General features: G+C 40.8%; 9 protein-coding genes and 3 long non-coding RNA genes across 21 annotated transcripts in view; 6 read left to right on the plus strand and 6 right to left on the minus strand.

The window, feature by feature from the left end:
• Positions 1-870, plus strand: part of LOC116804631 — a 1,725-nt gene extending 855 nt beyond the window's left edge. Inside the window, exons 1-2 of the mRNA XM_032733159.2 lie at positions 1-633; positions 689-870. The exon at positions 1-633 is cut by the window's left edge and continues 855 nt beyond it. Of these exons, the coding sequence (XP_032589050.2) occupies positions 64-633; positions 689-700 (582 nt within the window). The 5' untranslated portion in view covers positions 1-63 and the 3' untranslated portion in view covers positions 701-870. The remainder of the gene's footprint in view (positions 634-688) is intronic.
• A 9,634-nt stretch (positions 871-10,504) lies between these two features.
• LOC6586161 (tyramine beta-hydroxylase) lies at positions 10,505-53,853 on the plus strand. Of its 4 annotated transcripts, none has more exons than XM_044010054.1 (8): positions 10,505-10,698; positions 14,653-14,967; positions 46,392-46,750; positions 46,825-46,976; positions 47,044-47,435; positions 49,545-49,894; positions 50,001-50,188; positions 51,581-53,853. In XM_044010054.1, the coding sequence occupies exons 2-8, from the start codon at positions 14,742-14,744 to the stop codon at positions 51,879-51,881; spliced, it is 1,968 nt and encodes a 655-aa protein (XP_043865989.1). In that variant the 5' UTR covers positions 10,505-10,698; positions 14,653-14,741; the 3' UTR covers positions 51,882-53,853. The 4 variants fall into 4 exon arrangements, with proteins under 4 accessions (XP_043865989.1, XP_015016138.1, XP_015016137.1 ...); XM_015160652.3 differs by having other exon boundaries at positions 14,684-14,967; XM_015160651.3 differs by having other exon boundaries at positions 10,505-10,676.
• Positions 53,854-56,310: 2,457 nt separating this feature from the next.
• Positions 56,311-57,763, minus strand: LOC6586162. Its single transcript, XM_002011749.4, has 2 exons — positions 56,654-57,763; positions 56,311-56,565 (listed from the first exon to the last, which is right to left on the minus strand). Exons 1-2 carry the CDS (start codon positions 57,731-57,733, stop codon positions 56,338-56,340), a joined length of 1,308 nt encoding a protein of 435 aa, XP_002011785.1. The 5' UTR covers positions 57,734-57,763; the 3' UTR covers positions 56,311-56,337.
• A 6,919-nt stretch (positions 57,764-64,682) lies between these two features.
• Positions 64,683-70,177, plus strand: LOC6586163 (probable cytochrome P450 318a1). The gene is made up of 7 exons (XM_002011750.4): positions 64,683-65,076; positions 65,163-65,354; positions 65,427-65,627; positions 67,789-67,858; positions 67,969-68,269; positions 69,171-69,675; positions 69,785-70,177. Exons 1-7 carry the CDS (start codon positions 64,911-64,913, stop codon positions 69,955-69,957), a joined length of 1,608 nt encoding a protein of 535 aa, XP_002011786.2. The 5' UTR covers positions 64,683-64,910; the 3' UTR covers positions 69,958-70,177.
• A 656-nt stretch (positions 70,178-70,833) lies between these two features.
• Positions 70,834-71,595, minus strand: LOC6586164 (tropomyosin alpha-3 chain). The gene has a single exon (XM_002011751.3). It carries the CDS (start codon positions 71,593-71,595, stop codon positions 70,834-70,836), a length of 762 nt encoding a protein of 253 aa, XP_002011787.1.
• A 725-nt stretch (positions 71,596-72,320) lies between these two features.
• On the minus strand, positions 72,321-73,502 carry LOC6586165 (proteasome subunit beta type-5). Its single transcript, XM_002011752.4, has one exon. The coding sequence runs from the start codon at positions 73,391-73,393 to the stop codon at positions 72,425-72,427; it is 969 nt and encodes a 322-aa protein (XP_002011788.1). The 5' UTR covers positions 73,394-73,502; the 3' UTR covers positions 72,321-72,424.
• Positions 73,503-78,170: 4,668 nt separating this feature from the next.
• On the minus strand, positions 78,171-79,323 carry LOC26527731. Its single transcript, XR_001448931.3, has 2 exons — positions 78,947-79,323; positions 78,171-78,886 (listed from the first exon to the last, which is right to left on the minus strand). It is a non-coding gene; the product is annotated as an uncharacterized LOC26527731 (long non-coding RNA).
• Positions 79,324-97,262: 17,939 nt separating this feature from the next.
• LOC116804627 (ARS-binding factor 1-like) lies at positions 97,263-98,108 on the minus strand. 2 transcript variants are annotated; one of them, XM_044009400.1, is made up of 3 exons: positions 97,778-98,108; positions 97,548-97,661; positions 97,263-97,490 (listed from the first exon to the last, which is right to left on the minus strand). In XM_044009400.1, exons 2-3 carry the CDS (start codon positions 97,648-97,650, stop codon positions 97,363-97,365), a joined length of 231 nt encoding a protein of 76 aa, XP_043865335.1. In that variant the 5' UTR covers positions 97,651-97,661; positions 97,778-98,108; the 3' UTR covers positions 97,263-97,362. The 2 variants fall into 2 exon arrangements, with proteins under 2 accessions (XP_043865335.1, XP_043865333.1); XM_044009398.1 differs by having other exon boundaries at positions 97,548-98,106.
• Positions 98,109-103,195: 5,087 nt separating this feature from the next.
• Positions 103,196-112,605, plus strand: LOC26527928 (mucin-2). 6 transcript variants are annotated; one of them, XM_044008255.1, is made up of 3 exons: positions 103,196-103,281; positions 103,728-109,824; positions 110,437-112,605. In XM_044008255.1, the coding sequence occupies exons 1-3, from the start codon at positions 103,243-103,245 to the stop codon at positions 112,344-112,346; spliced, it is 8,046 nt and encodes a 2,681-aa protein (XP_043864190.1). In that variant the 5' UTR covers positions 103,196-103,242; the 3' UTR covers positions 112,347-112,605. The 6 variants fall into 6 exon arrangements, with proteins under 6 accessions (XP_043864190.1, XP_043864193.1, XP_043864187.1 ...); XM_044008258.1 differs by having other exon boundaries at positions 103,728-108,384; positions 108,997-112,605; XM_044008252.1 differs by having other exon boundaries at positions 103,728-107,268; positions 107,863-112,605.
• Positions 112,606-116,605: 4,000 nt separating this feature from the next.
• LOC6584961 (protein piccolo) lies at positions 116,606-119,536 on the plus strand. The gene is made up of 2 exons (XM_002010555.4): positions 116,606-116,767; positions 116,843-119,536. Exons 1-2 carry the CDS (start codon positions 116,687-116,689, stop codon positions 119,354-119,356), a joined length of 2,595 nt encoding a protein of 864 aa, XP_002010591.1. The 5' UTR covers positions 116,606-116,686; the 3' UTR covers positions 119,357-119,536.
• Positions 119,537-121,632: 2,096 nt separating this feature from the next.
• LOC122757887 lies at positions 121,633-122,980 on the plus strand. Its single transcript, XR_006358068.1, has 2 exons — positions 121,633-121,809; positions 121,873-122,980. It is a non-coding gene; the product is annotated as an uncharacterized LOC122757887 (long non-coding RNA).
• Positions 122,126-122,930, minus strand: LOC122757886. The gene is made up of 2 exons (XR_006358067.1): positions 122,840-122,930; positions 122,126-122,775 (listed from the first exon to the last, which is right to left on the minus strand). It is a non-coding gene; the product is annotated as an uncharacterized LOC122757886 (long non-coding RNA).
• Positions 122,981-144,179: the final 21,199 nt, after the last annotated feature.

Here is a 144,179-nt window from a genome sequence, read left to right on the forward strand (position 1 = left end):
AGCGCAATTGAATAATGTATCTCAATTATATCAACTAACGGACATGCAAAAAAGTTGCTATGCATGGCCAAATTAAAAGGGAAAGCCATGCAATGGATACATGATGATTCATCGAGGATTGTGCAACCGTTGGGCACATTATTGGATGGATTGGCAGCAGCATTCGGAAGCAAGATATCCAAGGCCGAAATGCGTCGCAAGTTTGGGGCACGTATATGGAGTGTCGATGAGAAGTTCACCCAGTATTATGAAGAGAAAATACGTTTAGCAAGGGAAATTCGTTTAGATGTAGACGAGCTACTGGATGGTCTCATTGAAGGAATCCCAAATGCAGTTTTACGCGCGCAGGCCAGGATACAGTGCTTTGAAGACCCCAGCAAATTGGTAAGGGCTTTTGCAGAGGTGCGTTTGCCACTGCATCGATCTACTGGAGGAAAAGGGACAACAGCAGTGGGACCAGGGCTCGATAATGCAATGAAGGAGACGCGTTGCTTCAATTGCAACTATAAGGGGCATTGGGCAAGAGATTGTCAGAAGCCCAAGAGGGAGAAGGGTACGTGCTACCACTGCGGCGCTAAGGATCATATGGTGGCACAATGCACGAAGAGGAAGGATGATATTGGAAACAATTTCGTAAGGTTAATCAGTATACATTTTAAGTCCAAAGATAATGCCTCCATTATTGCAGAATGCCTCATAGATTCAGGAAGTCCTATTTCGTTTATTAAAAAATCGTGTGTCCCAGTTGGAATAAAACTTAAAGCACACGCAGAAAATTACTTTGGGCTAAATGAAAGCCAGTTAAATGTGATTGGAAAAACATTTGTTCATATTTTCAAGAAGTTTGAGAAAATAAATTTTTGGTTAATAGTTGTCCCTGATGAATCTATGAGGTCTGAAGTAATTTTAGGGAGAGATTTCATGGAAGCTTGCAATTTATATGTTGACCCAATCGCCTTGAGAATGATTTCAGTGGAAAGAGCAGCTGGCACGTTAGATAAATCGTTAGAAAATACATTGTTAGGAAACACATCGTTAGATAAATCGTTAGAAAATACATTGTTAGGAAACACATCGTTAGATAAATCGTTAGAAAATACATTGTTAGGAAACACATCGTTAGATAAATCGTTAGAAAATACATTGTTAGGAAACACATCGTTAGATAAATCGTTAGAAAATACATTGTTAGGAAACACATCGTTAGATAAATCGTTAGAAAATACATTCTTAGGAAACACATCATTAGATAAATCGTTAGAAAATACATTCTTAGGAACCACATCATTAGATAAATCGTTAGAAAATACATTAGTAAATAAAGAAAATGAAGAATTAGGAAAGAAGTTAGTAAATAAAGTGTTAGAAAATGAAGAATTAGGAAAGAAGTTAGTAAATAAAGTGTTAGAAAATGAAGAATTAGGAAAGAAGTTAGTAAATAAAGTGTTAGAAAATGAAGAATTAGGAAAGAAGTTAGTAAGTAAAGTGTTAGAAAATGAAGAATTAGGAAAGAAGTTAGTAAGTAAAGTGTTAGAAAATGAAGAATTAGGAGAGAAGTTAGTAAGTAAATTGTTAGAAAATAAAGAATTAGGAAGGAAGTTAGTAAATAAAGTGTTGGGAAATAAAGAATTAGAAGAAAAATTATTAGACAAAGAAGAGATCGATAGGTCAAAAGAGTGTTTAGAAAAGTCAATGGAAATAAATAGCAAAAGCGTTTTTGACGATAATTTTGAAAACAGCATGCTTCAAATTAATGTGGTAGACGGAGACAATGAAAAAGAGATATATATTATCGGTGAAAATATTAGTTATGATGTGCGGAAAAAACTAATTAGATTGCTGAAAGTGGAATATGTAGATGCTGTAAGGCCAGTGAAACCTAAAAAGAAATGCGAAATGAATATACGAATTGAGAAAGCAAAACCGTTTAGCTGTTCACCAAGAAGGTTATCATACACTGAAAAGGAAAAATTACAGATAATGTTAGACGAATACCTTAGAAATGGCATCATACAACCTAGTTGCTCAGAGTATGCTTCACCAATAGTATTAGTAAAGAAAAAAACAGGAGATTTAAGAATGTGCGTTGATTTTAGAAAACTCAACAAGATCATGATCAAAGACAATTATCCTTTGCCGTTGATTGATGATTTGTTAGACAGACTAGTGGGGAAGTCTATTTTCACGAAGCTTGACCTGAAGAATGGATATTTTCATGTTTTTGTAGAGAAAGAGTCAGTAAAATACACATCGTTTGTTACGCCGTTAGGACAGTTTGAGTTCTTGAGAATGCCTATGGGATTAAAAACAGCTCCGCAAATTTTTCAGAGGTTCGTTAATGATATATTTGCAGATTTAATAAAGGAAAGCAAGGTAATTGTATATATGGATGATATAATGATTGCCAGCAAAGATGTGTCCGAGCATCTTAAGATACTAGAAGAGGTTTTAAAACGATTAGTAGAGAACAAATTAGAGTTGAGGCTGGATAAATGTGAATTTTTGCAGAACAAGGTTAAATATTTAGGATTTGTAATATCAGAAGATGGCATTAGAGCAGATGATAAGGGATTAGAAGCGGTAAAGAATTTCCCAATACCTAATAAAGTTCAGGCGGTGCAAAAGTTTTCTCGGGTTGTGCTCATATTTTAGAAGATTTATAAAAGACTTTTCAACTCTGGCAAAACCGTTGTATGACTTATTGCGGAAAGATAGAAAATTTCAATTTGAAGAAAAGGAACTAAATTGTTTTTTATGCTTGAAGGAGAAATTGTTAGAGGCACCAGTATTAGCGTTGTATAATCATAAAGATGACGTAGAATTGCATTGTGATGCCAGTGCAATGGGATTTGGAGCAGTGCTTTTACAAAAGAAAGAAGACGGAAAGCTGCATCCTGTATTTTATTTTTCAAAGCGAACGACAGAAACGGAAGCAAAATATCATAGTTTTGAACTGGAAACTTTAGCCATTATTAATGCACTTAGGAGATTTAGAATATATTTGCAAGGCAGAAAATTTAAAATAGTAACGGATTGTAATTCTTTAACTTTAACTTTGAATAAAATAGATCTTAACCCTAGAATTGCAAGATGGGCATTGGAAATGCAAGAATTTGATTATGAATTAGTGCACAGGGCTGGAAGTCAAATGCAGCATGTAGATGCATTAAGTAGATATAATAATACCATTATGGTAACAGAAGCAAATAGTTTTGAGACTAATTTAATTATTTGCCAGACGAAAGATGCAAAGTTACAAGAAATTAGAAAATTGTTAGAGAAACAAGAGCATAAATTATTTGAAATGAGAAATGGTGTTATATTTAGGAAGACAAATGATGATAGACTACTATTTTATGTACCAGAAAAGATGGAAGAACATGTATTGTACAAATATCACAATGAATTAGGGCACGTTGGAAGGGACAAGATGCTTAATGCAATAAGTAAATCATATTGGTTTCCCAATATGAAAAAGAAAATTTTAGAACATATTGAAAATTGTTTGCAATGCATAGCATTCTCGCCTAGAACGGGCAAAGCAGAAGGGTTGCTGCATAGCATTCCAAAGGGGAATAAACCGTTCCAAATAATTCATATTGACCATTATGGACCAGTGGATAACGGCAGATCAAAGAAATACATTTTTGCAGTAGTAGATGGGTTTACAAAGTTTGTCAGATTATTCACTACTAAAACAACAAGCACTAGGGAAGTTGTAAAGGCATTGAGAGAATATTTTAGAACATACAGTAAGCCAGAATGTATTATATCAGATAGAGGAAGTTGTTTTACGTCAACGGAGTTTGACCAATTTTTAGAAGAAGCAAAGGTAAAGCATATTAGGATTGCAACGGGATCGCCACAAGCGAATGGTCAGGTGGAGCGAATAAACAGAAGTTTAGGTCCGATGATAGCTAAACTAATAGAAGGTGATAATGGACAGCATTGGGATTCAATAATTGAGAGGGTGGAATATGTTTTGAATAACACTCAACATTGTAGCACCAAGCAATTGCCAAGCGTAATGTTATTCGGAATAGCGCAAAAAGGGGAAATTAGTGATAGTTTAGGAGAGCAATTAGAGAAAATAATAGGATTAGATATATGCAGTTCACAGAATTTAGAAGATATTAGAGAACAAGCACAACATTATCAATCTGCAGCACAAACACGGAATGAAGAGAACTTTAATAATGCTAGGAAAGCTGCAAAAGTATACAAGCCAGGAGATTATGTAATGGTTAAGAATTTTGACAACACGGTGGGAATATCAAGGAAATTAATACCTAAATCCAAAGGACCATATGTCATAGATAAAGTACTGAAGAACGATAGGTATTTGATAAAAGACGTTGACGGTTTCCAATTATCCAGGAATCCTTATCAAGGTGTTTGGAGTGCAAGCAATATAAGACATTGGATAAAAGCATAAGAGAGATAATAACTTATATTTTAGATATTAATTTCATAACTAGTGTGTAACATTTAATTAATAATTTAATTTTTATAACATGTAAATAGAATATCGGTAAGAATTTTTTTTTTGTATCAAACATGTAAACACAATATTATTTTTAGGAAGTTAAGTATCAAATATTATATAAAATTAACAGAGATAGAGGGCTATCTCAGAGTCAGGATGGCCGAATTGTAGCAGGCTACTAGCCTATGTATACTGTAGCTGGTTACTAGCCTATGTTATATTAGATTTAAGTTAACAGCATTATGGTTAACCATCGATAGATACACATCTATCGATAGTTAACCATATTGGTGGCTGAGGAGGCTGTCGATATGCAACATGCCATTTTGAGTAATAGAAAGAGGAGGATCGATACATTTTAAGCTTAAAGGTGAACAATAGCAGACGTGTGTATATCAAGAAATTATGAAATAAAGAAATTAAACAAAAGGCCTACTACAAATATAACACACATTTCTCATATACATCGTGTATATCCATTTCCAAAAATAACCTTTGGGTATACAATCAAGTAGAGTATCTTTCAATGCATCGTTTCTGCTGTGTCATTTCGCATAACGGAAATACTTAATCTCAAGCAAGAGGATAACTCTTTCAAACTCTCGCCACCTTATCTCTCACTGAGTGTCTCTATCCATCTCTGTCGCTTGCTCTGCCCTTAGCTCCTTACGTTTTCTCAGAAAGACATTCACTTAAAACATATTGCACTTTTATTTAGAGCGAATTCAATGGCAGTGAACATAATTTGAATACAAATCGTTGCATATTTGTTTTGATGGTCATTGCACACTTTTTTTTTTTTGTTTGTGTGTGGGGAAGGGGTGGGGGGAGTACCCCAGTGTCAGAGGAGTGGACAGCAAACTGCTTGGCAAGTGGCGTCATCCCTATCTGCGTCAGAGTCAGCGTCAGCTTCAGGAATCCTTTTCGTTGTGGTTGCGGTTGTCATGCATACCCTGTGTACCTAGATTTTGCTTTTTCGGGTAGATAGTTATTTGGACTAAAAATTAAAAAAAATACAGAAATCGATAAGTATCGATAAATGATATCGAATGTAACAAATTGAGGCATTTGTGTGAGCGTAAGAGCTGAAAACGTTTGATTTGGATTTTATTCACTTTCATTATAGATTAGTTTATGCATTTCAGCAAAATCGATAAATATCGATTGACAGAAATACTTAGATATTAATAACTATGGAAGCCATATAGTGCTGTATATTTGTTAGGCTATGTGCGCCTTTTTAAAATGATTCATATTCAACAACAAGGTATCTGCCAGTCGTGTGCACCTCTTATAAGTATTATTCTCTATTGATGTTCAGACTACTTTTGGTAACTCGCAGCTAGTTCAAAATATACAGGGTATCTGCCAGTCGTATGCTTATGTGTGTTGAGCTCACTTGTTCTATTAGTTGCCTCAAGGCTTTTATCTGTTTGTGACATTTCAAAGGTATTTCAGCACGGCTAAGGAAAATTGTTAGCTCCAGACTGGGTATCTCAAGCTCGAGCAGGCAAGCGAAAAGCAGACTAAAGTCTTAACTGAGCTTTGCCAGAGGGGTTTCAGCTTGAAAAGTGTCGTGTAAGGTATACTCTAGTCGGGCATGCTGAACTGGTTGTTGTTGTTGTTGGTGTTACTGGTGCTTGATGTATTTCATGAATTCTTTATCTAGTTGGTTGCCAGTTGCCATTTGGCAAGTTGGGAAAGTGAAATGCGAGTCGCACCGCACGACAGGATGCAGAGCCACGCCCCGCACCGACCGCCAGTCCCTTGGCATCTGCAATTGTGCAACATTATGACGGCTCGAACTTGGTTTATGGCTTGAGTGAAATGAGCAGCAACAGGAGCAGGAGTAGCAGGAGCAGCAGGAGCAGCAGGAGCAGCCACATTGGTAGCATTCATCAGCTGTGGGCGCTCGATGCAATTGTCAAGTGCTGCAAATGCTGCAAGTGCGGCATGCGGCATGCGGCATGCGGCATGCGGCATGTGGCATGTGGCATGCGGCAAATGTAGTCAACGGGTATTTGTGGCAACAGTGAAACCTGTGTCATGCACAACATGCGCAAATATTTAACGCAGCTGCGTGTTGCATGTCGCATGTTGCATGCTGCATTTGGGCCATGTTGCGTGTCGCTAATGCGGCGTCAAAACGTTTGGCAAGTGTCGCCGCGTTGCGGCTTAACATAAACATTGATCAATCTCAAGCACGCTCTTGGGAGTGCACACTCCTCCCCCCCCCTCCCATCCCTCTCTCTTTCTCTCTCTCTCTCTGCACACACATTTGTCTACAATGATGATTGAGCAGCTGACAAATACCGTTATACGCGCAATTCATGCATAATATAAACTAATGCTCCATTCGAAGTACAGTTGTGCACGTTTGCATATCGTTTATCGTTATCGATTAATTACAAAATTTAGTTTGATTGGCTTGTTAATGTCTGCGCATCATTTGCATAGATGTATTTACATATACCTAATGCCATATATCATCATAGCATTTATCACGGTTCCCGTCAATGCGCCCATTTCCATTTCCATTTCCATTTCAATTTCCATTTCAATTTCAATTTGAATTTCAATTCACTTGACCGCAATACTTGCCGTAAAACCAGCAGCCGGCAGTAATAATGCCATGGATTATGTTGACATATGCCGAATGTGGGGCAAATGGGCTTTGCAGCAGCATATTTTATATTTGCATTACATATATACCTACATACATATACATATAAATATATGGCTGCCTTGTGTGAGGTGCAATAGAAATGCATAGAAATATTTATTTATTGTACAGCTTTAAATGTCAAAGGCATTTCAAGTTTCTGGAGTGCGAACGCTCGTTTAAGTTTGGGGGTAGCTTTGCTATGCGAGAGAATACTGTACCTCTAACAACTTAAATGTGCTCTTGAAATGTTCGTTTAAATTGAGTAAATATTCGAGTTAATTGGATCGTAGTACATATGATATATGATAATGATATATCGATGAACGGCTTTCAATGGATAAGTCACTATATATGAATATCATACATAATTGATCGATAACTAGTTGCAGTAAACAAATAAGAGTTATCGATTATAGGTCTCGGTAAATTTGTAATTGACAACGCATTATCGTTTATCGATTGTTTATTATAGCTTAGAAGAACAAGTTAAATTCATATCGATAAAAAGAAAGAAACTGTCGTAAAGTACTCAGAGATAAGGGATTAGTTATCGATTAATTCTTGTCAATTTAACATAGATATCCATTTATCGTAATTTGTTATCGACTAGTTCCAGTTAGTTTACCATACATATCGCATTACCGTTTATCGGTTGATGCGCTTATGATTGATAGCACACGTATATTAATCGTTTATCGATTGTGATTTATAATGCTTATCGATTGTTTATAGTAAAATTTGTCAGTTACGTTTCTCTCTTCTATTTTAGCTGCCTTTCAGGCAATACCTTCGTTAGCTAATTTGTCAAGGTGAGAGCACTCACCTGGTTCAGAAGGACAAAGGTGTTGCAGCTGCTAGTTCTCCATTCTAATTTTAAATTATGCAATGCCGAAATTTTTTGCTGTTCCAATTCGTTTGACTGCAATTTGCCTTGAAAATCATTTATTAAAATCCATTTGCATCTCGAAAAGAAAAGGGCGAACTGGACAGGAAAAGGACAGCCGGAAAATTAAGTGTGGAAGCTCTATTATCGAAATATATGCATTCAGAATTGTTAAATGCTGAAAATACTCAAGGAATATACAGTAGAGTTCCGATAATTCGAAATGACACAGAAATTCAAATTAACGAGAATTATTGAGAACGAATTTCTTTCAAGGGGATGGAATTTTTTTTTCGATTTATCGCGATTTTCGGCTTTGCGAGGTACGACTTATCGAGACTCGACTGTAATTTGATTTTTCTAAAATCTTCAACTTAAAATATAGAAATTTTTAAGGCAACTTAACGAGGTTTCAGACAAATGAAAAATAATATAGCATACTTTTATGGGCTTGGGAAAGATAATATTATTGGGGACAGACACTATCTTCAGCCATACCAATTAGAGCTGAAACTTCCCGGGGCCCTGCTCGTGAGCCAACACTGTGCAAGGTGTCCACGGTCGGTATGTCAATACCTCGGTTCGATGGGGGAGCTGCGACCTGTGAGTGGAATGCCCGTAGCTGAACCTACGCAGCTGACATCGACATGCTCCGCATGACTGCAGACATACCTGCATTGCTTCGGGTGTTGGCTCAAAATGCAGGTGCATCCACCGTTAATGCATACACGACTCGGCGCGCATGGGTCACTTGGAGCCCGAATTCCGAATGCCACTAGAATCGCTCCCAACGGAAGGCTGACTTTTGAAACACGCACATATGCATAGCCCGGCGAGCAGAACAGGCCCAACATAATTAAAAATCTGTATTGCATGCCGAGAGCTTGTTTAAACAGCAGACGCATCATCCGCATGGCTATGGTTGTTCCAACCAATATCTCATTGGGGCTCTCACAACGATCAAATTTGGGTTATACTAATGAAAGCGCTACATGGATCAACGGGAGTTGATTAGTTTGTGAGGAACTCACTGCTGTATCTGGGTTAAGCGACTCATTTTATGGGGCCTGCCACGCCTCCTTCTACATACATCTCAAGAAAACCATCTGATATCCCATTATTGATCTGTTCAGGGTATTAAGACGGTTGTCCATCTTATAATTTTCTCAAGTTATTTTGATCAATAAAAAACAAAAAATATTTTGTTTTTACTTAAATTAGTAGCTAATCTCAGCCTAATATGTCAAAAAAGAAGAAAATAAAATAAATAAAAGGAAAACGATTTTAGAGGAAATAAAAAAAATATTGTAGCATACTTTTGTGGGTTCCATATGTACTACATACATATACATACATATTATTTATCCATTATGTCAACTATTTTATAATTTAAGCATGAATTTACTTGTATAAAAACCAGTTTAAAGTGAACGGAAAAGTCAGATTTTATCTCTGATTATTATAGTTATTAGGGTATTTGCCATGTGGTTAATCATGCGCTTAACGCTACATAATTAATTGCTGCATTGATGGTTTTTTATTCGTTTTTATTTTATTTTTTTTTTTTTGTAAATAAATTATTTCATTTAGCTGACACGCACACAAGTATATAACCTTACATATGTACAGGTGTTACGCACAATTGACATTGGTTAAATAATATTCAACATATGCAATTGCAATTGCATTTTCCGTAATTACCAGAATAATCGTAATTACGCGTATAAAAGACAGCTACGCACACATACACACGCACACACACACACACACACACACGCGCACACACACACGTACAAACACACGTGCACATGCAGACAGAGTTCGGCCGGACAGATAGTTAATTGAGCTGTTGCAGGCTTACAATTGTTCTTGTTGCCGTTATTTGTAATTGCTGTTGTCTTCTCCTCTTCTTCTTCTGCCTTTTTCTTATTGTTGCTGCTTTTGTTGTAGTTGTTGCTTTTGTTGTTATTAATGCGAGTGTTGGCACTTTCGCACGCAGCAAGCAGCTTTTTGTCACTCCGCCCTCTACTCACCTCTCACCTCTCCTCACCTCACCTCATCAGCAACGGCATCGGCATCGCATCGCATCACAAAATTCACCCCACTCCAGGCGCCGTCCGGCGCCCATTTGCTCGCTTACACCCCAGCAGCCAGCATTGTGCGGAAAAGTTTGCTGGTAAACACATTCATAAAGCAAATATGCAGGCCACCAACCAAGCAGGCAGCCAGCGAGCCAGCCAGCCTCAGCCAGCCTCAGCCAGCCAACCAGTCAGTGCTGCCAGAGCATCGCTGCCGGCGTCGCTGCCAATACGAACATATGCTAAACGCTCAGCAGAACAACAGACAAGTGTCGGGCAGCCGTCAGCTAAAGCGAGCCGAGTCGAAACGATTTGTTGCGTAGCAGCCGAAGCCAGCAAGCCGACATAGTCGACGGCGTCTTGGTATAAAAGCCGCTGGCAGCAACAATCTCGTTCAGCATTCTACGTGCGGCAGGCGTAGAGCGCACAACATACACTGAGCTTTCGAGCGGCAGAGCGGAGCTGAGCTGAGCTAAGCAAAGCAGCGCTAAGCGGAGCAAAGCACTTTCAAAAGACACAGGCGCGTTATTCTCAAAAGCGCGCGCAAAAGCATTTGCTTGAACGGTAAATGTGAAAAAAGTAAAAAGTAAAAAAAAAAAGAAATGTATATGTATAAAAACGGTAAAAAGGAGAGGCACAAGAGTCGCGCGCGAATTGAGCGCTGTTTACTTTGCCATTATAAATCCGGCGAACGCTTTGTTTGTGTTTGTGTTGATGTTGGCTAAACAAAAAAACAAGCAAAAAAAAAAAAAAAAAAAAAAAAAAAAAAAAAAGAAATCACAAAAAAAGAACACACTATTTCCTTATCTTCCTTGCACTCTGTGTGTCTGCTTGTTGTTGTTGTTGCTGTATTTTTTTTTTGGTATTTTTGTTGTGGTTGTTGTTCGTGTGCAAAGTGCATAGCTGAAAGAAATAACGGGCCAAAAATTGCAAACGGAAAAGGAAAACGGAAAGTGTTGCATTTCCGTGTCGCCTGCAGTTCGCTGCCGCTGCTGTTGTTGTTGTTGTTGCAGTCATTGTTGTTGCCATTCATGTTTACCGTTACCTTCGGCAATCTCTTTTGGCGCCGCATAAAATGGCCGCAGGTGCTGCCGACAAGTCGCATTGGCCATAAACAAATTCTCGCCAATATCCGTTGACCTTTTTCAAAATGGTCCGAGACCGAAAAGGAAAACAAATTGCAAATTGCATCGTAAAATCATTTAATTCATGATTTACAGCCAATTCGTGATATCAATACAAGTTATATATGTATATGTATACATTTATCTTTTGCATAAAATCAAGACCATATTGTGTTCCATACACTGTGCAAAATTTGTGAGCTTGATTCAATTGCTGCAAACAATTTAAAATATTTGAAATATTTAAACCAAATCTATTAAGTGGAATATAACTGAATTTTTAAAATAATAATTATTGTTTTTCTTTTACATATTAATTTCTTTTAAAATTCGTTTTTAAATATACTACAGTAGAGACTGGTTATAGCGATGCTCAAGTGACCGTCGGTATAGCCGGACCGACGGACCAGAATTTTTGTCGCAATAACCGTATGTTATAGCCGGATTCTATTGCATTTCTAAATTTCGATTATGTAGAAATAGTTTTCAATTATTTTCCAAAAATTTCTTTTTGATGAATTCATAAATATAAAATTCCTTAGAGCTTCAAATTGTTGTTTTTATTGTTATTAATATTATTATTATTATTATTATAATTATAATTATTTTTATTATTAATATTATTGTTATTATTTTTATTATCATTATTATTCTTATCAGTATTATTGTTATTATTATTATTATTATTATTTTTTTTTATTATTTTTTTTTATCAATATATCAACAAATCTCATATAATAGAAAATTTCTGTATCAGTATCAGTATTATATTTGTACATAGTTTTTCTTTCGGCATATTTTGAATACACAATTCGCCTAGGTAAATCAGCCTGCGTATACGTAATATCTAAAAATTCCAACTTTTTATGGGGTAAAAACATTTCATACGTAAATGGTTATATTCATTAAACACATGTTTTTTTTTTTTCAAAACTTCATAATCCATAAGTTGGGTAGAGATTTATGAAGGTAATACGTAAGCTTTTGAATATATGAAGAACTTAATATAAGCAATACGTAAAGTTTATATATGTAGTAAGAGAGGGTATAGAGACTTGGTATTACGACATGCTATTGCTCATAGTTAACTTCAAACTTAAATTCACTTAGTTATTTAAAGTTATTTGAATATTCAAATCTGTGGAAAGAGAGAGAGAGAGAGAGAGAGCGAGCGAGAAAAAAACAGAAAGAGAGAGAGAGAGAGAGAGAGAGTAAGAAGCTGAGGATAATCTAAATTTTTGGCACTGTGTTCCTTAAGCAGATTTGGCTCTTAATTTATATGGCTGCTGCTGCGGCAGCTTCATTACATGAAGAACGTATATACTTTCCAAAGAATTTCCACTTTTGTGGCTGCAAAAAAAATATAAACAAGCAGAAGAAAAGAAGAGAAGTGAATGAAGATATATATGTATACATATAAAGCACCGACCACAGAGCAGAAGAGCAATTGAATTGAAGTCCCTTTTAAGCCGGGCCAGCAGCAGACGGCGTTGGCAAGGTTGAGCCGCATTACTGCACAATGTCTGAATCTGTCACATTCGCTGGCAAATCTTCCTGTTTCAAAATGGAAATTGCATTCTCAGCAGCACGCACAGAAAGTTGCCAAGTTTTGCCTCAAATTTAAGCACTTTCGAAAGTATTTCGTTTCGGCCCTCGCCACTCCGGCCAAAACAAAAGTTGGCCCAAGTAGCGGGAGAAAAAAATTGCTAAGAGAAAGGGAGAGAGAGAGAGTGAGAGAAAAAATTAAATGCGTTAGAAATTGCATTTTAATATGCTTTCAATTTCGTTCACTGTATACCAGTTTAAAAGTAACGGAAAAGCAGGCGAAGAAGAAGCAGCAGCAAAAAAAAACTTAGTTACATTAAGCCATAAATGGCCTATATCGAATTGAGCAGGTAGGCATTTAGACCAAACTAATTGTGTGGCGGAATAGCAAAACTTGTTCAAGTGTAACTAAATGTGAAGCTTTACAGCAAATTTGCCATAAAAAAGTTGTTAAACTCTGAAAAAAAAAAAACCGCTTTTATCCACGTACACTTGCAATTTTTCAACGATTTGTAATCGACTGTGCTTTGATGATTCAAAATGTAAATAGTTTCGAAAACCGTTTGACTACAACTTGTGCTATGAATCGGTCTTCAATCAATCCATTAATCAGGGATAGTGATTACAGATTAGTCATTTATTCAATTATTCATGCAGTTTATATTCCTATTCATATACATAAAATTTTGTATATAACTTAAAAACCTTTTCCAATTATATTCCACTCTAACGGGTGAAAATCTAGAAATACATATATACATGCATATACATACATATATGAAAATATATATATGCTTACATAATTAATTAATCAATTAGTCAGTCAGCCAATCAACCAACTGATTGATTGACTTAATAAAGTGATTCGTCGGTCAATCAATCATTAAGTCAATCAATTATTCAGTCACTCACTTACTCAGTCTATGACTCAGTCAATCAATCAATCAGCCAGTCAATCAACTAGTAAAACACTTAGTCAGACAGTCAGTCAGTAAATCCGACAGCCAATCATTCAGTCAATCCTTCGTTCTGCCAGTCAATTACATAGCCAATCAGTTCCTCAGTCAGTCATTGTAACTCTTAGGTATATCTTAGTATATAGTATTAATAAATCTTAGTCTAACTTTTACTAATTAGTTTATTTCTTGCAATTATATAGCTATAGTTTGTAGTGTATACAAGTCTTCAACCAATCAATCAGTGAGTCCTAACGTATTTAATCTCATTGATTAATTACGTTTCAGTCGCGCATGCAAAATGCGCAGTTCAAATGCGAAGCGATAAATTGAAACTCATTTTAATCAAGCTCATATTCTATTGCCATGGCAATAACAGATAAATGTAAACACACACCATTGTATATATATGTGTGTGTGTGTGAGTGTATTTGTGTGGCTGCACTTGATTAGCAAAATTTAGTCATGATAAATGTATCGCTACACTCGACATGGCCATTCAGTTGCAACTTTTGGGTCCATCATACGCCCAAATGCACCTACCAAAAAAAGAGACAGCGAGAGAGAGAGAGAGAGAGAGGGGAAGAGAGTTGGTGAGTGAGTGAGATAGTGAAATAGAGAGGCTGCTGTCCGTGGTTATTTTGGTCATAAAATGAGTTTCACGTAGCTCTGGCACGTTGAAAACTTTTTAAATAAGTTCAAGTTAAAGTTCGAACGAGAGTTCAAATTCAGGCTCGTAAAGTTGCGGGCGCTGCAAAGTGTGCTGCACAAATTGTGCTTGCAATGTTACCAATTGCTGAGCTATAAAAAGTGTGTCGCAACAACAATCAAACAAACAACAGCAACAGCGTCAGCGACAGCGACAACAACTTCGTATAATGTTAAATTTGATTGCAACTATTTGAGTGCTTACAGAAGGAATAACAACAACAATAACAACTTCCAGAGCCAGTCAACGATAACGGAACGATAAACGATTAACGATCCACGCGACAGTGAGAATAATGTCGCTGCAGCCAAGCGTTCAGTCGGCCAAATGCCCAATGGATGTCGGCGCGGGACAACAGCACAAAGAGAAGCAGCAACAGCCGCAGTCGCTGCCGCCGCAGCCGCAGTCGCCGCAGCAAAAGCCAGCGCAACGACAACGTCGCTCAATGCAACTGCTGCCGGTCATGTTGATGTTGCTGCTGCTGACGCTGCTCACGCGGCCGCTGAGCGTTCACTCAAATCGTAAGTACAACAAAAGCAAAGAGTTGAGGGGAGGGAGTGAGAGTGTGTGACAGCGAGGGCAAGTGAAGAGAGCGCACTAGTTGATCGACTGACAGTGACATGAGTGAAACCACCAAAGTTTTCTTTGCCTGTGCAGCTGATTGTTGCGCTCTCTTTTCCGCCTTCATTAAATTAAGCCAAGCTTATTTACCTTTGCGTTCTGTTTGCTATTTGCTCTTAAGTTGCAAAGGATACACAATTATAATTAAATTCTTAATTTGAATTTTGTGCATTGTCTGCACAAATTTTTGAAAGCACAATGTAAACAATTTGTCTTAAATATAATGTAAATTTAAACAACGGTAACAGTGCAAATACATTGTGTGCTGTGCAGTCAACAATTCCGTTTTCAATTAGCATCTCGTAAATTTCATTAGCTTTAAACAAACTCACCATCAGCTTAGCGTCGAGAGACAAAGAGAGTGAGAGATAGAGAGACGCTAACATGCATATATACATATGTACATGCATACATGCATACGTATATGTATGAATGTATATGTACACTCTCCTTAATTGCGAGTAGAGCTTCGCACTGTGTGACTTCGTAGTGCTGCTATTTTTAGCTCAAGATTTACAGCTAGAATTAACTAACTGTTTTAATTTCGCGTGCACTATGACATAAGCAAAGCGAACGAGGGAGGGTGAGCGTGAGATTGAGTGGCAGGACTGCTAAATAAGTGAGCGCCAGACAATCTCACTAATTCACCATACGAGCGAGCTGGGATCTCATTTAGCACTTACTCAACAAATATAAATAAGAGCGCAGCTCATGTGCGCCCACAGAGCACAGCTGACAGTTCAAATTGAGAATTACCGTTACTATACATTAGCTCTTAAATATTAACAGCATAGTGGCATATGCAAAGCCAAATAATGTGTGCAAGAGCGTTAAAAGGGAGGCTGACAAAGAGAGAGAGAGAGCTTAGCTGCGTAATAAGTAAGCTCTAGACAAATTCACCATTCTAAAGAGTGGGTTCGAGTGGGATCGTCTTAGCACTCACTCAACAAACACATACACATATGAGCGCAGCTCATGTGCACCCACAGCTTAGTTGCGAGCAGCGCCAACCCGAGTGCTGTTTGGCTTACTTTCAATTCTGTTGCGTTTCTTTAGCTTGTTGTTCCGTGTTTATGGCGGCTGCCACTTTACGATAGCTGCAAAGAAGGAAGTAACGCATACGCCGCATTCATATGCAAAAGCATGCGTTTGGCATTAAGTTATCACAGGGCAATGCCAATGCTGAAAAGGACTAGCCCGACTGCTTGTGTCTTCCGTGCGAGAGAGTGTGTGTGTGTGTGTGAGTAAGTTTGTGACACGTTTGTTTGTTTGTTTGTACATTACTTTTTTACAAGCACTAAAAGATACACTCCCACACACACACACACATGCATACACCCACACGCACATACGCGCGCAAGCAGTGCTACTGAAGGAGCTGCATGACAGCTTCCACAGCAGGCGAAGTTCAAAGTAGTTGGCTCCGGTTTGCCCAACGGCCCAATGTCGACGCGATGGCTTGCTTGCCAGCAAGACGCGTATTAAAAATCAATAGAACCTACAAATGTATCCCTTCTTCGGCTGTAAAGGACAACATGACTACAACTACAGCAACAACAACAGCAACAATAGACAGTTACATGGCGCCGTCTTTGGCTCGCTGCACAGCAAGCAAATGTAATGAAGCTGTGCAGGTGCGGCTGTATACATATACACATGTATACATGTGTGTGTGTGCCCTTTGACATTGATCGATAACGATTATAGGGCGATGCAGTTGCATTTCTGCCTGTAAAGTCCTCTTCAAGTGTTGTGTAATGGAAATTGCATTCGGTTAAGTTTGTAGAGCTGTAAATACTGGTAGACCTTTAGCAAACACCTGGGCTATCGATAACGGTACTGATACTGTTATTATGGCTTATTGATAAACACATTGTGACGTAGATTAATAGCTGTTATCTATAGATGCTAAGCTATATAATCATATTTGTCTAGTTGATTGCAGCAATTACTTAATGAGTAGGAGGATATAAGTGTTATGTAAGCAATGCATGTTATCGATAACTTGAGGCTGCATACAATTAACAGGAAGATATATCTAATTTAGATATTAAGATGTGTTAGATGACACACATTTGATGTTGACCGTCATAACAAATACTTACTTGTATATAGTATACATATACATAAAATATATGTTTTATCGATAACTTAAGACTGCATAGGATTAGGATTAGTATATTGTATTAAGAGAGTTGAACTTGTGTGATTTATTAGCGATAAACATGCACGTATTTGGGGCAATTACTCTTAGGGTCGTTTACCTTCGAGATAAATTTATTGAAAATTATTCAGCATATTTATTTATTTATATAATCCTTTGAAGGATTATAAATGCAACAAGTTTTTATTTGCGCTCTCAATAAGCCATTAATCTAAAAAGCTGAGCATATGCGTGATTGGCTGATTGACAGATTGAAATAGAGCCATCTCTATATAATAATATATATATATTTTTATATATATCACATATGCTTCGCTGCTTTATTCATCGATTTATGAGCACATCAATTTAATGTCTAAATGTAAATCGAATGGATGTGTATATATTTATATATATATGTTCAATATCGTTCTCTATCTCTGCCTGTCTCTGTCCCTGTGTGTGTGGTTGGCCTCATAACAAACATTTTTATAGGTTCGCAAGCTGAATGGGACATCACTAATGCCCACTAGTTGAGAGCGAGCGACTGATTAGTGTCGAGCAACGGTCGTGCGGAGTGTTTGTCAAGCCAGCAAAGTGCTTCATAAACACAATAACATGGTCCTTCAGCTAAAACAAAATCACAGACTCTTCGTCATGTGGCTTTGGCTTGCTGTCCCGCTGTCCTGCTGTGCTGTCGTCCTTCGCCAGTTGTCCTTCCCGCTCCATTCTCCTTTGCCATTTTATTTGCCTGTTTTCGTTACGTTTCATTCTTTTTTCTTTCGGTTTTATATACCCTATAAATACGCATACATCAAATGGGCGGTGTGGGTATCATAAAGTTTCGCTAATGTCCTAGCATTCCAGTCTATAAACTACAAGGACTTTAGTTCTTGGCTAGCATTATCAAACGACTCTGCGTAGCCAAAAAATAGAAGAATCTATTTTAAAATTGAAATGAAATTGATTTCAGAACGGCTTTATGGGTATTGCTCGTAGCTTTTTGTAGTTTCATCAACTTGATTTCTTAATGATCTCACCTTATCTATAAGACCAAATATGTTTAAATGCCATCACAAATACTGAGAGCAATCCATATTGTATGGAATGTTTGGAATGTAATAGGAAATGGCTTGCATCAACTGTTTTACAACACTTGGAAAGTCCAAAAAATTAAGGTCTATAAATTTTCAATTGGGTTTTATAGTATTTCGATTCAAATATTTCGATATATACAAATGTAATCGATGTATATATACATATATTAATCGATAAAACTTTACTAAAATCGTGAAACAACTATAAACGAAAGGGATAACAAATTATCATATTTACACTTAAGTATTATAAATATTATTTTACAGCACTACAGAGACAAAGAAAGATCTTTTTTTTTTTTTTTGGTAAAAGATTTCATCTCCATGCTATAGGGTATTCTATAGCCGCACATCTTATTTTCAATCAATCTTGGCTATAATTCGATGTGATTCTAAGTAGACTTCTAGGTTTGTTACTTAATGTGTAACGCAATGAGGCGTGTGTCTGAAAGATTTAGACATCCTTATAGTGTATATAAGCCTCCATTTTCAATCACTCATAATAAATTGTAATATGGTCATGAACTAACCATCAATTATTATACCTTCGGTTTTATCTTTACATAAATTAAAAAAAAAAAAAAAAATACACAAATTTAATTAGTTTAAAGTCAACTTCATATATATAGTGAGAGCATTCTGAATTTGATTTTGACCTCTGTTTTTAATCATTTTGACAAAGCCTTGTCGCTTGACACGCCTAGGGGATGGGCAGAGAGCAGTCCATTAAAATTACACTACTATCATATAAACTTTTTTTTTAAGAAAACCAAAAATATCGATTTCAAATGAAAGTCTCAGTTGAAAGAACTTTATATACAATATAATAATGTATATCTATATACAGTCGAGTCTCGATAATTCGAGCCCCGCTAAATCGAAAATCACGTTAAATCGAAAAAATTCTATGCCCTTGAATGAAATTCGTTCTTGAATAATTCTCGATAATTTGAATTTCTGTGTAAGTCGAAAAACTTGCCATTTTGAATTATCGGGCTTCTACTGTATATCTAGCATGAATTCAAATCAATCTCTCTGCTGTCGCTAGGGTATTTAGAGTTCGGCTTGTCGTTGCTAATCCAGTTTACTTGTTGGCTTTATTTTATTTTCTTTAGGTTTTCTTTGTTTTATTGACTTGTTTGCCAGCTTCGCTTTGGCTGCTTCTTGTTCCTAGCGAATTTTTGCTTCTCTTGGTTTCTGTTTTTGTTGTTGTTGTATTTTTTTTTTGCTTTGCTTTTTTTTTTGTTCTATGTGCATCGTCGATTGCCCTGGCTTAACTTGGCTTTGTTTTTCTTGCTGCCAAAGCCAAGGACCCACAGCCAACAGCTCTGGATGGGTGTGTGTGTGCTGGTGTGTGTAGGTGTGTGTAGGTGTGCGTGTGTAGCTGTTTAATGGCTGGGCCCACTTTGTCCCAAACAATTCAATTTATTTAAGCCTGTCGCTGTTCATGTTAATATGCTCAGCCAAGCTATGTAAATAGCTACAGATATATATGTACATATATATATATATATATATAGAAATAAATTTATATATGTATATACATTTAAGTCAGTCGAATTGTGCGCTTCAAGCGGCCACGCCCACCTGCCCTGTGTTTATTTAATTCGCGTAAATTTTTATTAATTTTAATTGAAAGCTTTACGAGCGCCGCGCCGTGCTGCGCCTTTGTTTATGCTTTAGTTGTGGCTTTAGCTTTTTGTTGATGTTGTTGCTATTGTTGTTGTTGTTGCTTTTGTTGTGTTTGTTCGCTTAGAGCGGCGCCCAGCTGCAGTATGTGCATGGCTACTACAATTATAGCCAAGTCAGAGCAACTGCCAACCCAGTCCCAGCTGGGCACTTGTTGTTGTTGTTGTTGCTGTTGTTGCTGTTGTTGCTATTGTTGTTTGCAAAGTGTTTTTGTTTGGACTGACGCTAAGCTGGCTGGGCGCAAATCCCCGTTAAAGTTCGTTGCTACACAACTTTGGGCCAAACAGCACTGAAAGCTTACTCTGAATATGCCCCACCCCCTTCCCCCCCGGCCCTCTGCCATTACACTCCTACTGCTCGTCAGCTGCCCCTAGTCGCTCCTGCCGCCCCTGCCGCCCCATGGGGTAGCCGTGACAGCTGAGGCTGCTCAACTGGCTGCCAAGATTTACGACTGATTGAACTGTGTTCTCTATGCATGTACTTGCTTTTAGTTTACTGTTGTTTTCCTTTGGTTGTCGTTGTTGTTTTTTGCTCCTTCTGATAGACAACTAGTGTAATAAAAAGCACATTTCAATTGTGTTTCAGTTTTGCTTTTAGTTTAGATTCAAGTTCATAAAAATAAAGTAGCTAAATGGATTTCCCGCTAGGCGAATTGAGCTTCATCGAGCTGAGAATTGAAGAAGCAATGAAAATAATTTATTTTATATAAATATTGTGTATTTATTTAACAATATATTTCATTTGCCTGATAGGATGATATCATAAAAGACTTAAAACTCAAATACGTCATCAAGTTCATTCAGGACTCTAAGCACTCATCCCATTCCAATCCACTCGCACCTTTGGTAGTCCTCAAGCTAAGCAGATTCTGCTTCCAGCACGAGCTTTAGTTTCTATAATTCTTGGCTCATTTGTGCTTTGTTATTGCCGCACTGGCGTCGCGAGTCTTGGCCAAAATGCTCTGCTTGTTAGCGCTGTCCATGGACTAGTAGACCATAATAAACGAGGCTCGTCCTGGGCTGGCTGAGTCATCAAATGGCTCCCACGCAGATTGCAGCAGTGCATCGCTCGTTTGCCATTTAGAAGTTGAGCAAAAATTATTATTTTCATTTATTTATAGCAGTACCTATAATATAAATTAAAAAACTTTAATTACTTGCGAACCCTTGACGACGTCAATAATATCAATGTTATCGATAGCCCAAACGGCTGCTGACATACAGTTATCGCTCTTGCCTGGTCAGTTAGCATGGTAGAAATCTGATGTGGTATCAAAACAAGAGTTGTTTCATTACCATTTCATCTATATTTCATGTAATTGTTTCAATTCCACTGTTTCAATGAGCGAAAGCTGATCTGCTAATATCTCTTCTACTTATATTACTGTTTTGACGTCTTTTATAACAAATTTTACATTCTTTACTTCAGAAGTTTCATTTCCATTGTTTCTCAATTTTACTGCAATTCCACTGTTCCACTGCAGCATTTCTTAGCTTGTTTTCAATTATTAGGTTCATCAAACAAAAGCTGTTCCATTGGCATTCGATTTCTATATTGATTTTTTATGTTTCAATTCCACTGTTTCTGTGAGCGAACACTCAACCCCTTATATCAATTCTACTTATTTTACATATTGCCTCTTTTTGTGGCAGCTTTTATATAAACTGTACCTTACTTCAGTTGTTTCATTTCCATTGCTTCTCAAATTTACTGCAATTCCACTGTTCCACTACAGCATTTCTTAGCTTGTTTTCAATTATTAGGTTCATCAAACAAAAGCTGTTCCATTGCCATTCGATTTCTATATTGATTTTTTATGTTTCAATTCCACTGTTTCTGTGAGCGAACACTCAACCCCTTATATCAATGCTACTTATTTTACATATTGCCTCTTTTTGTGGCAGCTGTTACATAAACTGTACCTTACTTCAGCTGTTTCATTTCCATTGTTTCTCAAATTTGCTGCAATTCCACTGTTGCAGCATTTTCTTAGCTTGCTTTCAATTATTAGGTTCATCAAACAAAAGCTGTTCCATTGCCATTCGATTTCTATATTGAATTTTTCTGTTTCAATTCAATGAGCGAATACTGAATATCTGTTATATATCAATATATAAAATTTCCCTTCACCTCTTGCATTAACTCGGTTTCAATTTTTTCTTCACTTCCATTGTTTCAATGCTAAGCTTTTCATTATTTGACCATAAAATGTATTTCCTGTTTTCATTCGACCTACTCCTGAGCCATTTTGATCGCTCATAACTTTCTAGTTTCATTTTCATTGTTTTTCTAAAGTTGATAAATTTGTTGCTGCCATTCGATTTGATTGTTGTCTCAGTTTCTTCGCCTTGAGTTTGATCAACTCGGTGGCTGGGAAGTATTTATGGGACAAGACTTATCACGCCGTGACCTTTTCCTTCTATTTATCTGCTGTAAATTAAGGTTTTGGGCCAGTGACGAGTATGGCACGAGCATTATGTCAAATGATTTTCACAAAATATACGCAAACACTGGGACACCGAGACACCTAAAACTTGCGCCCATTTGCTCGGGCGAGCGGGTCCGCAAGGGGGACTGGGACGGCAGCCCGCAGCGACTTTTAAAGTTATTGCCGTTCTTATCGTTCGCATCGGCTGTGTTTGCCTGTCAAAGCCAAATCCCCTGACAGTCGACCAAATAAAATGAAAGTATTTTTTGCTTGCTCATAACAAGTTTTGGAAAGAGCTTCGCCATGCTGAGCAAAACAGTGAAAGAGATAGAAAATGGGAGAGATAGATAGAGAGAGAGAGAGAGAGAGAGAGAGAGAGAGAGAGAGAGAGAGAGAAAGAGAGAGAGAGACGTTCCCAACTTCACGTGACATCGGTAAATACTGTCTAATAATCATGTCCCATAATCTTTGGGGACTCCCACAGTCCGCTGTCCGCTGTCCACAGTCCGTGGCCCATGGCCCATTGCCTAAAAGTATGCAAAAGTATTTGCTGTGCGCCTGCAATCAGCCGACAATCAAGCGAATTACACGCAAAATGAGCCGCCGCATTTTGGCTAATGAGCCGACCGGGCCGAGCCCTGCCGAGCCAAACCCAAAAGATGCCGACCATCAATGGGGCCCGGCCAAATAGACCAAAGAGTCCACACACTTAGCTAATACATACAAATCTATTTGGATATGTGAGAATGTGAATTCAAATGACTGTGTGGGCGGGCGTGTGGGAGAGAGAGAGATAGGGACATAGACCGACAGCCCCTTACATGCTGCACCGATAGTGGGAGAGAATGATGTAGAGACCGAGATTTTAAGGATTTTGGTGTTGGTTAGACTTTTCTTTCGTCTTAGAGAATTTTTCATATTGATTCATTCAGTTCTAGAGTTATTAGTCTGCTTTTGCTCGTCTCTCCGGTACTCCCTTCCATAAATGGATTTTTCCTGCATCAATAACTCGTTCTTCTACAGACTATCTTTTTAAAGAATAAATTATAATATAATATAATATTCGAATAGAAAATTCCCTTTATGGATTCTTCCTTTCTATCATTCTCATTGCCTATATCCTTTTCCTATCCTAACCTATAAACTTTTCCCTCTATAGACTTCTGCGACTATAGACTCTCATCTACAGGCTCTTTAATAATATGCTTTTCCAACTACAGGCTCATTCTTCTCAAGGCCCTTCACATCAAGATCTTTTAAAGCTTCTTCCATCTCTACTTTTCTCTCCATGCAGAGAGAATCTAAACAGTCATTTTAAATACAGTTTTCTGCTCTCTTCTTCATTGACTCTTCCATAGACTTTTGTACTCACAGATTGACTCTACCTCCTTCTGTAAGCCCTTCACTATGCACACTCAATTTATTAGCAGGCAAGCTTCATTTCGCTCCACTGTACCAAGTGAAAAGTTGACTAAATAAATAATATACCTAAACATGTGTCCGCGTTGCTTGACAACATTTCGGTTATTTTGTTGTTGTGTTCCATTTTTCGTTGCTGCTCGTTGGATAAGAAGTATTTGGGGTAAAGTCTTGTGGATCTCGTGTCGACAGAGCCATTTTGATTTAGTAGAACGTGTTCGGTAGGATTTCGTGCTCCAGATTCCGAGTGTTGAACGTGTCAGTTGCCCTGATGATGTGCATGTAGAACGTGGTGCTCCAATAGAGGCCAATAATGTCCATTTTGCGACGTTTGCCAATTTCGAGTCGATTTATTTAGTGGAAACCAATAAATAACCAATGATGCACGGGTACGACGAGTTCATGTGTGTGTGTGTGTGTGTGTGTGTGTGCGTGTGTGAGTGTGTGTATTCGCAGCTCGTTCAGCACCTTGTACCATATCTTTTAATATATGTATATATGTATGTACATATATGTATATCCATATGAGTTTATATCGTATCTAGCGTCGTTCATCCCACTCGCTCGCTTTTAGCATTGGCATTCACGTCCGTCGGGGGATTCCCCAGAGTGCATCGCTGACTGCTGCAACCAGCCCATGCCCATTTCTCGATTTTCATTCGATTTGATTCCATTCCATTCCATTTCCATGCTTTTTTCTCTCCCTCCGCTCCCCTTTTCTTCTTATCTGTTTTTACACGTTTTGTGCTTTGTACTCTAGCAACTCGAGCAGTGGCAAATTGTCAGCGTTTGTGTTTCATGAACTTGCATCAAATATTTCTTAATAAATTTCCATATTTATAGATATACCTTGTACATATATTGAATTCACTTGAAATTTCTAGCTAATTAGAATATTAGAAATTCAAATTGGCATTACTGTTTATCACTTTTTATAGAGAACTCTCTGCTTTGGCTGAAAATATATACAAAATGTTAGAAAATACCAGGCCTTCATAGCTAGCGAGTGGCATAAAATCAAAGCTACCTCTATTATATATATTCTCTATATAATATGGTTTAAGTTGTTTATGTCGGGTATTTTGTAGTCGTGCAACCGCAACAACATAAATTCCACTTATTTTGTTGACGTTTTTCGATACACAAAAAACCATTAAAAATGTTTTCTAAGGGGTATTCTTGTTTTAAGTGCATACAAACATAAAGACAACTTCTGTGGCATATCTGATGGTGCTGTATGCATAGATATATATATTTTGGAATATTTTTACCTTTGGCTTTCAGTATATTCCTCTTTGAATTTATTTATTATTTTTTCAAATATTGATTGCATATATTATTATTATTATTTTTGTTGTACTATTCTTTAATATTTGCTTTTTTGAGCTTAACTGGAAGACTATTCGAGCTGGAAGATATAAATTTGAGGTGCGGGCTCTTGTATTGAAATAATAATTTTTTGGATAGCTGTTAAGCTGAATACAAATAAATATTGGAAGAGGATGAAGGAGAGAGAGAGAGGGGGAGCGAGAGAGGGAGAGCGAGAGAGAGAGGGAGGAGAGGGAAAGACAGAGATAGAGTGAGAGAGAGAGAGACAGAGATAGAGAGAGATATAGTAGAGCACAAAGAAAGAGAAAAAGTGAAAAAGATAGCCAAAGAGAGAACTAAAGAATGACAGAGAAAGAGAGAGAGAGAGAGAATCAGAGATAGTCAGAGAGACAGAGAGAGAGAGAGAGTGTGTCAGAGCGAAAGAGAGGAAGAGAGAGATAAAGAGAGCGAGAGAGGGAAAGAGAAAGCGACAGAGAGACAACGTCTGTTCTCACAAATAAATCTAAAACTTTTAAGGCCACCTCGTTGCAGGGTAGCTCTTAGTCAGTCACATTCTCACCCACCGCGCTATGAGCCATTTATTTTTTTTTAGCAGTATTTTCATTTAGCGCCAGAGACAAGCGCGTTCGTTCGCTACACAATTTAACACTTTGCTCTTGCTCTGGGGTATTTTAGAATAAGCCAAGCCAATTTCAATTTCAGCTGGCAGCAGCAATACCTAGCCCAAGCCACCCCAACGTGTGGCGTATATATAACACTCATATATATATATGTATATATATATATATATATGTATGTATGTATCTATATATATATATATACATATATGTGTGTGTGTGTGTAGAGATTGCATGTTGCATGTTGGATGCTGTTAGCTAGCTGCATGCTGCATTGCCTTCCCTGTGCCGTGCTGTTCGTGCAACGGATTCTCGTTTCGGCAAGATGGCGTCGTTGAACGCATTTCCGTTAACATTACATGCTCATTTCCGCTTCGTGTGGCTTTATTAAGCGCCAGTCACTTTTTCCCAGGCCAACCAAACACGCACGCACACACACACAAAGCTATACACCCTATCTATGTGTGTGTGTGTGTGCCAACATGTGCCGTGTCTGTCACTTAAAGTGCGCTGAAGCAAATGCTGTCCAAAAAGATTTCCCTCTTTGAATTTTGCCTTTGCTTTTGGCAATCGATGCGCAGTTGGGCAGGTGGGGAGGTAGGTAGGTGGGGGGGGGGAGCTTAGAGGAAACCACTTAGCTGGCAGAGCCAGGTGACATGTTACATATGTATCTAATGCTCACCTTCATGGCATTATCCTGCTTATTTGATGTTTCCTTTTCGCCCGACAGGCAGCGCCGCAAAGGGCGCGGAGGGCCAGCTACAAATTGAGATTTGTTTAATGTGGCGCAAGACTTTTCATCGGACTGGTCACACTTGCGAGTTATGTCGGCTTTACGCTGCCCGTATGAATGGGAGCTTTGTATGGGTATTACGTGCGCTTTACGCAACAGCTCATCTAACTGTCAAAGTGCGTAGGTCTTCAAGTCGAATCAGTTGGCACAGGTGGCAGCACTCTTTGTCGCTGGCGTTGCCACACAATTCAAAGTTTTATTAATCATTATTTTACGCCACATTAATGAGGCCCCAACAGCTGCGCCAACGGGCTGTCCAAAATATTAACTTTACTTCAAGCCAAATTTCTTGATTTAGCCAGATGTGCCACAAATATAGCCAAGTGGTAATGCTTGAAGGACATTCGCTGAGAAGGGGTTAATTGTGAACTTTTCAACTAAGTGAAATGAAATAAGTAAAAGACTAGGAATGTGCCTTCAATCATGTCTTCAATGTATTTTTACTGATTTGTAATACAAATGGGAATAGTCTAATGGAGATGCACTCTCTTTAATCATAGCTTCAATCATAGCTTCAATCGTGTCTTACTTGACTCATTGCCTTCATGTCAAGAGATTCTTGGTATGATATTTAAGCACATTGTCAATCATGCTTGAATTTAGTGTGTGTTATTATATTTTGTGTTATCAGTGCTATTTTTAATCAGTCTTCAATCATATGCATTACATCATGTGTTCAATCATAGCTTCAATCATACCATGTGCATCAATCATAGTCAATTTCAATCATGCTTTAAGCAATGATTTGAATCATTATGATTGAATCATGCCGTCATTTATGCTTTCAATCATGTTTTCAATCATGTCTTCAAAAAACATTAGCTTAGTTACGTTAGGTCCAACATTTTTCACAATTTCATCATTGAATGCATCACATACATTTATATAATTACTCAATCAATCAATCAATCGAGTGTAAGGCATAAATTTAAATCATAATAAGGAGAGAGAGAGAGAGAGAGAGAGAGAGGACGAGTACATTTCGATATCATCAAGTGAATCCTATTCGAATTTCAAATGATGTTAGATATTTGATACATCCAAATATGCCAGGTTTGGTTAGCATGGACTGTCCGATGTCCTCGAATTCTTAACGTATGCTTAGCTCCAGTCCAGAAAGTCGAGTCGAGTGTATTTGTTATCTCTAATTATAACTATTTATCTTACATTATGCTCGACGGCGTGCGGCAAAAGCTGTCAATGAAATTTGCGCAGTGTTGTAATTAACTAGTTGATGTTGTTTTTGTTGCTGCTGTTGCTATTGTTGCTATTGCTGTTGTTGCTCTGTGCTGGTGTTACGTTTAAAGGACCATCAAAGGATCCAAGGAGAGCCGCTGGGCAAAGTGTCAAAACGTTGTTGCCACGCAATTTGCTTATGCTCGACAAAATGTCTTAACGAAAACATTTAAAGCCCTTCGCGAATGAGCCGAAAAGTGTTTAATTAGCTGCTTTTTCTGCTTCTGTTGGCTGTTAGCTGTTGGCTGTTGGCAAATATTTGTTAATTAGCCGGCGGCACATCAATTAGCGGCCAAAATGAATCTATTTTAAATTGATTTTGGCTTGATTAAATTTGCCACACCAACAACAGCTCATTAAATGCCCTGCCAGGCGCATTCATAATTCCATAAGTTGCGGCCATGCACGACTTGAGAAGTATTGAATGGCATAAGGTCAATGAACTCGGCGATTATTTTAGCTGAAATTCTGTCACTTGGTATGCGGCTTCGCGAAGTGTTTGAAAATTAGCTCTACCTATCATGGTTATTCACTTATTGCAAATTCTAATCATCATATTATATAAATTTAACTCTTTGCAGGGTATATTCTAGTCCACTCATTCGATCATCTATTTATCAATGCTTCAGCAAATTTTTAGACAATCTCTATATACATTATGCATGTACTCGCTCTGACTACGAACTTCTTAATATTCAAGCACGTATTTTACAGGGTATTTTCAAGTCTATCGATCTTTATCAAAATTAATAGTTTATTTACTGCTGTTTAAATATCTTTTCTTGGCATGTGCATATCAGTATTCAAGCCATCATTTTACAGGGTATGTTAAAGTCTATTATTTTGAGTACATAGGTTAAAGTGAGAAACATATCAAAAATATATGAACATTTATCAAAATTAGATGTTCATATATTTTTGATATGTTTCTCACTTTAACATCTAATCTAGATATGATATCAACTTACTAGCATAAATATTACGGGGTATATTTTAGTTTATAAAATTTCATACACATTTTTTTAGTTATTTGCTCATACTACATATGTATTATATGTATATATGGTTATCTAAGAAATAATCTTTTGAGCTAAACATACACAAATTTACAGGGTATATTCTAGACTATTTATATTTAAGCAACTTTTGAATTACGCTCTCTTTACATTATTACTATTTCATACATCCACAAAAAGTATTTACTCTTTCGCGCTTTCAACAGGGTATTTGCTAGTCTATACATTGCCTGAAATATTAAAGCTGAACTTTGGATTCCACTTGAATAGTTTATTTCTGTTTAAATACTCTTAGCTTTTACGCCAATCTCGACAGTTTCATGCCTTGCTACAGGGCATCTGTCAGTCTATAAAACACACATATATATATATGTATGTTATGTTATATACATGTCTATATATATTCCATCTGGCCACATTGTGGCATAATTTAATTTGATTTTCACTTTCATTTTCGTTTTCATTCTTGATTCTCATTTCATTCTTGCCTGCCGGCCAATTATGAAAGGCGCTGTGGGGCTTTTCTATTCAATTCTCATAAAAATGACATTCACACAAAAATAACTAGGGAGAAGAGAGAGAGAGAGTGAGGGTGAGCGAGTGAGATAGAGTGCGAAGCAGTGAAATGTGCACAACTCATTAGCTGCGGCTTACCACAGTTGTTAGGCTTTAGGACACTCCTTTGTTCTGCGTAGGTGCTTAGCTTCTCCGGCCGTCGTGGCCATCAAGAGCATGAATAATGGTTCTGTGTGAATGCCAAAAAAAGAATAGCCGAATAATCTACTCTCTTGCTGTCTCTCTCTTACTGCCCGGCTCATAATTTTTCATTTAAATTTTGGATGATTGCTAAAAAAGTTTTGAGCATTTCAAATTTGTCTATTCAGGATTGGGCAAGAGATAAGAGACCTTAGATTGAGCTGTGTTTCAGTTGAGTTGGCAGAGGTGAGTTTGGCCCTGAGGTGTGGTGAGTTGAGGGTAGCTAAAGTTTAGACGTGCTGGGTCTTACGGTGGCTTAGGTGAGTTATTCGAGCTGCAATTGAAAGAGTGAGACTTGGACTAAGTGAAGGCAGAGCGTGGTGAGTTTTAGGTTTGCCGAGGTGACTTTGCTCAAAAGCTTAAGTTACACATACATAGGGATTATCAGGAATTATCAGGAATTAGGATTATCAGGAGTGAATTTAAGTTAAGTCCAAGCTTAGTTGGTAAACTCAGTTTGGGTCAAGTTGAATCAGCTTTACTTCTTCATATGAATATCTATTCTAAAGTGGTTGGATTAGCATAGATCGTCTTGCTTAATTCATTGAGTTCTAGTCAACTTTAGGGCACATATCTCACTTCTACCCCCTTCGTATATATCAAAAAGGGATTTGCTAAATCGAAGCACTTCGATTGTGAGCTGCTTTCATTTGGGACTTGCTCTCGACATATTTAAATTTGGATTTATCGCTTGGCGTCTGTTTCCGTTTGATATTAACCAAAAAATATCGACGAATTGGGTCAACGAGCCGCTGCATTAGAAGTGAAAAAGCGATAAAAAAAAAAATTAAAATATAATCAAAAAAAAAAGTGCTAGAAATTGAAAGCTCTTCAGATTCAGCGCTGAAGTGCAATGCATCAAGTGCCAAGTGGGGAAGAGCCTCAAGTGTGGCGAGAGCGTCAAGTCCTTTTTACATTTGAAACTCATTAGTGAGAACTCAGCTAGTGTGTGTGTGTGTGTGTGTGTGTTGGTGTGTGAGTGTGTCTGCTATCATCTTAGGCTTGACTGTCGTGTGGGTGATAAAAACTTGAGCCAAATTGAATCAAAGTGCGGCATAGACGATTTGTATTTACATATAGAATATTTACACATTTCGTATGTGCCAGTCTGAGTGTGCGTGTTGTATATATGTATGTACATAAGCTATGCTAATGTTAAACCATTATTAAGGCACTAACGCGCACTTGCAGCGCAGCAAAACGCAGACCACAATGAGAGAACAATGCTGTCTACGTCTATTGAACAATGTGAGAAATGATGCTGAAGATAGTAGAAGAAATAGAAGATAGAAATTAAATGAAAAAGAAGCTAAAAGTAGAATATAGAGTATGGAAGATAGAAGATGAGGGATAGAAGATAAGGGATAGAGGATAGTGGCTATAGGATAGAGGATAGAGGATGGAGGACAAGGGATAGAGGATAGAAGATGAAGGATAGAGGATAAAAGATAAAGGATTAAAGATATAGGATAGAGGAATAGAAGATAGAGGATAGAGGATAAAGGATAAAATTTATAGAATAGAGGATAAACGATAGACGTTAGAAGATAAAGGATAAAGGATAATGGAATAGAGGATAGAGGATAGCGGATTGCGGATAGCCGATAGAGGATAGGGGAAAAAGGGTAAGGATAGAGGATATAAGATGAAGGATAGAGGGTAAAGGGTAGAAAGGATAAAGGATAGAGGATAAAGAATAGAAGGATGGAGGATAGAGTAAAGAGGATAGAAGATAGACAATATAGAGCCAGATGATGGAATATGGAATATGGAACCTTAAAGATAGAATATAAATGACAGAGGTTACAGGATGAAGGGTAAATGAGAGATGATGATAGTAGATCATAGATAATAGATGATAGCTTATAGCTGATAAGAGATGATATATGACATTGATGATGTTAGATAAATTATAGTTGAAACGCTGAAATGGAACACTCACAAAACGCTCAATTTGCATTTTCAGCGAAACGTGTCAATTGAAGCGGCAAAAATTTGCGATGCGAATGCGGCGGGTGGGACGATTATTTTGACAGCGAGTGTATGCAAATGTGTAAAAGCAAGCTGTCAGATGCTAAATACACACACACACACACACACATTGAAGGAGAGTGATACACATATACACACATATACCCAGCGACAGACACACATGTAGCACACACCGCAGCCGCCAGTTGTGGCAATAGCAACATTTCATTTCATTTCATTTAGCTACATTTCCACAATTTAATTTGTATTTGTATTTTTTTCATTTTTAATTTAAAAAAATGTATATTTCATTTATATTTGTATTTTTTCGTTGTGCGGCTGCTGCTCCAAGTGCTTGCAGGCACATGTGGCTGACGGGTTGGTGGGCAGGCGAGGGGGCGTGTTGGCCGTGCCACATGCGGCATTAGCACAAAAGCTGGCTGGCGCTCAGTCTGCGGCTAAAATAATTCAAGCAAAACGCGCAAACGGCCAGCTGCAAGCGCAAAGCACAAAACAACAGTTAGCCAGCGAGGTGTGTGTATGTGTGTGTGTGTTGAGTGGGCATGGCCAGGGGTTGACTGTGCCCACTTGACAGCCCGTGCAGCAGAAAAAAAAAAAAATAAATAGAAGGCAAACTAAAGTTTATGGGCGAGGTATGCAAAAGTATCTTACAGATACTTGCCGCGTCAAGCTACTGTAACTGTGTGTTTTTGTGTGTGTGTGTGTGTGTGTGTGTGTGTATGTGTGTAACTTTTGCCGCAGCGGCCACCACACAATGTCATTAACCAAATGAATGGCTGACGTTGCAGATTTGGTTGAGTCAAAGGGCAGCGGGAAGAGGATGGGGAAAGGGGTTACGTGGTGGAGGGGGGGGTGTGTGGTGGCAGAGATGTCGTTTACTTGTGATTAAGTCGGTTGCCCGCAAAAGCTAAGCGCCTGGCTCAGCCCACTCTAACTAGGCCTAGATTACCTAGCTTGGCTTGTGGCCCCAACAAATTTCGTCAGCTAAACCAGAGCGAGAGAGTGCGACAGAGAGCGCCAGAGTGAGTGAGAGGGAGATGTAGCGAGCGAGTGGTAGATGAGACTCAAAGGAATGTCAGAGTGATGACAACAACTTAATGGAAATAACTGCACATTTATAAGTGACAACTTTGTTGTTGCCAGCTCTATCTCCATCTCTGTTGCTGTCACGTGCTCTCGCTCGCACTCACGGTGTGTGCGGGCGTGTGTGTGCGTATCTTTGGGCATCTTGCCGTGTTTTCATTGCCTGGGCCAAGAGCGTATAATTTATGGCCAAGGCGTGGCAGACAAATGGCCGGCATATGCAGGAGTTGCCTTTTGGGTTTGGGATCCGACCAGATAGATATATAAATATATATACATATATATGAGTGTGTATGTGTGTTTGTGTGTGTGTGTGTGGGGGTATGTGTGTGTGTGTGTGTGTGTGCACGCACACAATCGCAATAACTAACGGTAAATTAGTTTGCAAACAGAGTGAAAAAGGCAACTGGCAGATGAAACCTAATTTGGACCCGGCACACCATAAGCACGCACACACACACAGAGAATGAGAGGGAGACACCCGCACACACACACACACACTGACCCACACACACGCACACATGCTGCGCTGGCCACAAGCGAAACTGATTGAGGGGCAGCTAAACTGGCAACAGCCTGCAACAATGGCAAACCCAGCCAAACCAAACCAAATCAGACCAAACCAAACCAAACCCAAGCTGAACCAAAAACCAAGCTCAACTGAGCGTCGAACCGCATCAGTTCACAACTGCAGCTGGTCACAGTGCACAGCGCACCGCACACAGTTCATAGGCGGCCAAAGTGTTGCCAAACTAATGCAATTTAAATATTTATCGATATGTGCATTTAGAGTCAAAAATCGATCAAAATGCTGTTATGAAAAGTTTCGGCATAATGGTAAAAGCATGCCACTAAGCGAGCTAGGCATACATAGGTATAAAGCTAGAAGCGTTTGGTGCCCATGAAAGTTATCGATAGTGCGGCTTATGGCTTGAGATCTTTGTGTCTATGGATTGGACTCTTATATCTCTTATTTTTGCCATTAATGATAGCAGCATTCAACTAATCCTAGGTCTTCTTATATTAGTAATCGATTTTAGTTTGAACAATTATCGATATGTATTTTGTAATATTTATTTATGTTAAATCGATCAATTAATTTGAGCAGAAATTTTGAACTACATATTGAGTTAATTAGACTTTATGCTTAAGGTACAGCCTAATTTTACTGATCTTGAATAAAAAAAATTATGGATATTATCTTAGTGAAGAGAATGGCGTACCTAAGTCAATAGAGTCCAGTTCTGAGAGTTCGAAATGGCAATTTTTTTTTGTTTTTTTTTTTTTTTTTTTTGGTTTTTTTGTTTTACACGGAAGTTTTAAATTATCCAGATCGATTTTTTTCAAGGGGATAGAATTTATTTTATTAATCGCGATTTTCGATTTAACGAGGTACAAATTATCGAAACTCGACTGTACATTAAGTTCAACTGGAGTCTTCTATTAAGCTTTACCACTGTGGTTAGTGGCTTTACATAGTCTTAACGTCTTAGCTTTTGATTTTTAGAATAAATGTCGATGGCTATCGATAGCTATGACTATTAACTAATCTTCTATTCAACATATTTAAAAGTATTGCGAAAATATTTATAGAGTTGCGCCCTAATTTTCATATCTCAAAATTCTGGATAAATTCGCGCTCTATGCTGATGGACAACATTTTGTGCATTTGAAACCGATAATTAGTTTTGTTAGTTCCTTTTTATTTTATTTCGTGCTCTCAGGTGATTATGCTTAATATTATGGATTATAGTTAATGCATTCCAAATCGATAATTATCGATAAATATCATATGGCTCATTGTATTATCTAAGCAAAAATATTCCTTCTAGCTTCGACCGTGACTTAAAAGCAAATTAAATTTCATTGAAAATCTACAAACGTGGCTTGTCAGGGCTAGTATAGCATATCGATAATTGTTGGCATTGAAGCCAGGCTCAACTTTAATTGGGTAATTTCTCATTTTGCTCCCGTTTGTTACGCACAAATGAAATCCCAGCGCACATGCCGTCGACTTCTCATCGAACAACCAACATTCCGTAGCCCTATCCCTATAGTGTTTCACCTCTAAACTGAACCAGCCCGTCGCACTTCCTACAGCTACGACTACAGCAACGACTACGGCCCTGTGAAGTTCAGTTCTTCATCTATTTTCTTTTTTTATCAATTTGGTTTCGGGCTATGTGGCTTGCCAGCTCACATTGCGCTGGCTCGTTTCCACAGTTTTGGGCCGGAGCGTGGCCACAAAAACCGCTGGATTTTATTTTTATACTCATTAGCAAAGTGCGAAACGGGTATATATGGTGGTTGCTCCTGACCAATGGCCAGTCTCCAGAGTGTAGCGCCTAGATTAATGGGAGCAGGTTGAGCCATGAATTACTCAAGATGCTCTCTCAAATTAGCTACCTTCGAGTCGTAATGAGTCATGTGCATTGGGCAGTCGGTGAGGCTCGACTGGGTTGTTTTGCTGTATATTTTTTCATTTTGTTTTCGGTACGCATTCGCACACGTGTGCTGGACGGTAGACGGTCGACGGCCCAGCTGCCGTCACATGGCGTGCTGTGCTGCTGCTGCGTGGTCAGAGAATGGTCAGGGCATGGTCAGAGTCTGGTCAGGCCCTGGCCAGTCTTTATTAGGCTGCGTTTTCAGTTTTTTTTTTTTCTTTTTTTTTGGGCTTCCTGCTGTTTCGCGTGCGCCTTTTAATTTATTTATCACTGGAGCCGAAGCTGGAGCGGCATAGCCATAGCCACAGCCGGCGCACCGCAACTGGCGAATATTTGTATTTTTTTTTTTGTTGGTATTTTTGGCCAGGGTCAGGGATTGCAATTGGAGTCGGGGCTGCCAATTTTCGTTGGTTTCCTTTTGTCTTGTTTGGCTGTTGTTTATGCAGCCGAGTGATGTTAATGGCGGCTCGCATGGCTTGCAAATGACCATACGCACAACCTACACCCACACACACACACACAGAGACTGCTTCGAGCAGATTAATGTGTGTGCATGTCCACTGCACGTTGCACGGCCCTTGGCACGGATCACAGCTGTCCAAAATGTGAGCAATTTAACTTGATTTATATGCGAGCATACGCTAATGTGTTACTCATGTCCTCCACATGGTAGATACATGTGCAATAATCAATTAAAATTTGACCATGCTGTAATAGGTTTTTCATGTTTGCTTAACGCTTATTGAATAATTGAAGAGAGACGCGCTAGCTGTTCGATTTTAGATGACATAGGCAGCCATAGATGACATTAAACAAGAGAGAATTGTTAGTTTTTATTAAAATTTATGAATGTTTCTCTCTGTCACTTTAATTATAGCAAGAGTATTATATCAAAGCAGTTTTTTGCTTCTCTTTTGCTCTTCTCTCCAATTAGGCACTTTTAATTGTGACTTTCTCTATTTCTCTTAGCTTGTTACTTCATTGTTATGTGCTGCTTCTCGCTTCATTTTGCTTGCTTTACTTATCATGTGCTCGCCCTTTTCATTAAAGAATTTTAGCTTTTTGCTGCTCGTCTGGCTACAATTTTCTGGCTTTATTCCTCTAATCAAACACATCGGATATGTGACTTTCATTCAGGTTTTGTTGCTCTCTTTTCTTTTTTTACTTATTGAGCTTCATCAGCTCTCAGTTTTTGCTTGGCTTCTTTTTTGCCGGACTTCTTGGATCACTTATTCGCTTGACTGCTTGATAAAGCTGTTTTTCGTCTATTATTCAGAATTTAACTTTATCTCTTGCCTTGCATCTCAATTTGAGTTAGTCAACTTAGTTTTTACTCAAGTGCAAAGCAAAGCTTCTCGCCTTACTTTTTACTCTGCTTTTTATTAAAAATTCTAACATTCAACTTTTCGTAATATTTAACTTGTAGGAACTTTTTGCTTGGTGCAGCTAATTGCTTCTCTCTGCTGACTTTACTTTTCTGCTCTCTTAGATATACATAGATGTAATAGTGCTTATCCGTTTCCTGTTTGCTTCTTCCAGCTGAATTATGCTTTCACAATCTCTTTCATTTGATTGACAAGGATGTAACAATGCTTATCCCATAACTTATCACAGCGCTTCTCGCTTCTCTCGCGCGCTGCTTTGTCTTTGTCGCAGTGTAGTCTTTGCATTGCTCTTCGCTTCTTCCTGCTGAGTTTTCCCATTCCGATTCCTCTCTATTATTTGATTGCTTATCTCATAACTTATCAGAGCTCTTCTCGCTTCTCTCGCCCCCCTCCTTGCATTGTCTTTGCCTTTGTGTAGGCATTGCAAGCTGCATCGACTGACAATCTCGAGAGCTTCAATATATTTTCCTGAGCTCTTCAGCTAAGACCTGTCGACTTGAGGGCCCATTACTCAAAAATGTCAAAGCCAAGTGGCAAGTGTCAGGGGAAACGGCGAAGCACTTGGCGCAGCAATTATATCAACCTGCCCATGAAACGTGAGCTCGTTTAAGGCAGTCCATCAAAGGGACCAACGGCTTCAATGCCAATGTATGAAGATCTATATATATATGTATGTATGTAGCTATATATATATACATGTATATTGCAGCTGATTTATGTAACCATTGGCCACAATAAATCCTCAATAATTTATAGAGTTGGGCGACCGCAACATTGACCCCAACGAAAGCAAAATTTTGTACAAATATTTGTCTCAATCAAGCGAAAAACCCATGCGAAAAGTGTGGGAACAATTTACGCCATGCCACGCCCCCTCACCGTCTCTATTCGTAGCACAATGTGACAAGAACCGGACAACAGGGCAGTCAATTTATATTAAGAGACTTTCTGCGTAGCCCTCGCCAGCAGCAGTCGGTGGACAAGGCAATCGGAATGGAGCAAAGCGCTAAAAAGGGAATTCAATAAAACATTCAGCGAATGGACGGTGTGGAGAGTGGGTGAGAGAGAGAGAGAGCGAGAGAGAGGGGGGTGAGGATGTGCGGGCACGTTAAGGGCAGCTCAGTGCTGAACTGATGTTGTTCCCCAGATGCCAGCACTTGAGCAGTAAGCAAAGAGGGGGAGAGAGAGGGAGCGAGCGAGAGAGAAAGCAGCTGAAGGCATCGAGAGCGATAGGGTTTAAGCAATTGAAGATTTGTGCAGCTAAGTTAGAGTAATTCCGTTCAACTGGTTGGGATTATGCACGGCGTTTATACAAATACTTCAAATATTTTCTAAAGCATGTCGGCCCACTTCCGAGGCCGAGCAAGAGGCAGGGAAGGAGACAGCGAGAGTGCGAGAGAGAGCAAAAAATATTTGTACTCGCATGCAGCGCATAATAAGAAAATTCCTGTACGGCTTGGCATGCCAAATGCTCATCATCCAGCCAAGCTGTAGTTCGTGAGTCGGCTGTCTCTTTCTTCCAGTCTACCGTTCTCTGCCTGGCACACTCATTCACTTTCTCAAAATGGCAAAAACGCTCAACTATGCAGCCAACAACTCTGCATCGCATTCACGTACTACATTGAGGCTAACCGCCAACACTACAAACAACGCGGAATGTCATAAACTCATGCTCTTATAGCCAGCAGGACACACACGCACACACATGGACATATACATGCTTACACACACACACACACACACACACACACTCCTATACACTTCAAAGCCAAGCGTCAAAAGCTGACTTTCAAGTTCAACGTCAAAAAAAAAAAAAAAAAAAAAAACAGAAAGTTTTTCATGTTTTCAAATAGGCAGCATCATAGGCTATATTGACTAAAGGGTGTTTTTGTTAGCTAACTAGTATAGGGTGTACTTGAAATACTCTAGAGCTATGTTGACTAAATATTGATGAGCTAACGGAACTTAGCTTTCAGATTAGTCGCAAACAAATTGAATGATATAAAACATTTTTGAGCTGACTTTGAATATTATACATATATATAAATTATTTATAATATAATATAAATATATAGTATCTGGAATTAAAGAGAAAATTTGGTATACAAATTTATGGATGTATAATACCTTTGATTAACATCATTATAGTATATATAAGAGATATATATAACTATATATATGTATGTATACTCGGATTATATCTTATATCTATTTCCCTTCAATCTATAAATTTGATATATGCATATAGACATAATACATACTTATATTATAGCTTAGAGCTTATCTCCGTTCATATTTTATGCAATTGAATTTTTCTCTTTTCTAGTCATTCTCATTGTAATGCTCATCCATATATTTTTCTTCTAGCCAACAGTTCAAGTTACAACACATTTTGTAGGTCACCTCGATTAATAATAAAGTTTTTCAATTAAAGCAAATTTATTTCACACATTTACAGCGCGTTTGGCAAGGTAACTGAAATTCGATGCCACAAAGTGTAAAAACTATTTTAACTTGGTTTTGATGCTCTGCTAGCATTGAAAGGGCGATGGAGTATATTTGCTTAGGTCAAGGCAGAGAAGGAGAGAGAGTGAGAAAGAGAGAGAGAGAGGGCGATTTAGTAGATCAGATCCATAGAAGTACATATAGGCGTGCTTTATACTAAATGATATATGATGTATGATGTATGATGTATGCATGATGCATATATGACGTATGATGTATGTATGTTTCTATCTATTCATAGAGTCATAGATGTATATACATCGTCTATATAGACGAAATGCTATATCTAGCAGCTCGTCACATATTGCCGGGTATTCATGGGTTGGGCATACTCCACTAAAAAAAAAAAAAAAATATATATATATATATATTCGCAATATATTCCTCTTCCTTTTGTTTATTGGTATTTTGAGCTGAGGGCCAAGGAGCAGTCAAGCAAATGCAATAAACTCGGAACAAGTTTATTAAATTTACAGTTATGCGTGCAATGTATTGCAGCTGTTGTTGTTGCTGCTGTTGGAGCTTAAATTGCCGACGGGATAAAAGCTGTTAAGTGTGAATGAAAATGCAATTGAAAAGTTAAGACAAAGCAATCGAGAATAAAGCAATTGAAAAGTGAGTCAAAAAAAGGTAGGGGAAAAAGAGAAAAGAAGTAAGAAAATCCAGTAGCTGTCTAGCAAACGATTTTCCCGATAGTTTTTCTCAATTTTCGTACCTGGTCGTATTTTATTTTTCTTTGGGACGTCAGCTGAAAAGTAGGCAACACACAAATCGAATTTCCAGAAAATTAAAACTTTTTCCGCTGCGTCTTCAATGCACTATGGGGAAAAATCCAAATTATCGGGTATTAATTAATAACTTAAAAACTAAGCCAGATTTTTTGATCCGGTTTTTGTATTATTAATATGTATACCATCAGAAATATATTTTAGAAAAATGGGCGTGTCACCGCCCACCCAAAAAAAATTTATTAAAATTTTGTATTAAAATTTTTTTTTTTTTTTTAAGAATTTTGCTTGTTCATACTTTAAAATAATAATTTTAATTGAAAACAATCGAACTTTCATAAAATCGAAATTAGTTTTCTTCAGTTTCGAGTTCCAAATCAGCCAGAAATATTGATCCGCTAAAAAAATTCGGGTTCTTCAACTGATTTAATTGTGCCTTCAACTTTACATAATACAATACGTACAACTTCATTAGACAGCGACCTTTATGCTTTCAAACTCTTTTCTAAAGATTTGCCGAAGAAATAATCTGATCAGATGTATCCATTGTTAAAAACCATCAGCGAAATTATGGATTCTGCTCTCATGCTCTCATGCATGATGAAATTAGTCTGATTTATAGACCTGGTTGGGCAAATCAGACGCTTCCTTACCAAAAAAGCCTACAGGATGAACAGTACTTTCCATAATCTGCCTCAAATGAACAATTATTTTTATAAACATTTGCTGTCATAGGCAGTCATTCATAGTTGTCAGCTAGTTTTTGTTCCTGCTGCATTTCTTCCATTTGTAATTTATATTTTGGCAAAAAAAGCGGCTTTTGCTTTTTTAATATCATTTATAAGTTGAATCAATATTAGTCTTATTTAGTTTCAAAATCACAATTACTATTTCTTGGTTAGAGTTGCCTTTTTCATTGAGCCAAATATCACACAGGTCAGCTCATAGTCACCTGCTAAAAATTGATTTGCGCCGGTTGTGCGCAAAAGTGCACATTGAGACAAAGGCACTAAGATCCCAATTGATTACTCTATAACATGCAATTGGAATTACACTGGTGCGCCCTGGTGGCTGTTTTATATGTCTTTGCAAAGTTTAATTTTATTTACAAGAAATGAAATTTGACAACATTTGCTAATTATACAATAAATGATTAAAATAAGTTCAAACATCAATTGGTTTTTAAGCCAACGCATAGTAGAAGCCCTAAAAATTCATATCCTTTTTAAATTTCTCAAAAATAATGTCTGGTCATTGAATAACGATGATTTGAAAATCGGCTAACACAAATTGTAAGCTGAAGGCAAATGCTTTTCGAAGATAACAGCTGACTTTAACAGCTGTTAGGCTTAACAGTGGACTGTTATTCAACATTTTGGGTACAGTACCTTAAAGTTTGGAGTTTTATTAAGATGTTAACATAAAAAAATTATAAATTTTCATACTTCGCAAAAATGACTAAATACCCGAAAAACGGCAAAATTCCCCATAGTGCAATGTGGGGAATGTCAGCTAAATGTGTGTGTATATGGGTGTGTGTGTGTGCATGCCCTCTTTCTGTGTTGAGATTAAACATCTTGGAGAATTGGAGAACAATAACTCATTTGTTTAATTTGTAGGCTTCTAGGGTCGCTTGTCACGCCTTAAAATGGGCGTGTATCATCCGTCAAATCTTTTTAATTAATTATCAACGTGAGTATTTTAAATCTCAACTGGTTTCTGATATACTGGAAGGGACATATTTCGATTTACAATGCACCCATTGTGTGTAGAGAAGGTTTACCATGAACATATATTCTAAATTTCCGGTCTGGCGAAAACTGCCATTGCACAAAACCAATATGCTCATATCATTGTCGTGAATGAGCATAGCTTGAATGATATACAAAATGTTCAACATTAATGGAGGACGAGGACAGGGCGCACTATTCTGATGAAACGCAATACCCAAGAGCTCAGCTCAACTATAAATTTCTGCATATTATGTATATTAAGCTTCCTCTCTCTCTCTCTCTCTTTCCTTCCCCTCTAAAATTGATACATTATCCAGCTACTGATTGGAATTGTTATGCATAGCAAAATCCGAGAATATTCCAGTTGAGCTATCTTCAATAATTATGTAGATTCAGTTAATATGCTCGGCATTTGCATAATACAAACTCAACTCGGAATGTATTATATCGGGAGCCAATGCAATCATATGTGATAACAAATTGTGAATATTTTTCAGTTATTCGAAAGTTAAGCGAATAATAAATTGAACAGATAAAGAGGAGAGCCGAGATGCAGATGGAGATGGTGATGGAGATGGAGATGGGAATGGACGCAGAGGAAGCTGAACAATGAGCGCAATTTGTTGTCTATAAGCGTTGTTATTTCCACTCGAGTGAGTCGACAATGCCACTGAGTAGAAGAAAAAGAAGAAGAAGAAGCAGCATTTGCCAAATGGAAATTCAGTGTGAGAACACGTTTCACTCTGCTCACATTTTCCCTCTGCTTTTTGCTACTATTTTCCACTTTTTCCACATTTTTTTTTTTTGCGGTTGTAAAACAAACAGAAACGAGTTGGCGCGGACACCGTTTGGCAAATGATATATGTGAGTGCCTCTATCAATGCTCCTGGTTCTTGTGCGTGTGTGTATGTGTGTGTGTGTGTGTGAGACATATGTAGGATAACAAATCAATTTTAGTGCCAGACAGTGCAGAGCAAAGGCAAAAAACTCACTGGAACTACACCTCAGCGCTGGACTTCAGCTCTTTTGGGCGTACAAATTACTTCCGCTGTGCCGGACTATAGAGATGGCGCTTTGAATTGATTCTTTGAATTGACAGCTTACAAAATTGTTTCAGATATTGCAATTTATATATCATAGATAGCTGAAGCTGTCAGAGCTGGATTTGCAAATTATTTTGTAAACTATGAAATTGGCTAGCCAGAGGGAAACAGGAAGAGAGAGAAAGATCTTTAAAGTGACTCCTTCGAGAACGTCTCTCTAGAGACTCTAGAGTCTCCAGACTCTTTATATGAATGTGGTGAGCTCTTGGGTAAACTTGACTTAAAGGGAGATTTCTTAATTTGGTTTTCTAGACTTGAAGCAGACTTGGCTCTTAGACTGAGAAACTATGAACTCATGCCCAGTTTTCAAGTTTCAATGTGCCTAAGCTGATTCTCAGTCTATAAATCTTTCTTCAGACCTAAAGAGCTTTTAGCTGATTATCAGTCTCTTCTGCATGGACCTTCAGGCGTATATAGTATAGGCTATATAGTATATCTAGTGTTTTTAGTCTTTCTGGTCTTATATACTCAACCCAGACTATCTAGTCCATCCAGTCGATCTAGCCTACCTAACTTATTTAGTCTATCTTGCCTATCTAGTCTATCTAGTCGAATCTACTCTTTGTAGTCTATTTAGTATATCAACCCTATCTAGTATAATCTACCCTATCAAGTTTTATCTATTCCATCTAGCCTTTCTAGTCTATCTAGTCTATCTAGTTTATCTAGTCTATCTAGTCTATCTAGTCTATCTAGTCTATCAAGTCTATCTAGTCTATCTAGTCTATCTTGTCAATCTAGTCTATCTAATCTATCTATTCTATCCAGTCTATCTAGTCTTTCTACTCGATCTAGTTTATCTATATTTATCTAGTCTATCTAGCTTAACTAGTCTACCTAGCCGATCTAGTCCATCTAATGTATCTAGTCTATCTAGTTTATCTTTTCCGATCTAGTCTATTAGTCTATCTAGTCTACCTAGTCGATCTAGATCATCTATATTTATCTAGTCTAATCTACTCTATGTAGATAGATAAACTAGTCTATCTAGTCTAATCTACTCTATCAAGACTGATATATTTTATCTAGTCTAATCTACTCCACCAAATCTAAGCTATTCTATATAGTCAAACCAAATTCACTTCGCTATCAATTTAGACCAATTCATACCTGGTCATAATCAACATAGTTGCCGAACAGCTCTTGGCGCACACTTCAGTCCACCAAAAAAGCAGATGAAGAGGAAGCAGTTGGGGAGGAAACGAGATTCGTCAGCGTAAAAAAGGCAATGGACAGCGGTAGCTGCAGCAACAGCTCCATTCATAGCTCCAGTTCCATGGAGAGGTCCGCCTTCGATGCTCAGCTCTTGGCTGTGTGCTCTGGGCACTCGGTTCTTCGTTTATCTCAATAAATTCAGTGGCGAAACGCAGCGAATCGCTGTCACTTTTGATTGTAATCGAGTGTTTGCAGCGTCGCTTTTTGCACTCCATGTGGCTGGCAGCGGCACCCGTCGGCGGCTCCATGCCACACAGCACTGTCCATGCTCGCTGTCAAACAGTTTGATATACTTTGCAAACTACGTTTATACGATATCCATGCTGTGTCTGTCTGCGCGTGTGTGTGTGTGTGAGTACGTGTGTATGTGTGTGTGTGTGTGTGTGTGTGCTTGCCAATTGGATTTGACATTTTATTGGGTTTTCTTTCTCGTTACTGCCGCTCCACTGAGTCGCAGTTCCCTCTGGCCGCCTCCGACCCGGGTCCGGCCCGGTTGAGATGCTGTTGTCGTTGTAATTGATGTTCGGTTGCCTGGCCGGGAGTCCTTTGGTAACATAAATCTAATGACCTGAGCTACGCATACAGCTGCACCGGACTCGACTGCGGTTCGAAGTCGAGAAGATAACATTCAGCCTGAAAGATTGAATTCCTTTGCCGTTCGTCCTTGCCAGGCCATGGCTTGGCTTACGTTTATTTTGTTCGTTTTTATATATTTTATTTTTATACCCTGAACCCATTGAAAATGGGAAATCAGGGTATAATGGTTTTGTGAAAAAGTATGTAACGGGCAGAAGGAGGCGTGGCAGACCCCACAAAGTATATATATTCTTGATCAGCGCGATGAGCTGAGTCGATATAGCCCTGTCCGTCTGTCCGTCCGTCCGTCCGTCCGTCCGTCCGTATGAGTGCGTCGATCTCAGAAGTTATAAGAGCTAGAGAGAAGAAATTTGGCATGCATACTCGTGTGTACCATACGCAGTACGAGTTTGCTTTATTTTTTCGATAAATCGTCCGATAACTTTTTTATCGAGAATAATCGAAAAATTGATTTTGTTTTTTTAGCTTAATTTGAACATTTTTAGACCTGTTGTCTTCAAATTTGCGTTGTATATAAAGTTAATCTATACAAAGATTTTGTAATTTACAGATTTTGGATACCACGTCCCCTTCGCCCCCAATTTGTAAAAAACGCATTTCAAGTACTAGAGACTTGTGCTTTAAAATGTACACACATATTCACCATATGATTACACTCTGAAAGTTTCATTAAGATCGTATGACTACAAAAGAAATTATTCGACAAATAAATTCTCATATTGCCCACACTGCAGCGCAGCCCAAGCGCAGTCGCTGCTTACTGCGCAGTTAGCAGAGCGCAGGCTTATGCGTGCGTGTGGATGCATGTGTATGTATGTGTGCATAAAAGAAGTGCAGAATGATTAGAATATCAGCTTAGAGGGTTCAGGGTATCTCTTAGTCGAGCAGTCTCGACTAGAGTCTTCTTACTTGTTTTATTCTGTTTTTTTTTTTTTTTTTTTTTTTTTTTTTGGTAATTAGTGCAGAGGCAACTTGATTATCTTGGCTTGTACTACAAATTCGCCCCGCACCGACCCACTTCAGGACGGGGCCAGCGCACGTAATTGTGCTCGTATTGCAATCATTCATTTTGAGCTTGTTATAAAATAGCAAAAAAGCAAAAGGCCATAGTCAAATAACAGACAACTGGGCGGACAGTGGGCGAAGCAAGCCTTAAGAATGTTTCTTTTTTGCTCACTGAGAAACTAAATAAACAGAGGCTGGTGCTCAGCAGCTGAGACCATCATTAGCTATTTATGTGAAGTAATTTGGGACTCTATACGAATCGAGGAGATTCTTGAACTAGCGACTCAACTATTGCTAATGCTCAAATAACTTAATAAATATATCAAGAACTATCTGAAAAGGTTCTTTAAAAACTCTTTCTTAAGTTCTAATATACTGCCCTTATATTTAAGGGTCTTAAGGTCTTGGATCCTGAGGATACCCAGATTAGGAAGTGGTCAAAAGTATGGCGATCTGCCACCACGCTTGTTCTTAATCGATACTATCGATAATAAACAATCATTCAATTTACCATCATTAGTTAATAAGAATTGTGATATTACTCTTTAAGCTTTAAGCGCGTCACATTACACGTTTATATATCGTAACATTATAAATATCCTACGAGCTTAATCAAAATAACAAATATTGGAGATAATTATAATTGTGTTATAATTTAATAAACATCATCATCCCTCCATCATCCACCAAAACATCTCCATAAAAGCTGTCGACCCCGAAATATTTCTTTATACGCAAATTATATAGGCTTTATATGATACAGTCATAAAGCCTATATTCTAGATGTTACCTTGAAGAGAACAACTTTAAGCCACTAAATGATAATACTATACAGGTTTTAGATCTTAAGGTCTTACAGTATTGTGTCTTGAGTATACTAAGGTTATCTTGTCTTTCTCAAAATATACGGGCCTAAAGTCGTTGGGTCTTCGAGTCTATGGTACTCGGGCTACCTAGTTTCATAGAAGACTTTCGGCCTACTAAATGTTGCTTCTTTTCTCCACTTTGCAGGTCTCTCGGACACAAAGCTACATGAGATCTTTCTGGATGACAAGGAAATCAAGCTGAGCTGGATGGTTGACTGGTATAAGCAGGAGGTGCTCTTCCATTTGCAGAATGCGTTCAATGAGCAGCATCGTTGGTTCTATTTGGGCTTTTCGAAACGTGGCGGCTTGGCCGATGCAGATATTTGTTTCTTTGAGAATCAGAATGGCTTCTTCAATGTGGTCACCGACACCTACACCAGCCCCGATGGTCATTGGGTGCGCAAGGACTATCAGCAGGACTGCGAGGTCTTCAAAATGGACGAATTCACGCTGGCCTTCAAGCGCAAGTTCGATACCTGCGATCCGCTCGATCTGCGATTGCATGTAGGTGGAACAATATACTTCCAATTTGGTAAACTCTCTGCTATATGTGATGTCCTGGTTTGTGTGCATTGCAGGAGGGCACCATGTACGTGGTATGGGCACGCGGCGAATCGGAGCTCGCTCTGGAGGATCATCAGTTCGCGTTGCCCAATGTGACGGCTCCACACGAGGCGGGTCTGAAGATGTTGCAGCTACTGCGCGCCGACAAGATCCTCATTCCCGAAACGTAAGTATGGCGAGGCTTCTCTTTAGCCTTGAGGGGGATGGGTCTTACGCTCTTGGCTATTCCTCAGCGACTTGGAGCAAATCGAAATCACGCTGGAGCAAGCGCCGGTGCCCAGTCAAGAGACCACTTACTGGTGCCATGTGCAGCGTTTGGATGACTTTGTCAAGAATCGCATGCATATCGTGCAGTTCGAGCCAATCATCAAGTCGCCCGGCATTGTGCATCATATGGAGATCTTCCACTGCGAAACGGACGAGCATGCTGAGATTCCACTCTACAACGGCGACTGCGAACAGCTGCCCCCGGCAGCCAAGGTCTGCTCCAAGGTAATGGCACTGTGGGCCATGGGCGCCAGCACCTTTACGTATCCACCAGAAGCCGGCCTGCCAATCGGTGGCTCCGGCTTCAATCCCTACGTGCGGCTCGAGGTGCACTTCAATAATCCAGAGCTACTGGAGGGTGAGTAAAGAGAGAAAACTAAAGAGTTCGTGCAAAGATCAAAGAAAAGTTGGGCTTGAGATTGGAATGAAATGAAAAAGTTATTGCAAAAATCAGAAGAATTATTTTGCTGAGCTGATAAAGGAAAAAATCCTCAAGATTTTCATCTGTACCAAAGTATTAAGAACTGCAACGGAAAAGTTAAATATTTATTGTTGAATAAAATATTATAGAAAACTCGATTGAGATCAAGAAAATCGTTCATGTTTCGATAGTGATATGTGGGTGCCTAGAGTCTAGGTGTGAGATTAAAGACTTTAGGCTTTATTTATAATTTTATACAGTTGATCAAATTTTGGTTAATCAGAATCACTTTAAATAACTCAAGATCGATACAAAAACGTAGAAAACACAGCTTAAAAAATATACAAAATTTATAAAATTGGAATAAAGCTAGGAAGTGAATTAATATGCAGAAATACCAAAAAAAAAAAAAAAAAAAAAAAATTCAAGAAATATATTGTTTCCATGCATTGAAGAATTATTATTCAATCAGCAAGTCAGAGCTATTTGCAGGTGAGGGTATATTCTAGTCATGCATAGTTCAATGGATATTTTTGTTTATTTACCAACAATGTTTCGTTGTTTTTCTTAAAAAGAGAAGAAGAAACTCAAAGGGGCAAGAATGTGTTCACACTGACAATGGCAATTTACCAGGGGTAATTCGATTTAGATGATTGTTGAGCTGCTGCTTTTGTGCGATGTGTTCCTCACCTGTACTTCTTTTTCACTTTTTTGATAAGAGTATACAAAAACAGAGATGTATATATGTATGTATGCTATATAGACGTACATTTGGGTGTATGTATAGGGTTGATTTCATTAAAACTTTTGTATAAATAACAACAGGGGGAGTGACTGTGACTGTGACTGAGCCGGTGCCTGTGCCTGTGACTGCGACTGCGACTGCTACAAGCCGCTGAGCTGAAGCAAAATGTCATTATTGCTGCTTGAAGTGTCCTTGTGTCCCCTTATATCCTTACACATCCTTGTCGATGGCCTCATCTAGCGCAATGCATGGCCACACAGCATACTCACTGAACCACTCAGCCCAATGTCTTACTCACGGTGTGTGGCTCTGAGCGTGTGTGTGTGTGTGTGTGTCTGTGTGTCAGCTAGAGATGAGTCGAATTTCAAATAACACGAGCAATAATAATAATTTTTTCTTTTATTTCTGAATTTTTCGTTTGGTTATTTTTATTTATTTATTTGAATAATGGAATAAATTTAATTTTCAAACTCTGCTTATACAGTTTTCGATTTTTGTTCTTAATTATTAGATTTTATTCTTAAATTAAAGCCAATTAAAATATATTGGTGTCAGTCTTGCTGTCTGTCCGTCTGTCAAGCCGGACACTATGGTATTGTTATAGAAGTTTGAGATTTGAAATCTAGAATATATACTCGGGGCAACCTCATCTGATAAAGTGTTATGATTTTACCGATGCGCCTATGGGGGCGTGGCAAATCGGAAAATGGATCTGGAAGCGTTTGAATATTCTGTAGTCTGTAACGCCCGTTTTCAAAATTATTTTTATTTTATTTTTTACAAAGTTAGCTATAATACACAAGAATATTAAAGCTAAGTATATAATAAGGCCGCTAGCGACCAGGCCTTCGGCTCTATGTAGGATTATATCTTATTTGTTAAATTACAATCTTGTAAATATCTATATATTATTTTCAAAATTATTTTGTAATATTAATTATAATTATTATTTTTTAATATTAAAAGCTTTTCTATTGTATATATAGATTTTTTTAAATATATATATATAAATATATATATATATATATATATATATTTTTTTTTTTTTGTGTATTTATATATAAAATAACCGATACTATTGACTACATTTCAATAATTATGTAATAAGTCACAAGTCACGACGACGACTTACGCACACTCACGAGCTGTTATGGTTCTTAAATCACGTGAGCACGAGATGCTGAGTTGTGCCTGTCTCTAGGGACTGGGGGCGTTACGACGTGTGTGCATCTTCAACGGAGCTGCTGCTGTCCGTCGTAATTTCTGTGCGCCTGCATTAATATTAATCATACGCCCTGCAGGTCTGATGGACAACTCTGGATTTCGCATTAAATTATCGAAGACGCTGCGACAATACGATGCTGGCGTCATGGAATTGGGTCTCGAGTATACGGACAAAATGGCGATACCGCCTGGCCAGACGGCCTTCCCACTGAGTGGCTACTGTGTGGCGGACTGTACACGGGCCGCATTGCCAAAGACGGGCATCATTATATTTGGATCGCAGCTGCATACGCATTTGCGCGGCGTTCGCATCCTGACCAGACACTTCCGGGGCGAACAGGAGCTGCGGGAGATAAATCGCGATGATTACTATTCGCATCACTTCCAGGAGATGCGCACGCTGCACTACAAGCCCCGCGTCCTGCCGGTAAGCATTAAATTCATGCTCTCACTCTATATGCAGTGGGTAAATCTGCTCTGCATCTTTCTCTCTCTCTCTCTCTCCCTTTCTCTTTCTCTCTGTTGCTCTGCAGGGCGATGCATTGGTCACCACCTGCTATTATAATACGCTTGGCACTGCGAATGTCACTCTCGGCGGCTTCTCCATTAGCGATGAGATGTGCGTCAACTATATACACTACTATCCGGCCACCAAGCTGGAGGTGTGCAAGAGCTCTGTTTCGGAGGAGACACTCGAGGATTATTTTATCTATATGAAGCGGTAAGCGGATGAAATGCGGGCGTGCTTAATGTTTCAATTAAGATGGAGAGGGGGTAAAGCAATGGAGTTAACAGCAGGAGAAGTAGAGATGATGGGGGAGGTGGAGGCAGAGGTGGGGTCACAGACTTCCCCTTTAGCAGAAATTGAGCGAGTTGAGAGACCAGCGGCAACACAACCTAATGGCACTTTCTCATCTATCTGTCTCTCTCTTTCTCTCTCTGTTCGTTCTTCCATCAAAGGCAAAAGTTTGGCATTCCGGCATTTGTTGCGGCTCCGGTTTGCGGCTGCCGCGCTTTAAGCGTATTCATAACGGAAATGTCTTCAGCTTCCTGTTCATCCGTCCGTCCGCCCATCCGCCCTTCCGTTCGTCTGTCCGTCCCGTTCGCGCTTTGCAAGGTGCACGCTAATTGCCAGCGTTAATGGGCCCAGGCCTAAACTGGCAAAGTCCTTGAAGGCGCGTCGCATTGTTAGTTGGCTGTTTGTGAAGCCAGCGTCAAAAGAAAAGTAAAAACTCATCTTCGCTTTATTTTTGAACATTAGATTAGAGACTTGCGAGACTTGTGCAACTTGCGAGACTTTTTCGGCAGCCCAAAAATTGGGTTCAAGCCTCGTGCCGGCACACAAAGGCCGCCTGATTGAATGAGAGAATGAGAGAACTTATGAAAATTTACGTAGCACAAAAAGGTAAAACCCGTAGGTGTCTGCCAGCTGTGACGGGCATAAGAAAAGCTTAGCCAAAATAGGCTGCCGTATAGCAGGGAAACAAAGAGATAGCTTGATATATATATATATATATGTATATGTATAGAGCTACCTTTAAGTCGCCGACAATCGCTTGTCGACTTCCCATATTTCATTCCCATTCCATTCCTTTGAAAAAAAGAATTAGCTTGAAATGCGGACAAAGTTTAAAGTGAATTGGAAAATATACAGCTAAAAGTGTTTCATTTCCATTTCATTCCGGCTTGTTTTATTTGTCTTAAATAGTAGATTTTAGTTTCATCATCTGATCTTTAATTGAGTTTACTTTACTGAAGGTTGCTTGTGTTGGTCTTTGTTACATTCCACTGTTCCAGGTTATGTTTTGGGTGTATGTATCTATGCCTTGATTAGCCTCTTTCTATTACTACACATTCTGCGTCCTCATTTGAATTTGTTTCATTCCATCGTTCCACTCCATATCCTTACTAACTATTTGGAGTACCAAACTGTCATTCTAAGAGATCAGATTTTCCATAGGATTCAAATAGTTGATTGGCGACGGAATGAGGTGCAAATGAAAATTTCTCACTGAAATCGCGCCCAGACGAGGCGGGGACATTTGGCTTAGCTCTGGAAATTAAAATTCCTCTCTCTCTCTCTCTACCTCTCACCCTCTCTGCCTCTATCTAGAAAGGAGCATCAGCATGGCATACACCTGAACGGAGCACGTTCGGCGAATTATCGGACTATCGAATGGACCCAGCCGCATGTGGACCAATTATATACGATGTACATTCAGGAGCCGCTCAGCATGCAGTGCAACCGATCCGATGGCCAGCGCTTTGAGGGGCGCAATTGGGAGGGCGTGCCACCGACGCCAGTCCAAATCAAAATACCCATTCATCGCAAGCTCTGCCCCAACTACAATCCGCTCTGGCTGAAGCCCCTGGAGAAGGGCGACTGCGATTTGCTAGGCGAGTGCATCTACTAGGCAATGAGCAATGAGCACGGCGGACGGATACGGAATTCCAATTACGTATTTCGGCAAAGGGGGCGGGGCATGCACATGGCACGCACATGGCACGCACACACACACACACACTCGCACGCACACACACACTCAACACATACACATGCGATTACAAATGGCATGCTTTTGGCAGCGGGTTTGTAAGGTTCTCTCTAAATGTTTTTATTTGTTTTCTTGTTGTTCTTTTTTTACATTTTTGGTCAGGTTTATATAGTAGAATATGATGATTGTCATCAAGAACATCAACATCAACGCTTATTGTCAATTGAAATGGCAAAGACAAAAGGCTGGCGGGTGGACTTTGGCAGGGGGCAGGGACAGAGGGCAAAGGGGCGGTGCGAGTACGTCGTCGGGTGTTTGGCAACAAAAAACTTTCTTTAAATAACTAATGAATTGTTGGCCTTTGAAATTTGCCGACCGAGCTGCTGGCCCCGGCCTGAACCGGCAAATGACACAAAGGGAAAATGTTAAAGAAATGTGGCAAAAAGAAAAGAAACGAGAAGAGAAGAAATGAAACAAAACAAAATAAACGAAATGCCGTAAGGAAAATAAATGGAGAAGCTGTCGCAGTCGCAGTCGACGTTGCCGTCGCTGCTGCTACAAAAGCAAGCGGCAGCTCGCTCGGGGCCACGGACTGAAACAGTTTTCAATGCAAGCTGACGGCCCTGTTTATACAATATAAATGAGTCAACTTTTGAGCCTGTCGAAACGCGTGTCAGATAAAAAGGCTGCCCAGTCCACCTGAAGCCGTCTGTCCACCTGGCCAGACCCAACCCACGCAGCAGCTATCAAACAGCTCTAATTGCCCGACATCAAGTCAAGTGTCCGGCACTTGCAGCCGCATTTGCTTTCTCTTTGCCATTTCGATTTTTTTGTTTGGATAGCCAACAGCCAGGCATGTGTCCAAAGCAATTGTCGCCGATTATCGATAGCAAGCCTTTATCGATCTTCGATTTAGGTATATCAAAGTTTATTTAGAGTTTCAGCTGAAGAAAAGAGGAATGAGAATGAATGAAATGAAATGAGTATATGTTCAGTATAGAACGAGCACAGTTGAGTATTAGTAGAAGTGATCTGCTGCGTACGAGTCGAAATGAGTCTCAGAACAGATGAAAATATATAGAAAGGAGTATAAGAGCAGTTGAGTATGAGTAGAAGTGAGAATAAAATCAGTGAGCCGACATGAGTAGAAGATCAGCCGAGTATAAGTAGAAAGACATGGAAGATCTGCTGAGTATGGATCGAATTGAGTTTAAGATCAGTTGGGTATAAGTAAAACGAAGTAGAAGGCCAGCTGAGTATGAATAAAAGTGTGTATAGGATCAGCTCAGCAACAAGTGAGTACAAGATCAGCTAGGTATGAATCAAAGTAAGTCTACGATCAACTGAGTATGATTAGAAGTGATTTAGGATGAACTGAATACCATTAGAAGCCATTATAAGATCATCTGAGTAGGAGTAAATCTCAATATGCGAGCAGTGCAAGAGAGTGTGTCTATACGAATGGATCTAAAATGAGTAGTAGGAAAATGTATAAGAGTATGACTATGAATACGGCACGGTACGAGCAGGAATTGATATAGACTCAATTGAGTTCATATAGAAATGAATACGTACGAGTATAAGTACTATTGAAAACGTGTAAGCTTTGAGTGCGAATGAATATACGGCAATGAGAATTTCAACAACTTTTGAGTACTTTTGACTCTCGTTGACAACTTTCGAGTACTTCAAAGCGGTTGTTGTTGATGTGCTTGATGATACACTTTTTTTTTTTTTGCATAAAACGAAAATAACCAAAGATGATAAATATTTGATGTACACAAAATACATATGCAGAAAACATTGAATGGATATGTTTAAGTGTAGCTACATACATATATATTTAAGATGTGATAATTGTTCTACGGCTAAAAAAAAAGAAATGAAAACCTATATATGTACTAGATGGAAATTTATATATAAAAAAATGTGGAAACGAAGAAAACTAACCAAAAAAAAAAAAAAAAACCCCTAAAAAAATTATATATATATATACATATATATTATATATGAAATGAAATGTATACAAAAAGTAACTAATAATAAAAAATGACCACCATACCAGAAGAAAATGTTCTTTTTATTTGATGGCTATTTGTGAGTGAGTATTCTGCAGATTTTATTTTTTTATTATTTGTTATTTTTAAAAATCTTTATCTGTTTAATCTTAAGTTATTTCTGCGCAAGAGATATTACTTAACTATCTTGTGAACCTGTAAGACTTTAGCTGGCTTTTATATAGGTTCCCTCATACATACATATTACTCATTGAAGGACTGTAATGAAACAGGACTCTGCACACCTTTTTCACCTGATCAAATTTCAATGAACTGAAATTAATGTTGAAAACTTTGATTCGTTTGCTAAAACTTTTCATTGGTTGAAACATTGTTGCTGGCCGTGTTTTGGTTTGTTTCTGCTTTGTTCCATTCCACTTCGTTCCATGCCCTGCTGCATATGCATATGCCGTCTATGCAACATTTTAATTGATTTTCAGTTTTGTGCGTCGAAAAGGAGCGCCGTTTGCCGTTATGAACGTATTAAAACGGTTGCAATCCAATTAAAAGTTTTTTTTTTTTTAACGAAGTCAAACAAAAAGTAAAAAAACATCACACACATACACACGCATAGTGAAATATTTTAATATTCATTGCCATACACAAAGCTAAAAAAAGCGTTGCAAAATATGAAAGGACTTTTTTAAAAGCGAAATAATTTCATCATTAGCATTGCCATGACTTTATAGGGTATATAAATATTAATATGTCATATACGAGCTCAACGATATTATGATATTGGAATGTCCACCTATACCAAATGAATCATATACCTTTGGGATAAGGCTTAACAGATTATTTCTGTCAGAATCATATTTATAAAACTATTTGTAACTAGTACCAATATATTGAAATCCATATATATTTAACTATATCTCCCATCTATTCATCAATCAAATATTCTATCAATCCGTCAATCTATGTATCTACTAATCGATAGTTCACTTATCTAATAAGCTTACTCTTTATTTATATAACGTAACTCTCAATTAATCTATCGTTTTTAAATATAAAGTTACACAGTTATATACACTTATAGCTGGCTCAATCAATCTATCTATATATAATATTTATCTACAATTCAATTCGCCTGCCGCTCTTTTAGTTCTCTCTCTCTCTCTCTCTCTCTATGTTAGGGTATTCCGGAATCGACATCTCTTTCAAGTTCAATTTATTCTTGTTGTTTTACAACCCTCGAACTAAATTGGAATCAGTGCACAGCTATTACGAGCCCCAGATACGTATTTTATATGCACATTTAATCATTGCACTCGCATTTTAAGTGGCCCTGGTACTCCAGTTAAAAGCGAACAGACTCCACAGAGGGTTAAGTCGCTTTAACGTTATTTTATGACAGATTTTAAGTGGCAATTGCCTCGTAATGCCCCAACTCCCAAACTATTTTAATTTGAAGTCGTTTTTGGGGCTCAAGGATGTTTATCGTAAAGTGGCCGGGCGTCAAGTTAACAAGTCCTATAAATGGATTAACAACACAAAAAGCACTAAATCAGTTATTAAGCTATAAGCTGTGAGTGTTTCTGACTATCAGATTCCTTGTTGGACTAACTAAAGGCGGGAAAACTCATCGACTATTAATATTTTTCTATACACTCAGATTAACTAAAAACAAATTCTTTGTAATTTGAGCTCTGAGGTGGTTTACAGATGTATAGAGGGTAATATATATATATACACATATATATGTATGTATGTTATGCAAGGCCTTGCCCAATTAGTGCACAGCCTGATTATAATAAGTATATACAGTCTAGTCTTGATAATTCGAAATCGCGATAAATCGAAAAAGTCTAATCCCCTTGAAAGAAATTTGTTCTTAATAATTCTCGATAATTTGAATAACTGTGTAAATGAAAAAAAATAAAAATAAAAAAAATTGATCTCCCTGCCATTTCGAATTTACCGGGATTCTACTGTACATATTTACTAATACATATATCAAAAATATAGGATTTCTGCAATTTTTATTTATTAAAAATATTAATTTACATCTAAATGAATATTAATACAAATTATTCATATGCATAAGAACTTCATTTTTTTCAGTGCACTCAAAGTCGTTTCGCTTCAGCGTAAACATAAAAAGTAGTTTTTGCTTCTTATGCAAATAGCTTAAAAGCTCTATTAGAATCAGCATTTAAGCAGCTAAGAAGCTTTCAAATGCGTAAATGTAAGATAAGCGAAGCTTTGGGAATCTATTTTTAAACACAGCAGAGAGCACAAAGTATGGATCGAGCGTGGCATTGGTGAGCTGTGCGCTTTAATATCGGATAACGGTTTTGATGCTGTGCTGTTTATATTCAAGGGCTCGACGTCGGTATTGGCGGCGTCGCTGCAGTCGGCGTCGCTGCCGCTGCCGCTGCCGTTGGGAACGAAAAGTCAACTAGCTTATGCAGCTGATCCATGCGGCAGCAATTGACGACGCCGTACTGAGGCACCAAATGCAGCTGCCCAAAGAGGCTCTCCCGCAGCCAGGGTATCTCAGCACAAATGTCCGCACAGAACGAGCCGAGCTCCGCTACAGTGTACTGCAAGCAAGAGAGAACAGTTAGAGAGAGAGAGAGTGAGAGAGAGAGTGGGTTAAGAGAGTGAGAGCGGATGCGTGAGCTTGCTTACGTATGGTGAATTGTGTGCGACAACAACAAACTCATCGGCTATAGTTCCCGTTGGTTGCAGCGCTCGAACATGTGCCCAGATGTGGGCAGGCACAGGCATGCCATTGCCTGCGCTGTCCAGCAGCAGCAGCGATCGACTGGCATTGCAGCTTTCGGCAATGGGCAGCGTTGCCACGCCCGAGACGCCCAGGCGCACATCAAACTGTCCTCTGCAGGAGGCAACGACACCAGGAGCAGCAGCAGCGCCCTCAGTGTAGCCATTGGCGGTGCGTAAAGCGTCCAGCCAGTGCTGCCAGTTGCCCGTGCGCAGCGCACGCAGCCAGACAATGCTCAGCATATCGGCGTAGTTGCTCAGCTCCTTGCTCAGCTGTGGCTCCTGCAGCAGGCTGCCGTACTCGAACAGTTTGCCATCGTAGAGTTGGCCCAGCTGCTTCTGATTGCTGACCAACTGCTGGAACTCCGAGTTGGTGGGGAACCGAAAATATTTGCTCAAGCTGCCCAGATAGGTGTCCAGCTTGAGTCGGTCCAGCTCCTGGCCCGTCTGCCGCTCGAGCAGCAGATTGCGCGGCGCATACGCCAGGTAGCTGAGGAAGCGCGGCCGTGAGGTGCCCAGATCATAGCAGATGCCCAACTGCTTCACGTCCGGCAGTCCGTTCAGCTTGTAGCCGATGATCAGCGTCATTGCGTCGGCGGCCGGGCAGCCGCGCAGCCGCCGATTGCTTTCGTATAGGGTCTGGGTGAAGCCGCCGCTGCAGTAGACTGTGGCGCTGCTGCGATGCTGTATGATCTGATGATCGTCCAAATAGATTCCATCATTCATGCACAGCAGCTCCGCCGTCTCCGCATTTATCTTGACCGGCTGCCCGCTGCTCTGCGACACGCTGATACCAGTGGGACAATGGAAGGTGATTGACTCGTTCGGCGACAGCTGGATGTCAGTCAATGAGCGCTTCACCACTGCCGTCTTGCTGCCGAACTTTTTCACCACGATCGGCTTCGGCTCCCCAATACGCAAGTCGCAGACCGCCGCAGCGCCCGTCGCGCACAACAGCAACAGCCAAACCGAACACGTCCGCCGCATCTCAGCTCACAATTGGCACTGATCTCGCTACACGCGCTCGTTTTCAGCAGAGGAGCATGAGAAACCTGACTCGTGATACGTGACTCACACTCTCAACATGATAATTTGTTTTTGTTTTTTGTTTTGAAGAATAAGAATCAAAAATGAAATTTGATATGCTACCGACTGCATAATACTCGTTGAGTATTTTCATAAGTGATTGAGTCAGCCGTAAGCTTACACCATTAGCCGCGCCCCCAAGGGGATGTAGATAAATGTATTTACCAAATATTTTATGCTTTTCATTTGTAATATAGAATCATATAGACAGCTCGTATATCATTTAGAGAGTTTTCTATATTACAATTTGCATGTCTCTACCGCATTAAAGAGTAATGTTTCTGTATTAACAGTCGTAGTAAATACCCAGTTGCCACGCCCTTAATGGGCGCATCAGAAGGTCTGAGTACCAACAACATGCGGACAGACAGACGAATGGAAATGCAAAAGGTTTGATGAAAGAAAAGAGCGGCGGATAGACGGACGGACAGATGAACGGACGGACCGATGGATGGGCGGACGAACGGATTGACAGATGAATTTACAGATCGGCGATAGATGGACGAACGAACGGATGATCAGATTGGTGGACAAGAAAGACGGACAGCCGTAAGCATAGACGTAGAGACAGATTGAACAGACGAACAGATAAACGGATGAACAGACGAAGGGATAGTCGAACGGGATAGACGAATGGGCAGTCGGACAAGCACGCGAACGAACAGATGAACTAACCAACGGTTAGCAACGGATTAACAGACCTTACTCAGAACTAATATACTCTTCTGTATATCGCTAAACGAGTAAAGAAAACAGATGTTAGATTGCCGCAAATAAAGAGAGGAATAAAGAAATGAATAAATATACGAATCAATTGTTGTCATAATAATAGGGGGAATCCCAGCTTGATTGACTAGCTGGGGAACGCTTTTTGCTATCGATGATGAGTTCTTAAAATAGCATTTATATATGTGCATATTCATATATGTAATATATTTATTTAACTTAAATTGTAGTTAACATCTTAGATTCCAATAAGAATGCTGGCTCTAATGAAAGAAATGGCTGCCTCATCTTCATATAATGCATAATTTTACTCATATATACAACCATAAATAATAACTTTCTTAATTGAGAGGATGTCCGAAATGAACTCCCAAAGGACACACGCAAAGACATGTCGGCTACGTTGTCTTCACGCTCAAGAGCTTTGCCGCTCTGCTGCTGGCATTCAATAGAATTTCTTTCTTTCGTTGCTTTTATTTATTTATTTATATTTTTATTTTAACAATAATAAAACTTTTGGCATATAGTCGGCTTATAGTAAGGCGATTTTCCATTCGATTGGCTGACGGACCGCTGAATATTTGACTCTGTGCGCAATGCGAGAGATTCCATTAGCGTTATTTGATTAACCACAAGAAGGAAGGAAGGAAGCTCAGAGCACGCTGGATGCCAAGGCAGACAGCAGTCAACCAGAGCGTGACCAGGACAAAGATTGCGATGTGTGTGAGTGGGAGTGTGAGAGTGTGCGAGTGTGTGTGTGTGTGTGTGAGTGAATCAAAATTTGTGGTGTGGCAAAAAGTCAAGTGGCAACACGCGTAACGCAGTGAAACGTTCAAATGAATACGTGAGAAGGCGTTGCAAGGCAGTCAGTCACATACGCACACATACATACACATTCGTGTGCGTGTGTGTGTGTGTGTGTGTGTGCATGTAATCGCCTTTTTGACTGTCTGCCATTGCATTTGCGCACACGCATGCAAAGCACATTTAATCAAGCGACTCGTGGCGCCCTCTACGTTGAATTTGCCCCTTCTGCTACAGCCACGCCTCCGCCTTTTTGGTTGCCGTATTCAGGATTTGAGTGCGCGTGGAAGCGTGGAACGTGGAACTATGCGATGCGTGAGAAACGTGTGGGCACTGTGTGTGTGTGTGTGTGTGTGTGTGGGTGTGTGCGTGTGCGTGTGCGTGTGTGGGTGTTAGGGGGCTCGCAGGTTCAAGGCTGAAGGTTAGGGGGTGTCATCATTACAAGTCTGCCATCATTTTCATTTTCATCAGCATTTGGCTAAAACATTTATTTGCACACCAATCATACTCATACACACACCCACACACACACACACACATCCTGCATAATAACAGCATTTAATGTCACAAACTTTTTGATGTGCTCTAATTTATATACAACAACCAAACCAAGCCAAAGCAAACCAAACCAAACCAGACAGGCAGCGAGCCAACGAGTTGAGACAGTGCGTCCGTATGACAATGTGGCAGCACGGCAAGGCTGATGCGCTCATCTGTCTGGCAACGCTGTCAGCTCATACATATGTACATGTGCGTCTGTTGACGCGTTGTTGGCTCGTTAAAGAAAATTTGTTTTCACGCTTGATGGCAAATTGGGCGCGATCCACGCCCATTTACTACCACATGCCCCTACAACCCAGCACCCCCGCTCAACCCTAGCCGCCTCCTGCGACACGCGCCCTGCACTTGACTTTGGTATGCTGTGCATTGGACCCGTTAATATTTCATATGTCAACGCAAGCAACAAACCCTCTCAGCCCCAATGCTCAGCCCCAACTTCAGTCCATTCCTCACCCCATCTCTGGCTCTTGACATCCCCTTGCTGGGTTTTTAATGTGGGGCAGCCCACGATTTTATATACTTATATATATTCTCTTTCGTCTTTTTTTTTTTTTTTTTTTTTGTTCTTAAGCGTGGCCTTAAATCGCTAGCGTTTAAAAAATTTGATTATGTGAAATTCTCATGCGGGGAAATTAAATTTATACACAGATTCACAATTTTTGGTGCCTGATTGCTGTTGTTGTTGTTATTGCTGCTGTTGTTGCTGCTGCTGTTGCCACTGTTGCTCTTGTTGCTGTTGCTGTGTTCTCGCATTTTCATTTTTTATGACGGCTTTTCCGCATTTTCAAGCATCAAGCAGAAAAGCGGCGGAAAAAAACGAACAAAAAATAACAAAAATCAGCTTAAGTCTTAAATAGGTAGCGACTGCCAGATACCCCGTAGTCTGGCTATGCTTTTTACTTTTTCGAGCAAAAATACGTGTTTTAATTTTATTTAATTTTAATGCTGAAATTTTGATTTATATATACTCTAAAAAATTTTGTGTGGTTTAGTTTTTTTTTTTTGTATTAATTTTTTATTTTATTTATTTATATATTGTTACAAAGAATTAATTCTAAATAACAAGTTTTAAATCAGAGCAACGAAGGCCTTTAGGCAGTTAATTTTATATTTAATTAAAAAAAAAATATATATATTTTTCTTTTTTTTTCAGTTTTTATCATTAAATCATTTTTATTTTTGATTGTTAATCTTTTTTTTTTTTTTTTGTGTATTTAAAAAAAAAAATATTTTTTATTATTAATTTTGTATTTTCCTAAATTTATCTTTTTGCTATAGTTTATAATTTATAATTTATATTTGATATCATTTTTCATCATTCTGAGTTTACATAAACTGAAGGATAAACGTTACTTACTCAGCTATACAGAATATATGCTTATGCAATATTCCCAACTAGTGGGCATACTTTTTAGCGTGCATATCAAGTTTACAGGGTATTTGATAAAGAAAACATGCAAGAAATCAAGAACATGCGACTGACACATTCAGTCAGCCAACAAAATTAAGCTACAGCAGCTTCACTTTCAACGCAACCGTTACGGCTCTTATATACCCAATAAGAATGTTAACAGAGCTATCAAAATACTACGTGAAAATATAGAAGCAAATGTTTAGTGTAGATGTGTAAACGGCTCGAGGCAAGTTCTAGAAAGACAATATTAAAGAATGAGAAATGAATACAATAATTATTCTCAAATATGTACATATGTACATATATGCTATGTGCTCATAAGACAAGTTTGAAGAGCATTTGTTCTTGAATTAACTTATTTCTCCTTTCAATATTTAAACAGCTTTAAGACACTGTAGGCAAAAATAATAGTGAACAGTTTATTTAATCGGGGAGCTTCTAACATTTGTTATAGCACATTTTTTATATATTATTTACATTTATTATTTATTTTTATTTATCAATAATTAGTTGTTTTTTTTTTTAATTAATTTATTATATTTTTTTTTATTATATTTTTTTTATATATATATTTTTTACATTTATTATTTGTTTTTATTTATCAATAATTAGTTGTTTTTTATTAATTTATTTGATAAACATACATAAATAAAAAAAAAAAAATATATATATATATATATATATAATATTATCAAAAACAAATTTCAGATTTTTTTTTTATTTTACAGGGTATTTGTGAGCCGATGCGCGGCGCGCAATTGATTGCTTTATTTGCAGTGTGTGTTAAGCGACTTAAAACAGCTTAAATGCTGTTGCTGGTGCCATCAACTGAGATGGAGGCGGTGACTGTGAACCGGAACTGGGCCTGGGCCTGGATTGGGGCTTGGGTTTGGGTTTGGGTTTGGGGTCGGGCAACCCGAAGATGAAGATGAAAGGGAAGTGGAAGCGGAAGACAGGGGGCAGGGGATACGGTACATACACGATGGTATATACACAAGGACATAACATCGTCGCCGTCATTGTCATTGCCATTGTCATTGGCATTGGCATTTGTGCTCTAAAGGACAACGGCTGGCGAATGTTGGCGATTTATGCATAATTTATGCAAAAAGAGACACAACAACAATTTGACATTAATCAGTATGCTTTATTGACTTGACCCACGCCCACACACGCACACACACACACACACGCACACAGACACGCAATAAAGGCGCGAAAGAGAGATAGATCAACGCCATACGACACACATACATAGAGTGAGTGTGGTTGAGAGTGAGAGGGCGAGTGAGTGAGGCTGAGGCAGCTGTAGGAAGGCGCGAGCGTCATTCATGACGTCTGTATAGCCATCGTGCTTGACATTCCCCATAACTTAATCAAGAAATTCTTTATGCATCCAGTTCCCCATATATTTTTTTTGTCTCCATACCCTCGAAAAAAAAATGTGTTAAGCTGTATTAGTTTTCGTTTAGGTGCAGGCTTGTCAAGTATCATCGACTTGCTTAGCTCATATATCACCACAACAGAAGACTTACAGCTGTGAGAGGCCAATTCCTACAGCCATGCTAAGAGATGCCCATTAAAATACCCATAATATCGATAAATATCGATGATGGAGACTACGAGATTTTGCTTGATATATTTTGATGCACATACACTACTATATCTATGCCACAGAAAATAAATATCAACAGGTATTTGGCAGTCGGTCAATTGGCCAATCGACGCCGCCTTTCGCTATGTGCGGTCTCTCGTCATCTCATCAATGGCGTTAATGTTCCTCGTTTCTATTGTGGCTTCGTGCCTTTTGTTTTCGTCAATGAATGCGACTTTGACATTCCGTTGCCTCTTTGCGGTCCATAATTTTTTCCTGTTTCCTTTTGTCGCAGGAATTTTAATAAAATTCTCGAGAGCAGAAAAAATAGCTCGACAGCTATTTCTTTATTAATGCTATAATGAATACCTGCAGCTATTTCTATCGCCATTTGAGCTTCACCTTGCAGTTGACATTGACTTTGACACGCTGTTTAATCAAGCTGTTGAACTTGTCTATGGATTGGTGGAGCTCCAGTTAAGAGTTGCACGAAAGGGATAAATAGGAAGAGGAAGAGAGTTGAGTGTGCCTGAAATTCTGTTGGAGTTGGATGAAGGTTAATAGGGCTAAAAAATTAAAAGGTCCTCCTGATTGTTGAATTCTAGAAATAGTTTAAAGTCAATGAGATGACTTTCGTCTAACTGTAATGGAATATGATCTCATATGGCACACACTTCCTATTCATAGTAATCTATAGATTCCAAAAGCACTTAAGAATCTGTTAATATTCGGCTAAATGACTGGGAACAGCTACGTCACGTTACGTGCCTAACAAATGTGACAGACAAACTGAAATTATTTACAGGTCGATCTGGAATGTAATTTATATGTATGTAAATTGATGTATCTTTATACATATGTATATATGTGACGTCTCTGTCAACTGTTGGCATTGTTGCCAAGCTATTTCGCTGGCTGCGTGCACACATCCATCTATATCCATTGGCAACTCTGGCTAACGAACCGAACCGAACCAATTACAGCTGAAAATATGTGTTTACTACGCCTCAAGTCGACAACACAAAGTCCACGTAGCGTTGCCCAAATAATATCGATATTTACGTGTATATGGATATGGGCGACATTTACTGAAAACAAATCGTAGGGGATAGGTGAAACTGGAGATACCCTGTAGCTGGATTGAAGAGTGAGAAAAGTATTTGGATACTTTCATTATCGTTAAAAATATTTTTGAGTATAATGTTAATCTGTAACTTTTGTCTGCATTTTGCTATTTTTATGAAACTTTTAGAATGTGTAGATCTTTCATAGATAAGCTTATATACCAAAGTTTATTCCTATATATCAAAGGGCTACTGGGTTCATTGGGGTATCTGCTGCTAATGATGATGAACATTGGGAACATTGGGACCGGAGAACAGATAGATTCAGCATACGCAATAAATAGACTCTATAAGCATATTATGTTCAAATGTGCTTGACATATTTCAATCTCTTTCAATATTAATATTAATTTTGAATTTAATATCTTTGGCTTTATAAAGCTCCACTTACCCAGGCTATCATATAATCCTAATTAACATAGTTTTAATAATGTCAACAAGTCCAGCACGTCTTCCCAACATGCCCGCTAGTCGAGCATACCCGCCTCTTATAGCCAGAGTGCGAGTGCGGTAGCCAAATGTGCATTGAAAGGTAATTAAAAAAAATAAAAATTAATAATAAGCTAGAAAAACAAAATTGAATTTCTTTATTGTCTATTGGGCCATGCTCGATCAAGCGAATTTTTGTTTAGTTGCGTTTGCGCTGGCCAAGCGAACGGATCGAACAAGAAAACAAAATATCAAAACAATCAAAAATCAAAAATTAAAACCGGAATCGGAGTCGGGAGTTGGGTTCGGAACCAAAGCGAAACGCTGTGCGCTGCCTATAAAGCACCGCATTAGAGAACAGCAACAGCAACAGCAACAACAACAACAGCAGCAACTACAGCAACAGCAACAACAACAACAACAACAATGCATTTACATGTCGCTCTATGGGTCTGTGGCACGCTTCTGGCGCTGCTTTTGGGCTGGCAGCAACGCAAATGCTGGCGCCTCATTTGGCAGCTGAACGGCTGGCGGGGCGTGGCACAGCAGCCGGTGCTCTGGTTTCTGCTCTGCATCAATTTGCATCCAAACAGTTGAGTAGCTTGACCACAGATCCAAAGCGGACTGATAGACCCAACTCTCTCTCTCTCTCTCTCTCTCTCTCTCTCTCTCTCTCAGGCATTCTGGACAAGGTGACGCGTCTGCGTGTGCTCTTCCAGCGACCGCTGGCCATCCTGATTGGCACACGCGCGCTGCTCTACATTGACGATCCGGCGGGCATGGAGTGCGTCTTGAATGCGCCCGAGTGCCTGGACAAAACCTTCATGCAGGAGGGTTTCTTTGCGCGACGTGGCCTGCTGCATGCGCGAGGTAAGCAACAGCAGGAGTTTTTCCTCCGCCATTTGTCATTTTCCATTTTCATGTGGTTCCCTTTGACTGCAGGCCAGAAGTGGAAGCTGCGCCGCAAGCAGCTGAATCCCGCCTTCAATCATAATATTGTCATCAGCTTCTTCGATGTGTTCAACTCGGTGGGCAATCAGCTGTTGGAACAGTTTGCCACACAGCCGCATCTGCACGGCTCGGCGGTGCGGTTCAAGGATGCCGAGGATATGCTCAGTCGCGCCGTTTTGGAGGTATCCTGCCGTGAGTAGCACACGCACACGCACGCACATGCATGAACACGAATCGCTTAGCCCAATCCCCAGCTCAGTTAGTAAAAGTAAAAACATTCCGAGTGTTGATGGCGACAACGACGACGACGATGACGGCGACGGCGACGGCGACGGCGACGGCGACGGCGACGGCGACGGTGACTGCGACACGTTTGTCCAGTTTCCATGCAACGCACGTACGCGGAACCCATTGAGACAGAGCCACATAGACTCGAGGGTCAGCAGCGAGTCTTAGCTGCACGCAAGAAGCGTTGCGGGGGCGTGCCGGGGCATCGATATGCCGATAAATTATGATTAGTCTTATGCAGAAACCAGTCGATTGGCCATCGAATGCGTCTGCATTAGCACGAAAATCTGCTATGATTCGGTATGCATTCGGCATAAGGGATTTCCAAATGCTCACTTCGATGGGGTGTTTGGATGTATACCCTATCAGTGGGGAGGTCTTTTGTGGGGAGATATCTGATGATTGGTTAAGGTGTTGAAGTTTGTCAGGAGATACCCTATAGAGGAACCAGCTATCTTGCTCGATTATAGTTAGCATCCTTATAAATATATAATTATAAAATATAGATAGTTTGTCTTACTGATACCCTATATATGAGCTATACCTACGATACACTTCAGTGAGGCAAAGCATTCTACCCTATGTAAAGTGAAAGTAATCTAGTCTGCTATGGAGATACCCTATACCCTATACCTATACCCGTTGTAGACGTACCCTACGATTTGTCAGTTTATCCTACTTGGTCTATAAGACGTCACATATAAGAGTACTGTAGCTTGACTACGAAACACCCTATAAAAAGCAAGAAATCTTAAACATATTATATTAAAAGAGTACGAGTAGAGAGAAAGAGTCTATTCTGATATATTTTATAGTAAGTCTAACTAGTCTATAAAAAAAGATAGCCTTAGTTATACTGTGAGCTATCCTACAACAAGTAGGTGAGAAGTAGAAGTGGCATATATCCTATATACCCTATAATAAACAACAGACTCGAGTGAATATTTATATTGCGGTGAGCTTTGATATCCTATAACAAGAAACAGACTTCTACTGGAAGATATCCTGTAGAGTGTTTTTAGCTCGAATATGAGTTGCTAAGAATGTAGTCCAGAGCAATTGGAAGATATCGTATAGAAATACGAGTGTTTTAGCTCGAAAATGATATAGTATATAATAAATTTACTCTAGGATAAGTAACTAACTAGAATAACTAGAAAATACACTGTATATCACATAAGCGTGAGTAGAACGATGAATAATAGTTAGAGTATCATAGAATGATTTGTGAATGCTCTGTAAAAAGTGAAAGTCGTTAATCTCATTTTGAAGACCGCCTATATTATAAGTAAGAGTTATTACTGACTAGAGCTGGTCAGACTCCAAAATTCCTCAGTATCTCTAAGAGTTATCTGGGTAGCCTGGAAGTTACTTGGTATTGGTTTTTGTCATCTCTCTAGATCTCTAAGAAGACAAAGACCTAGCCTATTGTAACTCAATTTGTAGTCAACTAACTGTCAACTTAGCCCAGTTAATTCACATTTCATAAGTTTAAGTCTAAACAGCTTTGATAGATTATTCATTTAGCTCCGTTTTTTTTCGCAATTATGAGCAGAAATTCAGTGAGCAAATGTAAATTTTTTGTGGCTTGGCAACGGTAAATCATTATGGATGGCGCCACAATAATTCGCTTTGATCATTTGCCAGCTATTTGAAGTGACATATTCCATTAGCAAATACCGTTAGCTGGGACACCTCTAGCCGCGAGGCATTGGCGCCTCGGCAGCAATTTGAAGGCCAAATGCAATTACATGAGAATTGAGAATTTGCTGGGCTAAAACAGTTAGCGCTGCCCATTAGCAGCTGGCTAGGGAGGGGGGAGGGCAAACAGGCAGCCAAACTGGCAGCTGAGCTGAGCAAAAGGAGCTCAAAGGCTGCGCACGAATTATGGCTTATGCCTTGGCTGCTGTCGCCTGGAAATATTTGAATGTCACACATGCTGTCGCCGCCTCCCTCTCACTCACTCACTCCCTCACTCACTCACTCTCTCTCTCTCTCTCTCTCTCTGTCTCTTGCTATCGCTGTCTCTGTCTGTGGCTTAACACCTCGTTAACTTTTATTGCAGTCACCATTATGGGAACGCCGACGAATTTCACGCAGGCGGATGACGCACACATCGCCACCACCTACAAAAGGTGAGCGAGGCCGCCAGTGCCTGCAGCTCAATCAGCTCACACTAAGTTCTCTCTCTCTCTCTCTCCCTGTCTCTCTTTCTCACTCTCCCTGCCACCCCCCCTTTTAATAGGCTACTTGAAATCTCGGCTATTAAAATTGTCAAGCCCTGGCTGCAAATCGATTTACTGCATCGGCTTTTGGAGCCGCAGCTGTACGCGGAGGCCGCGGCATGCAACCAGCTGCTCGTCGACTTTGTGGCAGAAATCGTGCAGCGCAAGCATCGCAATTGGCAGCTACGCAACGCCCTCGACAACGGGGAGGATGCGCCCTGGCAGCGTCGCATCTTCATCGAGCAAATGTTTCAGCTGGCCGCCAACGGTGAGCTCACCCTGCAGGACATCGAGGATGAGGCCCAGTCCATGGTCCTGGTGGTAAGTGGCCGACGTTAACGAGTCCCATTAAGGTTTTCGCTTATGAATTGATGGACCCGAAACCCAAAGCCCAAAGCCCGAACACCGTAACCCCGCCCCAATTCCTGTTCTGCTAACGAAGAATTATGAATTGAGATTTCAGCGAACTGCAGCTTATCTATTCATTTGCTATGCGATCATGTTTGCCTACCACCAATTACCACTAATTGGCAATTCCAAAATCTAGTTTTCAATTAAAGCAAATTGCATGCTTAAGCACTTGTAGATCCAATCAGAACTGAACTCGAGTTGGATCATCTTCTAATACTATCTGTATTTTCGACCTCACAAAGTATATAAATATTCTTGTTTCATTATATATTATATTTCATATTTTGCATGTAGTGTAGAATAGAATATACCCTGTATAGATGAATCTCAGCTTATGGCTCAAATTTTCATACTCATGCTCATCCATCACCAATATCTATTTATATCTCTATCTGTTTTTCATTCCTTTACTATAATAACTTTTCCATATTTATAAAGCCTTCTCTCTCTCTCTCTCTATTTCTCTCTATCTAAATATTCATTTATGCATATATAATTGTCTTTCTCTCTTTTATTTACACTTTCTTTTTCTATTTCTTCCTTTTTTAGTGCATCTATCTCTTATACTCACTCTCTCTATATCGACTTTTCTCCATCTTTATTCGTCTCCCTATCGTTCCCCTCCTTCTCCATCTCCTTCTTATTTGTGTACTATTTCCTCTTCTATACAGATTTCAATATTATATATCATTATAGGGTATACGAAATCGAAAGCTTTAAATTTATAAAGCTGTATCTTAAATCTCTTTCATTACTTAGATCTTTATCTCTTTCTCTTATGCTCGCTCTGCTCTCCTTCTTCTCCTTGCAGTCCTTTGAGACCGTCTCGAATAGCATTATGATCGCGCTGCTCTGCCTGGCCACGCACAAGGGCGACTGCCAGCAGCGCCTGCGCGCGGAGATCGAGAGCGTGATGCCGCATGGCAACGACGTCAGCTACGTGAGCGTGGAGCACCTGCAGCAGCTGCGCTACCTGGATGCATTTGTGAACGAGGCGCTGCGTCTGCTGGCGACGGTGCCGATGAATCTGCGGCACGTGAGTCGTGACTTTCAGCTGGCGGGCCGCGATGCCATCGTGCCGCAGAACACGATCATTGTGCTGGACACGTTCAGCATGCAGCGTGACACCGCCTGGTGGGGCGAGAAGGCGACCCAGTTCGAGCCACAGCGCTTTCTGCAACAGCAGCAGGAGCTGCTGCAGAAGGAGGAGGAACTGGAGCAGGAGCAAGTGCTGCACGGCCAGTCCAAGTACACCCCGACACGCCGGCATTCCTATAGCTTTCTGCCCTTCTCCAAGGGTCTGCGCACCTGCATAGGTAAAGAGATCTAATTAGATCTGATTGCAATGAGATATTCCTGAATTATACTTATTTATTATTATTATTATTATTATTACTATTATTAATATTTTTATATATTCGCCAGGTCGTCGCTATAGCTTCTTCATCATGAAGGTCTTCCTGGTCAAGCTGATAGCCAACTTCGATTTCAGCAGCGATCAGCAACTGGAGGAGCTGCAGTTCGTCGAGGGCATTTCGCTGAAGTTCCGCAACGCCGACCAGATACTCTTCCAAATACAGCCACGAAAGAGTTCATAGTTCATAGTGCAATAAGCTAATACTCCATATTCCAGCGGATATCGATTGTGGGGCAGCAAGCGGGAAGCCAACTCCAATTTGCTTTATTTTTTACCATTATATATATGTTTCTTATATATTTTTTTATATTTTAAATATTTCTTATATAAGCTTAGATGTAGTTGCTTAACAATCAAATATTGCATGGCGACAATTGTTAAGAAAACCATTTTCTATTTGCTTTTATAACATTTTTTTTTTTTTTTAAGAAAATATAAGAAGATATTGAACTATTTTTAATATGTAACAACAATTTTCTTTTCTATGAATTTATAATCTATTTATATAATATAATCAATTTTCGGTTCATAAATATTTAAAATTACTTTCAGCTGCTAAAATTAATGCTGAAAATATTTAAAGAATTTCAGTTTTAATTTAAGCAGCTCCGATTTGAATTCAATTTTCCATTAGAAAAAATGAGAGAGGAGCTCTCAAATATTCCTATAAATAGCAGATAATTCTTAAATAACTCTTTTAACACGGAGCTTTTTAACGAAGCTCAAATCTAAAGTAAATTTTGAATATGATTGATCGATAAATCATATCGATAGCTCAAATTGGGTTATTAGCGTAGGGAAAGTAGTTGATAGCTGAGCTTAAGATTGTCTAGAGTAGGAAAAAAAAGTCTCTTTGGTGTACTTTTTGAATTTTTTATATATTCTTTTTTTTTCATTTTCTTTTTTTCTTGTTGAAATGTTTGATTGTTGTAAAACCTAAAATATATCGTAAAACATATTATCGAAGCGATAGTCGAGTGCTAAACTAAACTTGTAGAATTTGGGGACGAGACGTGCGTGTGAATGTGTGTGTGTGTGTGTGTTGGGGAGCTCGAATTTAAGCATGTTCTTTGGCAACGAGCTGCAGGTCCAGATTGTTTAGCTTCTGGCGCAAGCGATGATCGAAGCGCTCCTCGAGACGCCGCTCCAGCTTGACGGAGGTGAGCTGCAGCTGCTCGGCATTCAGCTCGGCCAGCTCAGCGCGCCGTTCGCTCTCCTGAAGCTGCTGCTTCAGCTTGGCCACCTGGCGATCGTAGTTCTGCATCTGCTGGGACGAGTGCTCGAATGCCCGCTCCACGCAGTGCAAATTCTGGGCGGCCGCATCCAGCTCGGACTGCAGCAGCGCCTGGCTGGCCCGGCTCGCCTCCAGTTGCTGTTCGCTGCGCGTCAGACGGCGGTTGAGCTGCTCGGCACGCTGGCCGTTTTGCTGGGCCGTGCGGTCGGCCTCCTTCGCCTGGCGCTCCATCTTTGACAGCTCCCAGACGAGCAGCTCGATCTTCTCCGACTGCAGCTGGTCGCGCTGCTCCAGCGCCTTGCGCAACCGATCGCTCTCGTTGAGGGCGTCGCGCGCCTCCTGCACCATCAGCTGATGGCTGGCGGCATGATTCAGGGCCAGCTTCAGCTCATCCTCCAGCTGCACGTTGCGGTGCTGCAGCTCCATGAAGCTCTCCTCCAATTGGCTGCGACGATTTACCTCGCGCTGCAGCATCGCCTGGCAGCGGCTGTAGTCCTCCTTATAGCGGTCCAGATCATTCTTGGCCAACTGGATCTTGTGCTTGAGCGTATCCAATATGAGGCCCTGTCGGCTCGGTATCGACATCTTTCTCACGATATGTGTTCAATGTGTATGCTTGTATGATTCGTGCAAGTATGTTCGATGTTTGCTGCTGCCTCCAAATTGCTGCTTCTTCCTGCTGTTGGTTTGATCGATCCCGCTTGTTATCTATTTTTAAATATATATATTTTTTTTATATAAATATATAACTTTTTGTATATTTGTTGTAAATGACTCGTCAAGTGTCAACTGTCTGGGTTGCTAGTGTAAACAGCTCGACTTGACAGCACAAGGGCACTTTGACGAGAAAATCCTCTGCGTAAATTTCCCTGCTATTTGAATTTGTGTGCTTTGCATTCGAGTTTAGCGCAGACTTCAACCATACCCACGCTTGCCGCCAGATGGCGCAGAAGCGCAACTGTTGGTTCTGCCAGCTGCTGCTGAGCTTTGTCTAAGCCAAGCAAGCGACAACATAGGAATGGAAAAGCTTTGCTCGGAAGCTTTGAATACGTGTGGGTTTTAGAAGCTTGCAGAAATCTAGTTATTGATATACTCATATTTATTAGTTTTAAAAATCTATATAAAATACGGGAACATTTTATTCTTAAGTTTAGAAAAATATCGGAGGGAAAATAATTTAGAAGCTATGCATATTAAATTCTATAAGGGACTTAGAAAGTCTCTAAAATATATAAAGTTTACACACCTTGCCCATTGACTGTACAATTCGTTTAATGTATTAAAACAATAATGGAAAGTCGCAAACCTAATAGGTGTATGCCTATGCCTATGACATCTTTATTGTTTGTTTTCCGCACAGCTTTATCTATTTAACAATTTGGATTATCTAATACAAAAATACGAAACTGTAAATCTATTCTTTTTTCTTGGGTGCCGGTTTCGGTGGCACTATCGGTGGCGGTGGGGGAGGATTTCGTACAGCGGGGTCTTCGTCGGGGTCCGGCACGAATCCCTCCCTGATGAACTTCGAAAACTCTTCCAGTGATTCATTCTGATTGACCGGCCTGAAGATCTCCCTCAAGTCGGCGCAGTCCTTGACGGTGACGGTCTCCCAGTCGTTTTCCCTCATGTGATAGAGACGCACAAGTCCGCCCGTATACGAATCCAGATACGTGGCATGATAGATGCTGCGCATTGCCAGACAGTAGGCCTCCTCATCCTCCATATCATACTTGTAGTACGAGTCCAGGATGCCCAAGGCAAAGCAGCAGCCACTGCCAACCGAGAAGAGATGGCCCTCGACGCTGGATCCATCCCCGTCCACGTAGACGAGTCGCGGGCCATCGAAATCGTAGCCGGCCAGCATCATGCCCATGCTCAGGCCCAGCCCCCTCAGCTTGTAGGCAATGTTCGACAGGATGCGCGCCACCGACTTAACAGACAGCGGACGGTGGTAGGTCAGCTCGTGAAGGCGACACTCCATCGTGAGCACGCGATCCCAGTAGACGCAGTCGGCGGCGCCGCCCGCAATCGTGCCCAGGATCTTTTTGTGCACCTGCACCACTTTGCGCATGCTCTGCGAGGCGATGAAGTTGCCATTGGAGGCGCGCGAGTCGGCGGCCAGAATAATGCCGCCCTTGTACTTAAAGCCCAGCGTGGTAGTGCCATGCGTTAGCTCCACCTTCGCGTCGTCCTTATCTTGCTTATCCAGCTTGGCCAGTCGCTTCTTCGGATTGTCAAAGGGCGGTACGGGCAGCGAGTAGGGATTGTCGAACATGGTTAACACGCGAGTGGACTCCAAGTTGGTATACTCCAGGTTGGGATCCACAAGGGGCTTCATAAACATCATTTTATTTAAACCGCAAAGCTGTTCGAGCGCCATCTTGCGGTCAATTTGCGCTCTCCCTCTCACGATAATAAATATTTCTTTTCACAAAATGTGATTTTTGTTGTTGCCTTCAGCTCTGTAAGATATGAAATGAATTATATTTTGTTTACATATATGAAACTTGTGATTCAGTTCGATTCCAAGCCTACTACATATAATGTTTGGAATGCTGAAATTGAATAGACTTTTTGCCTTGGGGCGACTTTTTCGCTTAGTCTAATGCCTTTCATTGCTTATTGTACAATCTAATTAGACGCTCTTCTATTTAATATTTTAAATATACCTGGGTAGCATTACTTTCGATTCACGTATGTATGTGGCTTTACCTACCCAAATTATTTTCTTAGTTTTTGGCAACTCTTTTGAAACAAAAAAGTAAAATAAATACTAAAGATAATAATAATACCGTCGAGTCTCGATAATTCGAAAAAAAAATGCTTTCCCTTCGAATGAAGTTCGTTCTCAATATTCTCGATAATTTGAATTTCTGTGTAAATCGATAAAGAACTGATCCCCGTGCCATTTCGAATTATCGAAATTTTTAAGTTTAAACTTGAGAAAAATCTGTATATCAACATTAAAATAAAATTCGATAAGCAAAATATCGAAAACTATTTAAAACAAAAAAGCTTTGTCTAGAACATATTGCTATGGGAATATTAAGGGAATATTATGGGAATATTAAGCAACCAAACAGAATTTCTTTTGATGATTTTTGATGTCGACTGTGGAACTTGAGAGCCCGTGTCTCTGTGACTTGAGCACTTTTAAATAAATACCAGACTCACGCTCAGCCATTGAGATTTTGCTAACAATAATTGGCAAAATGAGTGGAGCATTCCTAACGACGTGGAAGTACGCTCCACTTTCTTCTCGAGTTACTCTCGTCTGTCGTCTGTGTGAGAGAGAGAAAGAGAGAGAGAGAGTGTGTGTGGTGTCTGTGTGTGTGAGGGGTGCATGTGTGTGCGTGGCGGCTACAAATGTTGAGCAATTACGTGACGCGTGCCTGGGACACCGCCGTATGATAATATGCCACAACTGTCAACAATATTTCCGGTGCAAAGTGTCTCCAATGTGATCATCCTACCCAGCATATTTCTCTCTCCCTCTCTCTCGCCCGCACACACTTTGCTCTCTTCTCACTCCGTCTCTCTTCAGCGACGTCTGTTGCTGTTTGCATGCAACCTGTATGCATGTTAGTGAGTGTGTGACTGTGTGTGTGTGTGTGTGTGGCCTTGACAGCAATTGTTTATATATGTGTGTGTGTGTGTGGGTAGGTATGTGTTTAGTACTCTCAGCTCGGGCACATATCATTGTCAGTGCAGGGCCGTGACTCAACTTCAGTTCGCTTGAGTTGTCTAAAGACTTGGGTCCAACTGTCGGCATCGTCTTAGCAACTAAACGACAGTTACAGCAGCAACAGCAACAGCAGCAGCATCATTATAAACTAAGCATGCACTGAGCGAAATTTGCGTGTCATATGCTCAACTATAGCTTGTAGAGTTCTTAAACATTATGAGTAAAGCACTGAAATATCTTGAGCCAGATGTTTGAGTACAAAATATCTATAATTTATTATTAATTTCTTACAGTGTATGTTATGGCTTAATAGATATACTATATTTATACCAGAAGCTATTATAGACAAATACATATGTATTAAATGAAGTTTGGTTTTGTTATGCAGCCTCAAAGAAGCTAACCAAACTAAGCAGTTGAGCTTCTATATATTATATATCTCTAATCGTTGGCTCAATAGGTTATGGTATAGTCAGAATAGATCATCATAGATACTGAGTGATATATGCTAACAAGAATTCAGATAAGAGGTTCTTCTCTGCTAGTTCAAATTCGATTGAATAGATCTTTTTATAGCTCTTGATTAAGTTTTGGCATTGAACGTCTTTTGATGTCAAGGCAAGTCCTCGCAGTATATATATATTATACAGTTACTATTTAAGCTATGGAGCCTTAATATTTCTCTCATTTTTGTTAGCTAGTGTAACTACCAAATCTCTAACAGCTCTTCAGCCAAGTCTATTTGCCGAGTTCTAGCCGAAACTTTAGCAAAGTGCAAAAAAGTTCTAACTGTATCTATGCAAGTGACTAACTGTTCTCTGGCTAAACCCCGCTCTCTCCTCTCTCTCTCTCTCTCTCTCTCTATCTCTATCTACCTATTTCACTGTGTGTTGTGTTTTTTTGCGAAGCAAATGCGACGTCAACGCAGTCATTAGATGGTTGGGTAGCTGCTCTTCACTGCCACGCCCCCCCCTGGCAGGCATAGGCGACATGTCTGCCATGGTGTTGCCTTTGCTATTGGTGTTGCTGTTGCTGCTGCTTCTGTTGCTGCTGCTGTTGTTGTTGGCATTAACTTGACACTTTCCCCATTGCCGTGTGGCATGCCTGGAGTCGCATGCACACACACACACATACACACACACGCATACAGCGAGTGAGCGACACAGGCTGCGTGCCTGTGTGTGCGGGAAAATGTATAACTGTAAAAGGCACTTGAAGCACATTCGCCTGGAAATTTGCCTGCATTTTGTGCTTTTATTAATGCGACGGGCGAAGAATCGCAACGCGATAAAATATTGTGACGCCTCCTGTCGGCCCCAGCTTGAAAGGACGCGAAAGGACTCGCCGTTAAGGTGTCCACTTAATTATTTATCCAGGAACAAAAAAGTGCGAGACAAAGGAAAACAATTGCAATTTTTGGATATTCCCAGAAGCTAAAAACTGGAAAGCAAAAATCGGAAAGTATCGAAAATGGGAAGTACTTGAAACTGGAGTTTGGGAAGTCGAAACTGCAATCATTGGGAACTGAAAAGTAGAAAGTGAAAACTGGAAACTGGCAGGCAGATATTAGAAATTACATCTAAATTCTAAAGACTGGCAAATAGATGCTCAAGTCTCAAGTCCATAAAACTGGAGACTGGAAACTATTGCTGAATGTTGGAAACTACAAATTTGAAACTATTAACTGGAAACTAAAATATGTAAACTTTGCAGAAACACATGAGCAAAGAGAGAGAGAGAGAGAGAGAGAGAGAGAGAGAGAGGGAGAGCGAGAGAGAGAGAGAGGGAGAGAAAGAGAGAGGAAACTCGGAATTTAGGAATAGAAACTATAAACGAGAAGCAATAAGAAGGAGAAGCAAGTTATTTAAGACTCTGAATAAAAATCTGAGATCAAGAATCCTAGAAGCCAACCAATTTCAAACTGTAGTTTATTGATAAAGTCCAATCTTTACTTTAATTAACAATATCTTTTTGCTTGAAAGTTGATGTTAATGCCATTGCCGGCTTAACATGCATGTTAAAGGGGCACTTCAAAAAACTTGGAGCTTTAGCCGGGGGATAAAAGCGCAAAATGAACTAATTGCTCGCTTCAATCTGCATTAATAGTCGACTTAATCAACAATTTTTCGTTATTGTTTTTTTTTTTTTGTATCCCGTTGATGCACATTGATCGTTGTTAGAGGACAATGTTAGTTGGGAGCGCCGCTCTCCACTCGGCACGCGCCATTCAGTTGTTGCTGAAGTGCGGTCCAAGTAGCGGCAGCGGTTCATGGCCAACAGCATTGTAGTGCAGCACCGACCCCTGCGCCCTGCGCCCTGCGCCTTTCGTCCGGAAAATGCAAATCGTGCTGAATTGCATTTTTCGCAGCAGCAGCAGCAGCAGCAGCAGCAAACAGCGAGCAAAATTCAAACTGCACATTTTTATAGGCAGGCTGCTTGAATAGCTGCACTGGCGCCAGTCGCTGCGGCTGCCCGGCTAACCCCGGCTCCAACTACAGCTGCTGCTGCTGCTGCTGCTGAACGAGGCGTTGATAAATGTGGCAGACGCCAACGCCAGTTGCAGCCAGGACTAGACCAGTGTCATTTCTGCTGCTGCTACTCCTGCTACTCCTGCTGCTGCTGCTGCTGCTGCTGCTGCTGCTGCTGCTGCTTTTAAGTGTTGCAAATCCACTGAGCGGCATAAAATGTTGCGTCATCCGGCGTGCAAATGCTGGTTGGAGCTGCAGCTAATAGAGGACGACCTCTGGTGAATGACCATTTTTGGTCGTAGCACCCTCCGCTCGCTACCCTACTCTACCCCCTGCACCTTTGCCCGAAACTGAATTTTCTCCCACTATTTTTTTTCCACGAGTTTTCTTTCATTTTCATTTTGTTGCTGTCGTTGTTGTTGCTTTTTTCTGCTTTGGTTTTCTTTCATGGGGTAAACGCTGCGGCAGCCTTGTTGACAATTTGTCGACGTGTCAGAAGAGTCAACGTGAATGTGACAAGTGACGGCGACGGAGACGGAGACGGAGACGTCGACGTCGACGTCGAGCGCGGATGCTGACGAGACAGGCGAACTGGGCTGAGTTGTTGGTTTCGTGGTCCATTGGACAGTTGGACATGGCGGCGGCTGGTTTTTGTCTCGCCTTTGTTGTTGTTGTTGTTGTTGCCGCTGCTGCTGTTGTTGTTGTTGTAACTGTCATCATTTTCGCTTAAATATTGATATGCGCTACGCCACAGTGCGGTTGCAGCTCTTTGGCCATAAGCCTTGGCATTACGTGCATTCGTACATTTCATCCCATTTAGTGAGTCTAAGAGAGAGAGAGAGAGAGAGAGAGCGAGAAACGAAATGTTCCATAACATTCAAGTATACCGCAAAATATGAGATGATTGATGAAAAAAATATCTTGATATCTGACCAAAAATTGATCTTGAGCTGTGCGGAAATGGAACATGTATATAACATGGAATGCTGGAATGGAACAGCATATTAAGTCATGAATTTCTTTATTGCTAAATAATATAAAAAACAATGCAAATAGTAGAGTATTATAGAAATGGAACACAAAAATGGAACGCTGAAATGAAACAATTAATGAATATCACATGATATCAAATGATCTGAAGTGATGCGTGATTAAATGCATTCAATATGAGCTCCTTTAGTACTTTGGAATGCTGGAATGAAACATTTTCATTTCGATTGTAGGTGCTTGTGAGTTCGTTATAGATTTCAGATTGCTTAACCGAAAATTAATTTTTACCCAAACGAAAAGTCAGAGTTGGCTGTTAGCGAGGACGTAAACGGCATAATTGATATACGTATGCATGCATGTATGTATACCTATGTGTGTGTGAGTGTGTGTGTGTGTGGAGGTCATCAGGCAAACAGCAGTCGTTGGCATATAGCGATCCAGATGCAGATGCAGATGTCCTTATGTCACTAATTACATGCATGTCAATTTTTCGCTCATCATTGCGCCCGGCGATGGCGATGCCGTTCCGATTCCATTCCATTCCAATCCACTCCGTTTCGTTTCGTTTCGATGCAGACAATTCACTTGGCACTGTGCGAACGGCAACAAAACCAACACATATTTGGACAGTTTGTGGACAGGCCGGATGGTTTCACTGTGGTCATCAGCATCAGACTGATGTCCTGCGTCCAGCGCTCGTCCTTGCGCTCGTGCGTTCATGTGTGCGTATCTTTTTATTAAATTTTTCATTATTTGCTGACAGCTGTCGGTAAATGGAATTGTTTATTACCTGAACCCGCACCAGATGAAGTTCGCTGTGCCGTTATCCCATTGGTCCCTCGGCCGATGCTGACGCCGCATCGTTGTCGGTGATTATCATAACGTTTGCACTGGACAGCCAGGCCTGCCAGCCTGACCGGCTGCAAATGTTGACAGTTTTGGGCAACACAACAAAACACAACTGCGGGTTAGCAGCTGCAGCTCCAAAGGGGGACGCCGAGGCTACCGGGGGCCTCTTTACTCAGGAATACATTGAGCGAATCGAGAGCTGAGCTTGAATTTGAAAATCGAAATGCATTTTAGAAATGCATTCTAACCCACAAAACCACAAAACAGAATGAGTAACAGATGTTCTCTCACTATTTCTATATCTGCCTCTCTCTCTCTCTCTCTATCTATCTTTCTCTCTCTATCTCTCTTTTGCATTCCTTGTGTGTGTGTGTCCTATAAAACTATGATTATATTTGTATTGAAAATTTCAATTGAAAATCAAGATTATCTGTTTAGTTAAGAGAATCTCATCTAGCTTCTATCTTCTATCTTCTGCTTTCTATCTCTTATATCTTGTATCTTGTATCTTGTATCTTGTATCTTGTATCTTGTATCTTGTATCTTGTATCTTGTATCTTGTATCTTGTATCTTGTATCTTGTATCTTGTATCTTGTATCTTGTATCTTGTATCTTGTATCTTGTATCTTGTATCTTGTATCTTGTATCTTGTATCTTGTATCTTGTATCTTGTATCGTGTATCTTGTATCTTGTATCTTGTATCTTGTATCTTGTATCTTGTATCTTGTATCTTGTATCTTGTATCTTGTATCTTGTATCTTGTATCTTGTATCTTGTATCTTGTATCTTGTACCTTGTACCTTGTATCTTGTACCTTGTACCTTGTATCTTGTACCTTTTATCTTGTATATTATACCTTCTGTTCTGTTTCATCTTCCATCTTCTATCTCTAATCCATCTATCTTCGCTATTCTTTATTGTCTTCATTATCTTCTCGGATCAGGTCTCCACGAGTTTCTTATAATGCTCAACTGGTTGATGTGCAGGTCTTACCGCTTTCAAGCTACTTAAAGAGCAGTTGATATAGTTGGCTGTCCGACCTTATGGCTCACACACAATTTGCATTCGGTTGGCGGAAACAGCTGCAACACTTTTTCGGGCGGCTCGCTAGCCCGAGGCGCGGGGCGTTGGAGGGGGCAGCCGGTCTCAAATTGCGGCTGCTTTGCTAACAATGGCAAATCAAATAAGTTGCATGCAGTTTGCACTTAATTGCCAGTGCCAAAGTGGCAAGAAAAAAAAAAAGAGGCAGCAGCGGCGTCGGCGTCGGCGTCGGCATCGGCGACTGCAGTTGCAAGTGCCAAGTGGCATGTGGCAGCTGCAGCACAGAGTCGAAAGATGCTAGCTGCTAGATGCCAGAGAGTTTGGGGTTGGCCTGCAGGAGGTGGGCGGTTGCGGTGGGTGGTCTAGTGGAGCCTGGGCGATGGGCAACATGAGAACCAATTAAAGACATCGTTGGCAGCGGCGCTGTCGTCCGGCGTTGTTGGCAAACGTCAACGTCGAAAACTAATTAGCATAACAAGCAACAAAGCGTACCGAACGCTGGGCAAAGGGGTTGCTTGTAATAGTGAGAGGTATATGTATGTATATGTGTGTGTGTGTGTGAGTGTGAGTTGGTGTGTGGAACGAAGCCAAGTGGTGCTGGCAACCTAGTTACTTGCTGCATGTGTGTGTCTGTGTGTCTGTGCGTCTGTGTGACTATTTGAGGCTTCCGGAGTCTGGGCACAGCAACAGCTTCCAGCTTGGCTTGTGGGCGCAAATCAAAAGTTGCGCCATTAAAATGAGCAGCACAACTAGTGAGAGAGACAGAGAGAGAGAGAGAGAGAGAGAGAGAGAGAGGGAGAGCGGGAGAGAGAGGACACACATGCACGCACACCCACATAACCATAAACAAATACAATTACAAGTCAAGCAAAGCTTTACAGTTTGCAACTGGAGACTGAGGCTGGTCGTCCTTGCAGCGTTAATAAACTGTCGGCATAAATAAAATGTAAGAAGCAGCAGCCGCAGCAGCAGGACACTGGCTTTCGAAGCCAAGCAAAATAAAAATAGAAGGCGCGTTATGATTTATGCGCCGCTGCAGCCAAAGCTAAAGGACTCTGTTCAGCAGCCAGGCGGCAGGCGGCAGTCGGCAGGATGTGACTGTGACTATGTGGGTGGCTGGCCGCTTGACTGGCTGACTGGCTGGCTGGCTGGCTGGCACTGGCTGCTCCACATCGACGCCGTCTTCCGGCGTGCAAATAAAATTTCGGGCATTGGCGGTCGGCGCATGTTTCTGATGGCGACGAGACAGCAGCGAGACAAGCTCAAAGGGATTAAATTAAAATGTCCTTTGAGTTGTGTTTTAATTACTTCCTTTCTCGCTCTCGCTCTCACTCTCTCTTTCTCGCTCGCGCGCTCGCTCTCGGTCTGTGGCAATGAAAACGTTGTCTGTGCCAAACTCCTCAAGTCACAGCCGGCACGCCCACAAGCTCGCCCACACAGCTGCCGTCACAGCCGGAGACAGCATCGCATCGCATCGCATCGCTGCGAAAACTTAAGACAGTTCCACAATTTCTGGCCACAAGCCCAAAAGTTGCCAAAGTTTTTAACCTCAACAACGAATCAAATTGTCGAACAGACCAACGAAAAACCACGGAAATCTCTTTCAAGTGTTCACAGAGAACTATATATATATACATATATATAGATATATATACATATACATATATATAACTATGTATACATTTGACAATCTTGTACAACTCTAAGTAGTATACTCTGGACCAATTACAAATTGATTGAAGAGGGTACATTGGCATTGTGCAAGTGTGTGCTACCTGATTGAAGAAGGCATAAGAACTTTGTTAGGATCAATGGAATGATATATATATGTCGGATATTTCTGCAGATTAGATAATTTTGTGGAGTGCAGCATGTTCGTGCACTGTTGCCCTTCTTCCTCTTGCTAATCAACTGTCCTATTTTCACTAGCACGTTCGATTACATCCATCGTAACCAACTGGCAATCTCGTCAGCCCCACACTCGATATTAGTGTTAACTAACATCTCACTCAATCAACATTACCCAATACTATGCTTGAACCGATATATCGATAAGATATTCTATTCAAATAATACTATTATCTCCGACATATACATGTACTTAGTCCATATAGTCATGTCTATCGAAACCTCCTTTATTGCAGTGGTATACGATGTATTCATTTCTATCCGCCTGTGCTCATCCGTCCGTGCGCTCATTCATCCGTCAATCCGTCCACCTGCACGCAAAGGTATTTATTATAAAACTTTATTTCTCGCCTCGTGAGAGCCTCTCTCCTTTTCTAATAATATGTTGACTTAGTTCTCGAAGCACATCTGAATAGCTAGTGAAGGTTCGTACCTCCGCTAAATAGATATGAGTGCTTTCATTAATATTGCTATTCCCATTATTATCATCATTGCTCTTATAAAGCTAACCTGGAATTCCATGGCTCACCAGTCTCAATAACTGAATTACTTTAAGAGAACTGCATCTATCAATGATTTCAAATCGCTTGAAATGTTATTCAAGTAAATCGCTCAAATATCTCCCCAGAGCTGACGTCACAAATAGTTGCACAATTACAATTACAGGTAAAACATTGCTGAGCAAACCGACTCAACACAACACACACACACACACACACACATAAGTGTTTAAGCGTGTGAAAGCTCACCAATACACAGACACGGAGAGCGTCTAAGTCAATGGCTACAGCCAGCTGGCTGCAGTGGACAGGTTGGCTGGCTTTAAAGTTGGTCAATGCTTGGGGCCAACAAATGGCAACAGTCAGAGCCAGATAGATATGCGGCGATAGTACATATGTAACTGCAGAGGGCTGGTTAGGAGGGGGCAGCAGGGGGCAGCAAAGGGAGGGAGAGAGAGGGTGCGAGCACAGCTCATTCATTCTCATCAGCGTATTGGGGATTTGGCGCCTTTGTAGCGCCTGTCAAGTGTCGCGTGCGTGAACCGAGCGACGTGCGTGACTGCAGCAAAGCAAGAGAGTTGAGAGAGTGAGAGAGAGAGAGAGGGAGGGAGCGGGAGAACGAGTGTGAGAATGAGCATGGGAATGAGACTGAGACGGAGAGAGTGAGAGGGCGCGCCGCAGGAGCCGAACCTGAAGCTGGGCTGCGAATATCGACGCCCCAAACAAATGGCCAATTAATTGCCAGAGCCAGCAGCAAACAGTGCTAGACAAGCCCCGGAATGCCACTCGCTGCTGCTGCTGCTCCTGCTGACTGCTCTGCCCGCTGCTGCTGCCCGCTGCTGTCTGTGCTCAGCTGTCTGCTGACTGCCACTGCAATCGATTATTTATTTATTTATGCCACGCTGTGCCGCCTTCAATTGGCTACAATTGGCGCTTATCTCTGACGGGCTTAGTGGGCGTTGCGCCTGGACCGAGCCTTACAAATGTTTTGCATATCACCGACACCAAAGCCGGGGCCAGAGCACGGCGAGCAGCGGCTGCCGGCTGGCGACAGTGCCTTAGAAAAATCGTTGGACGTTGGGCTCTGTGCTGTAGCCAGCCCCATTGGGGACTTTGCATACATTTTGCCCACTGGCCTGGCTTGGGCGAATATTTTAGGCTCTCGCACTTGGGCGCTCTGCATGGGAATTTATTTGAGCAAATTTGCAAATTATTGCGTTTCGTGCCGAGTGCGAGAGTCCTTTCGTGGACATCTATTACGCTAGCCCATTTACATTTGACAATTGCCTTGTTGGCATCTTTTTAATGGGCCGCCTCTACCGCACCGCTTCGCTTCCGCAGCAAACTCCTTCGCCTTCGCCTTCGCCTTCTCCTTCTCCAGCGCCTGGCGCCCCCATTTCCATCTCTGGCCGACGTCAAAGCTCGTCGAGCTCAACACGAATTCGGCACGCTGGTTTTTTATGGCCTTTGAGTGGATTTCGCAACGACAGCGCACAAATTGGCGACATGCATTAGAACAATGGCCAGAGAGTTGAAGGTTTTCGCTTTTGCTGCTCTCCCCAACATTTCAACAGATTTTCATGGACATTAAAAAGCGCAAGTGAAAGTATTTTTTATGTTTTTTAAAAGCTGCCAGAGCTTCACAGTTCTTTACAGTTATCTACAGCGAAAAAGGCCTAAATTGCAATTTGAATTAAAGCTTCGCAAAGCTTTTGCAAAAGCTGATTAATTTAGGTTTAATCTTTAAATATGTTTTTCCTTTTGACTTGGATTGCAGCATAGGGACTAAAATTTGAAAAAATATATAAATAAATAAATAAATAAAAATATAAATAAAAAATTTTTTATGTACGGTAGATGTAAAAAATGTTTGGTTATGCAGCAGCTTAAGCATTGATAAAGTCGTTTATATAAAGCTCTGTATTGATGTGGTTTTCAAAAAAACTTTAGATAATCCTGCTTTTATTTGTAATATATATTATTTAAAACAATTATGAAATGGCTCCAGTTTATTTGTTTGCCTAGAGCTTTCCATAAGCTTTAAATCATGCTCCCACAGCTTTAGCTTTTCTCAACAATTCTCAAACAAAGGAAAAAATTCCGAGCTCATTTCGAGCCTAACTTGGTGAAAAGTAAAGTAAAGACTAGGCGGAAATATGCCAACAGGGATATCAGCCCGATCTGTTAGACAGATATTTTGGAGAGATTTGGCTCATTTGTTGGACAATTAAAATGTAGTTAGAGCCAAGAGCTGAGCATTGGCTTCAATTTTTATGCAAGCATTTTGGAAATTCCCATGCTAACTTGGCCAACGGCCGGCTCTGCCATAAAACCATCAACGTTAGCCAGCCAGCATATGCACTGAATTGATTAGAGTTGTCTAAGCTTGGCTGCAGCCTCAGCCTGGTCGAGCCCTCTGGCCCACAGCTCTCGCACAGCTCAGTGGCATTTGTTCAACATCAACGCACCCGTTCTGGCTGGTCTCGAAAGATTGGGCCGATGCTTCGAGTGGGCGCATCAAATGAAACTAGAAATCGAACAACGCTGTGCGTCAGCCAGAACAATTCAATTGGCCGAGTGCTACATACGCACCTGCAGTTGCCAATTGAGGGACCTCTCGCCCGCCCTCTGTCTCTCCTTCTCTCTCTCTCTCTCTCTCTCTTTATCGCACTCCCTCTCACAGTGGCTCAACCTCTGCTAGAGAAATTCACATACGACACGTCAAGCAGTCGTGGCTGTCCAATCATCCAGCGCCAGCCAACAGATGACACTGCATCATGACGCACTGGACCAGGCGACAACAACAACAACAACAACAATCGAACAACAAAAACTGCCAATTAAGTGAAAAAAGCCGCTGCGATGGCTACGCTAACCGAGGCATTAGAAGTGCCCAGACCCATCGAACAGCGACGTAGAAAAACAGAAAATAGAATAAAAGGGGGAGAAAATGGTATCGCAAGCATAGAAAAAAAATTGAAGAAAACTTGATGTGCTAAGGCTTACTTACAAATACCCTGTAGAACGGTAGAAAAGCCTAACTTGAGGTTGAAATTTAGAGAATGAAATTTTAAAGAAAAACTTAAGTTTCTATTATATATGGTTTATAGGATTATTGAAGATTGACATATAGTGATACCATATATAGTATTCCCAAATAAAATTTAGCGCTCTTTAAAGGCTGAGCCATCGTAGGGAGCTGAGCCTTCATAGGGAGCTGAAAAGTTAGGATTGCTCCACAGACCTTCTCCAGGTTAACTATTATCAACGATGTTTAATAGCATACACACACAAATACATTTATTATATATATGTATATGTATTCTAGGGGTCGTTTCAGTCTTTCTAGGGTATCTGTAAAGGAAAAATCTAATGTAAACTTTCGCAGCGCTGCGTCGACGGAATCAATTAAAAATTCTATGATTTTACACTTGATTGCCTGCGTTTTAGATCGCCAAGGTAACGTCTACGACAATGATTGCGATGCCAGCGCTGGGGATTTGCAGCTGGTAGTTTTCTCCATCTGTGCGCTCTCCTTCCCTTCCCCTCACTGGTCGGTGTGCTCAGTTAAGCATTTAAAAGCGGCTCAACTTCGGTTGAGAACATGACAAAACAAGCGCATCATATGCAGAAGCATGAGCCCAGCGCCAGTGAGCCAGATGCAAAACATGTCAAAGAATCGTTCAGTTACCAATTAGCTATTGAGCCGCCTTAAAAGCAATCTCAGCCAGAGCCGGGAAGAGCCCTATCGTTCGCATTAGCACAGAGCTCAATGCCTGCATAGCATTCTGCCACGCCTTGCGTTGCCCTGCCCTCGGCTGCACTTTCATACATACATACATACTCGCATTGCTGCAGAGAGCTGTTCAAGCTGAGTTCAAGTAGCTGAATGTGTATTAATTATCACTTGATTAACTGCAAATTTAAGCTTATTATTGTCATTTCTGTTCCACTTGTTACCCAAAGCGCAGCGAAAGGTCGTGCATGACTAATGAAAGATCCTTATGTCTGTTCCTGATTGGCAAGCCACTTGCCTAGGCCATGGAGTCAAGTGGCAAGCGGTTCGGAGTGGAATGTTTACCTTCTACTGTGGCGCCATCTATGAAATAATTTCGAAATTTGTTAGACATGATTTGCATTTTTATTTTATTTTTTTTGTTCCCTCTCTATGTCTTATTTCTGTTTCTATATTTCTTTTGGTTTATCTCTTTTCTATCTCTCTCTCTCTTTGCCTTTATTTCTTAGTATCAACATTCTTTCTCTCTCCTGCTCTATCATAATTCTCCTTTTCTCTTTCTCTCTCTCTCTCTCTCAATCTATTTCTTTCACAGCTTTCGCTCTTTTAGTCTTTCTCTCCTTTTCTATTGTGCCTATTTCCCTCTCTCCACATTTCATTATCTCTCTCTATGGCCTTCTTTCCATATTTCTATCTCCATCTCTCTCTTTCTCTCTCTCTTCGTATCTATCAGTTCCTCTTCACCTCTCCTTATGCAATTGATTGATTAGTCCGTCACGTTGACTTATTAATCATAATCTGATTTTAGCCAACATTGCTGAAAGGCAAGTACAGTTGTGTGTGCCTATCCATAGCTGTAAGCTTAATCAGCACTCGGATACAATTGTTTCTTTATATACATATATGTATGTATATACAAAAGTATCGGATCAAAGGCATTATGGGCTTTAAACTGTTTGCTGCCTCTTACTGCGCATTGTTCATCTGGCCGACGGCTGTGGCTCATTCGCTTTAATCCCAATAAATGTGTCCGACAATGTGTTAATTATATGCCCCATGACAAAGTGGGTAGCCAAGTGGCGTAATGCACTGCATAACGTGGACAGTTAGGGAGAAGTGATATACATATAGATACATTTTTATATACACATCAATATAAACATATATCTCAATATGAAGTTAAAGCTGTGTGTGTATTAAATTAGCTTTTGATTATGGATTTTTAGGCGTGAATTAAACTCAGACATTACATGCTTATGAGGACTTCAAAAAAATAGAAATGTAATTACTATAAGGCTATATCATATTTTTAGGAATTTACATATGTATTACTTTATATTCCCAGCCTTTAAAGTTAGCATATATCAAGAAAAATAGGAACCAAATCTCTTAGGCGTTAATCAAAAATAATTTAAGTTTAGACATTAAGCTTAATTCATAGAACATTAAATTGAGGTTAGAACGTATTTCGAGATTGAGGTTAGATTTGAGTTAAGGTTAAAGTGTAAACCGAGAAATTGCGATATAATTATGCTTGATAATACCTTGGGATTTGCATAGTTTAGCTGAAAATCAGGCTAGAGCTAAAAAGCGCATAATTCTGCATTTGTTTACTAATTCTAGTTTTTTTTTTTTTTTTTAATCTTATATATTAAGCTGTAATTAAACAAAGCAAAAACTATATGACACATGTGTATGTGTGCGTGTGTATGTGTGTGTGTGTGTTTCTATAATGCCCCAAAGAATTTAACACATTCTAGTACAAATTAAATATTTAATGTAACAACAAATTGATATTTGAATTATTAAAATGGAAAATAATGCGCCGTCATGTACAGCCAAGTGACGTGATGTGTATGTGGGTGTGTATGTGTATGTGCGTGTGTGTGAAATTTAACAAACACATTTGCGTCTGGCTGTCGGCTGACATTTTTGTTTATTTGTGTGGCGGAAATATCAGCGACAAAGCTACCAAAATATTGAAAACAAATAAAATTAAATTTGCATAAATACATGAATGCTTTTTATGTGTACGACTCTCTCTTTCTTCCCCTCTCTCACTCTCTCTCTCTCTCTCTCTGTGCGTGTGTGTGTGTGTGTGCTTTGCGTGTTTTTAATCCCTAAAGCACTGCATTCAAATAGCAACAAAAAAGGCAACAACAATGCACAGCTGCAACAAATTAACAACATGAATGCCGCCAAGCTGCAAAAAGCCAAAAACATGCAAATTGTTTAAGCACACATACTAACACATTCACACACACACACACACACACAGAGATACCTGTGCCCAAGCCTAATACATATATATATGTGCATATACATCTGCCAATGTGTTGGCAGTCTGAAGTCCTGGTCATGTCAGGAGATTAAACACAAATCTTTGGATACATTATGTCGGTTAGTGACTCTGGAAATTGTGAAAAACTGAAACATTTTTTTTGTTGTTGATATTTTTGACAGATTATGACCGGTGAGCTGACCGCAACAGATCGGATTATGCATATATATATATATATATATATATATCTATCTATCTATTCGTCAAAGCGCGTCAAAAGAAAATATATGAAAATGGTTGATTTTGGGCTCAATAGCATATCAAATTCAAAATAGAGCAAGTCTGATGAATCCTTAACAACTAAAGAAAGAGATGGGAAGATAGATAGTAAGAGAGAAAGAGAGAGAGAATTAGGGAGTGAGAGAAAGAAAGAGAAAGAGATACATGTATACAGAAAGAGAGATAGAGAGAGAGAGAGAGAGAGAAGAGAGACGGAGAGAGAAAAAAAGAGAGAGAGAGAAAGTCAGAAGCATAAAATTGAGAAATAAACATAAGCGGGTGAAGAGTATTATGGTTATTATGACGGTATTAAGACGATACACTGGTATCGATAGACTGTCCGAAGTTATCGATAATGTGAAAATAGTTTAAATATAGCAAAGTTGGAGAAAGAGTTGGAATATTAAATATATTAAATAATTTCTCTTAAAAAAAAAAAAAAGAGAAATGAGAATGAGAAATGAGAATGAGAAATCTGTAGTCAATTTAGATCTCGACTTTCTGAATAAATATGGACATAAAAATGAATATATGTATACATATATAAATATATATTATGTATACGATAACTAAATTCGAAATAAGTTTAGGGGGAGGATATTACCGAGATAGATTCTTGGACATTAAAAAAATGCTGTCAAAATTATTGATAATTTAAAAAAAAAAAAAAAAAAATTTATATAAAATAGATAAATAAAGCAATATTTATATGATTCTGTTGGCGTATAATAATTTAAAGTGAATATTAACTTTAAATTAACGTTTAGATTGGATACATATACATTGATTAAATAGCATCAAAGGGGATATTCGCAATATATTCCATGTAGAATATAGAATAATTAGATAACGATTTAAAAATGTACAGTGATTGGCTGCTAAATATTTTGCTTGCAGCATGGAACGGGTGGATGTGGCTTTGTCGTAAACCGCTTCATCCTTTATGCAGAACCCATATTAAATGTTGAAATAATGATGTTGATCTATTCGCATTCGTCAGTTTGTTCGAGTTGCTCTGTGTGTGCTTTTGGCAGATGCATTGGTTACAATTAAAATGTATCCAGGCAGCAATCAGTGCCTGGATGGAAGAATGGAGGAATGTGGGTGGATGATGGTGGTCGGGGGGCAGCGAGGAGAGAGGGGAAAATCCTCAGACAGTGTGCATCAATTGCAGATGGATTGGATTGGCTTTGGTGTACCGGGCATTAATTTACTTGAAATAATTTATTAAATTATATAAATGCAAACAAATCAATGGAAATGAACATGAATAAATAAATCAATTTTAGAATATGTTGTGCGACCAACAACAACAACAACAACAACAACAACAGCAATGACAATAACAACACATTTACAACAATAGCAGAAGAGAAACAAATTCAAATATGCAAAACATTTTCATATTTCGCAAGCAAACAATTCCTGTGTAAATAGAAAGTTTTTGGCCATATATTGGATTTGCGGTATTTGATAGTTTATCAGTTATAAATTACCTATGTGCATTCCAACAAACTTACCTAAAATAACAATGAGACATACACATGTATGTATATACAAATGTGTATGTATGTATGTATGTGCTCAACTGTGATTAATAGGCAAACTGACAGTAGCTGCAAAAATTGTATGTTGTAATTAAATATTAGTTGCCGAAAAATTACACTTCAAGTAGCCACAGCTAAATATAAACGTACATATACACATACATATGTATGTATGTATTTATCAAAGCAAAGAAATTGCAGCAGAAAGACGAGAAAGTGAATTTCAAATATTTTTGTTCAATTGAGTTGCGTTCATTATGACTAAACTGTTGTGCAACTGTTTCTCCAATCAAAGCAATCGAGATGCACAATGCAAATTGTATTAATTTGAGTGATTTATTGGCATAGTCGTACTCACACCAATATACATACATACATACATTTTTAATTTTATTTTCTTTTGACACAAAGCAAATACATACATACATACATATGTACATATGTATAAAGCTAAGAAGTTAATTTAGTGTGCACGCAACAGTTCGCAGCGGATTGACGTGCGTTAGCATGAGAAACTCAGCGAAATATGCCGATTAGGCCACATCTAATTCGAGTATGCATAAATTGTATTTATTCTCCTGCAGCAATTTCGCAGCGTTAACAATGAAGAAGAAAAATTCACAATGAACAAAATTGGCGACACTCACACAGAAGAACAGAAGAAGACTTGAAGAACCAGTGAACTAGTGATTGGCGCTCAGCGTGCAGCAAGTTTGTTCATTGGAGCTGCGTTCAGTGGGTGGGAGCTGTTCCGCAACAGTGGCTTAAGCGAATTAATTGAAATGAAGCCGAAATGTAATTGAAATGTAAATTTGGCTCAATTGTCTGTTTTCTTATGCTTTTTATTTGTCTCTTGTAGTATTTCCATTAAGGTTAAATCACTAGAAGTACGTCTATCTGGCAGCAGTCACCTGGAGCTATACGTTTTGCAGCAATAATAACAAAGCAATCGGAAGCATCGGAAATCAACAGCAAACAAAAGCCAAACACCGAGCAAAAGCAGCAAAAGCAAAAGCAAAACCATCGCAGCGCAACGCAATAGCCGCTTCGCTGCATTCATCTACATCTTTATTCCATAGACCACCTCCTCTCGCCCGCCGTGCGCCGTCTACCGCCCACCTACCACCATTTGTTCTGTCTATCGTTTGCCTCACTCCCAGCTCCCCCCCAGGCCCAGCTCAACCATATTGCAATCTCCTGCCAGCGTCCGCCTGTTGCTGACAGTTTTCTTTTCTTTGCTTTTTGGTTTATATTTTTTTTTTTTTTTTTTTTTTTCCTTTTTGGATTCTTTGGTCGCGTGCACGCGCGAAAATTAGGAAAATATTGTTTTGCCTCTGCCTCAGTCCGTCCGTCTCTCTCTCTCTCCCTCCCTCACTCTCATACCATCGCATAGTTTGCTGCGCGCATTGATATTTATTTATTTTTGTTGTTGTTGCGCTTCAGAATAAGCGGATTTCAATTTCAATGTTGAATCAAAGTGAAGCCGTTAGGCGTTATTCAGTGTACGGTACATAAAACCACTGCGAAATGCCAGCAATTGTGTATTTTTGTAGGCTGTTAGTTATTTTTGGAAGTGTAACGATCAATTGTTCGCGCATCGATATGCATATCGAGCAGTTGGTGCTGAAATATATCGATTGGCATTGCCATAGTTAAGAATGAACGCAATGCCAATTGGCAATTTATGAACGCTTCGTTAGGAGCCCACAAGAAAAGCATTTTAGGCCCTTTTTTATTTTAAATGGCAAATCTTATTGAACATTTCAATAACTGTGTGTTATCTATAGCTTATCTAGTTGTTGAAATGTAGTTTTATTAAAATTGTATAAGTCTTGTTGGGTCGCCCAATAGTTATCAAGGAATATGCAATCTATCAGCGAAAATATGTATGTACATACATACATATACATAGCTAACGAAAAGTATACATATTTACTGACAATTAGCTCTAAAAATCCCGCTGATACTTGAAATATTCAACAGACAAGCAACCAAATTATACTCCTTCAGGCCGACACGAACAAAAGGTCGAACATCCATTTAGTGGTGCACATACAAGTTTTATATGTAGACATACACACACACACACCACCCCACAAATATACATACATGTGAGCATACATACATATACATGTATATGCATTCATATGTATCTTTACTACCCACTCAAAAGCTCAATTCTGTGTACTTCCCCCATTTGGAACTGGGCTCTGTTCATTTTTTATGTATTATGTTTTATTTGTATTTTGTTTTGGTAGTTTTTTTTTTTTTTTTTTTTTTTTTTTTTTTTTGCTGCAAGACGTTGTTGTTGTTGCTTTAAATCCATTAGGATATGACAACCCCTGCTTAAATTCAATTAAATTGTTTTCTCTTTGGGTTTACATTTCTTGGTAACTTTATAATTGTTTCATGTGTTTAAGCCACCAACTAGAAGTAACGTATACGACATTGCCTCGAGTGTGGAAGGCCGTGAATCATTCGAAACGGGCGGCGGGCCGAGGGAAAAGGACAGAACGAATCCGCCAAGGCGCAAAGCTAAAAACCAAGCAGCATAAGAAATAACTGGCCAAGAAAAATACAAAACCCCAAACCATGCCAAAACACAACTGAATGAATGCCGCAGAAAATGAAAGAGAGAGAAAGAAAGCACAAGCAACCAAGCAAGCAGAACCGGAGTTTTTAGTAGCCTCGAGAGATTCTTTTTCCATTTGCCTCGCCAGAACATCTCCCGCCCCCTGCTAACTTCAAGCCCCACCCCAACGCCTGCTGCTCTGGCCACCTTCCTCAAAAGGGCGCTTGGCATTCGTTTGCCATTGTTGTTGTTATTGTTGTTTTGTAAAACAATCAACAAAATAAAAAGTGAAATAAATAATAAAAAAGCGAAACGACATCAGCCAAAAATACTTTAAAAAAAGAAAATATTGTAAAAAAAGTGATGCCAGTCAGTTACAAGAATGGAAACAAAATCACGGTTGAAATTTGAATGCGCTGCAATTTAAAGTAACGGCTATATTGATAGCGATACTATATTTGTATCTATTTAGATATATTTTCTATATCATGTATCATCCTATTTATATATCATATATCCTATATGCCATATTCTATATCCTACATCCTATATCCGATATTCTATATCATATATACTATAGCGTATATCCTATATCACATATCATATATCCTATATTCTATATCCTATATCCGATATCCTAAATCCTTGTCCTTTACCTTTTGTCTCCTTCATATCCCATATCCTATATCCTATATCCTATATCCTATATCCCATATCCCATATCCGATATACGATATCCTATATCATATATCCTATATCCTTGTCCTTTACCTTTTGTCTCCTATCCTCTAATCTGTATCTTCTATACTCTGACATCTATCGTCTATCATATCCCATATCCTATATCCTATATCATATATACTATATCGTATTTCCTATATCCCATATCCTATATCCTATCTCCTATATCCCATATCCCATATCCCATATCCGAAATCCGATATCCTATATCATATATCCTATATCCTATATCCTATATCGTATATCGTAAATCGTATATCCTATATCCTATATCCCATATCCTATATCCTATAACCGATATCCTATATATCCGATATCCTATATCATATATCCTATATCGTATATCGTAAATCGTATATCCTATATCCGATATCCTATATCATATATCCGATATCCTATATCATATATCCTATATCGTATATCGTAAATCGTATATCCTATATCCGATATCCTATATCATATATCCTATATCCTATATCATATATCCTATATCCTATATCGTATATCGTATATCGTAAATCGTATATCCTATATCCTATATCCTATATCCCATATCCTGTATCCTATCACCGATATCCTATATATCCGATATCCGATATCATATATCCTATATCCTATATCCTATATCATATATCCTATATCCCTGTCCTTTACCTTTTGTCTCCTTCCCTCTAATCTGTGTCCTCTACACTCTGACATCTATCGTCTATCATATCCCATATCCTATATCCTATATCATATATACTATATCGTATTTCCTATATCCCATATCCTATATCCCATATCCCATATCGTATATCGTATATCCCATATCCTATATCCTATAACCGATATCCTATATATCCGATATCCGATATCCTATATCATATATCCTATATCGTATATCGTAAATCGTATATCCTATATCCTATATCCCATATTCTATATCTTATCACCGATATCCTATATATCCGATATCCGATACCCTATATCATATATCCTATATCATATATCCTATATCCTTGTCCTTTACCTTTTGTCTCCTTCCCTCTAATCTGTGTTCTCTACACTCTGACATCTATCGTCTATCATATCTCTTCAATTCTCTTTACCTTATCTTATATCTCTATTGCCAACGTACTAATCGATTCGTTAGAGCCGCTTTGTAGCGTATTCGGCTGACATTTGAAGACAGTTGTAGCCCCCATGTTGAAGGCCGTGGTACTCTCTGCATAAACCCAATATAGACGAATCTTTCCATTGCCACTCACTCAACACTCCGCGACACATGTATCTCCTGTCACTCATGTGTGTGCTGGGGGTGTGTGTTGGGTGTGGGTATGTGTGCGGGGTGTGGAGGGTGCGTGGGTGCTGTGGTGCTGGATTGCGGGGGTATAGGCTGCTTCAGCGGCCGACGCCCTTTACACGGCGCTATCTTTGCACCAGCCCCAGCTGCAGCAATTCGTATTTTATACCATTTCATCTTTATCATCAGATTGTTTTGCTTTGTTTTCCCGCTACCATTTGTTGTTGTTGCGCGTCCTTTGGCCAACGGTTGCCACGCCTACCGCACGCCTCCACTTTTTAGATCGCGAAATCACGGCACAGCTCGCACAGCAGCCCCACGCTCAGCAGGGGCCGGCAGACCTCAGTCAACAGGCATACAGAAGCAGCAGGTAAATCTCAGCCGAGTGGGTGGGCGGTTGAGTTGGGGGATCGGGGTTGGGGTTAGCGCAGGTGGGTAACATTTTTACATGTGGTGACTGTGACGTCGACATCAGCCGGCGGCTGACGGACCAGAAAATAAGCATTCACCTTCTCGCCGTTGATGTTTTTGGCGTGCGGTAAATGGCGGGGCTGACATTGTGGGCGGTGGCTGGGTGGATAGCCGGGCTCACTGTATGTGCGCAACCGTATATATATGTATGTGTGTGTGTGTGTGTGTGTAGTATACTTTTGGTTACTTGAGTGGCGGCAGCGGCAAATGTTACAAATATTTGAAATATTTAAAATAGCACGCACACATATGCAAACACAGATGCACACACACACGGACACACACTGTCACATTCCGCGGGCTTGTGTGTGTAGTGTGCCATGTGGGTGGACCTAAAAGTTTCTCACCGAGACCTTTTTGCATTATTAATGGCAAATTTCAATTAGCCTTTTGCAGTAAACGCAACAGACCAAGAATTCAAATTACAATGCGAGGGTCGAGCGAGAAGTTGCGGCAGCGTCTGCTGGCTAATTGTGGGGTAAATTCAGGCAAAGCCCGAAATGACCAAGCTGGTATGGGTGAGTGCTGAGGGCGGTCACTGAGTCGGCCTGCTGGACTTGATTGGATTGAATAATAAAGTGAATGTGGAGGAGTAATTGAAATGAACTTACTGTGGAGCCGCATGAAAAGGTGAGATGCGTAACAGATACCTTGATATGTTTGTGAAAGCAACAGAGATCTAACAGACCAAACATTACGAAGGAAATTTGTAAAGTTCCATTAGATCTAAAATAAAGAGGAAATTGAATATTATTTAATTCGTTTATACATTCAAAATCTATTATTGGATTGTTGTCTACATTTGTTCCCGCTATATTATTTTTCTTAAAAAAATCTTAATCTGTTCAACAAACATAAATTTGGACAGCTTTCTGAATATAATACAAATTGTTTGAATTTAAAATAAATTATATACAATATATGTTTATATATTGTAAAAAATTATTATACTCTATAATTTATATAAATATTATTTTTTTATAATTTATAATTTAACGATATTTATAATTTAAGCTCAGCATTTTAAACAGTTTGATCTACCCTCGGGCAAAGGCAATTTTGTGTATGTTTCGCTTTGCACACAAGTCAAAAGCTGAAAGTCAATTCCAGCCCCCAGTTTCAGCCTCTGCACCTGTGGACATATTTTAAAGCTCACTTGACTGCATATGCGTGTGTGTGTGTGTGTGTGTGTGTGTGCGATAGTGTGGGAGAGTGTGTGTGCGGCAGTTTACCAGCAGGGCTGGCCGACCATGCCCCTCTGGTCGTGAGTTTCGGGAGCACTTGAAGGCGCAGCAGAATTTTTGCATGCCATGTATAATAATGTATGCCTGGATAGCCGGCCCTGTGTATCTGTGTGCATGTGCATGTGTGTGTGCTAAAGGTAAGCACTTCCGTTTCCGCTTTCATGATGTTCAGCACACGCATGCACACACAGTCACAGTCACAGACACAGATACAGACACAGACACAGACTCAGCAGCACACACACACACACACACACACGCACACACACAGTTCTGGCCTTTAGCCAGCAAAAGGTATAAAAAAATAAGGAGCAGAATCTGAAATCATCAGCAAAAGTTTCGCCGAGTTGACTTTGCATTTACGTTATGGCCAGCAGGCCACGCCCACTCACACTCAAAACGCCCCTGCCGCGCACACAAATCTAAATTATTTAAAGATAATTTGACTGGGCGACCGTTTGTAGTTGTCGTTTTGTTATTGTTGCTCGTATTTACATAAATGAAACGTCAAAACAAAATGCAAACTAACAAAATGCACAAAAAGAAACGTTCACAAGAGACTGAGCGAGAGAGGCAGAGACAGAGAGAGAGAGAGAGAGAGCGAATGAGTCAGAGGGGATGAGCGTGAGAGGAAGAGAAATATGCTTTGCTTGTTTGCGATTACAATGTGCCTGTCTGTGTGTGTCTGTGTATGTGTATGTGTGTATGTGATTCTTTCCCTTTATTTAATTCGACTGATCCAATCCTTTGTTAGTGCCTTGCCCAACGACTGGCGACATCTTCTTCTTCTTCTTCTTCTTCTGCTGCTGCTGCTGCTGCTGCTGCCGCTGCTTTGGCTTGTTCATCGTCGTCGTCGACGTCGTCGTTGGCTGCGGCTCCTGCGGCAAATTAAAATTAGTTGTTTACTTTGTGCAACATAAACAAATAAGGACTACCATGATGATGATGATGATGATGATGACGATGTTGATGATGATGACGACAAGGCGAACGAGCTACCAAAGTCCGGCTGTAGCTCAAGTTGGAAGCTGCAGCCATTGCTGCAGTATCTATTGAAGCATTATACTGAAAATTCGTTTCTGGTTGCTCGAATGCAAATTGAATTGAGTGAGACACTTGGCTGGCGGGCAGGCCAAGGCCAATGCACCCACTGCAAGGCACTCACACTGCAAATGAATGGCATTTCCACACTTTCACACACTCGAAATCTAAGTAGAAAGTAATGAAAATAAATGTTTGCAAATTACTTAGCTTTAGTTGAACAACGCGGACTGGTCACACTGACAACGGTAAGCCAAGTACGCTGTTACTGGCGATCGCTGAAGTGCGCCAAAATTAAATATTATTTTGGCTTAGATAGATCTCTGTTATTTGTATAAGTTTTCTTTCTTATTATTATTATTATTTTTTTATTTTTTTCAGGTATTTCAGTGTTTTTTCTTTTGTGGTAATTTTGTTATTTTTGCTTAGCAGGCGTTTAATATATTGGCACGAAACGCCATCTAGCGCCTGTAGTAGTTAACATTGAACATTGAACAACTGGCTGCAGCCTCATTTTACTCTTTGTGTTCGACACACACAAACACAAACACACATGCACATGTACATACACACATACATGTGTACACACATACATACATATATCTTAGGTCGCTCTAGCTGAGCATTTTAAAAAATAAATGCCTGTTAATTTGTATTTATTGGAATATTACTAAAAGTGAGTGTTACGCCTCATACAATCTGTGGAGTCCACGTCGTAGCCTCCCGTTCCCGCCCCTCCCACCACACAATTTACGCTAATTCCAAATGTACGCATTACCAATTCCACTTGGCTTGACTAATGAGCCTTCTACTGCACACACTTGACCAACTTTTTGGGCACACCCCAATATACATACATTTAAACGTGCGCCTGTGTGTGTGAGTGAGTCTGTGTGTGTGTTTGTATGTAAAATGGCGCCACAGCGTCATGGGATTAACTGGCGCTGGCTGCTTGAGGGATAATAAGTGCATTGGAGCATCAAATCAATAAAACGCTCACATTGCACATGGTGGACAACGCACACACACACACACACACACACACACACACTCACACATACACACACAGACGCATACACATGCTTGATGTGCGGGTAGATGGGCTGGGGCTTGGGTTGGTTGGCTGGTCACAAGAATTCGCTGCATCAGTGGCTGCAATTGCGAAACATTGTTAATTTATGCAAATTTAGCCACCGCCGCCCGCTTTGTGCAACGCCAATGAGGCACGAGCGCTGCACTGGTAGCCGCAGCAGCCGCCGCAGCCGCGGCCGCAACGCCAACAACATTAACGCGCTGCAGCACCAGCGACAGAGCCACCGACACGACTTGCATAATTTGGAGCCCAAATAGTGGGTGTGGCATGAGGAGGGCGCAATGGGGGGGAATTGCCATTTTGCTAGGCAACGCGCCTTTGCCTCAATTGCAAGCAACTGCATGTGTATGTGTGTGTGTGTGTGTGTGTGTGTGTGCCAGTGTGCTGGTTACATTTTTGTCGACACTGGGGACACTGACAGATCCGGCTGCCAGAGGCTCAACTGGGTGCGCAACGAATTAGCACGTCGACTGTTTGCCTGATTGCCAGTCAAAATGAGGCCGTTAGCTGGGCGCCGGGCGCGACCAGAAATGCGTAGAGCTGCGCCAAAAAAGCTCTACGGCATATGCAAGAAGAAGGAGAAGAAGAAGAAGTAGAAGAAAGGGAGCAGAGCAGGAGCTGTTGCCATGCATACAGGTGAAAGGGTTTGATATTCACAACAGGTAGACAAACAAATGGACATTCGAGTAATTTCTCAATGGTGCAACTTGATTGGGAATTGGAAAAAGACTGGGGTAAGACTAGATACTAAAGATATATGCCCGTTTAATGCAGATTAAAGATGAATCAGAGTCCCTTAGGGATATAGGAAGAAAAGTAAAACATTTGGTAAAAGACTGAGATAAGATTAGATATACTAGAGATCCTTGGTTTTGAGTGGAGTCAGGAGAGATCAGAAGATCAGAAAAGGTTAGTAAAATGCATTGAACGAGCTTTAAACTGAATTAGACAGGCAGAGTCCTTTTCAGGTAGGTAAGATGCGGTCCATTATTGCCTGGAAAGCATTCAATTTCTATTCTCTCAATGTTCGTAATCTGGAAAACATAATCTTTATGCTATAACCTTGAAGCAACGATAATTTTGCACTTCTACTGTAATTACTTAAGATCAATAGGTTCCATTTAAAAACAGTTCTTTGCAGTTTTGTCGATTCCGATTTAGGCTGGGAAGAGTTTAAACAAGTGAGAAGTCAATTTTCACTTCTAGTTCAACCAATCGAAAGACTCCTTTATACTAAAAACGAATTCCAATTAAAGCCTTCCGTGTTGCAGTTGTCTGCAATAGAAAACTCTCTATGATAATCTTTATTTATGTGCGATAAAAATACAACTTTACATAGCATTTCGGAATTCTTTTCATCTTGGCTCTGATTCTCCTTCAATGGCTTGCATTCTTCAATAAAAATAATGAAATGCACAATATGAGTCTCATTTGTGCATAATGTTGCAGCAGCGACTTCTGTGGCACCCACAGTCGGGCAGGCAGCCGATAAGCCAGCAAATTGACGCCAATTATAAAATATATGTATCGGTTAATGTATGTGCATATCGTCTGTATTTGTGTGTGTGTGTGTGTGTGTGTGTGTGTGCAGCATGCAGCATACGCATATTCGCCATATGATAATACAAATATATGGCTAACTGTATTTATTGTATTGTCTAGACATGAAAAACCGCAGTGCCTGCATTGCATTTGCGTTTTTATTTTATGGCTTAACCGCATTAAATGAAGCAACTCGCAAAAAAGAAAGGACAAATGCAATGCAGGTAGCAGTGATACACATTACAGATACCCTATAAATACCTATCTGATTTGATTGATGCTCTAGTTTGTTATGTTAGCTTCTTTAGACTATGCTTAGGCTTTAAGGAGTTTGACTGAAAGTGGCTAATATAGCTTATACCCTGGAATTACAGTAAAATATATAGGGTGGTTGAGTACATTTATACCCTGTAATTGACTTCAGATCAGATATGAATATAGGTAGTAACAATTCATTGCTGTCGGCTTAATGGGCGTATATTTATTCTTCAGAGTGAGATTTACTTGACAGCGTATACCCTGGAATTGTTTTCAACAGCAGATATGCATACATTTACAATTGATGAGATCTTACAATATCTAATTAGCCTTATCAAGAGAGACAAGAGCCTTCGATAATTATCGCTCGCAGATTCGTGAATTGTCGTGTATCGAATTTATCATTTATCAATCAAACTGTGTGCCCTATCTATAGAGCATAACGAACATGCCTGGCTGCATCTCGTTCGCCTGCATCATGACCACGCTCAACTTCCTTTAATGGATATTGGACATTAAAAAAGACGTTTAATTTAACAATTTGATGGCACTGCCAGCTTCAAAGGGCATACACAATGTGAAACATGGCAAAGCGCCTACGAAATTGCTGTTCAATTTTTGTTTGATGTAAGCGAGCAAGCGACCCCAGCTCAGTCCGCCCACCCGCCTACCCACCTACCCGCCTACCCGCCTGCCCACAGCCCCATTGGCCATTTGTGTCGGGTGTCGCTGGATTTTGGGAATTGCCAGATGTTAAGCTTATGCATACAATTAGTTCAGTCAATTGTCCAGGTGAAGAGGTCTTTGGACCTTTGCCCATAAATAATGCCTAATGCCACGCTGCAATTGTGTGTTATACAGCTCAAACGACAGCCGGGGGAGGGGGATGTGCCTACCACGCCCACCGCTCGTGGATTTCAAAATATATGTGGATTTTAGCTAACTAACTGACTGATTTATCTTGACGGATCGTGTAGCTGTGCGATAAGCACTACGGGGACAGCCAGCGCATGTGTAATCTAGCTCTTATCACACTCGAATTCATGATCATGATCATTGCTGATCTGGCGGATTCCAGCTGCTCTTCCTCTTCACCCCTTTGATATACACAGCATTCGGCTTTATCGTGAAGCTTGCAAAAACATACGCAACAGATACAAAAAAAAAAAAAAAAAAAAAAAAAAAAAAAGAGAAAACAAAATCTCTCGAAGCCAAGCACCTTTGCTTGCGTCATTGCCTGGGGCTTTGCAGACCCGCTGGCAAACAGTAGCTTGCATAGATATACAATCAGCATCGGTACTTGCCAGATAAGCCAATTGGGCTTAGTCATGATCTATGCAGGAATCCACTTTGAACCATATATCCGGCCTGTCATGTCTCGGACTAGCTGAAAACAAATTCTCAATATGAATACACTTCTATGGGGTATTTCAATGATGGCATTTAAGTTGCTACAACTACGACTAAATCTAATTGATTTTCAAATAAGCTTGATTCGAATTGGTATAGCTAAGCAAAAAATATGATTTGCGTTCATTCTCCTAAACTTACTACAGGGTAATTCACATTCAATGCGCCCCATTATTATTGTCTTTCCTGTTTGTTATTTGTCTTCAAATTTCTCTTTTTGGGCAAATAGCGCAAATTTGTCAAGAGGAAATGCGCAGCCTTGTTTAGTTTATGTTTATCAAAGAAAACAAAAAAATTCCAAAAAAAGACACAAATTAAAGCTCTAGACTTAGATTACGGACGGCCGTTAAACAAATGTGTGAAATATCATCATTGGCTTAACTTAATGACCATCGGAAGCTCCTGCACAGATAGTAGCGTTTGTTAAACGTTTATTATTTTATTATTATTATTTGCACGAGCTGTGATTCATGGATTTGACCAACTTACCCAGAATTCGGCATTTGAATCTAGAGCATAGCTATTATTTTAATTACTCGGAAATTCTTGTCTACAACAAACTACCAAGGTCTACTTCACAGCCAATTAAACTAAGCCGGGGGAAGTAAGTTTATGGCTACTTGTATTTATTACTATTACCTTGTGGTTTGTTTGCTGTTGGTAATCTCTGTAAACATTTGCTTAACTTTTCGGTTTAACTAAATTCCAAAATGTAGTTTATCTACAGCTATTGATAGACAAACTTGGCGTGGATGCATATTGAGTTAACAGTGGCTAACGAGAATTACTAAGTTTGGGCTTATCATTTAATAGCTTTCCGTAGTTTGAAATTATTATTATTATTATTTGTTTTTAAATCTTATTTAATCTTATTGTTTAAAAAAATTTCACATTTTATTCCATTACGTCAACGAGGCGGAAAAAATAACAAATATATAAATTACAAATTTAAAATTTCTATTAGAAAAAAAAAAAAATAAAAATAAATAAATAAATAAAAACAAATAAATATCAAGTTTTGTTGAAAACAGAATATGTAGCTCACAGCCGCAAACAGCTTTAGGCCGCTTCAGATTTTAGCTGCAATATCATAAATTGGTCGCAAACTTATCTGGGACAAACAAAGATAATCATTGGCTATTTACATAGCGTCAAGCAGATTCGCTAGAGATAAGTGCAGATGACATTAGTTGTTTATTTTTGTTTCGAATAAAAGCGACTCGCTGGCCCATGCCGTGAATAGTAACGATTTTTAATTCGAACCAAATACATAACGCACCTCGACGATGACGAACAAAACATTCAAGATTTTGATGTTATTTGTGGTAATTGTTACATAGATTATACTAACGCGCCACCCGAAAACCCAAAACCCGATATTCCCGTTCCCCACATCGTCACATGCCAGAACCTCAAATCAAAATCTGAAAATAATGAAATACTTTTTGTTTCTGTTACTGATGAGTTGTATTTTATTAACCATTTTGTGTGGCAACTTTACGGGCTTTTGGATACGCGTGACTAAAACCAAACAAACTAACAAAAGCTGCCGGGATTCTTGCTACTTTGGATATCGTTTATAGCACTCGGCGGCGACTCGAAAGTATCCTATGCAAGTGAAACTAAACCAGTGTAATTTGTTACGGTCCCGGGATTCCGACTTGTAACAAACAGTGCACCAGTGCGACCGATCGCCCAGACATACTAAACTCTTTATTCTCTTTCTTTTTTTTTCTTCTTTTTTTTTCCTTATTACCCTTATTTTCAACAGTTAGCCGCACTGTTCGATGGCCAGCATCAGGCCGTACAGACCAGTGCGCAGATCATTAGCATCAATTGCGGCGGACAACCAGCCATCTGCGTTGGACCAGCATCCTATCAGCTCTGTGAAAGGAATGTGGCAACTGGCAGTGTCCTACAGTGTCCACTCAATACGCGCTGCATCAATGAAGGCGTGGAAATTTGTGTGCCCGTTAAAGTGGATCCCAAAGCGTCCTCTGCTGCGGTTGCCAAGATGACAACAGTCACCGATCATCCGATTACCGGAGGCAGAGCATCAGCGGCTATCATAGAGTCCACGACTAGCTCTGGAGGCATTGTGGTTGCCAATAGCACTGAAGGCTTAGTGATTCTCACTACAACTGCAGCTTTACCGCAAACGACTACTCAGCTGCCCATTGAGACAACATCGGCTATCGATGAGACGACAAATGAACCGGTGGAGACAACTACTAGTGAGCCTTTGCTAACAACTGCTCAGCCAATTGTTGAAACAACGCTTGGACAGGGAGAGAGCGAAACAACTGTTTCTAATATACCAGTGGAAACTACAATTTCACCTTCCGAGCCCAGTACAACAGTAGATCCAAATATCCCAAATGCTCCAACTAAGCCAACTCTCCCGGAGGTAACGACATTACCTCCAGTAAACCCAAGTGAGCCAGCTAACCCTACCACACCTGTTGATCCAGAGGTAACAACTATATCACCGGTTGACCCTAATGCACCCTTGGACCCAAATGCACCTGTTGTACCAAATACAACTGAAAGCACTGAGGGCACAACTCTTCTGCCCATTCGTCCAACCGCTCCAGCAGATCCCAATGCACCAGCCGACCCGAACGCACCAGTTAGCCCAGAAGCCACCACCATATCTCCGACGGACCCAAACGCACCAGTTGACCCTAATGCACCAGTAGACCCTAATGCTCCTGTGGACCCCAATGCACCCGTTGATCCAAATTCGCCAGTAGATCCGAATGAGCCAGTTGATCCGAATGCACCAGTCGACCCAAATGCCCCAGTAGACCCAGAAGCTACTACCATATCTCCAGTGGACCCCAATGCTCCAGTTGACCCCAATGCACCAGTAGATCCCAGCGCACCAGTAGATCCGAATGCACCAGTCGACCCTAATGCCCCAGTGGACCCAGAAGCTACTACCATATCTCCAGTGGACCCCAATGCTCCAGTTGACCCTAATGCACCAGTAGATCCCAGCGCACCAGTAGATCCGAATGCACCAGTCGACCCTAATGCCCCAGTGGACCCAGAAGCTACTACCATATCTCCAGTGGACCCCAATGCTCCAGTTGACCCTAATGCACCAGTAGATCCCAGCGCACCAGTAGATCCGAATGCACCAGTCGACCCTAATGCCCCAGTGGACCCAGAAGCTACTACCATATCTCCAGTGGACCCCAATGCACCAGTCGACCCTAATGCACCAGTTGATCCCAATGCCCCGGTCGATCCGAATGCACCAGTTGATCCCAATGCACCAGTGGATCCCAATGCACCAGTGGACCCTAACGCGCCAGTTGATCCAAACGCTCCAGTAGATCCAAACGCTCCTGTGGATCCAAATGCACCAGTCGATCCGAATGCACCAGTTGATCCCAATGCACCAGTGGATCCCAATGCTCCAGTTGACCCTAATGCACCAGTTGATCCCAACGCTCCAGTAGATCCAAACGCCCCAGTTGATCCCAACGCACCAGTGGACCCTAACACACCAGTGGATCCCAATGCTCCAGTTGACCCTAATGCACCAGTTGATCCCAACGCTCCAGTAGATCCGAATGCACCAATTGACCCTAATGCACCAGTTGATCCCAACGCACCAGTAGATCCCAACGCACCTGTGGATCCTAATGCACCAGTTGATCCCAATGCTCCAGTTGACCCTAATGCACCAGTTGATCCCAACGCTCCGGTAGATCCCAATGCACCTGTGGATCCCAATGCCCCTGTGGATCCTATTGCACCAGTCGACCCCAATTCACCAGTAAATCCTAACGCACCAGTGGATCCAAATGCGCCAGTTGATCCGAATGCACCAGTCGACCCTAATGAACCAGTGGGTCCAGAAGCTACTACCATATCTCCAGTCGACCCTAACGCACCAGTTGATCCCAATGCACCAGTGGACCCTAACGCACCAGTTGATCCCAATGCACCAGTGGACCCCAACGCGCCTGTGGATCCTAATGCACCAGTTGATCCCAATGCACCAGTTGATCCAAACGCTCCAGTAGATCCAAACGCCCCTGTGGATCCCAATGCACCAGTTGATCCCAATGCACCAGTTGACCCTAATGCACCAGTTGATCCCAATGCCCCGGTCGATCCGAATGCACCAGTTGATCCCAATGCACCAGTGGATCCCAATGCTCCAGTTGACCCTAATGCACCAGTTGATCCCAATGCACCAGTGGACCCTAACGCGCCAGTTGATCCCAACGCTCCAGTAGATCCAAACGCCCCTGTGGATCCCAATGCACCAGTCGATCCGAATGCACCAGTTGATCCCAATGCACCAGTTGATCCCAACGCTCCAGTAGATCCCAATGCCCCGGTCGATCCGAATGCACCAGTTGATCCGAATGCACCAGTGGATCCCAATGCTCCAGTTGACCCTAATGCACCAGTTGATCCCAACGCTCCAGTAGATCCCAACGCTCCAGTAGATCCGAACGCCCCGGTCGATCCCAATGCACCAGTTGATCCGAATGCACCAGTTGATCCCAATGCCCCGGTGGACCCGAATGCACCAATTGATCCCAACGCACCAGTAGATCCCAACGCACCTGTGGATCCTAATGCACCAGTTGATCCTAATGCACCAGTTGATCCCAACGCTCCAGTAGATCCCAATGCCCCGGTCGATCCGAATGCACCAGTTGATCCGAATGCACCAGTGGATCCCAATGCTCCAGTTGACCCTAATGCACCAGTTGATCCCAATGCACCAGTGGATCCCAATGCTCCAGTTGACCCCAACGCTCCAGTAGATCCGAACGCCCCGGTCGATCCCAATGCACCAGTTGATCCGAATGCACCAGTTGATCCCAACGCTCCAGTAGATCCCAATGCCCCGGTCGATCCCAATGCCCCGGTCGATCCGAATGCACCAGTGGATCCCAATGCTCCAGTTGACCCTAATGCACCAGTTGATCCCAATGCACCAGTGGATCCCAATGCTCCAGTTGACCCCAACGCTCCAGTAGATCCGAACGCCCCGGTCGATCCCAATGCACCAGTTGATCCGAATGCACCAGTTGATCCCAATGCCCCGGTGGACCCGAATGCACCAATTGATCCCAACGCACCAGTAGATCCCAACGCACCTGTGGATCCTAATGCACCAGTTGATCCTAATGCACCAGTTGATCCCAACGCTCCAGTAGATCCCAATGCCCCGGTCGATCCGAATGCACCAGTTGATCCGAATGCACCAGTGGATCCCAATGCTCCAGTTGACCCTAATGCACCAGTTGATCCCAACGCTCCAGTAGATCCCAATGCACCTGTTGATCCCAATGCACCAGTGGATCCCAATGCTCCAGTTGACCCTAATGCACCAGTTGATCCCAATGCACCAGTGGATCCCAATGCTCCAGTTGACCCCAACGCTCCAGTAGATCCGAACGCCCCGGTCGATCCCAATGCACCAGTTGATCCGAATGCACCAGTTGATCCCAATGCCCCGGTGGACCCGAATGCACCAATTGACCCTAATGCACCAGTTGATCCCAACGCACCAGTCGATCCCAACGCACCTGTGGATCCCAATGCACCAGTTGATCCCAACGCACCAGTGGACCCTAACACACCAGTGGATCCCAATGCTCCAGTTGACCCTAATGCACCAGTTGATCCCAACGCTCCAGTAGATCCAAACGCCCCAGTTGATGCCAACGCACCAGTGGACCCTAACACACCTGTGGATCCCAATGCTCCAGTTGACCCTAATGCACCTGTGGATCCTAATGCACCAGTTGATCCCAATGCTCCAGTTGACCCTAATGCACCAGTGGATCCCAATGCTCCAGTTGACCCTAATGCACCAGTTGATCCCAATGCCCCGGTGGACCCGAATGCACCAATTGACCCTAATGCACCAGTTGATCCCAATGCACCAGTGGATCCCAATGCTCCAGTTGACCCTAATGCACCAGTAGATCCCAACGCACCTGTGGATCCTAATGCACCAGTTGATCCCAATGCCCCGGTGGATCCCAATGCACCAGTTGATCCCAATGCCCCGGTCGATCCGAATGCACCTGTTGATCCCAATGCACCAGTGGATCCCAATGCTCCAGTTGACCCTAACGCGCCAGTTGATCCCAATGCCCCGGTGGACCCGAATGCACCAATTGACCCCAATGCTCCAGTTGACCCTAATGCACCAGTAGATCCCAACGCACCTGTGGATCCTAATGCACCAGTTGATCCCAATGCCCCGGTGGATCCCAATGCACCAGTTGATCCCAATGCCCCGGTCGATCCGAATGCACCAGTGGATCCCAATGCTCCAGTTGACCCTAACGCGCCAGTTGATCCCAACGCTCCAGTAGATCCAAACGCCCCAGTTGATCCCAACGCACCAGTGAACCCTAACACACCAGTGGATCCCAATGCTCCAGTTGACCCTAATGCACCAGTTGATCCCAATGCCCCGGTGGACCCGAATGCACCAATTGACCCTAATGCACCAGTTGATCCCAACGCACCAGTGGATCCCAACGCACCTGTGGATCCTAATGCACCAGTTGATCCCAATGCTCCAGTTGACCCTAATGCACCAGTAGATCCCAACGCACCTGTGGATCCTAATGCACCAGTTGATCCCAATGCCCCAATGGATCCCAATGCACCAGTGGATCCCAATGCACCAGTGGACCCTAACGCGCCAGTTGATCCCAACGCTCCAGTAGATCCAAACGCCCCAGTTGATCCCAACGCACCAGTGGACCCTAACACACCAGTTGATCCAAACGCCCCTGTGGATCCCAATGCACCAGTCGATCCGAATGCACCAGTTGATCCCAATGCACCAGTTGATCCCAACGCTCCAGTAAATCCCAATGCCCCGGTCGATCCGAATGCACCAGTTGATCCGAATGCACCAGTGGATCCCAATGCTCCAGTTGACCCTAATGCACCAGTTGATCCCAACGCACCAGTGGATCCCAACGCACCTGTGGATCCCAATGCACCAGTTGATCCCAATGCACCAATGGATCCCAATGCTCCAGTTGACCCTAATGCACCAGTTGATCCCAATGCCCCGGTGGACCCGAATGCACCAATTGACCCTAATGCACCAGTTGATCCCAACGCACCAGTGGATCCCATCGCACCTGTGGATCCTAATGCACCAGTTGACCCTAATGCACCAGTAGATCCCAACGCACCTGTGGATCCTAATGCACCAGTAGATCCCAACGCACCTGTGGATCCTAATGCACCAGTTGATCCCAATGCCCCGGTGGATCCCAATGCACCAGTTGATCCCAATGCCCCGGTCGATCCGAATGCACCTGTTGATCCCAATGCACCAGTGGACCCTAACGCGCCAGTGGATCCCAACGCGCCAGTTGATCCCAACGCACCAGTAGATCCCAACGCACCTGTGGATCCTAACGCACCAGTTGATCCGAATGCCCCGGTCGATCCCAATGCACCAGTTGATCCCAATGCCCCGGTCGATCCGAATGCACCTGTTGATCCCAATGCACCAGTGGATCCCAATGCTCCAGTTGACCCTAACGCGCCAGTTGATCCCAATGCCCCGGTGGACCCGAATGCACCAATTGACCCCAATGCTCCAGTTGACCCTAATGCACCAGTAGATCCCAACGCACCTGTGGATCCTAATGCACCAGTTGATCCCAATGCCCCGGTGGATCCCAATGCACCAGTTGATCCCAATGCCCCGGTCGATCCGAATGCACCAGTGGATCCCAATGCTCCAGTTGACCCTAACGCGCCAGTTGATCCCAACGCTCCAGTAGATCCAAACGCCCCAGTTGATCCCAACGCACCAGTGAACCCTAACACACCAGTGGATCCCAATGCTCCAGTTGACCCTAATGCACCAGTTGATCCCAATGCCCCGGTGGACCCGAATGCACCAATTGACCCTAATGCACCAGTTGATCCCAACGCACCAGTGGATCCCAACGCACCTGTGGATCCTAATGCACCAGTTGATCCCAATGCTCCAGTTGACCCTAATGCACCAGTAGATCCCAACGCACCTGTGGATCCTAATGCACCAGTTGATCCCAATGCCCCAATGGATCCCAATGCACCAGTGGATCCCAATGCACCAGTGGACCCTAACGCGCCAGTTGATCCCAACGCTCCAGTAGATCCAAACGCCCCAGTTGATCCCAACGCACCAGTGGACCCTAACACACCAGTTGATCCAAACGCCCCTGTGGATCCCAATGCACCAGTCGATCCGAATGCACCAGTTGATCCCAATGCACCAGTTGATCCCAACGCTCCAGTAAATCCCAATGCCCCGGTCGATCCGAATGCACCAGTTGATCCGAATGCACCAGTGGATCCCAATGCTCCAGTTGACCCTAATGCACCAGTTGATCCCAACGCACCAGTGGATCCCAACGCACCTGTGGATCCCAATGCACCAGTTGATCCCAATGCACCAATGGATCCCAATGCTCCAGTTGACCCTAATGCACCAGTTGATCCCAATGCCCCGGTGGACCCGAATGCACCAATTGACCCTAATGCACCAGTTGATCCCAACGCACCAGTGGATCCCATCGCACCTGTGGATCCTAATGCACCAGTTGACCCTAATGCACCAGTAGATCCCAACGCACCTGTGGATCCTAATGCACCAGTAGATCCCAACGCACCTGTGGATCCTAATGCACCAGTTGATCCCAATGCCCCGGTGGATCCCAATGCACCAGTTGATCCCAATGCCCCGGTCGATCCGAATGCACCTGTTGATCCCAATGCACCAGTGGACCCTAACGCGCCAGTGGATCCCAACGCGCCAGTTGATCCCAACGCACCAGTAGATCCCAACGCACCTGTGGATCCTAACGCACCAGTTGATCCGAATGCCCCGGTCGATCCCAATGCACCAGTTGATCCCAATGCACCAGTGGACCCTAACGCGCCAGTTAATCCCAACGCTCCAGTAGATCCAAACGCCCCTGTGGATCCCAATGCACCAGTGGACCCTAACGCGCCGGTTGATCCCAACGCTCCAGTAGAACCTAATGCACCGGTTGATCCCAATGCCCCGGTCAATCCGAATGCACCAGTTGATCCGAATGCCCCGGTGGATCCGAATGCACCAATTGATCCTAATGCACCAGTTGATCCCAACGCACCAGTAGATCCCAACGCACCAATTGACCCTAATGCACCAGTTGATCCCAACGCACCAGTAGATCCCAACGCGCCTGTGGATCCTAACGCACCAGTTGATCCGAACGCACCAGTTGATCCGAATGCACCAGTAGACCCCAATGCACCAGTTGACCCTAACTCCCCAGTGAATCCCAACAGTCCTGTTGATCCTAACTCCCCAGTTGGTCCCAATTCTCCCACTTATCCTTCCGTACCGTCTGTCCCTTCAGTCCCTGTGTATCCAGGTAGACCTGGTTCATGGCCAGGCTCATGGCCGGGATCATGGCCAAGTCCATGGCGCCCGAATCATCCCATCCGTCCCGTTCATCCACGTCCACCTATTCGACCCGTTCCGCAACATCCATTCTGGCCACAGAGACCATCGCAGCCGGGCAACAGCAATGGCAGTAACAGTGGAAATACCCCCTCTGGAAATCCATTCTGGCCTAATTGGCTTGATTGGGTCAATGGTTGGCGTCCAACTAAGAAGCCTACAACAGCTCCCACAGTGGCACCAACATCAGCCCCGACAGAAAGTCCCAAAAAGCCGGAGACAAATGAATCAGTAGAGCAACCGTCTGATGGACCAGTCTCTAATGAGAATGCTTCGGTTGAAGAGAGCAAAAAGAATCCCAAGGATAAGAAGAAGCCAAAGTCAGAAAAGGACCAGTCCAAAGAGCAGGACAAGAAGAAGTCGGACTCCAATGAAAACAGTTCTGATGAGAAGAAAAAAGAAAAGGAAAATAAGCGGAAAGAAGAAAAGGAAGATAAGAAGAAGGAAAACAACAAGTCAAAAGACTCAAATGAGGAAAATGACAGCGATAAGAAACAATCTAGCAGCTCATCTGAGGATAAGAATGACAAAAAAGATAAGAAAAAACCAAAGGATTCCAAAGAAGAGAAAGAGGAGAAAGAAGAGAAAGACAGCGAACAGAAGAAGTCCAACGAAGATGAGGACAACGACGATCTGAGCTCCAAAGAGAAAAGGGAATTTGTAAAGAAAGTCATAAAAAAGCTAAGAAACGAAGACGAATGCGATGAAGACGATGCCTATCCAGATGTGCGCGACTGCCGTAAATATTACCGTTGCGAAATCAAGAAGTCCGGCAAACATCGATTCGTCCATCTGCGCTGCGACAACAAGGAACGTTTCGACTACCGCCTTCTCAAGTGCGTCTCCAAGAACGATGCCGTCTGCCTGCACAAGTAGGGGGCCCTGTTGGAGCAGCCGCTGCGAAACGAAGTGAATGGAAACTGAAACAAAAACAGAAACGAAAACTGTAACATTCCAAATATATAATCTCACAATAAATTCAATGATATTAGCAACGATATATATACACGCAACATATAATAACTTACTAGATACTTTTTTTTTTTTATTTATTGTAAAAACTAGTCTTCCAAATAAAATATAACTTATATATGCATTAATTAAAATAAAGTCCGGTGTTAATTGCTCTTTGAAAGTCGTGTTTGGTTGATTTACGTGTATAACAAGTGTGTCAACTTATAAAACTCCGTCTATTATCATGAGAAAGGTCGTTTATCAAATGTCCTTATCTATCTGTTAGATGGATGTCCGATTCGACGCCTAACCTAATCATAAAACAATGAACAATAACTACAATAATCAGTAAGGATCACTGAATTATATTTATTTCTGGAAAAATATTTATTTCAGTCAGCCAACTTTAATACAGAGAGAGTATAGGGAGTAATGTAAATGCAATGCACTTAAATTGATTAGCAAGTAACATGAGCTTAGCCTGGCACATGCGATTGCTGTCACGCTTTTCTTCCGACAACAATTTGTATCTCTTTGCATCTCTGCTTTCATTCGAGCTGGTCCCAGCTGCAATCATTAAATTCCAATCTCTCTAATTAGCCATGCCATAAAAAAGAAGTTTCCGATAAGTTAATGAGTAGCGAAACATTCGCTCAAGTTTTAGTTTTAGCTTCTTTTTTTTTTTTTTCTTGCAGCTTTTTGTGCTCGAACATCTTTAAAGCGTTTCACTTACACTTGCAAAGTTTTTCCTATGTAAATATTTAGTGTAGCATAGAAATTTGAAGTGAAACGTAAACACAAGCAGAGAGCGTTAAGGGAAAGTGCATTGGATGACAGCGCAACGGCAACGGCAAAGGCAAAGGCAAAGGCAATGGCACAGACTTGCCTGCAGGACATGTAGTCAACAGGGGTAGGTGGGCTGGCTGTGCTGTTAGGTGGGCGTTGGGAGTGTCACCGAAGCAGAGCAATACACTTAAGTTGATTCGCTGTCATCCATTGCAGCTCATTTATCATTAGATGAAGTCATACACACACACACACAGAGATAGGGAAAGGACAAGAGGGACAGAGTAGAAGTATGCTAGAAGAGTGTAAGAAGAGGGTGCTAGGTGCAGACTTCTGAACCAGGACCAGCACCAGCACCAGCACCAGGAACAGGACCAGGACCCAGGCCCAGACCCAGCCCAGACAGGGAGCAGGCTCGGCGACAGTTTCAACGTTGCCTAAGTAGTGTTCGCTGAGACGCGGGCGTGGCTTTGGGCGAGTCAAGAGTAAGCATAACACTTTGCAGCGACAATGCTGCTGCTGCTGCTATCCAGGGGACTCGGGCCCCGACCCAGAGCCCATCAAGTCACGGATCTCGGCATGACCAGGAGGCAGACTAGAATGTGATGCCAGCCAGCCAGCCAGCCAGCTCCACGACGAAGTAATTCAATTTTTATCGTGGGTAATTTTGTAACGAGAAACGAAAGAAGCGAACGGCAAATGGCGTTGACCAGGAACCAAAGCGGCGGCTCTCGGGGCTGGGGGAAGTAGTCGTAGTAGTGGTGGTAGTAGTTGCTATAAGTGCTATATAAAACAAGTAGAGCTTTAAGTCAGGCATTGTAATTGTGGGCGTGCCACGCACACACACACACACACACTCACTATGCTAGCATACGTTGAAAATTCAATTTGCCTGATGACTTGCTGTGGTTTAAATGCCGCCCCGCAAAAAGGGCGACAGCGCACATTAAACTGTGGCCAATGGTTAAAGGCGATACAAAACGCATGTGGCATGTGGCACTATGTGCCATGGGATAAAGCATCGCATATCCAGAGCCACAATAGCTGCCCATGTCCATATTATATACTTATGCAAACGATAAAAAAAAAAAAAAAAAAAAATTAAAACTCGAACGAAGGCAAAAAAGAGAAAAAATTATATATATATAAAAAATAAACCGTAAACTTTGTTAACTTCATTTGGCAACCAGCAGCAGTGGGTGGTGAGTTGGGCGGTGCGCTGCTCGCTGCTCGCCGCTTGCCGCTCACTGCTCCTACACAAGGCTGATGCGCTGATCCAGGACATAGCTCTATGTGCGAGCCACTCGTTGTTGTCCCTACTTGGAGCTGGTCGTTGATTGGATTTCAGGCGCTTGAAAAATCAATTTTTATTTAATTAATGTGCCTCGTTGCATGGCACACACACCCACACACCCACACACGCACACACACACACGCATATAGAGCGAAAGAACTATATATTCTGCTGAAAATATTCCGGGCTTTTATACCATATAACCATATATACATACAGATATTTCTATATTGTGAACGTGAGCTGAGGATGTTGCAAACAATTTGCTTGGCCTGCAATTAGTTTCCATTGTGGCGTCTGGTTCTATGCAGAAAGGCTTTCAGTTAACGTTAACAATTTGATTTTAGGGCTCTAGGCTCTACGCTCTGGCTGACTATGAGGGCTCATGTAATCCAGCAGACTCCGGCCACTTATCCAAGCCAAACTTTGAAATTGGTTCTTAGATATGTACATCGAAATGTCCATTTAGCTGTAGGAGAAAAGGTAGACATAGATATAGGAATAAAATGTCAAACGTACTTCAAAAATGTTTCGAAATATATATAGTTACAAAGGTAGATTTATAGATGTTCCTGCCGGATATTAAACTGAAATCAAAAAACGTTTTAGAGATCAGGCAACAATATGCTTAAAGCATTTGGCTAAACGAATAGCCGGTTGCCTCTAAAGCGGACTTAAAGGGTAGGCGACCCGCTGGTTTACTCATGCAAATCTCGACATCAATCAGTCGACGTGGTTGCCTTCAAATGGTATTATTATTTCTCCGTTGTTGTTGTTGTTGCTGGCACTTGCAGTGCACACAATGACGCCGCAGGGAGTTGCCGCAGTTGAGGGCGCAGCAGGGGCGTGGCGGACGACACCTGCAAAGACCGCAGCAGGAGGAACAAATCTTGTACTTGTACATTTAATATTCACATTTCAATTGTTTTTTGTTTCTGTATTTTTTATTTTGTTTGGCTCTACTCCGCCAGGCCAGACCGATTCAGCTCGAAGTCCCGCCCCATCTGCAGATCTCGCCTTGTATCCCATTTGTTTGCCTCAGTCTCCGCCTCCTGCTGCTGCTGCCCCTTTTGGCATGTTTGTTTTTTTTTTTTTTTTTTTTAGTTGCTGTTGGCGCCTCACTCGCCTTTTATTTATAAAAATTTCATAAAGTTTTGTGTTATTAAAAATGGAATATATTCTCGCGCGAATACGCAATGGAATATTAATAGAAATAACTTGAACTTGTATGCAAATAAATGGAAAGTATTCATACATTATAGAGGGACATGCGAGGCCGAAAAAAGTCAAACATAAAATACAAGTGGACTATTTAACATAGGTTCCTTATATAATTCTCAAAAATATTAAGAAAAAGTAGACACGACTCTTTATTATGCAATGAAGTGATGAACTGATTTTCCGACTTAAAGCGAAAGGAAATCTGTTAGAAGTGCTAATAAAACACAGACTGCTTGCTGCAGTAGAGGATACTGGGACTAGGACTAAGCCCTGAACAGCACGACTTGAAAGCTGGAGTTCTAAGAAATCCATGAATGGCAAACAAATGGCTCTGTGAGAGACGCTGAGTTCATGAAGTAATGAAAAAATAAAGAAAAATGTAACAGTTGACTATTACAAAATTTATAAAGAATATTTATAAAATTTTTAATAACAATTTCCAAGTATCTATAAAGTTTTCATACTCATTTACGAGTGAAATTTGTATCTTGCTTTATTAATTCTGAGTTACAAATAAAATGCCTAATTAGACCGCAGAGATATACAAAATAAGCTATATAAAATATTCTCAATCAGAATTAGTTAAATTCTGTAGTTAATATAGAGAACAACAAATATGCTGCAAGGCTCTGTGTGGTCGGATTGGCATTTTCTCTGTTAACTCATTTCAAGCACCAGCAAAATCCCAAAATAATACCGTCAAAGCTAACGCATATGCTGAATATTTCTATTCGACTGTGGATACCCTGGCTTAGAGTTGTGTAAGGCACCCAAGTTGTCAGAGCAAATCGAATAATAGTCCATCACATATTCATTGACTTTAGTCGATATACAACTGTCGTTTGTCAACACTATTCGTAGTGAGATGTCATTTGCCATTTGGGGCATTGTGTGATTTGTGCTGCTCGTAAAATTACTAGAAAAAAAATTCAGAAAAAAAAATTTTTTTTTTTTAATAAAAATGTCTTGGGATAGTTTGCCCTTCTTTAATGAGGAGCGAATCGATGAGTTGGAAAATCAGTTTATAATACGCTTTCCAGTGGTAAATATTAAATATAATTAGAATTACTGCCAGCAGTTTTGTGCATTATGCTGCATCTTCTATATCTGAATTCAGGGGCAGGCGGACGTTGTGCGAGATGCCATAGATGCGGGTAATATCAATGAGGTATTATCCATTCATCTGTATAATGATATGCGAACCGCTGAGGTTTGGGTGAACTCAAATCAGTTGTACGCCAAGCTGGTTGATTTGCCCAACCTAGTGGAGAGCTATAAAACAACCGACAATGTCAATTTATATAAAACGGCTGATATCTGTCAGCTGCTAGTTTGCTCTGAAGACCAACCAAAAGATTGGGAGAAGAATTTACCAAAATATGACGATGACGAGCAACTAAAGGCATTTGACAATGAGCTAGGAATTAATGACTTAGACCTAAACTTTTGGTATCAATTTCCATTTGGTTGGTTGGATAGTGCGGATTTTGAGCTAGGGAAACAACCAGATGAGGAAAATATAGGTCTCAAGATATACAGTTCAGATACTGGAAAAAATGGCAAGAAAAACCAAAAACAAACAGATAATTTAGTACCTAAGAAGCGCGGGAGACCCCGCAAAAATGCTACGATTGAATCGCAGATGCCGGGATTACAGCAGGAGGCGGGTGGAGAACAGATGCCGATCGTAATGCCGACTCCGGCTGGAGTGCAGAATGAAAACGCACCCAAGAAGCGTGGGAGACCCCGTAAAAATGCTACGACTGAAATCCAGATGCCAGGATTACAGCAGGAGGCGGCTGGAGAGCAGATGCCGATCGAAATACCAACTCTGTTTGCAACTCCGAATCAAACTGCACCCAAAAAGCGCGGTAGACCCCGCAAAAATGCTACGACTGAAATCCAGATGCCAGGATTACAGCAGGAGGCGGGCGGAGAGCAGATGCCGATCGTAATGCCGACTCCGGCTCCGACTGGAATGCAGAATGAAAATGTACCTAAGAAGCGCGGTAGACCCCGCAAAAATGCTACGACTGAAGTCCAGATGCCAGGATTACAGCAGGAGGCGGGCGGACAGCAGATGCCGATCGTAATGCCGACTCCGGCTCCGACTGGAATGCAGAATGAAAATGTACCTAAGAAGCGCGGTAGACCCCGCAAAAATGCTACGACTGAAATCCAGATGCCAGGATTACAGCAGGAGGCGGGCGGACAGCAGATGCCGATCGTAATGCCGACTCCGGTTGGAATGCAGAATGAAAACGTACCCAAGAAGCGTGGGAGACCGCGCAAGAATCCGACGACCCAGCCGGCCGGACAGCAGATTCCGGTTGAAATGCAGAAGCAGGGTATCACTTGCTTCTTTCCTCTCGGAAGGAAGAATGTGCTCGGAATGCAGCCGAAGCCGGGCACTCAGCAAAAGCCGCTCGAAATGCCGACTCCTGTTGGAATGCAGCCGCCGGCTGATGAGCCGCCGAGCATCAGTCGCTTTTTCCCTCTCGGAAAGAAGGCGCTCGGAAAGCAGTCCCCGATCGGAAAGCAGTCCCCGATCGGAAAGCAGTCCCCGATTGGAAAGCAGATGCCGGGCACTCAGCAAAAGCCGCTCGAAATGCCGATTCCTTTTGGAAATAAGCCGCCGGCTGATGAGCCGCCGAGTATCAGTCGCTTTTTTCCTCTCGGAAGGAAGGCACTCGAAAAACCGACACCGGCTATGAATCAGGAGCCGATGCCGCGTGGAATGCAGACACCGATCGGAATGCAGATGCCGGGTTCACCGCAGTCATCGGACGTAGAGCAAACGCCGATTAAGAAACAGAAGATGGATAAAAAAGGTAAGGAGCCGAAGTCGGGGGAAAACCAGAAGCCCGATAAGAAGAACAAGTCTGAGAATCAACAGAAATCGTCGGGTAAGGAGCAGCAGTCGGGTGGAAACCAACAGCCGGGTAAGGAGCAAAAGGCGGATGACAAGGACAAGTCCGATAAGAAGCGTACGCCGGACGGAAAGCAAATGCCGACTCCGATTGGAATGCAGACGCCAGTCAATAAGCCGCCGCTTAGCGGAATGAATGCTCCGTTCGATATGTCGACGCCGATCGGAATGTGGGCGCCGAACCAAATGTTTACTCCGAACGATATGTTTAATCCGAATGAAATGATGCCGCCGGGCGAAATGTGGACTCCGGACGAAATGTGGTCGCCTGTTGGAATGCAAACTCCGTTTGATATGATGGCCCCACTTGGATGGTGGTCGCCTAGTGGTTTGGAGACGTCGACTGAAGCAGGCAGCTTTGGACCAAGCTTTTTTGGAATAGAAAGACCAAAGTCACCAGAAGAAGAGAATACTAATGAAATCGTGAGAGTGGACGATAAATACCTGTGGCCCCATGGCCTCTGTCCACCCTTTCGTCATGTGCGCAGGCGTCGCATCAAGAACGCTATGAGATCTAAGACAGTTGATCCGCCGGAGCCAGAATTGGTGCGCGAGCTCAAAGCCCTTTTGCGCATGGATAACGAAGCAGTGCGTGTGGAATACGAGGTGCTTACTGAAGACACTACTATACCAGATTTGCCAGAATTGAATCTATCCGATACATCGACCAGCAGCTCCGATTCAGAAGAATCAAATAAGTAAATCAAATAATTAATAATCTCAATACTAAAAATAATTTTAAATGAATATGTAATCCCTTGTAATTGAAATGAATATGTACTCTCATCGACTATATCGATAGCAAGCAATCAAAATAAAATACACGATACTTAAACATCTGAGCGTTGAGCTCAAGTTGAAGTGAGAGTGGCTCAAATAGAATTTGCATGGCGTTTTAATGTTTCTGTTTTAATTACTTTATATATAGCATTAAAAGTATTTGACCAATATTAAATTTATCACATCAATAATTGCGAATAACTAATAACTATCGGTAACATTGATATTGAGGCTTATCGATATATATTGGTCTTTAGCAATTGTTCATATGGTAAAACTACCGAAACCACCAAAACAGTTGAAGCACAATCGATATGCACTTACTATCGATATTATCGACTTTGCATGCAAAGTAGAAGAGAGAAAAATGCGCATGTGGTTAGATAAAGCGAGATGGAATGATCACAGCCATGCATAGGTTAAGCGAATAGCTTTGCTTCACCACTGCAGCAAAGAAAAGTTCTTATCGATACTACAATACATTAATCGATAGTTTTGCAGCCAATGGAGCAACTAAATTGCACACCTATCGAAAGCGTTTGAATTCTGCAGCCAAATTGAACCAGAATGTTATCAGTGCTCGATAACACAAAAGCTGTTGATTTGAGCAACGCGAAAGTAAATGCACCTGCACCTGAAATTAAGCCAAGGGAGACTTTTACGTATGGAAAGCAAATTGCTTAATAAAATTTATCGTGGCATGAAAAGCTTCGGCTGAGTACATCAGCAATGCGAATCACTGCATATTAATGGGTGTCGAACGGGTCAACACGCAACAACACACACACACGCACACACACACACACACACACACGCACTTACATACATATACATATGACAGGAGGCTGCCATGCGTGGAGGCGACTGTTTTCTCAGCGTGAACGTGCCAAAGAAAATAGCCTCAACAGCAGCAAAAGCAGGCGCACAGGCATAATAAATCACAGTGAGTGGGCAGTGAGGAGTCAGAGAGGGGGAGGGGCGGCCAGCAGGGATGTCGGCAGAAAGTTGACCCAGTAAGTGAACCCGATAAGATGATGGGACGCGGCACGGTCAAATGTTCGCCTCAAGTCAAGCCGAATTGTTCACTGCGTAGTTTTCCAGACAGAGAGAGAGAGAGAGAGAGAGAGAGAGAGAGAGAGAGAGGGAGAGAGAGAGGGAAATAGGGCAGTGAGTGTGAGCAAGTGCACCTTGAGCACGGTAATTGCTTTGGACGGCCGCTGAAAGCCCAAACAAATTATAAACGACGACAGGGCGACAGAGCAGCCAGGCAAAGGCCCAGCTCAAAGGCTTACAAAAAAAGAAAGACGATGAAGCTGAGGAACAAGAAGGAGTACAAGAAAAGCTCTGTGTGTGTATGAAAGAGGTGAAAAGTTGATGGGCCGTGCTTTGGCCCACTTCAACTGGCTCATTACCCCAACCAAAGGCTGTCTTATCTGTTCGGTGTTGATCCATCAACGGGATTGCTGCTGCTGCTGCTGCCACCTCTAACTGGCAACTGGCAACTGGCAACTGGCGTCTGGGGCAGGGAAACATTTTCTGATTGCGTGTGCATTTTTAATGTCGCCTGGCCTTTTGGCCTTTTCAGAGGCAATGTGTACGCACTTCATTCATCAATGCGACTGCCGCGACTCCCAAAACGCCAAGACAAATGATGATGCCTGCCAAAGCAGCAGCCAGGTAGACTACACCCACGCTCTCTATCTCTCTCTGGCATGCTCTCTCGCACTCTCTCTCTCTCTCTGTCTCATGCAAAAGTCCTGCTCGCTGGCAAGCGCTACATTACTTTGATTTTTATAAATTTTATATGGCACACGCCTTTCCTTGACTCCGCCCGGCAAACCCTTGACGAGAGCTACAGTCGCTCCACCCGCTCCACCCGCTCCACTCGGGGGCGTCGGCGTTCACTAATGAAATATGAATAATTAATATTGTGTGCTTCTTTTTGTTTCACTTCATTTGGGAGTTCATTATTTTCGGTGCTGCTGCCCAGCTGGAATTTCATCTTCTAACTCGATTGTTGTCTGCCAGAGGGGGCGACAGAGCGAGAGGGCGTGCGAGAGACGCACCTAAAGTGGCATATTAATAAGTTAGCAAGCTCACTTAACTGTTGTATTTACATTTCAAAATATGTACATATATTGCCCACCCCGGGGCGGCTATCGATAACTGCGCAGCAATCGCAGTGAATGACAATCGAATTGGCTTTTAATATTCCAATGTTGCTTAGCATAGCAATCGCTATGACAGCTGGCAGGAGTTGTTTACCTATAAAGGTAATTTCTTTGCGTGATTGTTGACTAATTATCCAACTGCAGATTCATCGATATCAGGCAGAAATGTGTCCCCATAAATATACGAGTTTTGGATTTGAATTAGTAAGTCCTTTTAATATTCACTTTCATATATTTAAAATGATATATACAGTTGAACTTATACAGCTTGAGCGTGGTTCTAACCGGATTCTACTGAGCTTACGCTCCATACTGAATAAAGACAGCTGAAAAGTTGAACTAAATCCTGGAAATGGCGGCCAGACGTTATTGTAACTCCATTGTATTCCTATACCTGGGAGAGAACTTTGTAAATTGCTTTTGCATTCCAGCAAACTTTCACATACTATATAAATTCAAGTTAAGATAAGAGGCAACCGTTTGACTCCGAGTATTTACCCAGTGGCGGAAATGCCCATTATTTTGTCCATTACTCATGGATTACTTGTCGCCTGTGTGCATGAAAAGATCGATTACAAGCTGCCTTACTTTTTTAAGGAATGGCCGCTTTTTCTCCCGGGTGCATGAAATTATTGAATTTTGTAATGCAGAAAGTAATGAGGTGACGAAGTTTCCTTCGGCTCTCCATTACCCATGCGTATACTTTTTAAATATTGTAATGTAGAAATTCCGCAACCTGAAGAAAACGCCTTATACATTTTCAAAATCGCTTATGGGTTAGTAATGTGCGTACATTACAACACAATATACCTGCAACCCATTTTCCCACTATATAAAATGGCTTACTTCTTAATGCAATGTAATTGGAGAAATAATTGATTACTAATTGAAAGATAGAAACGCTTGAGTAATGCAGTATTTTTTGTTTTAATTTTTAAAAATTATTATTTATTATTTCTTAATATCTATAAATAAATGTATAGTCTTAAACTATGTATTATTACTATTTTATTATATCTATCTACATCTAAATCTAAAGCTATGTCTTATTATCTAGTTTGTCCTTATTATCGAACTTCTGCTTTGCCAGTCGACCTTTCTGGACCCGAAAGCAGTTTCTTATTGTACTTATATAGGTCTTCTTAGTGGACCCTTCGGTTTTTACAGCATCTGTAAATTAAACAATATTAATTTTTTTGTCATTAAAAATACATGTAAGATGATGTATACATACCAGATACTTCCCTTTAAATTTACGTCCGCACGGCTCAACAATAGCAGAAAAGTGACGCGCCGCGGCGGGTAAAACGAAAACAGAAATCATCACACATATGCATTTTTGAACTTGTATTTACACTCATTAACACTATACACACAAAAGGAATAGGCATAGACAAAAAAACCAAACGAAAGAAGGCACGCATTCCATGCAAAAAACGGTAAAGTCCAAAACGAAATTCGGCGATTTCGTCGCGACGCAACGAAAGACGAAAATCGTTTGTTGGTTAGCGGGGAAGGGGCATACAGAAACGAAGTTGACAAGAGCTCGATTCTGTCGTATGAGTAGCACTTTTTATTTTGTACATTACAAATGCGCTGAAAAAAATGTTCATAGGTAATGCATTACTTTTTTGTCGTATGTAATGCATTATTTCAACAGACCTCATTCAGGTCGTCGCCACTGGGTAGCAGCACTGAGACAGCAAAGAGTCAAAGTCAGCAGCGGAATTCCGTATCGCTGTGATCCCTCACGCCTCCGACTAAGCTTCCGTGGCTTTACTTACTGCAGCTCTACTCCAAATATTTCATTTGATAGATTTGATTTACATAGAGAACTAGAATTACTGTTTAATGACAAGTTCCGCCAAGTCATAAGCTCATGATTCCAATAATTATGAAGTCATCATAATACACACCGAAGACACCTCAGCAGCTGGAGGAATTCACCTGAACGTCAACAACTAAGTCGTACATATATACATGTATATGTAGATACAGTTACTGTGCAAAAATGTTGGCTTTAAATTGCTCTGAAAATAATTGATGGGGAATGTGTTTGATATTGCTGCAGCAGCAATTAAGGCTGCATATCTGAAGCTAAAGCCAGGGGATAAAAACAATGGGCAAATCAAAGCAGAAGCTGCCTCTGCTGCAAGCTCACATGTGCCGAATGCAAATTCCAAAGAGATGGAGAAAGAGAGAGTGAGAGAGAGAGAGTGAGAGGGGGCGTGTGTTTAGGGCGTTAATTTGCTAGCCGATAAGATGCAGTGCAGCAGCAAATGAGCAATAAGAAATGTGAAACGAAAGCCACAAGAAATGCATGTGTGTGTATGTGTGAGTATGTGTGTGTATGTGTATGTGTGTGTGTTTGTGTTTATGTAAAAGTCTAGTCCTTGCAACTGTTAGCTGCAGGTTTTTGCCAAGCCAACTCTAATGCCTCGTTATTTGTGTCGCACAATTTAGCAAGTAATTATGCACAGGGCATAAAAACTTCCACAAACACACACACACACATACACATACATATACATTTATATATATATAAATAGATATGTATATATTTGTATAGCTGCTGTCTTCTTATACAATTTGAATTACAAAACCCAGCTAGAAAATCTGAATCGTGGACATCAACACTCGGCAGGCAACCCGGGCAGGCAGCAGCCTGTCTGTGCGTGAGCGTGGCAAATGCATTTTGCTCTTTGAATTTTAATTGCGCTAACCCCAGCCTGGTGCTCAGCACTTGACAGCCTTAGATCCCTATTGCTCTGCCAGTTTCTTTTCAGATTCTATACTTTTTTTCTCTCTTTCTCTCTTTTTTTTTTTCTTTTCTTGCTAAACAACAAAATTATTGCGATAGCAGCAGCAACACCTAGGGCTGCGAGCCCCAGTCCAGGGCCGGGACAAGGGTTGCGGTCGCCCTACTCACTCAGCCTCGAACGCTTTTAGTGTCGGCCACATCGACTAATTTCTCACTTTTGTCACTTGGGCGCAACTGGATTTACCCTTTTCAAGGACATTTTGTATTCAAATAATGTTTGACGTTTTTTGCGTCCTTTCGAATCAGCAGCTACGTGTTGGACCACACTTTATATACATATACATATATACTTATATATTTATGTGTGTGTGAAATTGTTTGGCATTTGGCACTCGCACGTAATTAACTGTTAATTTAGGCAACCGAAGCGCGCATTTTACTTTCCACTTGGCGCAATTCGATGGAACGATTCCAGATAAAAATATCTGAAACTGAAATGGCTTTTAATAACAGCGAAAAGTGAGCTTTACTCTAAGTCGAAATTCAGGCAGAATAGAGGAATGTAGTTGTAGAATTAATCTTAAGCTATGCATAACTCTCTATTGATAGAGTCGAAAGTTTGTCAGACCTGGACAAAGAATATGGAAATAATATATATGGAAAACTTATCCAATAATCCAAAACATCATCATGAAATATTTACTCAATTAGGCAAGTATGTACATGGATGTGGATATGGAGTATATAAAGTCAGCCAGAATAACTCTTTCAAGTCAAGTATTTCCAAATTCTAATATATTAAAAAAAAAAAAAAAAAAAAAATAATAATAATAATAATAATATTTTTAATTTTAAGCAAAATATATGCAGATAATAAGTCATATTCACTCATATATCAAAAACTTAAATTTCAAATTCGTTAAGATTTTATTTTATTTTTATTTTTTGTTTGTGTCCTTAAAACATGTCAGAAGTGGAGTGAAGCAATTTAAGCTTAATAGAACCCATTTATGAAAGATATTGTAACTAATTATTCATAAATGGGTACTATTGATAATGTTAATGACAAATGCTTATAGTGCATAAGATTTTATGGAGCTTAACTGAGCTGCTAAATATATTTCACACCATATAGAAGGATCTGAGACGGCAGGAGTCGTACAATTAAGTTATACTCCTGTCTGTCTTAACCAAATTAAGCACGACAAAATCTCATTTCATAGATCATACAGGTATTCAAAATCAAATCATATGTCCTCATTAGATTTATTGCAATTAAAGCATACATTTTTATTTAAATTTAATTGAAAAGGCTCTCGCTATGCGACTGAGCTGAGGGCAGAAGTGGAGCTCAAATAATAGTTGGGCAGTAAAGATTGATTGGCTTGCATATTTTTATATATTTGGACACGAAGCAATTGCTATATTTGCCCATTTTCTGAGACTGCTGTCTGTGTGAAGTGCCAGCAAGTGGCTGCTGGGCGAGGGGAGCTGAGAGCTGTGGGAGGGGGGGCGAGCTTTAACATCCCCTTGGATGACACTAAATTATTTGACCCAGCCGAGGCAACCGCAAGCAAAGGTATGGCAACCGTAAACTTTGCAGCTAATTATAAATGAAATCGGATATCAAAGACGACTGAAACACGCCTTTGTGCAGCGCACACACACACACACACACAGAGAGAGAGAGAGATATGTAGGAGGGGAAGAGAGATAATGACAATTCATTTGAAGCCACGGGCGAAACTGAATTCCTGGCTGGAAGCAAAGTGAGCGACGCTGCGGCTCTAAGCAAACAGACAAACAATGGACGACGCTTGTTGTCCTGCCCAGCAGAGCGCAGGTTGTGTGAATGGGGGCGACTGGCTGGTGGCTGGTGCCTGCTGGAGGCTGGCTGCTGTCGGGTGGGCGTGGCTGTGCGCGGCGAATGCGAATGCTAAGCACAAGAACAAAGTGGAAAATTCATAAAATGTCATTGTCGCTTTATTAAAACGCGCCAAAACGCAGGACACACACACTCACACACACACATACATGACTAATAGGTGTTCATGTGTGTGTGTGTGTGTGTTTGGGTGGGCGTGTGTGTGGGTGGGTGTTCTTGTGTTGTCTGCCTTTCGCCATCGACAGCTGTTGGCGTCATTTACAAAAGCTTTTTGGCCGTTTTATGGGATTTTGCAACAGTTTCATTTTCATTTTGGCCCTGCCTTGCGTGTGTGTGTGTGTGTGAGTGTGTGAGACAGACACGGTGGCACGGGTGGCTGCATAATGCCGCCATTAGAAGTTGGAAGTTGGAAGCCGTCGTGGAAGCACTTGCTAACGCCAAAAGATGATGAGCAGCAGCATATGCCACATACATATATATAAATATACATATATACATACATGCATGTGCATGTGTGTGTGTCATGTTGCGACTACGATAATAGCTTCCACGTTTGTTGATTCTCGCTCTCGCTGTCTATGTCTGCGCTCTCATCGTGCCCATCAGCAGCATCATCATCATTATCATTATCATCATCATCGACATCGTCATCAGCAATCTGTAGGTCCACAATCCAACCCACCTCGCCCCCCCTCACTACGTCCCATCCATGTCGAACGTTTTACTTCAGCTCGTCAGCGTCATATTTGAACTTTTAATATTGACGCCATTTAACACGTTCTGTTTGAAATTTTATAAATGACTCTGTCTGTCGTTTCTCTCACTGTATATCTTTTCGTGTGTGTGAGTGTGTGTGTGTGTGTCTCCATTGAAACCTATTCGCTGTTGGCATCCACGTTGATTTCGTGGTTGGCGCATTGCGAAGAACTACTGAATAATTGAATGCATTATGAATGCATTCCAAATCACATTACTTACTCAGGAGGTTCCTGGAACTAATTCAACTACACTATATGAACTGGTTCAAATGTGACTCGTACTTCTTAATTGAAATATTACTTAGGCTAATATATGCTTTTGTTTGATCTAAGCTTGACTGGCATTATGAATTTTTGTGAAGTGCTTCGAATTGTTGTAAATGGAACTAAATTGATTATTTTTTAACCTGATCTAGCTCAGCATTGGTTAAAGTCGCTGTGCATCCAGCTTGTATGATTATTTTTAACTGTGAACTAGTTCATAAGTGACTCAAATTGTGGTAAATAGAGCCATTACGACATATTTTGCTCATGAACTGGTTCCAAATTGACCTCAAAGTGGTTCAGGGGGCCCGATCAAGAACCAATTAGTATATAGAAAATATTCCAAGTGCACTCACACCATTTTAACTGTACTTTGCAGCTACATTTTCCCCGCTGAGCTGATTCGATATGAATTGAAGCCAGTTTTAAAGCAAGTCATATTTTTCATCTTTCAGCTCAATAGACGATATGCATGGTCTCGTTAGGCAGCAGCTCGATTGAATTGCGGCAAATGCACAATGTAATCCTGCCTATGGCAATTGATTGTCATAAGATGCTTGTGGCTTTTGCTGTGGATTGTTTGTGAATTAGCTGGAGATCGAATCACTTAGAGGGCGCACAGTTCAATCACAGGCCAAATGGAGGAGCGATGATGCGCTATCGAATGTCACAGTGTCTCGCTGTGTGTGTGTGTGTATGTGAGTGCCATATAAATCGATATGAGTGTCTGTTGCACACACTCCTCTATCACATGCACACACACACACACACACACACATGCATACATATATAGTTTATATATGGCTGCACAGACAGGCGCCTCGGCAACAATGTTCGATCATTACACAGCAGACGTTGCATGTCTCGCCGATTTGGGGGCAAGCGGATGTAGAAGTTTCTCTATGCGTGTCTGTGTGTGTCTGTGTGTGTGTGTGTGGGGAGAGCCTGTGCCGAAGGACCAAACAGGCAGCGCGTCATCTTGTCAAATATTTCGCGCTAAATTAACACGACAGCGCGCCCAAATGGAGTAAGAAGATGTCAGCCAGGCAGACACTCCATGGCAGCCAACCAGGCAGTCAGCTCTGTGCCTCAAAGGAGCGAAAAAAGTCAAGTGCTGCACACACATAGCTCAAACAGCGACACGTATGTGTGTGTGTGTGAGTGTAAGTGCATAATTTGTTGGCTTTGTGCTGGGCCGTGCCGGCTGGCATAGAGCTTCAGTAGCAACAGACAGACATTGCAACAGCTGCCGTTGCTGCCAGAGCAAAAGTTAAGCCCCAATAAAGAAAGAAAGAAAGAAAGAGAGAGAGATTGAGAGAGAGAGTGAGAGAGAGAGAGAGAGTGGGCGACAGAGTGGGCAACATGGCATATTATTAAAAATGATAGCAGCAATTTAGGCGCTGGCGTAATTAAAATTAGCGAATGTAATGATGCATCATCAGCGCTATCAACAGCAGAGTGTAGAGAAAGGAAGAGAGAGCGATAGCGATAGAGAGAGGAGAGATAGAGAGTAAAAATGATACAGAATATGAAAGAGGAAGGATGAGAGACAGACAGCGACACAGTAAAGGACAGAAGGAGAAATAGCCAATATAAACGGAGAGAGAAAATTTTGAGAACGTGAGAGAGAGAGAGAAAGAGAGAAAGAGACTAAGCAAAAAAAGAGAAAAGTAAATGATAGAGATAGAAGTCGGGATAAAAAGAGAGGAAGAGGGTAAGCGAAAAAAAAAGAATAACAAGGATGAGGAAACCGAAGAACAAAAAGCTGAAGGTAGAGATAGAAGATTCAAGAGAAAAGAGGAGACAGATAGGCATGTGAAGAAATATCAGAAGAAAAGAGACAGAGACACAGAGAGAGAAAGAGAGAGAGAGAGAAAAATGAAAGTGAACAGGAAAAAGTGAAAGAAAGGGCGGAGAGTGAATGAAGAGAGACGAAGAAAAAACGAAAAAACATAAGGAGAGGCGAAAATAAAGAGAAAAGGGTCGAGAAGGAAATAGAATGGAAGAGAAAAAGAGAAAAGAAAAATAAGCAAAGAAGGAAACAGAGAGAGTTTAATTGAGAGAGGGAAGACTCGAGTGGATAGAGTAGGGAAGCGAGTTCAAATAAGATAGAGAAAGGAAAGAGAGACGACGGAAAATTAGAGCACTTTCTCCGTTACTCTTTCATAATTTAATAACGAGAAAGTGAAAGGAATTGTCAAAGCACTTCTCAAGTGCAGAGAATCGAATTGGATTGCCTCAATTTGGGAAATAGCATTATGACGTCATTATTGCGACGCATATGGCGCAAATGATTAAAGTCATCAAACTCGAGCTCGAACTCAAACTCAAACTCAAACTCGGGGCGCGTCAAGGCGAGTCGAGGCGAGGCGAATCGAAGGCTGGATGCTGAATGGCAAAGGCTGAGGCAGCGGCAAAGCCAAATGCGCATTAAAAGCCAATAACAACAGCCGTGATGAGCAAGAAAATTAATTTACAAACAGTTGATGGGTTTATTGGCAAACACACAAACACACACACACACACGCACACACATGCATAGCACATGGCTGCAAATGTTTGCCCAATAAATGAAAATCGCTAAAAATGCCACAGAATTAGGGGGCGGTGCCAGGGGTCAGGGCGGGCGCGCTAAGGGTGTCAAATGCAACACACTTATTAATTAAGAGCAGCGCGCCCGAATTTCAATAGCATTTTATGCCAGACCACAAAGCACATATATAAGTGTGTGTGTGTGTGTGTATATATATGTATATATCCATTAAGCGCATGAAATCCTTGAAAACCCAAACAGGCAAAACGTTTCGCTTAGGCTTGTTAAGCCCAACCAAGTCGCTGGCTCATCAAACTTCGCTTCACTCTCCCTCTCTCTCTCTCTCTCTCCCACTTCCCCTTTCTCGCACTCTCTCTCTCTCTGTGCCTGTGCACATGTGTCTGATTATTTAAGCCTGTTGCCGTTTTATATGTGCCCAAAAACTATTAAAACAACTTGAAAGTTGGCATTATTTTGCTCTTCTACTTAATTATAATTCATAGTATTAAAACGCAAATGCGTAAATCTCTTGAGCCTTTTAGCTGCGCTTTGCTCCGCTCTAGCCGGGGGCCTTTCATGCTGCCACGCCCACTTTGATACTTACATACATACATATATGTATGTATATATTGAATGCTCATCAAATTTGGAATTGCGTCAAATTTAACTGCATAGTTAACCATTAAAATACTCACACTGGGCGCATAATAAATTTAACATGAGGTCTTTATCCGTTGCAAAATAATAAATTTGCCATGGACTCTCTATGCGTGCGTAGGCAATTTATGGCACTCACATTAAAACTAATGAATATGAATACATAAATATCATAATTAAATGAAATGAAACTTCGCTCTGCAATCAATAAAACAAAGTGCTAAACTTGCAAGCTGGCTGCAAACTACATTGCAAAGCTAGAGAGCCTGACTCCTGCAATTAGAATAAAGCATTTCACAAATTTCAGCTTCCATGTGAGCCATAAAGTGCTCCCAATATGGCAGGCATTTGCTGTGGTCTCTGCTGACTGTCAGCCACACCTGCCTGATCATAACTTTGATTTTATTGGATACTTCATGGTGAATACTCAACTAAAGTATGTGGAACGAAACTGATGTGGCTGGCGTTGGAAGTGCGGCAATTGTGAGAGACTCAACATGACTGAAGTTATTTATGAAGTAGGCCTGCCTGAGATGTGAATAGGTCTTATAGTCGTATAACTTTTGAGAATAACTACGAAGAGTGTATAACTAAAAGAGAAATTTGATTGATTTCTACTCTAATTTTTTCATAATTTCATATCTCTTTAACTTTCGTCTTTCATCTTTTTTTTAATTTATTGTTGTCCTATACTTTATATACTTCTATTATATATCTTACACATTTTTTCAATTTTCTGTTGCTCATGTTTTTATACCGATTCATCTCCTTTTCTAACCCTTTTGCTATTTAAATTCTCCTTTTCTCCATACTATTTAAGTCCAGTTTTGGATTTCGTTATATTTTATTTTCCATCATCCATTTCTTCATTTTCTCTTTTACATTGCTTTATAATATATTTCCATCCATCTCTTCTTCTCGGCTAGTTTCTAATAATTACCAAATTCAGTTTAGTCTTGCATCGATTTCCAAAGCTTTTAACTTTTCTCTTAATAATCCTCAGATGGAAACCCTAGAGCTGAACTATTAAATTATTTTTCCAGTATTTACTTTCTGTGTTCTGCAACAGTTGAATGGTACTTAGCCCAGCTCAGTTTTATTAACAGGAAAACAACAATTATCCTATTGAATTCCAACCAGCAATTGAAGAATAAAACCTGCTCTCTTGACCTATGCAATGCATAAACATGACTCTATCTACCCGTCTCACTCTTACTCACTCTCGCTCTCTCTCTCTCTCTGTCTCATTCTCTCTCATATATATGGTACTATTTATAGATGTTTCAATGATTTATTTAACTGACTTATGGACGTCGTAAGCACTAAAACAACAACTAATACAACAAATAAATTTGCAACAGCTGCATTTGATAATGCATATAAAAACATATAATGCATATAAACCATAGACATGTGCATACACACATACATATATACACCCTATATATATATATATATAGAGAGAGAGAGAGAGACAGATAGACTTCTGCAATAAAAAGCTGCCTTTTATGGCACACACACACTTACCCATACCGTTGGCCTGATGTGCGGCTAGTTACCCTAGCGTCGCACACCCACATACAGCTAATAGTTGTCTGATCCTTTGGCCGCGCCTCCTGCCAGTGGGTCCGTCGGTCTGTTTCCTTCCTGCTGTGGCCGTTCAATTAAATTTACTCAATGCATGCGGGTCGATTGGATGACTGAACGTTGTTCTGCTTTAGTTTTTTTCTTTTGCAATGAAACGGGTATATTGGTGAACTGATGACTTGACTGAATGGAAAGAGGAGAATTTTATAATGTGTATATTCTGAAATCAATTGAGGTGAGCTTTAGCTGAAAAAATTACTATTTCTGTTCAGTATAAGGTATTGCGCCGTCGATTATACCCCATATATTTAATATATTTCCTTAATATACTATATAAAATACCCATCTGGGTCACTCCCATTAAGCGAAGCCCTCTGCTATAACTATAGATTATTTCAGTATGTGGTATTGCGTAGTCGTGTATACCCTCTATACATAGCTTTTGTACTGGAGTTCGAGTTAGTAGTTTGAATTTCTATCACTTCATATTTCTTTCACAATACTTTTCTATAAACAGAAAGAGATAGCGTTAGAGCGAAAGAGAGAGTGAGATAGAGACAGAGGGAGTGTGGGAGCGAGAAGGGTTGCAAGCTCCATTCACGCAGCTCAATTAATTTATTTGTTTGCCAAGTGCCCGGAGTTATTATTGTATTTCAGGCGCACAATTTAAATCATAAAAACCCCTGACAGAGCACACACACACGCACACATACAGACATAGACACTCGCACACACATCCATTCCCACTCGCACTTGCAGTCATATCGTACATTATATGGCCTATTAATTACCAAATACCGTTAAGCCCATGGCCCGGCTAACAAGTCGCCCGCCGAGCTGCTGGCACAATGTTGTTTTCAAATTGCATTTGCACTTGTTTTTATGAGGCCGAAGCCAAAGCCAAAGCCAAACGCCGTAACCGTAGCCGTAGTGGTAGCCGTAGCCAAGCCAGGCCCATTGCCACGGCCGGGGCAACAGCCAATGCAGCTGTCGGTCTGCATAGTTAGTCCATGGGCAGACCTCGACCCCGACCCAGTGCCAAAACCATATCGAGTCCAGCTACGTACGGGCGCTGCTGCCAGTCCCGGGGCTGGTCTGATTGGCTGTTGTGTCTGGCGCATTTCACATGATAAATGATGCAGCAGACTAAACGTTAAAAGGGGGAGCTGAGCAGGGCCGGGGGATGGGCACTCTGTGGGCAGAGGGCGAGCGAAAAATCTGCACTCGGCACGGGCTCGGCTGCATCGCAAAACTTGGGGCTACAATCCAAAGCCTAATATGCCCAGGCCAAGGCGTCACAGAAAACAAACAAATTGAAGAATTGCTACAGCATCCATAAATAAGCAGTGTGAACAAAGCAAACGAGATGCTAAGATGCAGCCCAGATGCGGACGGCGAGTGTGAGATCGCAACGAATATATGTATATGAATAACGTATGAATAAGATGAATGTAAATGATATAAGAACTGAGATTATGCGTTTTGCATGAGTAAAAGTTGAGTTAGATTGAATAAAGAAACAGAAGAAGTATGAGAAGGAAGGAAGAAAGGGATTAAACTAAATAGTATTACTTATTATATAGAGTAGACAATAGAGGAGATTTGAAATAATGGTATTTAGATGAAAGAAGCTGAAGAAATATAAATGGAAGGTGAAGAAGAGGGACAGGTTATAGGATATCAAATATAGTGAGACAATAATGATTTAAGAGATGTATAATAGAATAAGATAAGAGAGTAACAGCAGAAATAAGAGAAGGAGAAAGCTGAAAGAATATCATAAGATTATGATTGGATTAGATTATGAAAAGTATAGAGCATACAAAATAATAATAAATCAAAAGTGGTTGAAAATATTGAGAAGATTAATGAGTTCTTACGTATTAGAAAAGTACGAATATTTTCATATAATTATAAATATAAATATAATTGCATAAATATTAAGTATCTATAAGAAAAAGTGTTAGAGGAAGTGGATAAAGTTTTAAGGACTACAAATCGTACTAATATAATATAGATATGTTTAAAGAACTAAATAAATATTGTATAAATAGAACAGGAGCAGAGGTATCGAAAGTAGGGCAAAGCATTATATGTCATCTAGAATATTACACATATGGATACACTTAAATGATAGGTTTGTGTCTGCAAGAAACAAGCAGCAGAAGATTGTGATGAGCATGCATACGGGATGACAAGGATGACAATGATAGTATTCATTCAACATATGATTCAATTACAAAACAATTCAATTAGAGCCAACCTGACCCTTATAGATATGCAGGTCAGAGCTAGATGTGGACATGGAGAGCAAGGAAATACTATATATGCTACACATGGCAAGCAACAGGCAAGGCGGAGGCAAGGCGGAGGCAAAGGCGAACCACCCAGGGCTAAGGCGTATTTGATTTGTCAAATAAAGTGACCATGGAGCATAATAGCATAAGAGACGGTGCTTGTTAGAGCTACAAATTTAGCCTAAGTGAAATGCTGCTTACACGCACACACACACACAGACAGAGAGAGAGAGAGAGAGAGACGTGTGTGTGTGTGCTGAACAATAGATAACTGGGCCAGTGAACAGGTCCTCGGGTCATTTTGTAAGGACGTGCGTCACGCTCACTTCCTGCGCCGAAAAGCCTAAAAATAGCTACAAAATTATGAAGTGAACGATGCATGTAACAAAAGCCAGCACCCACTTCAGCAACGACAACAACAACAACAACAACAGCAGCAACAGCAAAAAAAGTGAAAAGACGTATATGTATATGTACATATACATACATGTTATGTGCATATATCTATAGATATTTATATATATATATATATATATATATATATATATATATATATATATATATATATTGAATCGCATATTGTTATCGACATTCGGCCATACGAAATCGGATATGTGCACACACATACGCAAATTCCTATACACACACACAGACACATGGTTGTATGCATGCAAAATGTATAATTAACCAAACACGCACACACTGAAAGGATATGTGCAGAATGTTACGGCCGTTTACACAGCCAGCCGCCCGGCACTGCGGCCACTCTCCGTCCGTATACCCTGTATACGGCAGCAGCACTGCAATCGGGCTATACTCAGCCGGGCAAGATGTTTGAGCCAAAGTGGCAACTGCATGAAAATATCTATCGTTAGTTCTAGAAATTTACTTATATTGTATGTAACACAGGTCTCTCGATATATGAAATTCTAATTGAATTCTCCAAGTATGTAATTAAAAGTTTCAGATTAGATTCAGATATATGTATGTATAATCTATTGTATGGAATATGGAATATGCAACATAATATGGAATATAGAATATGAAAAAATTGTATGTGGATTAGTAAAGATGGAGTATGAGATATACAATATGGAATATACATACATACATATATTATTAAATATCGAATATGGGGCATGGAACTTGGAATATAAACTGCAGCTATGTCAAATGAAATATGAAATGTGCAATATTTAGTATTTATATTTAATATGCGATATGCCAGATACTATATATGTGAAATGTGGAATCTGCGACATATGGCATATAGAATAGACGAAATCTTTGTATCCTCTGATTATATGTATCTGAAATATGCACCAGACTACAAATGGAAATCAATCATGTTAGATAAATATTGGAATGAAACTATGTCAGATGCTAGGCTATATGCCGGCACTGTGGACTGAGACTGGCAGTATCCTGTGAGGATATGCAACACTGCGATGCCAATGCTGCAGAGCCTGGCAACAATGAAACGAAAAATGTTGCTCTTTTCTTTTTTTTTTTTTTTTTTTGTTCTTTGTCCTGCTGCCACATTGGACGATTGCTGCGGTTGCGGGTGCCGGAGCGTAGGGGTGCAAAGGGCAAGGGGCCACGCAGAGGGTGCAAAGGAGCAGCACCAGCAGCAGCAGCAAGAGCAGGAGCAGGGACCTGCCCAGGTCCCAGGTCCAGGGCATCCGGGTGCAAGGGTGCAAGGGTGCGATGTTTTGTCAGTGAATGCTGCACGCTGCTCGGGATGGTGTGGTCAACTGTGGACTGGACACCGTTCACTTGCTCTCTGCCTGTGTGTGACTGTGTGTGCGCGTGTGTGTGTGTGTGTGTGTGTGTGCAAAAATATGGAAACATTTGGCACTAATTGCATGTGCTCAGCAGCAACAAGAGCAGCAGCAGCAGCAGCAGCAACAGCCACGTTCACGTCGTCATCCACATCGTTGGTCGTGGTGGTGGTGCCTCGCTGTCGTCGTTGTCGTCGTTGTCGTTCTGGACAACAGCAGAAGAGCGACAGTTATGACAGCACAGCCGCAGCACCGCACAAAGCACAAAGCACAAAAGAAATTGCGCAAAAATCGTTGTAACAAAAGAAGAGTGCACACATACGCACACACACACACACACACACACATACACGCAGGCACAGTGGGTGCGTTGTTAAAAGGGACATTTGCAGGACATCATAAACGTTTGCAGGCCAGGCCGAGAGTCTAGCAAAAACAAAAAACAAAAATACAAAAAAATACAAAAACACACACACACACACACACACACACGATGACAAAAATACATGGAACAAGGCAGTCGCTGCTCGTGCAAAACTTCAAAAGTCAGCCAAAGGACAATGTGGAGCGCCGTGGCAGCGGAAGGCGACGAAGTAGCAATCCTGTTGCTCCTGTTGCTGCTGCTGCTGCTGCTGCTGCTGCTGCTCTTTTCTAATAGTTGTTACACACACGCATAAGGGCAACACACACACACACACACACACACACACACATAAAACGACACCGAGCTTAACAACAACAACAACAACATGGTCTACAACAAGGACATCGACGCCAATGACAATACAAAAGGAAACCCGCGACATATGTACGATGACTGCGGCATGGGCTTATTACGTTTTTCAATAAAAGCCATCCACACACCCACACCCACACGCACACATATACGCATACGCACCCTCATACGTATATATTATCGCACACACACACACACACACACACAAATACACGCTCCCAGGCATTTGCCACGTTTATGAAATTTGCTGCGCAAAATGTTGGCCAGTTGGTTAAATTGTCCTCTGGAGCAGCCACAGCAAAATGGGCAACTCCACCCCGCCTCCTCCTACTCCTCCTTCAGCTGCGTCGGCTGCGAGCTCCCTTAGCTAATTAGTTATGCAGTCAATCTATAGATATTTCATATATTACAATAACAAGTGCTCATAATTATAAGTGAATTGTACTTTTTGTCTACTGCTCTATCTCTCTCTGTCTCTCTCTCTCTCTCTCTCTCTCTCACTCTATCTCTCTCTCACTTTCTCTCCCGCTCTCTAGCTCTCTGAATTATTCCCAAAGCACTGCAAATGTTTTGAATAATTCGATTTACGCGTCTAACCAAAGCCAAGTCCACAGCTGTCACTTGTTGTAGCTCGAAAACTATCAGAGCCAGAGACACTAAATTTGGTATAGGGGTAGTCGAAACGCATAGAAAGCCTATGCATATTTCACTTTTTGAATACCTAATCGATATGTCGAGATGATGATGTCTTTCAATTGGAATATATAATTCTATCTCGAGTACTAGATATAGTACTATCAGAGCTGGAGACACTAAGTTTGGTATAGGGCAGTCGGAACCTAATCAATATGTCGAGATGATGATGTCTTTCGATTGGAATATATAGTTCAATCTCGAGTGCTATATGGGGTAGAGTTATGAAAACTGGAATAGAGATTAACTTAATATATAGAAATCCTTTGAATATTTTACTTTTTAGCTAGCTAATAGAGTTGTCGAGATATCGGAGCTTGGATGCAGATGCTTTCTGGATGCTCAACATATGTAGTTCAGCTGAGTTCAGGGCAACCTCCGACTAGTTTACCTTTATCTATGTATTACGCTTATGCTTCTTCTTTGACACCTATAACTGATAGAAGTTCCCTTAGGTTTTTCAGTGTGCTAATGACTTCTGCTCGGTTTTCATGTGACGTCAGTTGCCAGCAGATCGTTTCATTTCACACTCGACTTGTTTTCTGGGGGCGTGGCTAAGTGCGCTGCCGTTACGCCCATACACAGCGATGGAGCCAGGCTCTGGCTCTACTCTGGCTATCGGGCAGGTGGTTTGGCCCATCTTGTGGCATTGCAGCCAAATGGCAGCCATTTGCGTTGCCTCGCCTGTAAGTTGTTGCACGCTGCACGCTGCACGTTGCACGTTGCACGTTGCGAGTTGCGAGTTGCAAGATGTGCAGTGCGTTAAATTTGAGTAGCTGACAACTTGCCGAGTATCTGGCTAATTGGTTCTCACTCTCTTTTTCACTATCTGTGTCTATACATTTCGTTCTCTATCTCACTCTCTTCTTCTGCTATTAAATGTCCTAGTCAGTATCAATAGTATTATCATTACTTACATTCTTAATGGCATATTCATTCATTATAATTATTATAATATTATTTTCCTTTTAGTCAAATTCATTGTCATTCTTATATATATATTAATAAAATGTGCAGAACTTACTTGCATTTCTTAACGATTATTCCAATAAAAAGAATAACTCTATAGTCACTGAGAATACTATCCTTATTAAGATTAAACATCCAGGATAAATTTCAAAGGATTCACTAGCTGAGCTCTGTTAGATAAAAGACAACTCTATCATAAGTCAATCTACATAGAATGGTACGACTATATACAAGTGATGTACATACAATGATACATATATTTATATAACTGCCTGTATAGAGCCGTAACATCTATCATTTGGTGTTACAAGTTGAGTGCGCATTTTGTTCGAACCTTTTGCAGGGGGCATTGAAAAAAAAAAAAAAGATGTTGGCGAAAATTTATTGAAGAGCAAACTCATTTGACTATAACTTATGATTGGATTATCGGTTTAGTATGGCATTTGACAGCAGGCAGCAGTGCTGCGAGAGTGTGCATGTGTATGTGTGTGAGGGTGTGAGGGTGTGTGTGTGTGTGATAAGACATATGTCTATGCGCCTATATGCAGGCTATGCAGTCAGAGCTGTGTCTGCGTGGAAGTCATAAATGCGTCGCAGACAAGCGGAAAGACACAGCCAAAGATGCTGGCTGCCAGACAGACAGACAGACAGCCAGACAGACTCTGCCAGACAGCCGGCCAGACAGGCAGCTGGCTGTGCTTTTCTCATCTTCTGTTATATATACAATATATATATATATATATATATTTTTGGCTTTGAATCTGAGCTCGAGCTTGGGCTTTGGCTAAGGCTTGGGCTTATGTTACTGCCTTTTTGGTCGCTTCATTTGGCTGGCGGCATGCAACAGCGGCAGCAGCAGCAGCATCAGCCTTCACATGTGTGTGTGTGTGTGTGTTAGCCTGTTAGGGTCTGTTTTATTGCGCCATAAACACGCACTTAAGCACACATAGATACACATATCTACATACATATAAGCACTGTACCCCATTCCCCCACTCCACACACACCCCCTTCGTCTTGTCTGCCTCCTGTAACAAACAGCCCCAAGCTCAAGCCACTAGCCCCTTACCCGAGCCATGCCCCTAGCCCTGGCTACATTTACCGCTCGCTTTTGGCGTAACTTTGTGCAGCCTTTAGGAATGTGTAACAGAGCGTAAAATTTTGATTTTTCCAACCACCCACACACACACACACACACACACATATACACATACAGAGATAGAAAGGAGCGCGCGTTGCGAATAAAAATCATATCTTGCATACAATTAGCTTTAATATTTTAGCACTTTTCTTAATGTACATCAATAACGAACCGGATAAGGAGACAGCCGGCAAAAGAGAAGGAGGAAGATGGGAAAGAGAGAATATGAGAGGGAGAGAAAGTGTGTGAGAGGCGTGGCGCATGCAAATAAATGATTTATAAATCAAATTTGTTAGCAAAAACCAAATGTGAGAAGTTTTTTATTATTTCTGTTGTTGTTGGCTTTGTTGTTGTAGTTGTTGTAGTCCTGCACATTCTTTACAATTATTGAGCCTAATAAATCTTCCATGAATACCCCGAACAATCAAGGGAGTGGCGTGCCATCAAAACGGTCCAAGACTTTCCCTTCAAATGCAAACACAAACACATTTTCGCTTATGCAATTTTAAGGCAACAAAATTCAATAGAAATAAACAGAGTTGAAAAATAGGTTATTATAAAATGCAAGAAATTCGGGAAAGTAATTTTTGTGAAAATCATATTTACAGAAAATAAAGCAAATCCAAAAAATTTATACAAATTATAAAAAATATATCTATAAATATATTTTAAATAAGATCTATTGAAAAAAGAAACAAAACAAAAAATATATATAAAAAAAAGTAAAAAAAAAAATTAAGTAAAATAAAATAAATCTAAAACAAAATATTCATATAAAATAATTGAATAATAAGTAAAATATTTTCTATGTAGTCTAGCAGGCCAACTAATTAATAATCTTCTTGAAGGTTGCGTCATTATTTAATGAATTCATTTTATCGGAACTGTACATATTCTCACTCCTCCAATACGTGGTTAGGACAGTGAGCTTGGCAGCCCAAATATATTAAGAAGCTTTAACAAATTCAATGGCTATTTATCTCTTATATACTAAGAGAGCTGCAATGAAGATTTGAGTTAATATTAATTAAGCAACTACCTGCGATCCATAGATATTTCAATTGTGCTCATATAATAATGAATGTTTCATATAATTTCTAAGCTCAAGGACTTGTGGCATGTGATAGCAGGCGAACAGGTAAAAATCGCAGCGTAAACTAATTAAGTCAACATTCGAAGCAGTCGATGGCTATTGAATTTCCTAATGGAATTTCAGGTGGTCTCTTGAGCATGCCTCCCATACATATTATAAAGGTAGATTGCCTTGTATTCAACAAGTTTTGAATTGCAATGCGTATGATAGAGGCTTACAATGAGGCTTACAGTCAGCTTGTAAATTGTCAATGCTCGTACGTTGGCTGTGTTAATCGATTTATAACATTTTCATTCGTGTCGCAATCAAAACTCGCCGCATTTCTTTGCTTGATGGGACTGCTGAATGCCACGGTGTGGCGTGTGCCGCGCACTCTCAAAAAATGTTGGAGGCAGGTGCCTGTTAGCTGGTATAACAGTTATGTAATAGTTCGTTAACAGCGCGCTCTGTTAACTGCTAACAGTAGTCGCGAGAGCCGCAGCAGAAAGAGAGCGCCACTCGCTCTTTGCGCTCATCAGTTGGGTGTATAACAGTCTGACGATTGCTATAAAAGGTGCCGTTTACATCTGATTACAAGCTGATTTCTGATTTTTCAGTAGCTCTGCCTTATACTTGCCACCCCCGAGTTGACCAACCCTTATGGACAGTATATATGCACGCATAGGTGTCCACTTAGCCAAGACACACACCATGACACGTATAAGAGCCTGCAACTCTCTTCGCCATCAATCACTTAATTTTGGCATTTCATTAGCTTCATCTGCCTGTGGCGTTAACAGGAATTTCCTTAACATTCCACTTAACAGCGCCGCGCTCTTTGACTCTTTCACATCTGTGATTCGCTCTTTGAGGTTGACGTCGGCGCAGTGCTTAACAGCAGCGCGGCTGGTAGGGTGTTTTATAGCAGCTCATAGAACAGTTATAAGAGCTTCTACAGCAAGTCTGTTAATTCACAAACAAAGATCCAAAACTGTTCGACCATATTCTGTCTAGATCCACAAAGCTGTTGATAAAGCGGCATTAGATAAGGAAACAGATTAAAATAGATGGGGATGCCTAGGTGTGAAGTTGTTAAGCTCTGGCTAAATAAAAGATAAGATAAGATAATACTGTCTGAAAAGACAAGATTTATTTATTAATAGTTAGTTAGAAACTCTGGGAATATGATGAAAACGATTAATAAAGTCTAAGTGGAATTGTGTTGAGACTTATTGAATTCTCTTAATTTTAGTGGAAAAATATTTTTTTTTTATCTTCAATTAAAAATATTAAATAAAATACAATGAATCGACATATTTTCTAAATACAAATTTTGATTAAAGGAAGAATATTTTTTTAAATAAGAAAAAGTAAGTTTAAAATAAAATTTTTTATTATTTTTATTTTTTTTTTTTAGTAAAATGTAAAAAATTATTCGAAGCATTTTTTTTTTTTTTTAAAAGTTTAAAATTATATAGCAGATAAGTTAAAACGTAAAAATTGCCATGCATCATGTCACATTCCTCAAGGCGATATCTTTTCAATGGCAAGCGAAAGGTAACGCCATTTGTCCCAGAGATCTCCACTGGAGCACACAGCCGGACGAGCTATGAGTAAAGCTCGTCAAATCCATCCAATTGTTTGAATATAATTGCAATTGCTGCTACTACGTCCGCCAGCTGTCAATACGTAAGCACGGAGGCTGCCTATCTGGGAGGGTCTTTTGTCTTAGGCTCTGGCTGGACATTGGCATTGGATGCATCATGAGCGCTGCCGCTTGACAAGTTTGGGCGCCTCTAATTTGTATTCGCAATGTGGCTTAAAATGAAATTATCGACCACAGACCACGGATTGCAGACGTGGATTCAATTACCAAATACACTCTGAAATAGTAATAGTAGTCCGTCCAGTGGTGCGCTGGCTGGAGCCACCCATTGCAGCCGTTGCACCCATTGCGCAAATTGGCGGTGTGAAGGAATCGCCAAGTGTGTGTGTGTGTGTGTGTGTGTGTGTTATCTATGCGCTAAGTTATGCAACAAATACATATGCATAAATTGCTGTTTCCATTTACATAAAGACAATTCTCCAGCTGCATGTGTGTGTGTGTGTGCGTGTGTATACAATATGAGATTTGCTTTTGAAATGAACATCATTATCGAGATACTCAAGCACACACACACGCACACATACACGCACAGGCACACACTCAAAGGCGAGCTCTGATGTTGGTTAATTAACCAAACCTACATATTCATACACACACACACACACGCACACCCCACACACTCACATACCTGTGTGCTTCCCTCGCTTTGTCTCGTAACATAATTGGCCTGTATACAATTGTAATTATAAACCACTAATAAGATTCGAACACGTAACGATTTTCAAACTGCCATCAAATGGGTGCTCCCCATTGCCCGGTGCTCTGCCGCATGCCCATTTCGTTTCGTCACATCAACAAGTTAATTTTGCATATTGTGGGCGTGTGGGGCGTGGCCCCACAGGAGCTCAGCCCGAGCGGGGGGAGGGGAGGAGCGGGTTTGTTGGCGCTACGTGCATTTTAATGCGATTAAAGTGGCGAAGAGCCACAGATTGGTCGCGCACCGGGTCAAAGTTCATTTCATAATTACAAACACAACAGCAAAGTGTGTTCAATTGCAGCTGCCACAGAAGCTGTTGCACGACCAGGCCGAAGGAAACGAAGCGGAATGGGGCATGCGGCGGGCTTAAAAGTCAATGTGTGCTAGAACCGTTAACCCAGCCAATTGCTCCTTTGTCGGCTTGTCTATTAATTAGTTAAGTACACTATATTAGTGTGTTTTTTGAATCAATAAACATCAGCGCATTCGCTTTGTAAGGCCAATGGTTAAAGAGGATGAGCCAATGGGGTATCCGGAAGGGTAGGAGTGGGCCATCGAGTTGTAAAACATAATTGCAGAAATAAATTTTAATTTTGATTACTAATGAAAAGCCTACTAATGTAAAAGCCTATATAACTTCAAACAGGCATAATACTTAAATGAATATATTATTTGCTCCATATTTACATACAAATATACTTCTACATCCATGGACATATACGTAAAAATGGTACATCAACAGATGAGAATCGAATAGCAAGGCTATAAAATTAGTCCATGTTTATATTCTGCTTATGTCCTTATACATTCAATATACTTATACCTATACACATTTCTATAAACATAACCATAAGTGCTCTATCACTGATGAGAATCGCATAGTAAGGCATTAGAATTACTATTCATTTATTTCGTCTCTCACCTCCCACATAATCGTCGAGCAACAACAACAACAAACAATTGAGAACAAAAGATAACAAAATATAGTTTAGCCAATGTTCCATAAACATATTTGTAGGAACTGCTCAACTCTTGTTGCCATATTTTATTGCTTTAACTTGTTTCAGTTTTTGGCCT

This window comes from Drosophila mojavensis, unplaced genomic scaffold, assembly GCF_018153725.1.
Source record: "Drosophila mojavensis isolate 15081-1352.22 unplaced genomic scaffold, ASM1815372v1 contig_136, whole genome shotgun sequence".
Taxonomy (NCBI): domain Eukaryota; kingdom Metazoa; phylum Arthropoda; class Insecta; order Diptera; family Drosophilidae; genus Drosophila; species Drosophila mojavensis.

Coding starts and splice junctions, on each gene's coding strand:
- LOC6586161 (XM_044010054.1), top strand. CDS start 14,742: ATGTCGCTGCAGCCAAGCGTTCAGTCGGCCAAATGCCCAATGGATGTC. Junction 46,751..46,824: donor CGCTCGATCTGCGATTGCAT/GTAGGTGGAACA, acceptor TGTGCATTGCAG/GAGGGCACCATGTACGTGGT. Junction 46,977..47,043: donor AAGATCCTCATTCCCGAAAC/GTAAGTATGGCG, acceptor GCTATTCCTCAG/CGACTTGGAGCAAATCGAAA.
- LOC6586162 (XM_002011749.4), bottom strand. CDS start 57,733: ATGCGGCGGACGTGTTCGGTTTGGCTGTTGCTGTTGTGCGCGACGGGC. Junction 56,566..56,653: donor TCGCACACAATTCACCATAC/GTAAGCAAGCTC, acceptor TCTTGCTTGCAG/TACACTGTAGCGGAGCTCGG.
- LOC6586163 (XM_002011750.4), top strand. CDS start 64,911: ATGCATTTACATGTCGCTCTATGGGTCTGTGGCACGCTTCTGGCGCTG. Junction 65,355..65,426: donor TGGCCTGCTGCATGCGCGAG/GTAAGCAACAGC, acceptor CTTTGACTGCAG/GCCAGAAGTGGAAGCTGCGC. Junction 67,859..67,968: donor ATCGCCACCACCTACAAAAG/GTGAGCGAGGCC, acceptor CCCTTTTAATAG/GCTACTTGAAATCTCGGCTA.
- LOC6586164 (XM_002011751.3), bottom strand. CDS start 71,595: ATGTCGATACCGAGCCGACAGGGCCTCATATTGGATACGCTCAAGCAC.
- LOC6586165 (XM_002011752.4), bottom strand. CDS start 73,393: ATGGCGCTCGAACAGCTTTGCGGTTTAAATAAAATGATGTTTATGAAG.
- LOC116804627 (XM_044009400.1), bottom strand. CDS start 97,650: ATGGCTGCAGCTTCCAACTTGAGCTACAGCCGGACTTTGGTAGCTCGT. Junction 97,491..97,547: donor TCATCATCATCATCATCATG/GTAGTCCTTATT, acceptor AATTTGCCGCAG/GAGCCGCAGCCAACGACGAC.
- LOC26527928 (XM_015160654.2), top strand. CDS start 103,243: ATGACGAACAAAACATTCAAGATTTTGATGTTATTTGTG. Junction 103,282..103,727: donor AGATTTTGATGTTATTTGTG/GTAATTGTTACA, acceptor TATTTTCAACAG/TTAGCCGCACTGTTCGATGG.
- LOC6584961 (XM_002010555.4), top strand. CDS start 116,687: ATGTCTTGGGATAGTTTGCCCTTCTTTAATGAGGAGCGAATCGATGAG. Junction 116,768..116,842: donor TTATAATACGCTTTCCAGTG/GTAAATATTAAA, acceptor ATCTGAATTCAG/GGGCAGGCGGACGTTGTGCG.